Source organism: Spermophilus citellus, assembly GCF_964194105.1.
Source record: "Spermophilus citellus genome assembly, chromosome: 14".
In the NCBI taxonomy this organism is placed as follows: Eukaryota; Metazoa; Chordata; class Mammalia; order Rodentia; family Sciuridae; genus Spermophilus; species Spermophilus citellus.
Genome location: NC_138194.1, coordinates 59537444 through 59658147, shown reverse-complemented (window position 1 = coordinate 59658147; position 120704 = coordinate 59537444). Strand labels below are relative to the sequence as shown.

Below are 120704 nucleotides of genomic sequence, written 5' to 3'. Positions count from 1 at the left end.
GGCTGCCAATCTTACTGGAGTGAGATGGTATCTTAGGGTGGTTTTGATTTGCATTTCTCTGACTGCTAGAGATGGTGAGCATTTTTTCATGTACTTCTTGATTGATTGTATATCCTCCTCTGAGAAGTGTCTGTTCAGGTCCTTGGCCCATTTGTTGATTGGGTTATTTGTTATCTTATTGTCTAATTTTTTGAGTTCTTTGTATACTCTGGATATTAGGGCTCTATCTGAAATGTGAGGAGTAAAAATTTGTTCCCAGGATGTAGGCTCCCTATTTACCTCTCTTACTGTTTCTCTTTCTGAGAAAAAACTTTTTAGTTTAAGTAAGTCCCATTTGTTGATTCTTGTTATTAACTCTTGTGCTATGGGTGTCCTATTAAGGAATTTGGAGCCCGACCCCACAATATGTAGATCGGAGCCAACTTTTTCACAATAGCTAGACTGTGGAACCAACCCAGATGCCCTTCAATAGATGAATGGATAAAAAAAATGTGGCATTTATACACCATGGAGTATTACGCAGCATTAAAAAATGACAAAATCGTGGAATTTGCAGGGAAATGGATGGCACTAGAGCAGATTATGCTTAGTGAAGCTAGCCAATCCCTAAAAAACAAATACCAAATGTCTTCTTTGATATAATGAGAGCAAGTATGAACAGAGCAGGGAGGAAGAGCAGGAAGAAAAGATTAACATTAAACAGAGTCATGAGATGGGAGGGAAAGAGAGAGAAAAGGGAAATTGCATGGAAATGAAGGGAGACCCTCATTGCTATACAAAATTATACATAAGAGGTTGTGAGGGGAATGGGAAAATAAACAAGGAGAGAAATGAATTACAGTAGATGGGGTAGAGAGAGAAGATGTGAGGGAAGGGGAGGGGGGATAGTAGGGGATAGGAAAGGTATCAGAATACAACAGTTACTAATAGGGCATTATGTAAAATTGTGGATGTGTAACTGACGTGATTCTGCAATCTGCATTTGGGGTAAAAATTGGGAGTTCATAACACACTTCGATCTAATGTATGAAATATGATATGTCAAGAGCTTTGTAATGTTGTGAACAACCAATAAAAAAAAGAAAAAAAGTAGGTGTGCTAATTTTACATAAGCTGTATGAGGAAATGGAAGACACAGACATTTCTACACTGAATACTAACTGAAGAAACTAATCACTATCTTAGTCAGGAAAAGATTATAAGGAGTTAGAAGTTTAAAATGGTTAGACTTGGAGCAGGTTCTAGTCAGGATCTTCATTTAAAATTCCAGGAAAATTTTTGAACAGACCTATGTAAGTAAATCAGTTTCCTGGAGAAAGAGAAATGGAACAATGCTACTGCCATGACTTCCTTTATAATTAGAAATAGCAAAAGGGACAAGAAGCTGGTTTCTCCTTCCCTCTATTTGCCAGAACCTAATTAACCAATTTTTGCAAGTTCAGACTATTTGCAGGTAGAACTCTTGTAGCTGCAAGGGAGTCAGTCACATAGTTTATAAGCTTTCTTGGCCTTCCTAGAGAATGGAATGGGTTGAGCCAACCTACAATTTCTACTATAGGCATAATGATCAATTAAAAAATTGTTGAAATAGTCTAGGATATTGTGAACACTTTAATTGGATTTTTTGTTTAATTTTTTATTCTTTTTAGTTATACATGACAGTAGAATGTATTTTGACATATCATTACATGGAGTATTAACTTTCCATTTTTGTGGTTGTACATGATATGGAGTTAAACTGGTCGTGTATTCATCATATACAAACATAGGAAAGTCATGTATGATTCAGTCTACTATCTTTCCCATTCCCATTCCTCTTCCCTTCTCCCCTCCCCCCCTCCATCCAATCTGGTGAATCTCCACTCCTCCCTTCCCCCTGCTATGAGTTAGCATTCACATTGGAAGCTGTATATGAATTATGGGTTTCTTTGAGTCATCATAAGGCAGGGAGTTTGCTTTTCTGGGAACTCCTGGGTGAAATTCCCCAGTTTGAGAAAGCCCAGATCATGCTGGCGCCCTGCCTTAGCTCACAGCCCTAGGTTCAAATGAAGTCTCCCAGAGATGGGCATAACCTGCCAAGCCCCAAACAACTTGTTTTCCCCATTTTCACCCTGTTTTCCTAAAGAGGCTTCTCACTGAATCCCTTTGGTGTTTCACTATAAGTAAAGCATTCTTAGCACAACATGTTGAACATTCTTTCATATATTTGTTGATCGATTGAATTTCTTCATCTGTGAAGTGTCTGTTCAGTTCCTTAGCCCATTTATTGATTGGGTTATTAGTTTTTGGTGCTTTTTTATTTTTTATATTTGTTTTAATTAGTTATACATGACAGTAGGATGCACTTTGATACATCATATATAATGGAATATAACTTCTCATTCTCCTGGTATACATGATATAAAATCCCACAAGTCATATGGTTTTATATGTACATAGGGTGATAATATCTGAGTCATTCTACTATCCTTACCCTCCTACCTCCACCCCTCCCTTCACACCCCTATACATAAAGTAACTATTCTTAGATGAATGGATAAAGAAACTGTGTTACATATACACAGTACTTAGCATTAAAAAAGAATAAAATTATGGCATTTGAAAGTAAATGGATGGAGTTGGAGAATATTATGCCAAGTGAAGTGAGCCAATCCCAAAAAATCATAGGCCAAATATTTTCTCTGATAAGTGGATGCTGATCCATAATGCAGTGGTGTGGGTTGGGAATGGAGGAACTTTGGGTAAAGGGGAGGGAGGAAAGATGGTGGAATGAGATGGGCATTGTTACCCTAGGTACATGTATGACTGCACATACAGTGGGACGCTACATCCTGTACAGAGAAATGAAAAGTTGTGCTACAATTGTGTACAATGAATCAAAATACATTCTGCTGTCATATATACCTAACTAGAATGAATAAATAAATTTTTAAAAAATAAATAAAGTAACTATTCTCCCTAGTCCCTTCCTTTTTGTAAAATAGCATTCTCATATCAGAGAAAATATTTGTCTTTTGGTTTTTTGTTTATTTTTAGTTGTAAATGGACACAATAACTTTATTTATTGGTTTATTTATTTTTATGTGGTGCTGAGGATTGAACCCAGTACCTCACACATGCTAGGCAAATGCTCTACCACTGAGCTACAACCCCAGCCCTTTATTTATTCTTTTTTAAATATTATTTTAGTTGTTGATGGACTTTATTTATTTTTATGTGGTGCTAAGGATCGAACCCAGTGCCTCACACGTGCTAGGCGAATGCTCTACCACTGATCCACACCCCCAGCCCTGTTTATTTCAAGCTTTTATTTTCAGCCAGCCCTCATCTGTGACAATTACCTACTCCCTCCCCAAGCAGGCTGTGGCCAAGACTTAGGATTTGGGGGATAGGCTTATTTCACTTAGCATAAAAGTCTCCAGTTCCATTCATATACTAGCAAATGCCATAATTTCATTCTTCTTTAAGGCTAATATTCCATTGTGTATATATACCACATTTTCTTTATTCATTCATCTGTCGAAGGACTTCTAGGTTGGTTCCATAGTTTGGCTATTGTGGGTTCAGCTGCTGTAAACCTTGATGTGGCTGTGTCATTGTAGGGTGCTGATTTTAAGTACTTTGTGTATAAATCTGGGAGTGGGATGACTGGGTCAAGAGTGGTTCCATTTCAAGTTTTCTGGGAAATCTCCATACTTCTTTCCATAGTAGTTGCACCAATTTGCAGTCCCACCAAGCAATATATGGGGGTGCCTTTTCCCCCACATCCTCACCAACATTTACTGTTATTTGTATTCTTGATAATTGTCATTCTGACTGGAGTGAGATGAAATCTCAGTGTAGTTTTCATTTGCATTTCTCTAGTTACTAGAGAAGCTGAACATTTTTCCATAAATTTGTTGATTGATTGAATATCTTCTTCTGAGAAGTGTCTGATCAGTTCCTTAGTCCATTTATTGGATTGGGTTGTTTGGTTTTTTGGGAGGTGTTAAGTTTTTGTTGTTGTTTGTTTTTAATTTCTCAATTTTCTTTATTTTTTATTTTACATTTATTTATTCTAATTTGTTATATATGACAGCAAAATGCATTTCAATTCATAGTACACATATACAGCACAATTTTTCATGTCTCTGGTTGTACACAAAGTAAAGTCACACCATTTGTGTCTTCATACGTGTACTTAAGGTAATGATGTCCTTCTCATTTTTACCATCTTTCCTACCTCCATCCCTCCTCCCTTCCTCTTCCTCTCCCTTGCCCCATCTAAAGTTCCTCTATTCCTCCTATGTACCACCCCCACCCCTGTTATGGATCAGCATACATATATCAGAGAAAACATTCAGCCTTTGGTTTTTGGGGATTGGCTTACTTCACTTAACATGATATTTTCCAACTCCATCCATTTACCTGCAACTTCCATGATTTTATTCTCTTTTAAAAAGTGCTGAGTAATGTCCCATTGTGTACACATACCAGTTTCTTTATCCATTCATCTACTGAAGGGCATGTAGATTAGTTCCATAGTTTAGCTATTGTGCACTGAGCTGCTATAAACATTGATGTGGCTGCATCACTATAGTATGCTGTTTTTACAACCTTTGGGCATAAACTAAGGAGTGGGATAGCTGGGTCAAACAATGGTTCCATTCCACGTTTTCCAAGGACTCTTCATACTGCTTTCAGACTGGTTGTACCAATTTGCAGTCCCACCAGCAGTGTATGAGTGTGCCTTTTCCCCCACATCCTTGCCAACACTTATTGTTTATATTCTTAATAGCTGCCATTCTGATTGGAGTGAGATGAAATCTTAAGAGTAGTTTTGATTTGCATTTCTCTAATTGCTAGAGATGCTGAACATTTTTTCATATATTTGTTAATTGATTGTGTATCATCTTCTGAGAAGTGTCTGTTCAGTTCCATAGCCCATTTATTGATTGGGTGGTTTGGAGTTTTTGTTTTGATTTGTTTTTTTGGTGTTATGTTTTTAAAATTCCGTATATATCCTAGAGATTAGTGCTCTGATATGTAGGTGGTAAAAATTTGCTCCCAATATGGCTCTCTGTTCGCCTCATTGATTGTTTCTTTTGCTAAGAAGATTTTAGTTTGAATCCATCCCATTCATTGATTCTTGATTTTATTTCTTGCACTTTAAGATCTTGTTAATAAAGTCAAGGCCTAATCCAACATGATGAAGATTTGGGCCTGCTTTTTCTTCTATTAGGCATAGGTTCTCTGGTCAAATTCCTGGTCTTTGATCCACTTTGAATAGAGTTTTGTACATGGTGAGAGATAGGGGTTTAATTTCATTTTGCTGCATATGGATTTCCAGTTTTCCCAGCACCATTTGTTGAAGAGGCTACCTTTTCTCCAATGTATGTTTTTAGCACCTTTGTCTAGTATGACATAACTGTATTGATATGGGTTTGTCTCAGTGTTTTCTGTGCCATTAGTCTACATGTCTATTTTGGTGCCTATACTATGCCAATTTGCACATTGAATTTTTAGTTTGTGAAGTTGCTAATTTACCTTTATTTTAGTTTTTTTTTTCATATTCCTCAGGATTTTTACACACACAATTATGTAATCAGTAAAGAAAGCTTTACATCTTCCTTTACAATTATTTTGCCTTTTAATTTTCTCACCTTATTGCATTGGTTACAACCATTAGAATAATGTTAAGCATGTTATTCTAATCTTGGTTCCTCAGATTTTCCATTTCTTTTGGCAGTTTGTGTCTTTCAAGGGCCTTATTCATTCTTAGTTATCAAATTTATGGGCATAGTTATTCATAATATTCCTGTTGAAATTTTCATGTCTGTTTGATATGTAATTTTATCTCCTTTTTCTTTTTTGTTATCAGAGCTTTGTGGTTTTTTTTTTTTTTCCCAAAATGTTTTTCAAAAAAACATTTCATTGTTGTTTTGTTTTATTTCATTCATGTTATTTCCTTTCTTCTACTTTGGGTTTCATGTGCTGATTTTATTTATTTATTTACTTACTTATTTATTTTTGTAGTGGTAGATGGACAGCATGCCTTTATTTTATTTATTTTTTGTATGCAGTGCTAAGGATCAAACCCAGTGCCTCACTCATGCTAGGCAAGTGCTCTGCCACTGAGCCACACAGCCTCAGCCCTCAAGTACTGATTTTTCTAGCCCCTGGAGATCATCGATTTTAAACTTATCTTCTAATTATCAGTATTAGAACTATGAATTTCACTTATCACTGCTCTAGCTGAATGTGACAAATTTGTACTTTTTGTTGTTGATATTCAGTTCACAATGTCCTCATTTCCCTGATTTTCTCATTCACACATGTAGCTTACACATTTTCGCATCCATCAAAAAATGTAAGTTAATTGGTATTTTATGTTTCTATTCCTAAATTAAATTCCACTGTAGTCAAAGATTATATTCAGTAAGTTTTTAATCTTTTGAAAATTTTTGAAATTTGTGAGAAGAATAAGATTGTTCTGTGTTAGTGAATATTCTGTGTATTCTACAACTTAGAAAGTAGGTGTTCTAAAATTGTCAGGTCAGTGGTTGATAATGCTTTGGAAATCTTATATCTTTTCTGATTTCATTATTATTACTCAGGAATAATAACATCTTCCATGATTGTGGATTTTATCAGCTTTTCTTCTTAGTTTACTTTTTTGTTTTGCTTATATATCTTAAAAATCAGTAATAAGCTACATATACAAGTCAGATAAACCTTTTGTTATGAAACACCTCTCTCTAGTAACATTTCTCTTTAAGTCTTTATTACTGTTTGCATGGTGTCTTTTCCCAGTGAAGGATTGGGTTTCTTTAACATGAGTCTCTTGCTACTTCCATATTGTTGAAAGTTTATATTCAGCCAGACACAGAGGCACAGGCCTGTAATCCCCAGTGACAGGGGAAGCTAAGGCAGGAGGATTGCCAAGTTTAAAACTAATGTCAGCAAATTAGCAAGGCCCTAAGCAATTAAGTGAGACCTTTTCATTCAGTCTGATCTTTGCCTTTAAATTGATGATGCTTAATCCACATATATCCATTTTAATTATTGGTATGGTACGGCTAGAGTCTGTTATCACACTTGTTCTCTCTTTGTACTGTTAGACTGTTTTTCTTTTTTCCTTTCTGCTTTCTTTTTAGTATTCCATTTTATCTTCTCTGTTGACCTTTTAGTTGTCTTTTTTCAGTAGTTGCTATAGGGATATGCATTCTTATTACAGTTTATCATCAACTACCACTTCATGTATACTGTATATACCTTATAAAGTATACTTCCTATAATTTTTTCTGTCATTGTCAGATATCTTCTATATATCCTAAATCTTCAATTCTTAAACCTGTTAAACTGTTTAAACATTTTCCTTTTTAACAATTAGATCTTAAATAATTCAAAAAACTTCTATTTACCATTTCTGGCACTCCTCTTTCCTTTCACATAAATGTTTCACTAGGTATCATGGATCTTCAATGTGAAGTACTTCCTTTAACATTTCTTATAGAGCAGGCATCTTGGTATCACATTTTCTCAGTTTTAAGTATGTCTTTATTTCATCTTTGGAAGGACATTTTCACTGGATATAAAATGTTAGTTTTGTGTTCTTATCTCTGCACTTCAAAACATTATAGAGTGTTTCTTGATACTCATCTCTCATCTTCTCTCTGAATTTCAATGTTAAATCACTGAGATTATCCCTTAAGTCATTGTCTGCTAATTGTTTTTCAATCCTTTTACCTCTGTACTTCAGTATTGAAAGATTTTAACCTCTGCCATCAATGTACATCATCTCTTGCATTGTCCTTTACATTATGCTCAGAATTTTTTTAGTTGTAAAATTTCATTTAAAAAAAATTGAGATTCCAGTAACTGTCAACCTTTTCTAATATTTATATCAACTTTTAAAGGACCTATCTGCTATTTCCAACATCTCTATCAACTCTAGGTTTGTTTTGATTGCTTAATTTTTCTCCTGGTTGATTGTCCCATTTTCGTTTGCACACCTAATAATTTTACTGTATGTTGGATATTGTGGACCCTATGTTCAGAGTCTGGATTTTATCTTCCTTTAAAGAATGTTTTGTGCTGGCAGGTAGCTAATGTATTGTCAGATCTGCTAAATCTTGTTGAGGCTTAAGTTTTAGGCAAGGTTACAGTAACCCTATCCTCAAGACATGGCTTTTTAGTATTTTCAGTTGAATGCCTTGTGGGGGAGGGGGAGTCCAGCAAAGTCTGTCTCCCTTGGCTGGTCAGCACTCTTGTCTTCCAGAACCACCTACCTCCAGAATCTCCATGTGGTCCTGGCTCCATGTTTCCCACTCTGCTGAGAGCCATTGCCAAGCAGGAATGAGGCATCGAAATTTCCTTGCCAGCGTACCCCATGTTGCTTAGAGGAAGGACTCGTGGAAATGGACTTGCCTTGGGCATTTGCTGTGACTTTGCATGTATGTTTGAGAAAGGTGACCCTGCTCAAGGACCAGGGTGGATCCGGGTTTAGGGAGGATCCTACTGGATTAGGGCGGATCAGGTTTTAGGAAGTATCCTGACCTTGGGTTTAGGGCGGTTCCAGGTTTAAGGTGTACCCTGCTGGGAATAGGGCGTATCCTGCTGCCTCAGGCACGCCCGCCCGATCCTTGAGTTCCCATTGAGTTCTCATGGGATTCAAAAAGTATTTGGGATAAAAAGCCTGGTGGAGTACGTGAATGGGGCGGCAGAATGTGGATTTCCCCATAACGTGTTTGTAGAGGGTCGGTGTGAGTTCGGGAATAAGGAATTGCTGTTTGAATCTACAAAGCTGTAGATTCAAAGACTGCGGCACCACTCTGCACTCAGTTTATGTAGTACTGAACCAGATGTAAGGAAATCACTGTTAATTTCTCGAGCTTCTCTGTGTAGCTTTCTCCTCTCCAGTCAGTACTCTGCTCAGCAAATGTGTGCAAAGTGCCCACAGGCAGAGGGTCATGATAATTAAAGGGGAAAAAAAATCTCATTTCTCTTAAGAATCGGTCCTGAATCGCTATGTTGTAAATACTGCTTTATATGTATTAGACTTTCATAGTTGACTATCATAATTCCATAAATGGAATCAGGAAGTAATTTTGTTAGTTCTAATTTTAAAATTGAAGGTTATTTTTCCTTCTCTTTTTTTTTGGTTCATTCTGTGTCTATCTGCCCTGCTTTTTTCCTCAAAGACACCATTGTTCTTGAATAACCTGGGTGGAGAGCTAATTCAGGATCAGTAGGATGTTTTATCCTTCTTCCACATCCTCTCTTCAGGCTCACCTTCAGGACCAGGTTCATTACCCCCACCAAGAATGTACAGAATGGAGTTTTTTAAAGACTATTTGATCTGATGTGGTCAAAACAGCTTTATGCAATAAGCAGTCCTGTAAAAACATTAGATGATAAAAATGACATTTAAATTCAGTCTTATTTCATTTCATTCTGGGTTCCAGTTTCTGAAAGTGAAACTTAACAGAACTTGCTTTTATTTAATAATAGGGTTTATTTTGAATTTTTCACCACTTCCTATTGTTTACATACTTTAAAATACCTTTGTTTTTAAAAAATCTGCTAACTAAAATTTGATGCCATGGAAACATATTAGATGATAAAACTTGGATTCTGAAAAAAAGTACAGTTGGATGAGTTCACATACCCAAGACACTGAAAGCTGTAACTAAATCTGACTTTTATCATTTTATATATTTTTAAAAAATCTTTAATAGATTGTGCATTACATTCTTTCAACAACTATGGACTGTTTGCCATATACCAAGATGCACTTGGAAAGACAACATCTTAACATCATTCCACGTCTATTCGAGTATTTAGTAATTTTCTTTTCCTTTAATACCTGGCTGATGCTGAAATGTAAGGTGATCTGGAATTATGGAAAAGAATTTAATGAAGTTTAGGGGCTAGGGTTGTGGCTCAGAGGTAGAGTGCTCACCTACCCCATGTGAGACACTGGCTTTGATCCTCAACACACATAGAAATAAAATAAAGATATTGTGTCCACCTCTAACTAAAAAAAAAAAAAAAAAAAAAAAAAAGTGAATATTAAAAAAAAGATTCAATGAAGTTTAAAAATAGAGCAGTATAATACATCAGAAAAAATATTTACACATTATATGTTGCACAGGACAGCTAGGATTGAGGGAGAGGTGGGAAATTGGAGATTGTCAGAGATGAAGTTACCCAACAAGTTTACTAGGGCTTCACTGAAGCTTTACTTTCCCTGAATCCTTTTTTAGAAAAGGAATACTCTCGTTACAAAAATGTCATTGGTTCAGTTAAAGCAGCCTTCCGAGATGTAAGGAGATGTCTACAGGTCTCATCCTTCCCTAGAAATCATCTTTATAAGTCATTTAAATTTATCCAGTCCAACTCATTCAGAGAACAAAAACAAGCAAACACAACAGTACTTTGAATCACGTGCTGTCGTAAGATGTTACACTATTTCAATAAAGAGTGAAATTAGTTTGAAAAAAATTACCATCAAAATACTGAACTAAAACTGGATTGCAGTTATAAAATAAAGTTAAACTTGACAATTACCAAGAGTCTAAGAATTCATCTGAAGCAATCAATTGGAAGAAGTGAATATATTCTGATTCATTTAAGGTAAATTATGATCCTGTAAACTAAGCACATAGCACTGCAATAAAATGAACAGAAAAAGGGGGCTGGGGTTGTGGCTCAGTGGTAGAGCACTTGCCTCACATTTGTGAGGCACTGGGTTCGATTCTCAGCACCACATATAAATAAATGAATAAAATAAAAGTCCATCAACAACTAAAAAAAAATTTAAAGAAAAATATGAACACATTAGTGCATTATTTTTAATTCTAAGAAAAACCGAAATTCAATGAGCACATTCCAGATGAAATAATTGTACCAAAAAAAAAAAAAAGGCTAAAAAATTTAATTTTTCAAGAAGAACTTCAAAAAACTAACATTAAAAATTCTGGCAATGTATGGAAATGCAGACATGTGCACAAAAAATATAGATCAGGATTACTACAGCAGATAAACCCAATGAACAAACATTATTAGAGATGTCAAAGTAATAATCACTTTGGGAATAAAAAAATAATCATTTTCCAAATTAACCTTTAATGATCCTGACAATAACCAAATGGTATTACAATTTTAGGAAGTTCTTACCATATCCAAATATCTTAGTTTCAGTGACAGAAATCAGTTACTCAATGTTCACACAAAGATAAGTAGTTCCATCCACAATTTATTGAATTATAAATCAGATTAATTAGATGTTACGATGATTAAAAGTAGAGAGTAAACCTGAAAAATGTCACAGCGGGTTCTTGTATGTCAAGGTGCTTACTAATATTATTGGAATGTTTAAATTATTAGAAGTTAAGAAAATGAAGTACCTATCAAGGATTCAATAATAAAAATATTTTTAAAAGACCATCATATTTGGTAATAAATTATTTATAAAACTGACAATTTCAAAATAAATAAAACCTGAGTTGAAAATGCCTCCTCCCCCTACCCTGCCCTAGTATACATATTTTATATCCCCATTTTCACTTAGGCCAGTGTTCTCAACCTTTAATAAGCATACCGATGTCTTGATTTCTGATTAAGCAAGTATATTGTGGGGCCCAACAGTACATTTCTAACAAGCAACAGATAAAGCTGATGTTGCTGATCCTTGGACCATCCTTGGAGCAGCAAGGTGACCCAAATATGTCCTCACTAGGACAATGTCTGGCCTAACAAGTGTGTGGTTTTATGGACTCCAGGCTGTAATATTTTGCAATCAAATAAATAACCCAAAATGATCACAAAAAAATAAGTCTTGGAAGAAAAGAATGCTTTAGTTAAGCTTGAAGTTTACCAAGTTGGCAGTGTTTCTATTTGTCTGACATCTCCGATACATTACAATATAAATCAGTAAGCCAAGTTGTGGTAGTTATAAAAATGAAGTTACTATAGCTTGAGGCTCTCCTCCAGTTAATTCAAGTCCAGAAAAATTCAGGCCAGTACACTGCAAAACCACTATTAAAAATCTTTAATAGTAAACTGTCCATTTAAATTCTTTGTAAACTTGTTTTAAGCTACCCCATCTTCTCCTCCTCTTTCAACGATCAAATGCTGCTTTTTCTTCTGTCTTGTAGCTAAACAGCGTGTAACACCCAATGCCCCTCCCTTTAAAAATCGAACAAAATTGTCTCCGACCAAAGGGCCTAATGCAAAAAGGTTGGCTTCTTTAACACATTCATAGGTATATGCATCTATTTCCACAGGATTACCCTTACATGTGATTGGCTGGCTTGAATTATGGCCTAGGTAACATCCTTGTTCCTTTAGGAAAGAAAGATTAGGATGAGACCCTATCAATACCACTGCTGCAGACAGCTTAAATATTTTCTTCAATCCAGAGATGCTTTGAAGAATGCATTTCATGTCCGACTTAAAGGAAAGCACATGGTGCTCAGGAAAACTGGTATAATCAGACAAAAGATTTGAGTCTGCAGAATATATCTGAGTACACATCATATGATAGACTTTATGATATTCAGGATAAAGCTTTTTGGGAAGCTGCTTGAAAATTAAGCTTGGATCAGTTACTCGTCTGCGGAAAACATGGATCACGGGGATATTATTGTTGTAAGCACACAGTACTGCGTCAGCTGCAGTAAGCCCAGAACCTACAATTAACACTGGATCCACTTTGCCATGTAACTTTCCTTTACTTATAGCAGCTCCAAATTCAGGCATTGAATGAAACACGAAAGGAAAATCTTCCCCTTCAATTTCGAGATGAGCTGGAGAATCCAATGTTCCAGTTGCTAGAGCTACATTCTCAGCAAAGAGGCAAAAGGGAACATGAGAACCATCTGCTATTCGCTGATAACCTCTGATTTCCCAGTTTCTCTTGATAAATTTTGACTTCTCTGTCTGTAAATGCTTTTTTGAAATATCTGAGTCTTGACTATCATTTTCATCCTGATCTCTGTAGAGTCTTGATACAGAGGTTATGTAAGTATTCTCTCTGAAATTCTTCTGAAGACCCATGACTTTTACATAATGTTTATAGTAGCGAGCTATTTCCTCTGGCATAACTCGATCCCCTTTTAGATTCCTAAAAAAAGAAAAGAAAAAATATCTTATGAAGAGAGTACTTAAGTTGCCACATTTATTATTTCTCTAGTAAGTATTCATATCTTTTTAGTTATTCTGGACTGTCTTAGCTAAAACTTATCCTAAAACTTTATAAAGAAAGCATGTTTCGGGGCTGGGGATGTGGCTTAAGTGGTAGCGCGCTCGCCTGGCATGCCTGCGGCCCGGGTTCGATCCTCAGCACCACGTACAAAGATGTTGTGTCCACTGATAAATTACATAGATTATAATCACTAAGAAATTACAGTTCTAACTGTAATATCTATGCTTCTTGAAAGATTTATATAATACCATCCTGCCATGATTTTTTATTTTTTTTTAAGGTACCAGGTATTAAACTCAGGGGTGCTTAGCCATTGAGCCACATCCCAGCCTATTTATTTTTTATTCTGAGACAGGGCCTTGCCAAACTGCTCCAGCTAGCTTTGACTGGTGATCTTCCTGTCTCTGTCTCCTGCAATGCTGAGATTACAGGCACGTGGCACCCAATCTGACTTTTACATCTAAGCAAGTAAGATATTATATTTTGCTCAATGTGTTTTCCTCCTCGGAAAGAGAACTCAAAGTATAAACTGTTCTTCATGAAAGATGTACGTTAGTACATCTTTCATTTTTCACTTGGCTTGTAAAACAAATGGTCAGTAATATTTCCAACAACTATGCCCAAATTAGAGATAGGTAGCAGTAAAAACAAACCAAATCATTAAACATAATGCACTATTACTTGTAAACAGAAGTTCATAAAAGTTTTTTAAAGTTTACTATAATTTATTTAGAATACATTAAATCTTAACATTTACAGAAAACCTATGAAATGGTTACTATTATTATCTCCTATTATTTCTATTCTTTGCAGAATAGAAAATTCACAATTACTTGAAGTTATTTGCCTGAGACCACTACATTAGAAGTTAAAGTCAAGCAGGGTGCAGTGTCACACACCCATAATCCCAGCAGTTTGGGAGGCTGAGGCAGGAGGATATGGAGTTCAAAGCTAGCCTCAGCAAAGATGAGGCACTAAGCAACTCAGTGAGATCCTGTCTCTAAATAAAAATACAAATTTGGGCTGGAGATGTGGCTTAATTGAATGCCCTTAAGTTCAATCTCCGGTATCCAAAAAGAAAAAGGGAAGGACTCAAGCCCTGCCAATCTTTTAAGAGACACGAATCTGCTCTTAACACTAAGAGCAGGAGCTAAAGCTAATATTTATCATAAGACTAATTTTCAAATAATATTCAAGATACAATATGCACAATATAAAAAGATAAATGCTTCTGTCAAAAAAATCATAAAGCTCCTTCTCTTACTTGTTTTACAAAGGGAGAATGTACCGAGCAATTTGGCTTGTTTACTTTAAAAAATAGGGAACTTGGTATAACCTGCCTGATTTTGTAACTTTGTTTGAAACCCATATATAATTCCATCTTAAAAAGCCTAAAAATGAAACTTTAAGGTTTTCATTTAAATTGTTTTAAATTTAAAGGTTTAGGGGCTGGGGATGTGGCTCAAGTGGTAGCGCACTCGCCTGGCATGTGTGCGGCCTGGGTTCGATCCTCAGCACCACATACCAACAAAGATGTTGTGTCCGCCGAGAACTAAAAAATAAATCAATCTCTCTCTCCCTCCTCTCTCACTCTCTCTTAAAAAAATAAAAAATAAAAATAAATTTAAAGGTTTAATCTCAATTACTCATGCTCTAAATCTGATCATCTTAAATTTCAAATGAAAGAAAACTTATATGGATTAAATGATTCTTATCTATCAGGGAGATAATTACTCAAATGTCATATCTCTATTCTAACAAAGGTTAAATAACTTCCTGCTTTAACTTATTTCCATTAATAGTCAAAGTGGAATAGATTCTCTTTATTGGTAATTCCTCTCTAATATCTACCATCTGTGAAAACAATAGTGTTTCCATATTTTTCCTTTTTCACTTTTGGATTCTTTCCCTCAAAATAAAACAAATTTATATTCTTCCAAGATGATATTTTTCTCAGTTATTCCTACTTTCATATTTTCTTAATTAAAGACTGACTTTCATGCCCAAGTAGCCAACTATATCCCAAATTCTGAATTATTTCATCATTCTACATAGTCAATCATACAATATACACTCTTTACCCTGAAAATCAAACACTTTGGGTATGTACAGAAGATATAAATAAATGAAGTTATATATCCACTCATAAAAATGAGTGACTGAAAGTGTAGAAAATGATATGTGGGTAGTTGAGAAAGTAACCAAACAGTGATTTAACAGGAAAGAAATTCATGATTAACAAACTTTAAAAAAAAAATCTATAAACACTTTCTTACTAATTAGTTTTATAACATCTCTAAAAGGAAACTAGCTCATAATTACTGCTTCCAGGATATATTTTCATCTGAAAAACATGTATATTTATATTATTCATCCAGGACAGGATCACAAATATTGTGAAATTTTTCCAGTCTTTTTCATTTTATAACAAAGAATTTTAAAATAGTTTGATCATTACCTTCGTTTGCTAGATATCCAATCTTTAAATTTAAGTCCAGGAAGCTCCATCCAGTTCCCAAAGCTGATTGTCAACATGGAGCCTTCCATATTCTGTTAAAATTAAAAAGTAGTAGTTAAAAAAAAAAAAAAAAAACACTATTAAACATATCATGGATTTTTATAAAAGCTAAAAATTCCATTTTGTAATAATTCAGACTCTACACATGTTGTCCTCAATGTACTCATAAATGTTTGTATAAATTGCCTCCAAAATTTTATTCCAATAAACTTTTACATATTTTCATCATTTTGTATTATCCATTTATATATCTTCTTTTATAGTTATACAACCATAAACATATTTAGAGGATTCTCCAATGTCTACACAATATTGATAGCTTTAGCTTACAATTGATATGATAATCATGTGTACATATTAACGTTGATAGTTTTGGCATATGATGGATACGTTAATTTAGATGTACCTGTTTTAAGTCACTATTTCCACTGTTTTTAACAAAAAGAAAAATATTCAATAATTTCTAAAACTTAAGATATTTTTCCATTTTAACATTACTTACAGTTTTTTTGTTGTTGTTGTTTTGGCAGTACTATAGATCAAACCTAGGGCCTCTATATGCCAGACAAACATTCTACACTGAGTCCAGACCTCATTTACAGCCTTTTAAAAATTAGAAAACTACCTAATCCATTACCCTCCATCAATTTTAATTCTGAAGTCTAGATTGGTTTGGATATAGCAACATCTTTTACTACAACTAGAAAAATAAGCAGTGGTTTCCTGAAAAACAAACTCACTGCTGGAGTTAATGCTGTCATCAAAGAGGTAAGCACTTCAAGCTCCTGAACCTACTTACTTCTGCTCTCCTTGATACAAAGGAATAAATGTCCAAGGGTCAAAACACTTATCCCAATAACCAATAATCTCTTTCATCCCACTGTTTTAGATATCATTATTCTTCTTACCCTGTTTTTATAAGGCCCAGAACTGGGAGTGGGGCCTATATTATATTTTTTTAACTTACCATGTGCAAAGCCTATGGTGCATTATCTGAGACAGCATACAGATCACCACTACGGGTAGAGAATGCAGCAAGATGCACATGATTTGAGGCAGACTGGCTTTGATAATAGGTTCAGAATCAAGAAAATGAATCATCATTAAAAGGAACTGTTAAAAATTTACTGAATCAGAGATTTTCTGGAGCCATAATTGCCTCGTGCAGAACTCAACCTTCAAGAGGTTGAGAGGTAGCATTCTTGAGAGACCTAGTTCTCTGATCTCACTTTTCTACCAATCAGTGTTTGTTTGTTCTATGCAAACTATAAGGCATGAATGTCTGTTCTCACGGAGACTGTAGTATAATATGGGAGGCAAACCAGATACAAGTACAGTATAGGAACATATGCAAAGTATTTTATTTCTTCAAGGATACATACAAATGGGCTTCTAGGAGTGCACAATTAGAAGGAGAATATTCCAGGCAAAATAAAAATTTATGTAACAGCTTAATGAGAAAGAACTTAAGTAGCTTTCTAAAAATAAAATTTAGCAGACTTGGGTTATTCCAACCCTTCATATATTAAGAAAGGCTTGTCTTCTGGACACGGCCTTGTCTACTCCCTCCTAAGAGATTACTCTGAGCCCCTAAAGTATTGTTTTTGTTTTTTTCACGCCTGAGGCCTTGGACATGTTCTACCAGTGTGGCCATATAAAATTATCCTAACGATATGATTTACAGTTAATACCAGTGTTTGTGCTGGAGGCAGAGGTCTGATGGCTGAGGTCAGACACACAGGCACTGCTGGTCTATATGACTGTTGGTCCATAAAAAATCCCTAGACACCAAGCATGAGTGAGTTTCCCTTCTTGGAAACTCTACATGTGTTGCCACACACTGTTCTGTTGGGAGATTTAGCACATCCCTATGTGTTTCTACTAGAAGGGTACTCTTAGTTTCTCCTTGACTTCGCCCCATGAGCTTTTTCCCATTGCTATGCTAATCTATATCCACTCATGCAATAAACTGTAAGCATGAGTAAATCATTTTCTGAGTCCTGTGAATACTACTGCATCACAGAGCCTGAACATTGGATTCTGCAACATGAAAATGTCAAAGCATGGAATGAGAGTGTGGGGAATAAGACAAAAAAGCTAAATAGGAGTTAAATCACATGGAATATGGTAAAATATATCAGGAAGTTTGTATACTATACATCTGACAAAGAGGGAGAAATTAATGGCTTTATCCATGGCATAACATCTCAGATTGTGTTTTAGTAAGACAACTCTGTCTTTGGTATTAAGAAAAAAATTGAAAAAGACAAGCTGAGTAGAAAAGGCATTTAGAAAGAATTTTGCAATAATTTGGGCAAAAGATAATGATAGCCAGTATTTGCAAAATTACAATTATGATAGGGAGAAGCATGGTAGGCAGACTCAAAATATGTCTCTGAGATAAAGAATGTTAGGGCTGGGGGTGCAGCTAAGTGTATAGTACATACTTAACATACAAGAGATGATGGGCTGAATGCCCAGCACCAAAAAAGAAAAGAAAGAATGGAAGAGATTTTGTGATAAATTTGAAGTGGCAATTGAAGAAAGAGACATTAAGGAAGACTCCCAGGTTTCTGGCTTTAGTAACTACAGGACTGTCATTTAGTCATAAGGAAATTAAAGAAATTAGATAATTAAGATGATCAATTTTAGGAATGCTGAGTTTCAGGACACCTTTGGAATAAAAAAAGGGGGTTAGAACTTAGATGTAGGAGAAAGAATAATAGAGGTTAGAGATATTTGTTTAAGAATCAAGCAGCATCCATATGCAAGTCGTTAGACTAGATGAAATAACCTAGAGAGTATGATAAGAAGACCTTGGCTTGGGATAGAGATCACAGAAGCACAGTTTTAAAGAACAAGAGTCCACAAAAGTAACTGAAAAGGAGTACCAAAGAGAAAGAACATCAAGGAGACTGAAGGTTCAGAAAATATAAGAAAGATATTAGATTTAACTGTCAAATGCAGTAGATCTGTTATGATTTGTATGGGAGGTATTCCCCCAAAGCTCATGTGTGAGACAATGCAAGAAAGTTTAGAGGCAAAATGATTGGGTTATGAAAGCATTAACTGAGCATTAATCCCAATAGGGAATAACTGAGCGGTGACCGAAGGCAGGTAAGGTGTGGCTGAAGAAGATGGGTCGATGGGAGCATGTCTTTGAGGGAAAGACATATTTTGTCCATTGCCGCAGTCTTGGCTGGGCACAGAATCACGAGCCACTCAAGCAGGAACAAAACTTTATTTTGAAAAAGCCGCCAACACTCTCAGCGCTAACAAGCAAAAAACCGGTCCTCCCACGCGGGCGTCTAACCGGAACCGCCGGCTCCCGGACGGGGTCCCCCGGACCTCCCCCGGAATTTCCTCCTACTATCCTTCCCCAACCAATGGGAACTCTCCATGAGTCCCCGTAACATGAGTCCAGTAGTAGGCCAAGGTGAACAGCAGGAGCCCAATTTGCATATGAATGTAAATCTTAGCATAATAATACCTCAGTGGCTAGCTGGCTTTACAACCAAAGGTGCCATACATCATATATTTTGCTTGTGGCTCCTAGCAGTCCATGAGGGAAATGCACTCTCTCTGCTTCCTGGTGCCATGCTTCCAGCTTCTGTTTCCCACTACACTCCTCCACCATGATGTTCTGCCTCATCTCATGTCTTGAGGAATAGAGCCAGCTGTCTATGGACTGAGACCGCTGAAACAATGAGCCCTCAAATAAGCTATCCTCTTTTAATTGTTCTTGTCAGGTTTTATGGCCATTGCAGTGAAAAGGTTGACTAAAACAAGATGTCAGGAAATTTTGAGAAGATCAAGTTAAGCAAAAAAGGAAATTATTGACCTTCAGAAAGAATAGTTCCTATGGAAAACCAGAAACAGAAGCTACAGTCAGGGAACTAAGGAACAGGAGGCAAAGGCATGGAAGATGGTATGTACAGGTAATCATTTCAAGATGTGTTAAAGGAAAGGATAAGACAAGCTAACACCTAATTTTTTTTAAAGACAGAAATAATTTTAGCACATTTATATATTGACCAATAAAAGCTGGCAGAGAACTAATGATATAAGAAGATAGAGGAGATCAAAGACTGTCCTTAAGACGACAAGGGTCCAGATATAGTTGTAGGTGCCCCTTAGATAGGAGAAGTGATACGTCTTCCCTTATAACAGGGACAAAAAAAAAAAAAAAAAAAAAAAAAAAACAAAGAATAAGCAAGTAAGTATGTAGGGTAAACTATGAAACTGTGGAGGTTCAATACTGATTCTATTTTCTCCGTAAAACCAGAACCAAGAGCACATCTAAGCATAAAACAGAACTAAAAAGACAGGGGTTTGAAAAGAACTTAGTAACTTTGGCAAGGAAACACCAAATGCTACCAAAAGGTGTTTAGGGCCCAAATGAGGCTAGACAATACTTTTCAGAGTTGTATGATTTTTTTCCCCAGGGGGTTTAACAGCTTAGATTAAATACACAGTTACATGAACTGCCTTTTTGCTAAACCCATTTAATAGAAGGACAATGGGCCAAGGAAATTAACTAAGGAAAATAGTTAAATCAGTAGACTGTAGAACCTAAGCTGGGTAACAAGGTGAAGCTCAGGGCTGGACCACTCTGGTTTTGAGGTTCAGAGCAAGTAACTGAGTGATGCAGCTGTAAGAACAGAAATTGTATTCAGAAAATAAGATGTTTGAGGACTGGTTTCACAAATTGAGTGATTATGAAAGAGATAAGATCCATAGAAAAAACATGAAAAACTGTTGGCAATGAGGAGTGAAGGGACTATGAGGTTAAGGTGCTGGTTCTGCATCCTGTATGTAAAGTCATTCAATGTGATAATAAAATTTTGGAAATAATAATCAAAGACCATGAGCCAGATGTCACAGATTGAGTAATTAATGGATATAGTTTGGAAAGGTAAAGGAGCTAGAAGATGACCTGTTCAAAGGAACGTGGGAATTTACAAAAGAGCAATGAGAAGTAAAGAGAACTCTAACCTCACCAGCAAAATGATAAAACATGAGGCAGTGGGAGAATGAACAGGCTTCACTTCAGAGGGCTGCAATGGGAAAGGTATCTTTAGGAAAAAGCAAGTTTTCAACAAAGGGAGGAGGAGCACCATATAACTCAAACAGTTAAGAATATAGGGTTTATCGCTGAGGTTCTAGAGGACACAGTTTATAAAGCTTGGAAGAGAAGAGAGTGGTAAAAAACCAGATCACAAAATGGAGATAAGAATGAGAGAGGGTAGATGTCTAAGGCTAGCGAGGATGTGCAGAGCACATGGCAGAGGGAAAGTAGCACAAACACATCAACAGTACGATAGGCAAGCCCTGAAAGATTAAGATTAAGGTATGGAAAGGACAGATGGGAAAAAAGAATTATGCCTGGGAAAGTCAGAAATCCTCATTAGAAGTATCCTTGACGAATGTATTACAGCTCAAATCCCAGTTATTTATATCGATATTCTAGTTAACATATTCCTGAAGAAAAGATAAGGAATTTCTAAAATACGCTTTTAGAAATGATGGTTTATCCAGACTTTTAACTTTTCTACATGAAAGTAAAAGAAATGAAGTAAAAAGAGATCAATTATTCCCTGCACAGTTTTTTTAAGCAGAAAAAGTTAAGTATACAATAAAACCTCAGGAATTTAGAGAAGGCAATCTAAATACCCTTCCCCACATAAAACATTACGGCTTTTTCAAGAAATAAAGTTTCATTAAGAATTCTTCTCAGCACGTTAGGGTAGAGCTCAGTGGTACAGTATATGCTTAGCTTGTGTAAAGGCTGGGTTCAATCCCTAATACCAATTACATAAAAAAGGAAGACAGTACTATTCATAGAGCAAATATAAACACAGCTTTGCAAGTAACAGAATTTTTTCATATCTTGTATTGGTGGCTTCACAGTTATAGACATTTGTTACAGATCATCAAATTATACACTAAATAAATGCAGCTCGTTGTAAATCAACTATTCTTAAATAAAGTTAATATTAAAAATAAACAAAAATCTTAAATGAAAAGGTACAGATAGCTTGGCAGTTTCTACATAATACTATAAAAAGAATTAAGATTTTAAAAGTTATTAGTCATATATATTATATAGGAATATATCAATACCCTGACATAGTCACTTAACAAATGTAAACCACTTTTTAGATGTGTAACACTGTACTACTAGGAATAGCCAATTGAAATCTGTATTAAATATTTGATTATTTAACATGCTGAAGTTCTCATAAATCTGTATTTCATACAACAAACTAAATTATTTTTTATTTTTATTTTTTTGGTAAAAACCAGGGATTAAACTCAAGGGCAACTGCTGTAATAGCCACATCCTCAGCCCTATTTTGTATTTTATCTAGAGACAGGGTCTCACTGAGTTGCTTAGCACCTTGCTTTTGCTGAGGCTGGCTTTGAACTCACGATTCTCCTGTCTCAGCCTCCAAGCCACTGGGATTACAGGTGTGCACCACCACGCCCGGCCAAACTAAATTATTTAACATTTATTTGTATAACATATGACCATTCATTACATTTTGACAATTCTAGACATAGTGTTAACTAGGGATATAAGAATGAAGAATAATTGGCCCCCTACCTAATGAAATATACTGGATGAATCTTCAATTTATTGGTTCTCTTGTTTAACCTCTGCTATGGACTAAATTGTCCCCCTACCACAAATTATTATGGTGAAGTCCTAATCTTCCATGTGATGTCATATAGAGAGGGGGCCTTTGGGGATTAATGATGTTTAGGTGAGGTCATGAAGGTAGGTCCCTCTAAATAGAATTAATGGCTTTATAAGAAACAACTGCTCTCTGTACATGTGAGGACACAGTGAAAATGTAGGTGGCTGCCTGAAAGTGCCTGAAAGCCAAGAAGACAACCCTTACCAGGATCCAAATTAACCAGTACCTTAAATTTGGACTATGCAGCTTCCAAAAATGTGAGCCATAAATACCTGTTGTTCAAGCCACCCAGTTTTTATTATAGCAGCTGAACAAACTAATACAACTTGTTTCTCTTAATATATTTTTTCATTTTTATCTTGAAAATGTCTGGGAATAATAAATATTGGTTTTGAAATACGATGTTGAGATATTGTTAACTTGAAAATAAATGAATGAATAAGTTTTGCTATATAAAACATTTCTGAAATGTTTTCTTTATAATTCTTGTAAGATACTATAGGAAAATGCTAGTTCTAAGATTGTATTAATAATAAAAATTTAACTGATATTTAACCAAACTGAGGAGCATTAAAATTTTTCTCAGATAAAAATGCAGTAAACATATACAACAGTATTATCATCATAATGCTTGAATCAAATTGATTTCATCAGGACAACAAATAATAATCATGTACATGAAAAGGCTAAAAACAATATACTCACATGCCAAGCTCCACCAGGTGGACCTTTACCAAGAACTAAGTGAGGGATATAATGATGTTGCTCTAATTTCCAATGCAAAATGGATGGATAATCATAACCAAAGTCAGCATCTGGATGAAGAAGTGTGTCAAAAAGTACTGCAACTGGATTGGATGATCGGCCCTCAAGGCCTTCAGACAAGTATTCTAAGTCCTGAATGGAAAAAAAGGGCAGAGTCTGAAAAAAAGTCATGACCATGATAATTATAGTAAAAGCCATTACTCTTAAGCATTTCCCAGATAGTGAGTTATAGAATACTGATGTTCCTTGAGACCTTAATGGATTCTTTGGTCAAATAATAGAGGTAAAATTTAGTTTTCCACAAAGCTAACCAGATCCTTACACTGGAAAAGTTGAAGATGGCTTTTGTATGTAAAAAGCAGCACTTTCAAACTTATGTGAGCATACAGCAACTATTAAAATTCCACTAGAACACAATTTGGGAAATTATGTTTTAATAAATTCCATAAAATAGGTAGACATAAATAGATATAACTCCACAGAATACACTTATGAATTTAAAATAAAATAACAAAGTTTTATTTAGAATGAAGAATTTTTAACTGAGAAACAATGCTTATATAAATAAAACTAATTTGTATCAGCATAAAAAATTTAAAAATCGACATAATAAACAATACCTGATCAACAATGGAAAGATGTCTTGCTTCTTCTAATTTACTATGTAAAATTGTATTTGGGTGTATTGTTTCTGATGATAAATATGGTCTATAGCCTGATAACATATAAGAAAGGCATATTCCTGAGGGTCCATTTCCTATTTTGAAAAAGGTAGAAAGAGGTGTATTAATACTCTTGTCACTTGGCTTTCCTCCTACTTCAAAGATGGTTCTTCTTCCTCACTTATTCTTTCTTCTCTAATCTCTTAAAGTTGTCTCACAAAAGAAGATGTCTCAAAGATTCTGATCTTTGCTTCTCTCTCTTTTCTTTTGGGAATCTCATCTACTGAAAGTTTCAGTTCTTTATGCTACTAATTCTCAAAATTAGTTCTCTAGATGAACTTCTTCCCCCCAGATACATCCCACATTTCCATATGCTACTTCCTCACTCCACCTGACTGACCTACTAGTAACAAACATGATATATTCAAAAGCAAACAGGAGTCCCTTCATGTAGATGTCTTTGCTTTAAATTCCATCACCCATCTCCAAGTATGGTACTAGCAAAATCCTGAACTAATCAAATTCTGATTCTAAACCTATTTTCCATCTATATTCCATCGGTTGTCTTTGCTATTATCACTTCTGTACTTTCACAAGGAGGAATAAAGTCTTCTGTTTCTCCTTCTTGAGATTTACCTATTCCATTTGACATATTGCATCCACATAAGTTTGGTAACACATAGTCCTCATTATGTTATCCCTCTATTCTAAAACCAATATTGCTTATTTCTGACTATTCAATGTTTCCACATTCTGGTCACAACCATCTTTCCATTATCAGCAATTAATAATGCCTTCCTATAGGTATGTATATTTTAATTAAAGCCAAATTGGTTTTCTTGATGAACCCCACTGAACTACTTCCATTCATGTAGCTCTGTTAGCCTAGGTTGCCACTTCTATTTTGAATCTCTATCAAAACTTTAATCCAACAGAGAAAATTGCTAGCCATCATGAAAAAAAATCATTTTGTCCATTTATTCAAATAAAATATGCTTAAAGACATAAGCAAAAAGAGTAAAACCATAAAAATACTAGAAAAAGGTAATATTTCTACATATAATGCTAGCATGGAAAAGCTTTAAGCATGACAGAAAAGCCAAAAGACAGAAAAATAAACCATTTGACTTGATAAAAATTAAAAATAAGTGACAAACAGAAGTCAAAAAGCTAATTTCCTTGAATCAGAGACAAAAAAAAAAAATAAAAATCACATGCTAATCGACACAAGCAAGAGTAGCATTTGAAAAAATCGAACATTTGTTCATAATTTAAAAAAAAACAGAGAATTTTCTCAACATGATAAACATCATCTATAATAAAGCTACAAACTGGGTGTGGTGGCACATGTCTGCAGTCCTAATACACAAAGGCCACAAGGCAGGAGGATCATATATTTGTAGACAGTCTGATTAACTTAGTGAGACTCCATCTTAAAATAAAAAATAAAAAGGGATATAGCTGTTGTTGTACAGCACTTGCCTAACATGCATGAGGCCCTGGTTTCAATCCTCAGTACCACATACAACATAAACAAAAAAACCTTAGCTGACATCATAGTAAGAAACTAGATACTTCCCCTCTAAGATCAGAATTAAGACAAGGATGTTCCTTCTCACCACTTTTGCTCAACACCATAACCTAAGTACTAGCTAATATAACAAGAGAAGGAAGGAAAATAAAAGATACACAGATTGAGAAGGAAAAAAAAAATCCATTTTTGCCAATTACATGACATTTATGTAAACAATCCCAAAGAACTGATTAAAAAAAAATTCTGGAACTAATAAACAATGACAGCAAGATTAAAGGATGCAGGTCAGTATGCAAAAGTCAACTATTTTCATATATTCTGTCAATGAACACATATAATGTGAAAATAAAAAAACAACACTATTTACATTTACACCAAAAAAGGAAGAAATATATAGGTATACATCTACTGAAATACATATAAGATCTACATGAGGAAAATAACAAAATTTAATAAAAGAAATCAAAGAACAGTTACTTAAGTTGAAAAGATATTCCCTGTTCATGGATAGGAGGACTTGATATTGTTGTCAGTTCTCAACTTGATTCAATGCAAACCGCCCCCCACCAAAAAAAAAAAAAAAAAAAAATCCCAGCACTATACAGATTTCAGAAAATTGATTCTAAAATTTGTATAAAGGTAAAAGACCCAGAAAAGATAACACAATCTTGAAAAACAACAAAGTTAAAGGACTGACATTATTCATCTTCAAGTGTTACTACAATTCTACAGTAAACAGTATAGAACTGGTGAAAGAATAAACAAATATATGAAAGGAACAAAACAGAGCCCAAATATAAACCCACAAAATATAGTCAATGATCTTTGACAAGGGCACAAAGGCAATCCAATGGAAAAAGGACAGTTATTTCAACAAATGGTGCTGTAACAACTGGACATTCTCATGCAAACATAAAAACCTAGATACTGACCTTACATCTTTCACAAAAATTATTTACAAATGTATCATAGACCTAAATGTGAAATACAAAACCATAAAACTTCCAGAAGACAACTTAGAAGAAAATCTAGATGACCTTAGATTTGATGATGAATTTTTAGATATAACATATCAAAAGTCAGGCCTGCAAATGAAAAGATTAAAATTTAAAAATTCTGCCCTGCAAAAGACACTGCTCTCAAATGGGAGGGAGGTGAGGAAGGGTACATGGGGGCAGGAAAGATGGCAGAATGAGATGGGCATCATTACCCTAGGTACATGTATGACTGCACATATGGTGTGACACTACATTGTGTACAACCATAGAAATGTAAAGTTGTGCTGCAATTGTGTACAATGAATCAAAACACATTCTCCTGTCATATATACCTAATTAAAATAAATAAATAAATATTTTTTTAAAAAGGACACTGCTCAGAGAATGAAAAGACAAGTTACAGACTAGGAGAAAATATTTGGAAAATACATTGTGATAAAGAACTTGCATCCAAAATATACACACAGATTTTAAAACTTAAAGTTAACAACTAACCTCCACCAACCCCCCAAAAGAACCAGTGTAAAAGGAGGCAGAGTTAATCAGATGTTTTACCAAAAGCAATACATGGGTGGTAAATAAGCATATGAAAAGATGCTAAACACCATACATGATTATGGAATTAAAAATTAAAACAACACTACACACCTAATAGGCTGAAAAGCAAAACAAAGGCCAAGAAAATGCTAACAAAGACATGGATTAACCGAATTCTTGTTACTGCTCCTGGGAATACAAAATTTTATAGCTACATAAGAAGATAGTTTGCCAGTTTCTTAAAAAGCTAACTGTACTTTTAACATATGACCCAGCAATCATACTCCTAAGTATTTTCCCTAATAAGTTAAAAACTTATAAATATGCAAATACCTGTATATAAATGTTACTTTACTCAGAATTGTCAAAATTTGGAAATAAACAAGATATCCTTCAAAAGGTAAACAGGTAAACAAACTGTGGTACCTTATATAATAAAATATTATTTGGTAATAAAAAAAAAAGTGAGGTATCAAGTCACAAAAAGACATGGAGGAACCATAAATATATGTTAAGTGAAAGAAACCAGTCTGAAAAGGCTATATACTCTACAATTCTAACTATATATATTTTAGAGAAGGTAAAACTGGAAGACTATGGAAAGATCAATGTTTTCTAGTAATTGGGGGTTGAAGGAAAGGTATGAATAAGTGGAGTATAGATTTTTAGGGCAGTGAAACTATTCTATAAATACTGTAATGGTAGATACATAACATTATACACTCTGCTAAACCATGGAACTACTTATCAGAGTGAACTCTCATGTAGATTAAACATTTTAGTTAATAATAATGTACCAAAATTGATTCCTCAACTATAGCGATCATATCACACCAATACAAGATGATAATTTTAATAACAGGAGAAAATGAGGCAGAGAGAGGAGAATATGAGAATTCCCTTTATTTTCTGCTCAATTATTTTATAACTGAAAATGCCCTAATAAAAAAGTCTATTAATTAAAATAGCCAACCAGCAGAAGTTACTAAATTCCTTGAAAGAAAAAGGTACAACACTCAAAAGTAAATAGGCAAAGAATACAAAAAGGCAATTCAGAGAAATACAGTGTAATAGGGAGAATGCACCCTCATCCCAAAGATGTCTCAGTACTAACTCCCAAAACTTTCTAATGTTATCTTAGCAAAAGAATACATTTTGGGGGCTGGGGATCTAGCCCAGTTGGTATAGTGCTTGCCTGTCATGCACAAAGCCCTGGGTTCAATCCCTATCACCACCACCAAAAAACAAAACTATTTTTAATTAAGGACCTTGTGATGGAGAGTAGCCTGGATCATATAGGTAGGCCCAATACAATCATCCTGAGTCCTTAAAAACAGAGAATCAGGCTGCCCAGCATTGAAGCAAACATTACCGGCTTTGAAGATGCAGGAGGGAGCTTAAAAGCAAGTAATATGACCAGCCTTTAGAAACTGGAAAAGGCAAGGAGACGATTCTTCCCTGCAGCCTTCAAAAAGTTAATATAGCCCTGCTGACACCTTAATTTTAGCCAAGAAAGATCAGCTCTGAACTTCTGACCTAGCAAACAATAAGATAATATATTTATATTGTTTAAAGCCCCATGTTTGTGGTAAGTTGTTATAATAGGAACATAAAAACCTTACATATATTAAGGAAATCAGCTCTTTACCTATGCTCAGGTATTGCTACTCCAAACAGTAATGGAACTATGTACATTAGGGTAAGCAACTCATAGGTTAGATAAGACAAATAGGGATAGATTGTTTTGGGAGGAACAGGGTAGACAGATGCAGATAAAGGTAGTTTTCTGAAAGATACGGTTCCTTGTCATCCTCGATGAAAAATCAGGATTGGATATAAAAGGGGAAAAAGTCAGATACAGGATATGGCCCCTGAGATCTATCTTGGATAGGAAATACTGTCATCTATTTCCTAGAGGAGAATCTAGTATAGAAGAACAATCTTGCTCTCCTGCCCATCTCCCTCCCTTACTTCCCAGTATCTCCACATGTTAATCAGAGAACACAGCTTTAATTCCCTTCCTACTAACTCTGAATTAAGGTACAAAGGATATACAACAGTAATGTCATGGTTAAGGGAATTATAAATATCATAACAGTGTACTACAATGTTGCCAATTAAGGATTAATATTACAAATTGGGTTACTAACTTGTATAAATCACTGTTTGAGTCTCTCCCTATATGTGTGTCCCCTGCCAACATTAGAGGGCAATAAGGTTATAAGGTATAATCTAATAATATACACTGAATGCTCACTTCAGACCTCTAATATTGGTTATTATCACTACCATGACACTACTATACAGTTAATAGAATTCTTATTATCAGGTCTCCAGTGAAATGTATTAAATTCTAACATAGCCACTAACATCAGATTACTTCCCCCAAAGATTTGATTATTAGTTTTTTTAACACATAAAACAACTTTAGAATACTTTTTAAATTAGAACTAATTCCTTTATTATCTTTTCCACAGATTCTCCTTAAAAACTATTTTAAAAAATTATTTCTAATTCACACATAGTTTAACTGTACATATTAATGGAGGTACTCCGGCATTTCAACACATGTATACAATGTCTACTGATCAACTCAGGGTAACTGACATATCTATCACCATACACATATATCATTTCTTTGTGTTGAGGACACTAAAAATTCTCTGTACTAGCCATTTTGAAATAAGACTACTTTTTAATATAATGCTAAGAACTTGCACTGCCTCACTGCAGATTTATTAAAGTAGTAAGGGCAGTAAAAATTTTTAACAACAAAATGAAACAACTTACCTATTATTACCACAGGCAAAGTCACTGACGAATCTTCGAGTAAAGAAGTTTCTTCAACTAATGGCATCGCTTTAACTTTTTGCCCCAGATTATCACCAAAATATTGCACTAAGGAATTAAAAATCTCTCCTTCAGTTTCAGTGTCACTATAATTTCTTTAAAAGAGAGAGAGAAAGAGAGAGAGAGAGAGAGAGAGAAAGAGAGAGAGAGTGAGTCAGTCAGTATAGCCTTGACATAAAAGTCACTTTTTACTCATATTTTATTTAAACCATAAAATACTTAATAGTTTCACAATGCTTTGAAATTAGTAGTTTAGCTGTATGTCAACCTATCCTACTTTGAAGGCCAGAAGTTCTAAGTAGCTGTTTATCTTGTAGGCAAGCTTTTTCAAGAAGCTCTCTTTAATGATCAAAGACACAACATTAGAGATTTTACAATTCTGAGATCTTCTATGATGACTAGTTTCTCTACTTTTTCTCATTAACTAAAAGGCGAATGCATTAAAATATACATTCATAAATGTTTTAAGGAAAAGTTACTGTAGTTAAATATTACAAATTGGGTATTCGGTAAAAGAGGTTTATACACTTTTATTATCAAGAAAATATAAAAATAAGGAATGATTTTAATGGTGATCTCCAATATTTATTTCCCAATTGTCTCTCTAGAAACTAGTTTTAGCACTGTGGCATGTTCACACAATAAATGGAGTATTTCCTGAACATGGTTAATGCTGTACTATTTTGTGGATTACTTTGAAATAGAATTCCTAAATTATTTTCCATATTCATACAGTCAGCAATAGTCATCATGTCTGGAAGTATTGAGACCCAGGAGTAGATATGTTTCTTAGTATTTCCCGAATGATAAATGACAGATGGATCAGCTATTTCACAATACTAAGGGTCAACTCACTGATCCCAGAAGATGTTGGCAAATGAAAAGAATTAGATGGAGACAGCAAAGTCTGCTTCTGTGTATCCCTCAGAGGTCCCAATCTACCTTCAGATGGGGCAGAGTTCTCAAAATACTATGAGAGATTTCTTAAACCAAAGAAAGTAATGTCTACCCCTAAATATCTGGACTCGTCTTACATTGCCAAAATAGATAACCCTCTGGACTGGCAACTAAAGAAAGCCCCTCCTCACACTGCAAGGACACTATCCCTGGAAGGAAGTATCTTTTATGATCAATCCATCCCTTTCAAGAGCATTCTAACTACTGCCTCTGATCAAATCCAGATGTATCTACTGTCTTGCCTGCTTCTGCTTCTTAGAGTTTACACTAAACCTGAGTATTTTCTACTTTGGTCTGTTCCTGATACTTCTCCAAAGTGTGTGCAAAGGACAAGTCCAGCTCCTGTTGGAGGCTTCTGACCAAAGTCATTTTGGCTACCCAGGCCAAATAAACATTATTGTTGTAATGGTCACAATTCTAAGGAAATGCATACTTCTCCCTTAATCTCCCAGACATCCCTACCTCAAACACTGTTGCTTCTCTCTATATATATAACATGGAAAATAATAACTTTAAGTCTACAAATAAATGCTGTGAATTAATACGTAATATTCAAATGCTAAAAGGATAAACTATAACTTATGAAACTACAAATTACTTTCACCTAAAGGTACAGTAGAACTCAGTTTCTACAGGACTCATTTTTAGGGGGCATTTAATATTCTAAGTCGAGCTGTCTCAAGCAATTATTTTTCTGGCAAGCCTTAGAATTTTATTCACCTATAAATTCTATATATAGACTATTATAAGCAACTATATTTCATTTCACTGAACTTGTCCTCTCAATCAGTTTATTTAGAAAAGTAAATCAAGAGCTTAAGACAATCAGAAATAAAATGCCCTCTGGTGGGCTTCTGTTAATCAAGAAAAAAAAAAGATAGCTTTTAAAAGCTCAAAAACATAAGACAATAGGTTACTTGATCAAGCCTTACATTAAGGCAAACAGAAGAAACACTAGAAAGAAATTTTAAAAGACTTTCAATGAATTATAATTCATACATAAAATTCACCCTTAGGGTGTACAATTTGATGGTTTCCAATATATTCACAAGGTTTTGCAACCATCATCCCCCTAACATAGTACATTCATTAGCAATGATCCTCTTTTTCCCCTTTGCCCAGCCACTAGCAAGCACTAAACTATTTTCTGAATTACTGAATTTGCCCATTCTGGACATCTCATATGAATGTGACCACTCTCAAAACATGTTGCCTTTTGTGTCTAGCTTCTTTCACTTACCACATTTCCAAGATTCACTCATGTTAGAGCATGTATGAGTACTTAAATTTCTTTTGAAGACTGAATAATATTCAATGGATATGTTATACATGGATATGTTACATTTTGTTTGTTATCATTTGTTGAACACACAGATTTTTTCCACTTTTCTGCTATTATAAATAATGCTGCGATGAACACTCACTGAAGGTTTTGTATTGACAAGTTTTCATTTCTCTAAGGAATATTCCCAGAGAATATACAGCAATAATTTGGCCATTTACTATCTATATTAACATCTTGAAAAACTGCCTCATCCTTGCCAGCACTATTAAGTCTTTTAGTTAACTATCCTAGTGTCTGTGAAGTGGCATCTCAACTGCAAATTTTGTTTATTTTTTAATATTGGGTCTTGCTATTTTATCCAGATAGGCCTTAAACTTAAAACACTCCCTCAGCCTCCAGAGCAGCTGCCTTTAGGATAGGATTTACATTCCTTAGTGACTAAAGTTAAGCATATTTTCAGGTGCTTATTTTCCATTTGAATATTTTCATTAAAGTATCTATTCAAACCCTTTGCCCATTTTTTGTTTTTGTTTTGGGGGGATTAGGGATTGAACTCAGGGGCACTCAGCCACTGAGCCATATCCCTTGCCCTATTTTGTATTTTATTTGGAGAGGGTTTCACTGAGTTGCTTAGCGCCTCACTTTTGCTGAGGCTGGCTCTGAACTTGCTATCCTCCTGCCTCAGCCTCCTATGCCGCTAGGATTACAGGTATGCACCATAGCACCCAGCCTTTGCCTGTTTTTAACTGTTTTTTTGTTAAAAAAAAAAAAGTTTTTTATATATTCCCTTTTCAGATAGTTTGGAAACATTTTCTCCCATTCTGTGACTTGCCCTTTTACTTTCTTGATGATGCCCTCTGAATGAATAAATTTAAATTTTTGACCAAATCAAATTTATTTTTTGGTTGTCATGCTTTTGGTGGCATATCTAAGAAACTGCCGCCTGATCTAGTTACAAATATTTATTCCTACATTTTAAAATTGTAGTTCTTACTAATAGGCCTTTTGTCCACTTTAATTTTTGTTCACAGGGTAAGACACATATAACTATCTTTTTTTTAAAATATGTTTTTAGTTGTAATTGACACAATACCTTTATTTTATTTATTTATTTTTATGTGGTGCTGGGGATCGAACCCATCGCCTCGCACGTGCTAGGCAAGCGCTCTACCACTGAGCCCCAGCCCCAGCCCCTAACTTCATCCTTTTTTGTGTATAGATATCCAGCTGCCCTGAAATTCATTGAAGATAATATTCTTTTCCCATTGTCTCAGGTCCCTTAACAAGAGCCAAAGTTTCATGTTATTTAAGTTTTCTATATATTAGCTTGCCTAAATTTACACAGTATAAATAATTTGTTTTGATTTCTTATTATCACTGGTGTAATCTATCTGTGTGGCAACTATTTGTAATAAACTTGCATGGTATTTGATAACTCAATAGTGTTAATCAAGGAAAAAAGATAGCTTTCAAAAGCTAAAAAAAGAAGATAGCTTTCAAAATAGTGGTTTCATAGAGACATGAAAAATCCTGAGTCAACAGGAAAATAAAATGAAACTATGGTTAACTGATTTTACATATAGCAACAATGAATCAAAAGCCAATTAGTAGCTATTCTTTCTAAAAATAATCAAACCCTACATTATAAATTTAGTATTGCTGCACATGTTTTATAGTATATGCATATACTATGAACAATGTTAATTTCTACTTAGATTTTCCAACTTTATGAAAACTTTATTTAAGACCAGAATTTGTAGGCCAGGCACACAAAGTCTGCGGAAGGAGGATCACAAGTTCAAAGCCAGTCACAGCAACCCAGCAAGGCCATAAACAACTAGCGAGACCCTGTCTCTAAATAAAATATAAATAAGGGCTGGGGATGCAGCTTACTGGTTAAGTGCCCCTAGGTTCAATCCCAAGTACAAAAAAAAAAAAAAAAAAAAAGACCAGAATTTACTTTGAGTAATAAAAATCTACTTTTCCTCTATTTGGGGCATCAGTTAATCTGAAAAATATGTAATCGAATTTAGAAAACAGTAAACAACAACAGTTACCAAAACATTCAGTATCAAAGAAGAGGACTTTAGAAGCTTCCCATTTTTTGGTTTTTGAAACATTACTGTCCCAAGTTTCAAAACAAATTTAAAAGGGTAGTGTAAGCAAAATATCTAGATAACAAAAAGACTTTTCCCACATTGTAGCAATATCTCTTTAAGTAATTAAAATGAAATGCTTTAATACCTCAATTTTTATAATCTTTGGAAGCACAATTCTAAATTTTACCAAATCAATACTAACACATGAAAAGAAGTTTTAAAGTCACAAAGGCAGTCACAATTATCATCTGCCAGAATAGGAAGTACTAGCTAGGTTAGTAGACAGTTTTCTCACTAAACATATCAATTCAAATATTAGACAAATCTCAAAATGTAGTTTGTCACAATCTGTATAAAATGTGTTTCTAATGAATCTGCACAAAGATAGCATTAGTAAATGAGAAACATTCCTAAAAAATGTTTTAGGTGACCTTTTTTCTTTTTTAGAGGCAGAAAGCTTGCAGGCTTGTTGTCCTTTCTCTTAAAGACCAAAATGTAGCCCCATGCTTTTTGTTTTTAGCCCCTATTCAAAATTTCAGTGCACAAAAATAAGCAGATGGTATTTACTGCCTAGTATTTGAGGAAAGGATATAAATCCCAACCAGGCACCTTAAGAGTTCAGCTGTATACAAAAGGTTGTCAAAAGGCTTTGGGATAGTATTTTCTAAAAGTGATGTTAGTTTCTCAGGGGTTTAAATTTAACAAGTTTTCATTAGGGAACCAGTTCTCTAAAACTCTCCAACTCTCCAAAATGTGTCTGATACTCTCAAAACCCTGTTTGTTAAGTAGACGACAATTTGTCTTGAAGTTACAAAAGCAATCTATTACATACTCTTTTATTTTTTATTGTTTCTTAATATCCAGAATTTGGAGACTCACACAAAACTCACTAGGCAAGCCTAGCTTATTGCTAGTACAACAGGAGTCCTGAACTTTCTCTGTGCCTTATATCCCTTTCATAATTTGGTAAAGCCTCAGGACCTCTTCTCCGAATAATAGCATTAATAGGACTTACAAGGAAACCATTAAAATAGTTATTTAAAAAAAAAAAAAAAAACTCATGCGGTTGGGGCTGTGGCCCAGTGTTAGAGCGCTTGTCTAGCATGTGTGAGGCACTGGGTTCGAACCTAAGCCCCACATAAAAAAATAAAGGTATCGTGTACATCTACAACTAAAAAATGTATTTAAAAAAAACCTCGTGACATACAAGTAAATGTGCATTAAAGAACAATTCATTGATGTATAGTAATTACTGTAATTCTGAAGAAACATTAAGCATAAACAGTATTTCTAGATATCTGCAACTAATGTGATAGGGAAATATTTGTGATTTACATTGATGTCAATCATAAATACTACTTTGATTTGTTACTTATACTCCTAACTGAAGGAAATGCTAGTGTTGTGAAAATAATATATTTTCGGTCCAAGTTCATAGACCACCTATATCCTATGAACCCCAATTTAAAACTCTTGATTAGAGTTTCATACCTTACCCCCCCAAAAAAAATAAGTGTTACGCATCATCATTCTGGAGCATTCAAACGTGTAAATTTCACCCCTGGGTTAAAACCATTTCTAGTGTCTTTGGTCTTCTCCCTTGCAATTGAAGTTCTGATCAACTGTGCTAGACATAGAAAACACACCCACTTTTATTTTTTAAATGTATTATCTTTCTCACCCCTTAAAAACTTTCCCCATCACTGAATATAAAACTGTGACACTTTTTCAAATTTCTACTCTATATCTAGAAACTGACTTATCATAAGCAACATCTTAAGTCAGAACCTATTCGTAACCAGATCACGACGCTAAACGTAGTTTCCTACCTTCTGTCAACCCAGTAACTTATGTTATCAGAAAAAAAAAAAAATTAAGTAACATTTTTTTTTTTTTTTTTTTTTTTTTTAAGGAGGCCCTTCGCGGGAATCCGTCGCTACAACTTGGCACGACTTGGAAGTCTCAGCCCGCCGTAACCGACCCTTCCCGGGCCTAGCCGGTCTCGCAGTCCATCCCGTGACCCCGTGGTCCTGGGCGAGGGAAGGAGGACGAGCAGGGAGCCCGTCGGCAGGGCGGACTAGGCGGGATCGCGACGCGGCGGGACCCCAGCGGCGGCCGAACGCAGCGCTGCCCGTCCTCCCCGCCCGCTCGGCTCGGCTCGGCCCACCTAGGCCCCCGACGCGCTCCACCCGAGCCCGCTCCCTTCCCGTCCCCGGAGAAGTCACCTGAAATGACCGGCCAGGGAGCAGCGGCAGCACCACACCGGCATGGAGCGCTGCGCGAGGGGCGCCCGAGCTCGGCCACCACGGCCGCTGCCGCCGCCACCCCCGGCGGGGCTGCCCGCTCGGGGCGCCCGCTTGCTCGGGGTCGCGGTGTCCGCCGGGCGCCCCCGCCCCGCGCCTCGCCGTTGCCGCGGCTGCCCGGGCTCAGTCTCGCCGAGTCCGCCTCCGGTGGCGGCTTCCGCTTCTTGCCAGCGGGGAGCCGAGCGCCGGCGGCGGGTGATCTCGGGCGCCGCGGTGGGGGCGGAGCGGGGCGGGGACGCTGCGACGACAGCGCCGAGGCGCGCGGGCTCCTCCTCACAGGTGCGGCGGCGGCGGGCGAGGCCTGTGATTGGTGGAGCCGCGGAGACGGCGAGGGGCCAGGCATGATGGAGAGGAGGCTGTGCTGGCCGCCTGCCGATCTCGGCGGGCCCACCGCACGGCGGCAGCGAGGCCCTTCCAGAACCTCGGCCTGCGCCCGGTACGCAGCCTGGGGGCTTCCAGGGGTCTGAGGCCGGAGCGCAAAAGGAGGCGCTGCTAATCCGTCCCTGGGGAGGTCCCCGCGTCCCACGCGGCCTTCGCCACCCTGCCGAGGTCCGCGGAAAGCCCGAGCTCCCCGCCCCGGCGCAGCCTTAGCGCATTTGCTCGCGCTGGCCGGGATGCAGACTCCCGGAGCTCCTGGGTACTGCCGTCCGACACAGCATCACAGTCACCAGGGGAGTCCTCACACCACTGGTGCCGGGCCACATCCCCAAAGATTGCAATTTTGAAAATCCACATTCCTGGAAGGGGTCAACCTCCCTTCTTTCAGTAAGTGGCTCTCAGACACGCGCAGTACAGACCTACCGAGTCAGTGTGGGGAAGTGGGACGGACCGGGTGCGTGTTGGAATCCCTCTAGGTGACTGTGATGCGATTTGGAGGTAAAGGTAATTCGTAATAGTGAGTGTCCCTATTTGGTGTTTGTCAAAATTAAATGGCGCGGGGTGAGAGGCTGGCAGTGGACATCTGGAAGGAATTGATTGCATACTGTACTGAACAGAAATGCATTCTATCCCGCCTCCAGAAAAGCCCCGATTATTTGGGGGAATTAAAATATCAATATTTGTGTTTCGTACCCACTCCCCCTAACCCCCGGGGTTTGAGCCGCTGAAATGCAAAACTCACTAGCTTTGCCACTAAGCTGCATTCCTAGCCCTTTGTATTTTACATTTTGACACAAGGTCTTGTTAAATTGCCAAGGTTGGCCTACAGTTTGGAATCCTCCTGGCTCAGCCTTCCTACTTGCTGGGATTAGAGGCAAGTGCCCAAGAGCCCAGAGTGTTTGTGTTTTTAAATATAGTTGTTTTTTTTTTTTTTTAAAGAGAGAGAGAGAGGAGAGAGAGATTTTTTAATATTTATTTATTTTTTTTAGTTCTCCGCGGACACAACATCTTTGTTGGTATTTGGTGCTGAGGATCTAACCCAGGCCGCACGCATGCCAGGCAAGCCGCTACCGCTTGAGCCACATCCCCAGCCCTTAAAAATAGTTTTTTAAACAAGTTTTCGGATTTTGCTGGATATTATCCTTGACCAGACTTGCAGTTTGCAGTTATTTTAGGTTTTGTGGTGCTTAAAGAGAACCATAGGATTCAACTTGCCAACAGGTTTATACAATCGAAGAGTATGTTTGCCAATATTAAAAGTTCTCTTTTTCTCTTCTTTCAACTACTGACAAATGTGACATGTTCAGTTTAATGTTGGTTCTAAGAGTGAAGCATGAAGTTTAATATTTACACCATTATCCTTTTAAAAGCCCCTAAATTCTTGACAACTATGCCAATCAGATCCTACACTGTTTTATTATATACATTTTTCCTTCATGGCTTTGTTTTCATTTTTAGTTTTCTTGCAGTATTTTCACAATAAATAAAAAGTAGATATGTCAGTTTTGGGGCTTAATCTGGTTTATATTTAACCTTGTGAACTTTTTTTTTTTTCACTTTTGTATTTTTTTTAAATTTTTTTTATTGGTTGTTCACAACATTAGGAAGCTCTTGACATATCATATTTCATACATTAGATTGAAGTGGGTTATGAACTCCCATTTTTACCCCAAATACAGATTGCAGAATCACATCGGTTACACATCACATTTTTACATACTGCCATATTAGTGACTGTTCTATTCTGCTACCTTTCCTATCCTCTACTATCCCCCCTCCCCTCCCCTCCCATCTTCTCTCTCTACCCCATCTACTGTAATTCATTTCCCTCCATGTTTGTTATCCCATTCCCCTCACAACCTCTTATATGTAATTTTGTATAACAATGAGGGTCTCCCTCCATTTCCATGTGATTTCCCTTTTTTTCTCCCTTTCCCTCCCACCTCATGTCTCTGTTTAATGTTAATCTTTTCTTCCTGCTCTTCCTCCCTGTTCTGTTCTTAGTTGCTCTCATTATATCAAAGAAGACATTTGGTATTTGTTTTTTAGGGATTGGCTAGCTTCACTAAGCATAATCTGCTCTAGTGCCATCCATTTCCCTGCAAATTCCGTGATTTTGTCATTTTTTAGTGCTGCGTAATACTCCATGGTGTATAAATGCCACATTTTTTTTTATCCATTCATCTATTGAAGGGCATCTGGGTTGGTTCCACAGTCTAGCTATTGTGAATTGTGCTGCTATGAACATCGATGTGGCAGTATCCCTGTAGTGTGCTCTTTTAAGGTCTTCAGGAAATAGTCCGAGAAGGGCAATAGCTGGGTCAAATGGTGGTTCCATTCCCAGCTTTCCCAGGAATCTCCATACTGCTTTCCAAGTTGGCCGCACCCGTTTGCAGTCCCACCAGCAGTGTACAAGAGTACCCTTTTCCCCACATCCTCGACAGCACTCATTGTTGTTTGACTTCATAATGGCTGCTAATCTTACTGGGGTGAGGTGGTATCTTAGGGTGGTTTTGATTTGCATTTCCTTGACTGCTAGAGATTAACCTTGTGAACTTGCTGTGATGGTTTAAACTTGATAACAGCTTGTGGTGAAACCAGACCACAATGACTGTGTAGAGGATTTTTATTAGGGCAAATGAGGCATATCCAAATTTTCATATTTTTGAATTGAAATTGTGGGTGAAATGTTATTTAAGCATAAAACCCATGGTTGGTGAAGTAATGGGGAAATAGAATCAGATACTGTTGGTGAGAGTGCAGATCAGGAGGTAATCCAAAACTCTCTCACTTGCATTTGAGGAACTCAATGTACTCTATGACCACAATCTAATTTACAGTGAATGATAGTTCTGGGTCCACAGTGTCACCTGGTTGTAAACTCCTTACCAAACAATCTTACTGATATATACATTAAATTATAGTGTAGTGACCAAGAGGATCCTATACTGGAATCTTCACTATCTTAGCTGTGTGATCTTGGGCAAGTGACATTAGCATTTCAGAGCATATCCTCATTTGTAAAATGAAGATAATGGAACTTACATCAGCAGTTGTGATGATAGAACATTTATGAAAATCACAGTGCCTGGCTCCTATTGGTTGCCAAATGAATGTTGTTTTTCAGTATTATTTGTAATATTGCAAAGTATTTTTACATTTCCTAAAAGCAAAATTCTGAAAAGTATATGCTGTGGACTGAATTGTGTCCCCCAAATTTTTTAATTGAAGCCCAACCACTAATGTGACTGTATTTGGAGCCAGGACCTAAAAGGGGATAATAAAAGTTAAATGAAGCTATAAAGGTGGAGCCCTAATGGGTTATGACTGGTGCCTTATAAGAAGATAGAGCTCCTTCTCCTTCAAAAAGAGGATAAAGGGGCAAGCTAAGCAGAGCGCCTTCACCAGGAATTGAATTCCCTGGCCACCTAATCTTGGACTTCCTAGTCTTCACAGCTGTAAGAAAACAAATTTCTATTGTTTAAGCCACCTAGTCTTTGGTATTTTATTATGGAAGCCCAAAATGACTAAGACAGTATGTATTTGTATTTTCTAGAAGCAAACCAAAACTTTTAATGTAAACTATTCAAAATAAACTGGTTGCAGTTCATAATCTCTGCAAATCAGTCAGTGGGCCATGCCAGAAAAGGTAAATTGATAGTGTAAGACTCAGGTGGTTCTAGAAAACATTGTAGAGAAACAGTTACTCCTTTATTAAACTTGAAATTCTGAGAACCTTGGATGCCTTTCAGATTTTTTATCCTCAGGCCTGTTGATATACTTGTTTTTACACTAACTACCTCTGTTCAACTGCCAGCTTGGAATTCTTATCAATTCAATGTTCCATATAGATGGCAAATAATAAGAGTGCTTCCCTGAGTAAATACAAAGTTGGGGACAGGAGCTATGTTTGGGACTTTAAGATGATGTTTGCTCCTACAGTTTGATCTCAGGGGACAGAGAGAAAAATACCAAGGTGGCTTCCTACTAAAAAAAAAAACATTTTATTTTTGTGAATATTGTAGCAGTCATGTTCAGTTGCAGAAAACAATTCATAAAATTCACTCTGGCTAATTTAAGAATACAGGTATTAAATATTTTGCATACTTAGAGGAAGACTAAAGAAACATAGGTAGAACTCTGAAAAATTCCCTGTCACAAGCAAGAGCAGTCACCAAGGGAGCTGTTGTCTGTGAATGAAAAGCTGCCTGCTAAATCAGAAAATTTTGCTACAGCCTCTGATTCCAGAAATATATATACCTGATGTGTAGTATTTTAATCTTTTTTTAAAAAAAAATCTGCCTATAAGGTCCTTGCTTGGCATCTGGATGGCCATCTTAAGTGACAGCCATCATTTTAAGGAAAAAGTTTCACTTTCCCACCCAAGGGCCTTTCTGAGAAAAGCTCACCACCCTCATACTAACCCAACCCTTAACTGCTTTAATTAGGACCCACCTACTCTGATTCCTGAGTCTACCCTATAAAAATCCCAGAATTCAAGCCTGTTTTGCCTCTCTCTCCTATAGAGAGATAACCTTTGTTTGTCAGCTCTGACAAATAAACTCTCGTATGTATCTCTGCATGGTTTCCATCTTTCATTTCTTGTTCACCTGTCTCTTGTTCCTCGATTTCCCTTCACTGCCTCCCTGTCCTACAAAGTGAGTTCAGGAGGTCAGGAATGTTTTTTTCTTTGTTCAATGTTGTATACTCAACACTGAGAACAGATCTTGATATTGATAGGAGCAACACACAAATCAGATAACACTCACCCAATAAAACCAGCAGGGCCAAAGTTGGGTAAGCCTTGAACTAAATGGAAGGAAAAAATATTAGTTATGAGATTTTTCTATCTCATTGTTTATAAGGTCAATTGGTAGGCACTGTTTGCATCCTACAAGATAAGGAGAAGTGGAGAAAGAGTACATATGATAAGAGATAAGTCATAAGAATTAATCTAGATTTTTAGTATCAGAAGTTCCAGAAAGTGAGGTTAGAGAAAGTGGTTGGATGAAAGTTATTAACAAGAAAAAAGTTTTAGAACTAAAAGGAGACATGAGTCTGCAGATGTAGAAAACCTACTGAGTACTGAGCAGGAAAAAGAAAAATAAACGTGTATGCATACACACACACACACACACATACATATTTATGCACAAGGGAAAAAACAAAGGAACTTTTAGACTTGATAATATCCTGGAAATATTGGAAGAACCTATTCTAACAATGGAGTGGAAGGAGACTTGAGACAAAAGTAAAAAGGCGATTTGAGGACTGAAGTTGTAGCTCACTGGAGCATTTGCCTAGCATGTGTGAGGCACTGTGTTTGATCCTCAGCACCACATAAAAATAAATAAATAAATAAATAAAATAAAGTTATATTAAAAAGATTTAAAAAATGGCAATTTGAAATCTAGTGGGGTTGGTTGTGTGACAAAAACAACCAAATAAAGTATAATCATAGAATACCATTTGCCTGGGCAAATAATACCATTTGCCTGGGTGAATAATGTTTACATAGACGAAATATAAACATTGTTTACTGATTTTCAAATTTACAGTCCACCTGTAGACAAAGAATCACTTAACTATGGTAACAGAACAGGTTGTAAATGTTAAGTATGTTAACATAAAAGAGAACAAAAGAAAGAAAGGTTATGGAATAAAAAAATTCTTAACTGACACAGTGAAGAGATACTGCTTATAGTTGAAATCAGAAATATGTGTTTAAGTATAGTGTTCAAAATCACAAATATAATCAGTGAGAAAACTAAATAGTGACATAATTTATTAGGTATTGCATGTAGGTAGGGAGATTTTGGGGTGATCTAATGTAATTAAAACCTTATAATGACAAGAACTGGGTATGCGAGATCTAACATTGACTAATTGAGAAATAGTATTATAAGCATATTTTGAAAGATAGGAGGGAACTAAAACCAGTGAGATGTGATTGTTTCTTGAAAACAATTCCAAGGGTATGAATAAGATTGGTTGGGGACCTGCTGCTTTTTGCATTGAGCCCACTTGAATTTGTTCATTCATATAAAAATGTGTATATCAGGCACATATAAATATTTCAAATGGACTTTGCTGAATATTTGGAGATACAGGATATTTCTATCATAACAATGCCAAATTTCAAATTGAATATTAGATAACTTTGTTTTTAAAATTGTTTATTAGGCAATTGATGCCAACTGGTTTCTATCCTTTGTTCTCATTATTCCTCTTCCATTTTTATTCTCTAACACAAAGTTTGCAGTCCTCTGATATGTGGATGCTAACACAAAAAAAAAACAAAAACAAAGTCTTGTTTGTTGGTGTGGGGAACTCACAAAGGTGCAGTAAAGGAGAAATGTGGCCTGTCCTATCTTTTTTGTACCCAGGAATGGGTGGCAGAGGTCCCAGAATTTTGCAGAGGGAATTTCTGGTTTTGGCGTTCCAGATAATGACAGTACAGGAGCAACAATGAGGAGCACATTAAGCAGATTACTTGAAAGCAGAAATAATAAAACAAAAATCTCTTTTTTACATAGTGGTTTTCAACCAGGACTGAATATTAGAATCACCAGGAAGCTTTTTTAAAAAGCATCAATGCATGAGTGTATGAGGTGCACTCATATATTATTGGGATTGCAAATTAATGCAGCCACTCTGGAAAGCAGTATGGAGAGTCTTCAAAAAACTAGGAATGGAACCACCATTTGACCAAGTTATCCCACTCCTTGGTATATACCCAAAGGAGTTAAAATCACCATATTGCAATGATGCAGCCACATCAATGTTTTTATAGCAGCACATTTCACAAGAACTAAGCTATGGAACCAATCTAGATGCCCATCAACAGATGAATAGGTAAAGAAATTGTGATGGGAAATTCATATGGAATAATAAAAGACCCAGAATAGCAAAAACAATGCTAAGCAGGAAGTGTGAATCAGGCGGTATAGCGATACCAGACTTCAAACTATACTACAGAGCAATAGTAACAAAAACAGCATGGTACTGGTACCAAAACAGGCGAGCAGACCAATGGTACAGAATAGAAGACACAGTAACCAATCCGCAAAACTACAACTATCTTATATTTGATAAAGGGGCTAAAAGCATGCAATGGAGGAAGGATAGCATCTTCAACAAATGGTGCTGGGAAAACTGGAAATCCATTTGCATCAAAATGAAACTGAATCCCTTTCTCTCGCCATGCACAAAAGTTAACTCAAAATGGATCAAGGAGCTCGATATTAAATCAGAGTCACGGCGTCTGATAGAAGAAAAAGTCGGCTATGATCTACATACTGTGGGGTCAGGCCCCAAATTCCTCAATAGGACACCCATAGCGCAAGAGTTAACAACCAGAATCAACAAATGGGACTTACTCAAACTAAGAAGTTTTCTCTCAACAAAAGAAACAATAAGAGAGATAAACAGGGAGCCTACATCCTGGGAACAAATCTTTACCCCACACACTTCAGATAGAGCCCTAATATCCAGAGTATACAAAGAACTCAAAAAATTAGATAATAAGATAACAAATAACCCAATCAACAAATGGGCCAAGGACCTGAACAGACACTTCTCAGAGGAGGACATACAATCAATCAACAAGTACATGAAAAAATGCTCAACATCGCTAGCAGTCAGAGAAATGCAAATCAAAACCACCCTAAGATACCATCTCACTCCAGTAAGATTGGCAGCCATTAAAAAATCCAACAACAACAAGTGCTGGCGAGGATGTGGGGAAATGGGTACACTTGTTCATTGTTGGTGGGACTGCAAAATGGTGCAGCCAATTTGGAAAGCAGTATGGAGATTTCTTGGAAAGTTGGGAATGGAACCACCATTTGACCCAGCTATTCCCCTCCTCGGTCTATTCCCTAAAGACCTAACAAGAGCATGCTACAGGGACACTGCTATATCGATGTTCATAGCAGCACAATTTACGATAGCAAGACTGTGGAACCAACCTAGAAGCCCTTCAATAGATGAATGGATTAAAAAAATGTGGCATTTATACACAATGGAGTATTACTCTGCAATAAGAAATGACAAAATCATAGAATTTGGAGGGAAATGGATGGCATTAGAGCAGATTATGCTAAGTGAAGCTAGCCAATCCTTAAAAAACAAATGTCAAATGTCTTCTTTGATATAAGGGGAGTAACTAAGGACAGGGTAGAGACGAAGAGCTGGAGAAGAAGAATAACATTAAACAGGGATGATAGGCGGGAGGGAAAGTGAGAGTTAAGGGAAATTGCATGGAACTGGAAGGTGAGCCTCAGGGTTATACACAATTACATATAAGAGGAAAGGAGGAGTAGGAGGAAAATTATATAAGTGGAAGAAACGATTTATAGTAGAGGGGATGGAGAGAGAGTAGGGGAGGGGAGGGGAGGGGTGAGGGGACAGTGGAGAATGGGATAGACAGCAGAATACATCAGTCACTAGAAAGGCAATTTGTAAATCAATGGAAATGTAACTGATGTGACACAGTAATCTGTATACGGGGTAAAAATGGGAGTTCATAACCCACTTGAATCAATCTGTGAAATATGGTATGTTAAAAACTATGTAATGTTATGAACAACCAACAATAAAATAATTAAAAAAAATAAAATAAAGTTGCAGATATACATTAACACACTTGAAAATATATTCAAAATGTTATGAGACAGAGCACATTAAACACGGTATGAAGAGCAAAAAAAAAAAAAAAAGAAATTGTGATGTATATATACAATGGAATATTGCTAAGCTAAAAAAAATGAAATTATGACATTCACTGGTAAATGGATGCATCTAAAAATTATCATGCTAAGTGAAATAAGCCAATTCCAAAAACCCAAAGGTTGAATGTTCTCTCTGATATGTGGATGGTAACACACAATGAGGGAGGAGGGGAAAATAGTTCAGTGGATTAGATAAAGGGGAGTGAAGGGAAAGGAGGAGAGATGGGAATGGGAAAGACAGTAGAATGAATATGACAACTTTCCTGTGTGCATGTAAGAATACACCTCAGTGAATTTCACCATCATGTACATCCACAAGACTGGGATCCTAATTAGAATAAGATATATCTCAAGTTTACATAAATACATAGCAAAATAGATTCTATTGTCATGTATAACTAAAAAGACCAACTATTAAAAATTTTTTGAAAGTCAACATAACCAACATGAAAAAAAAAAACATAAATGCTAGGCTGAGGAGTAGCACAATAGTAGGGAGCACTTGTCTAGCAACCTCCTCCTCTCCCGAATCCCACCACTACCAAATAGATTAAGAAGTCTCTAAGGGAAGGACCTAAGGTCCATGATTCAAATCATAAGGATATGACGGCAATCTAGCTGTGACTTCTGTCACCCCATTGATCTCCAGGGTTGATTTGGCTGATCTGGCTGGCTAGCCGAGTGTCTCCTTTCTTCCTCACTGCTCTACCTAAGTCCCTCCTGAAGCTGCAGGCTGGGTCAAAGAGGACGACCTTCCTGGATAGATGAGGACTGTTCTTTGATCATGGGTGTACAAGTAGCTATGCTCCCCTGCTAGAACCTCCAAACAAGCTCTCAAATCATTAATATGCAAGCTACATGCAATTTCAGCACAATTGATTGAATTAGCAAAACAAATTGAAGTGTCAAAACACTTTGTCAAACATTTTCCTTCTGACAATTGTAATATTGTTAAAAATCTGATAAAAAACTACAATCACTTCTTTGGTGTTATAATACATAGTAATAGCATAAACATAAAATATATAGCTTTTATTTCATTAATAAAGTTAATTCAATAGTCAAAAGTCTCCCTGCACACCCATACCCTAATTTGTGTTCTTATCTCACCTGTTGGTATTCTCGAGTTTTTCTACCTTTCCAACATGTTCTCCAAATGTGCCAAGCAAATTCTCTTCCTTGGGGTTTTGTACTACCTGCTTCCCCTACTTGGAGTACCCACTATATAAATGGGTCACCTTTAGAATGAGGCTGACCTTGATCACCTGTTGAAAAGTTTTGATTGCGCTCTGTTTTGAAATGTCACTTCCAATCTAACTTACTTTGCCCAATTTTATCATAAGCACTTAGCACCTTCTAACATATAACTTGCCTATTTTTATTAGTTTGTTCACGCCCGCTAGAATACAAACCAATAAGATGGGTTTTTTTTTACATTTTGTTCACTAGGGAAGCTAATGTATCTAAAACTACTGAACACCCAAATAGATATTTGCTGAACTACAGTGGCCTTTTCAATAACATTTAGCTCATTATAAAAGAGGGATGTGTTTAGCCATGTTATATAATATGTGTTTGGAATGTGCTAGCATTACATTGTTTTATAAAATCTTTGTGGAGTTCTAAATCTCCCCAGGCAAATTTGTCTCCCAGTGAAGCTGCTGGGCATCTGGAACAGCCAGCAGAAGACTGGGGCTTTGATTTTGTCTGTTAACTAGATATATAATATTTGGTAAGTTATTTACTACTCTGAACTTTATTTATATAATCTATAAAGGAAAGGATAAATGAATTCTAAACTCCTTTCCTCTTCTATTATACAGTATTTTATTACCACCTGTGAGCTTGAAATAAAATGAAGTGTTAATTTTATATTTTCTTAGGAAAGTTAAACATATACATATCTTCATATTCCAAGTTGAATTAGGTATAGTGATTAAGAGTTACCTCTTTGGCATCAGATTGTCTTTATTTTAAGACATTCTTAGCTACTTATTACCAAAGTATCAACAAGTTATTCAACATCTCTTAGCCTCAGATGTTTCATCTGTAAAATGAATGCAATAATGCTATCAATTTCAGTAAGCATTATTATATTTATTGTGAAATTAAATTACATAATCTGTGTAAAAACATTTAGTACAGTTCATGATCCATGATAAGGGCTTAATAATTTTTTACTATCAGCTTTTTATGAATTACTAATCATAGCATCATTTTCTGTTGCATGGGTTGTAGAAATAAGTAAAGACATTGGACTTATTGAGAAAAACAAAAGCTATTTATTTGGACCTATTTGCAAGGGAGTCAGCTCTTGCAAATGTTTGCCATTTCGCAGATATTCAAAGGAAAACAAAGAGTGGGAAAGGTTCAGGTGTTCTGTAAGTGGAGGCTATTGGCACGGGGAAGTTGTTGGCAAGCTCACTAGAAGCAGGATTGGTTAATGGGTTATGTAGTTGGTTACTGGTTTTCTCTAGTTGGATCTAAGTTGGAAGTGGGAACAAAAATTAGGGGAACTGTCAATTTCTAATCAAGTCCTTCTGTAACAATAAGTTACACAAGTTACTGTTTAGTTTCTCATTACAGAAGTTATTGTTATGATTCCTGGATTGTCACTAGAGATAGTAATCTGACTTTCTACAAATCTGACATGTATCAGGCTGGCTTTCTAAGCTGCTTATTGTAGATGAGAGGTTTGGTTTCCTGGTGGGTTGTTGTAGGTTGTTGGTCAGAGTTCTTATTTTATATATGGTCTGGCTATTGTCCATTGGCATATTCAGCCTTTTATGTTCATAAGAATATAGTAACATTTTAATATCTTTCATATAGTTAGCCTTTTTAATATTTCAGAAAAATATTAGTGTGGGAAATATTTAATCAATTAGATTTATTAATTTACATGGATATATTCCTATTAGATTTTATTCCAATTAGGGGCTAATTTAGTGCCACAATGAGATTCTATTTGAATGATGATATGATGATAGTAACTGTGCCTTTATTGAGATTATTCACTAGAGAAATGGATGATTTTAGTTCTTTGTCTCGATGGAGCAAGGTTTATTTGATTTAAATATTGCTACTTGGTTGGTGCTATATAAGCATATCCAATCTGCATCTTGCAAAGCACATTACCTTCCCTTAATCCATTTATCTGTAAAACAAGACTTAGAATAAATACAATTTTAGATATCTTTTCTACTTAATCATCCTTTGTACTGGTATCTAGCCCATTAAACCAGGAAAAAATGTTAAGATGTATGGCAAAGTAATTTTGGAAAGGGACGCATTTGCAACATTTCAGTGCAGAAAATTCAGAATTTAAATTTATGCCACTAATGAATATTATTTTATGAGGGCACTGATTTTTTTCCTTTTAAGTGTATTGTGTTATTTTGTTTTTAGCTTTATTCTGTTTTAGTTTAACTAGCCTCCCAAATCAACAAAAAGGATTTTATGACATAGCAATTCTTTTGTACATGAATTTTACATATTAATTGTTAAATTGCTTCCAGTCTTGGAGTTCAGAGATGACTTAACAAATAAGTGACTTTTTGAACATCCACTGCTATTCTGCATTTATTTCCTATATCGAAAGAAAGCACTGCAATATCAAATGCACCAGAGTTAAGGTTATTTGGAAAGAGTCTTGAATTTCCACCACTGTAATTTATTCTTGATATGTTTACATGATTTTAAAAAAATCGTTTACTTGACATTTTAAGACATTTAAAATTGTAGAACTATTTTATAATAAGATAACTTACATTTAGGTAATAGTGGTATTACCAAATATTTAAATAACTAGAATAGCTATATACTCTTTCTTGTTCTCCATCCAAAACCAGATATTTATAAATCCCACAAGTGATACCTTTAATCATAAGTGTGAATAGTTATTTCTTAAATTTTGTTTTAGAATATGTACCAGTCATGACATAATTAAAATAATTCTTTGTTTGATAATCTAATTGCCTGTTACGTTCTGTTTCTAGAATGTTTAATAAGGGAATCCTTTTGTAGGATTGCCAAGGAATGTGCTTATTTTATGCATTTTTATGCTAATTTAAGCACCACAGTAGAAATCAATGAAAACTTATGTTAAATATTTTAGAAATTTAGTGTGACATCCAAAGCTTAAAATTAGTTTGAAATGAATTTCCAGAAAAGCATGAAAAACCCATCTAGCCTTCCATGTACAATTTCAGAGGGGAAGAATTAATCTTCTTTCCTGTTGAAAAATCCTTTGTATTCAAGAGTTAATTTCCACAGTTAATAATATAACATAACAAAGACTTAAATAAAACTAATGAAAGAAAAGAGATTTAAGCTCTATCCACTGTTTTTTTTCCCATTATCTTATGTGTATTGTATATATTTTGCTTGCATTAGGTTTGTTTGGCTATTTTATAAATCTGTTAGCTCTTATTTAAAATACTGCTTTGTTCTTTCATTATGATTTATAATCTTTTCTTCCTTATAAATATTTACTTCAAAGCATCTTTACAACTAGATTGTATCAGTTTTTCTTGTCCTTGGTAACAAATTCTCCTATTTGTTGGTTCTGCTAATCCTTTCTCACAGCGATTCACATCCTCAAACAGATTATAATCTCTGGCTATAAATTCATGTCCAGTGGGAGGTTGACTTTGGTATGTGGGCTGTATAGAATCTTAACCACAGGGCAATTTCACATTGGCCTTACTTAGACTGGGTGGGTTTTGCCTTATCTGGACCAACTCTAATAGAAATGTTAGTTTAGGATCATTTGTGCCAGCCAACTGAGGAATTTGGATTCCACACAAGAACCCACAGGTAAAGGGGCTGGCTTCCTGTGGGTGTTTTCTTTTTTCCCCCATTTAAGAACCTAGACAGAGGATGAGCTTTCTGGCAGTTTCCTAGGCAGAGCCAATCCTTAACTCTTTCCTTTTATAGAAGAGTTACCCCCATGACTTCCGCTTGTATGCAGGGAACTTACAGTTAGGACTTTTGGCCAGGATACTCCTTGCAGGTGTTTATCAAGCATCCCAACTTATAATTTATCATTGAAATCAGGGCACTTTGGAAATTGAAAAATGCACATTAGTATTAATTACTTTGAAATAGTAGGCACAAAGCAAACCTGTCCTTGGTAAACAAGCCCATGTATGGTCACCTTAAGCTATTTTAACTTCTGTTCCTGCTCAGTAATCACAGCCCCACTTTTTCCATTCCTTACATTTTCCATTCCTTTTTTATTCCTACAGTCTGGAGACTTTCCTGTCAATTTCTAACTTGACACTGTATCCAAATTATACATTGTTATGTTTGATTCATGTGTTTGTGTTGGTAAGAAGGGATCCTTCTAATACCAGCTTGTGCTGATGTATAAATCCAAATTTATGAATTTAATATATAAAAACCTTTATAATCTTTTTTATTGTGAATTCTAGTTGGGCTTATTAATTACTTTCCTTTTTATAATTACATTTACTTGTATCATGGATACAAAGATAGTAAACAGAGATTATTTTTCTTTTTTTTAATCACCTTGAAATAGTTGAATGAACCTTTTCTAATATGTGGTTTCTGAATGTTCATCATTTCTAGGGTAAAGTAGAATAACATTTTTTTTCTTTTCAAAAGAATCTAACTAGTACTTTTTCACTTAAATTCACTACTGATATGCACAGTACTCAATATTTTATTATTATTTGGCATATTACAGCTAGTAAAACTATTTTGGCAGTAGCATTTACATCTAATTACTTGTTGCTCAAAGTCAGGATTCTATCCCATTAATGTGGGACTAACAAAAACTAAGAAGGCTTCCAGTAGGCTGAAGTACTCAGAAAACTAACTGGAAGTGACATTGACATTTAGAACAAAGTAGGCCTGTTTTTAAATCTGAATTAAGTCAAAGTGGGCACTAGAGTTTTGGCTTGTAATAAAAGCCCAGTTACCAGAATTGGGACACAAGATGGACAAGCTGAACAAATCAGGCAGAGTCTATGCATGTGCTGAATTTAGACATACATGGCAGAGCCACAAATTAAGTGATTCTAAGTGGGGTATAAGCTTTCACACAAGGAGTTATAACCTATTGGGGCTGATTCCTTGTCCTAACACCTACTCTTCAGTCCCCTATTTGTGCTTGTTTCTTTTGGACATAGATCCTTTCCTTGCAACATGGTGCCTCTGGTTATCTCTTTGGATGCTGCAGGTCCAGGCAGGGCACTCAGGACTGCCAAGGGGAGACTTGGTGAAATTACAGAACTTGGCAATAAACCTCCATTATTGTAACTGACTTTCTGTAAACAGTTCTAGTGACTGCCTTCCTTCCTGGGCCTCAAATTTTCCCTGCTAGCTATGATCCAGTTTCTTCCTATTTTATATTTCCATCTGGGGTACTCCTGTGATCAAATCATCCTGGTTGGCTTTGTTCAACTAAGCTTTTATTTTCTTTTGTTGTTGTTGAATTTTTTTTTTTTTTTTTTTTTACTGTGAGTTGAACTCCAGGGTGCTCTACCACAGAACTATATCTTCAGTCCTTTTATATTTTAATTTGAAACAGAGTCTCACTAAGTTGCCAAGGATCTTACCCCAGCTGGCCTCAAACTTGGAATCCTATCTTCCTGCCTTAGCCTCCCTAGCTGCTGGGATACGGGCATATATCACTGCACCCTACTTTACTTTCTTAAATTGAAAGCTGATCTGTAAAGTCTGTAATTCCTTTATGTGTTAAATTTCTTGGCTTCATCTTTGGAGCCAAATCTGGAGAAAACGATTTAAAACTTTATTTATCTTATTGAAAGAAGAAAATATCATGTTCTTTTGTCCTCGGTAGTCTTTGGTTAGTTGAAAAAGTATACTTATTTAAATCCTATATATTTAAATTACACCTTCTAGAAAATATAATGGATGCCATTGTTCACATCCCTGTCTGACTCCCTAGTCTACCTGCACAAGTTAGGGTACCTTGACAATGTCAGTTCATGCACTTGTGAACAGATATTCTCTATTTTATCTCAGTACTTGCCTGTTGTCTTATTCAATCTAAATCCAGTTGTAGAAGTTGGAATCACCTAGAATCTAACACTTAAGTCAGCATAGCATACAAGTTATAGAGTTTATTTTAATAGCTGTTTATCCCTTCAGAAAAACTCCAGGTGACCACCAAATTCTAATATTTACATTAGTACACCAAGCTAATTCTTGTCTTGAACTTTTGCACTAGTCATTGTCTTTTTTTTTTTTTTTTTTTGTAATGTCCTCCCTTTTATGGCTGAATAGAATTATATGAACTACCATAACCTACCGGTTAGCAGTTCCAGTTTGGGGCTATCATGAATATAAATTTAAAAAATAAAACTGCTCTAGACATTTGCATGCAGGTCTTTCTATAGATATATTTTCATTTCATTTGGGAAAATACCTAGGAGTATAAAAGCAAGCGTATGCTTACTTTTTATTATGGTTTGGATGTGAGGTGTCTCCTAAAAGCTAATGTGTGAGACAATGCAAGGTTGAGAGGAGAAGTGATTAGGTTATGAGCGTCTTAACCTAGTCAGTGAATTATGAGATTATTTGATTATTAATTGAAGGCAGGTGGGGCATGCCTGGAGCAGGTAGGGCACTGGGGGCGTGGCTTTGGAGAATATATTTGTATCTGGCAAGTGAAAATCTCTCTCTCTCTGCTTCCTGATGGTCATGTGCACCACTTTCCTCCACCACACTCTTCCACCATGTTGTTCTGCCTCACCTTGAACCCCAAGGAATGGAGCCTGCTTGTATGGATTGAGAACTTCAAAACCATGAGCCCCCAAGTAAACTTTTCCTCCTCTATGGGTTCTCATCAAGTCCTTTAGTCACAGCCATGAAAAAACTGACTAAAACACCTTTATAAGAAACTTCCCAACTCTTTTACAAAGTGGCTGTATCATTTTGTATTCCAACTAGAAATGCATGTGTGCTTTGGTTGATCAATATCTTCGCTAACACTTGGTGGTTATTAGTTTTTTAAATTTTCTCTTTTTTTTTTTTTTTTTTTGTACCTAGGATTGAACCCAAAGGTGCTTAACCACTGAGCCACATTACCAGCCCTTTTTATGTTTTATTTCGAGATAGGGTCTCACTAAGTTGCTTAGGGCCTTGCTAATTTGCTGAAGCTGCCTTTGAACTCACAATCCTCCTGCCTAAGCCTACGGAGCCACTAGTATTACAGGTGTCTGCCACAACCCACAGCTGTCTTTGTAGTTTTAAACCTCTGATGATATATGTAGTGTCTTCTTATGGTGACTTTATTAGCTTTTCATGAGCAATTAACACTGTTGAGCATCTTTTGTTCATTTACAATTCGTATATCTTCTTTAGTGAACAAAATGTATTATTCTTTTATTTTCTTGTTAAGTTACTTAAGTTTTTTGATTTTTGTTTTTTGTTTTTTACTTTTAGATTCTAGAACAAATTCTGTATCGGAAAGCAGTCCTCTATTATATAAGGGTCCATTGAACTAATTACACTTAGTATTCACTGGTGCAATAAAGAGAGTATAATAGTTTGTAAACCATAATACCAACTCTTTTTGTTGTTGTTGAAGATACAACATATATAAACCTTTATGCACCATACAACATAGCAGCCACAGAAGAGGCAGAAACTTATAGAAAAATAAAGACAATTTGATGAAAATAAGACTTTGAAAGACTCTTGCCAGGCATGGTAGTACATACCTGGAATCCCAGCGGCTCAGGAAGGTGAGGCAGGAGAATCGTGAGTTCAAAGCCAGACTCAGAAAAAGCAAGGCAAAGGCATTATGCAACTCAGTGAGACCCAGTCTCTAAATAAAAAATACAAACATGGCTGGGGATGAGGCTAAGTTGTCAAGTGCCCTTGAGTTCAATCCCTGGTACTCCCCCCAACAAAAAGACTCTCAACAAGCATCTCAGAATTGACATATTACATGATACCAATTGTTTTTTCATATTTATTATATATTGGTTCATAATAGTTATATATAACATTAGTATTTTTTTTTTTTGTACTAGGGATTGAACTCAGGGGCACTCAACCTCTGAGCCACATCCCCAGCCCTATTTTGTTTTTTATTCAGAGACAGGGTTTTTTGTTTTTTTTTTTTTAGAGAGTCTCACTGAATGTTTAGCACCTTGCTGTGACTGAGGCTGGCTTTGAACTTGTGATCCTCCTGTCTCAGCTTCCAGAGCTGCTGGGATTACAGGCGTGCACCACCGTGCCCCCCTAGGATTCATTTTGACATAATTATAAGTGCATGCTCCAATTAAGTCTCCAGTACTTACCCTCACCAATCCCCTCCACCCTCCTCTTGTTCTTTTTTTTACTCTACTGATCTATTTATTTTTATTTTTTGTAAAATTAATGTCTTGCAGATATACTTAAGAGATTCACTGTAGTATATTCATATATGTACCTTGGAAAGTTAGGTCAGCTTCATTCCACTGTTTTTCCTTTATACCAACTCTTAAAAATGAGTCATGAGAATCCTACCACTATCATAACCATAATTAATATTTTTATGCATTGTTTTCTATAATAAACACATGTACCTTCATAAATACAGATATGTGCATACCTACATACACACTTTTAAAATCCTACTTTCATTAAATATCCTTTCAAAATACTTTAATAGTTTTCTAATAATACACTGTATTTTTCTTAGAATATTTAACTGTATTCCTTCCTGTTAAACATTTAGGCAAAAAAAAAAAAATAGAATTTAGCAACTCAAATATTTAAACCAGAGAAAATCCTTTCTGCACTCTTTTGCATGCATTTTTATCCTCAGTGAAGAACAAGTTTGGTTTGGCTCAGCATTGAGGTCTTTTTGTATCAAATCCAGTTTTCTGTGGAGAAAGCTGGAAGGTCATGGCTCTATCTCTATTTCAGCTCTGTTCCTTCTCTCCAAATATGGCCATGGACTCACAGAAAGTTCTTCAAAAGAAAGAGGGAAAAACAAACCATGCTTAGTTCTAACGGGTGCCACCCTTCCATAGATTCCACCAGACATCATGCTGGTCACTGCTGCAAGTAGGAGTTCATATAAGGTCAGTGTTTCCTTACCAGAAAAGCAAGTTCCTTATCTGGAATCAAACAATCTTGAAATGAATTAAAGAACTAGAGGATGCAATGTTGTCTTACTTGCTGCAGAGGATATATTAAAAAAAAAAAAAAGAACTAATCTGATTTGAAAGTAGATATAGAAACACCAGCTGGAAAAAAATTCAAGGAAAATATTTAAAAACTTCATTTCCTTTTTATTTTTGGAAATATAGACCTCATAATTGCATAATAAGACAGGGCTTAGTGGCTATACAAGCTGGGTTTGAAAATAAAGGCTCCAGGCCAGGTGCGGTGGTGCATGCCTGGAATCCCAGCTGCTCAGCAGGATGGGACAGGAGGATTGTGAGTTCAAAACCAGCCTCAGCCACAGCAAGGCGCTAAGCAATTCAGTGAGACCCTATCTCTAAATAAAATACAAAATAGGGCTGGGGATGTTGTCTCGTCACAAGACTAAACTGGTCAGGATCACTCTAAGTGAATTTAGGGGAATAAATAAAGACACAGACACAGAAAGTACCTTTTTTTTTTTTTTTTTTTTTTGATTCAGTGACTGCTCCTCAGCTGCAGCTCTCACACGGGGGCAAGGCAGGCCAAGTAAAGAGAGCGAGGAGCACATGCTGAATCCTTTTATTGGGGAGAAGCCATTCAAATGAGGCAAGAACTCAGGTTTCAGGGGGTTGAGACTAGCTTCATGTCTTGCTGTCAGCAGGTTGACTGACCTCTGGGAAGGCCACGCCCATCTCATGTGCTGTTTGGGATCATAGGCAGAGCCAGTGAAAAGACACATATGTTGTCCGTCCAAAAAGACGGCAACGTTGGTTCGGTCCACTTTGTGTGCCCAATGCTCATAGTTCACACACACAGCCAAGGGATGGCTTGCCATATCTCCACATTCTCGTTGCTCAAGGCTAAGGAGTGCTTGTTCCTATGTGGCAGCTCCCAACAGGATATGGCTCAGTGAAACTGAGTGCCCCTGAGTTCAATCCCCAGACCCCCCAAAAAAAGAAGAAAAGAAAGGCTCCAAATGAAAATTTAGAAATGTGGTTTGTAATGGGAGCACAAAGGGCTGGGTGGGGTGGGAAGTGGGAGCGAAGAGAAGGCTCACAACTCTCTTTTCTAAAAGACCTCAGCAAGTCCTCTTCACTCCCCATGGAGATTAGAGGAGGGGTCTATTCCCAGGACAGGGACTAGATTTGCACCAAGAACACATAGCCACTTCCAAATAGCTCTAATGTCCCACAGTCTAGCCTAGAAATTGCAAATCTGAGATTCTCTCCAAAGATTCCCTCCTTAAATGAATCTTTCATGAGACCTGGGATAATTTGGAAGTTAGGCCAATGAAACCACATGTTGGGATCACCATCCCTTAGATATTATGTTAATTTGGTGAAAGCAGTTGTAAGCAAAGATTCAAATTCTAAGGGCCCCATGTGAGAATAAGGAAGAGGGCACATAATAATAAATAACACTTATAGGATGCTTGTCAGATACTCCTAAGAGTATTATACAAGTTAATTCATGTAAGCCTCATAATACCAAAGAATTTTTTAATAAAGTTCATTTCTAATTATAGTAATCAGTCATTCTACATAATTGAAGCAGAGTAGGACCCATCCTCAAGTTTCATCCAGGCAATAGAGGAAAATATAAAATATAGCTTTGAAAAGGGAGAGTACATTGCTATGCAAGGGGAATGGGAAGGTGTCTCAGTTCTCATGGTTTGTCATAATAACAGTGGATGACCCCACACAATGGTAGTGCATGTGAGAGCAGCAGCAGGCAAGGTATGCAGGAGGGGCCAAACATAGGATGGTCCCAATTTACAACACCCCACTCTCCAAACACCTGTATAGACCCATAAGACCCAACCCACTCCCATGATTTTAGCATTAATCCCTTCTGAGAGTGATGTTCCCATCATTTCATACCTCCTCTCAGGCCCAAACTCTAAAGTTTCCACCATCTCTCAATAATATAAATTAGGTACCAACCTTCCAGTATAAAATCTTTGGGGGACATATCATACCTGAATCATAGCACAAGGTATGACCTCAGAAACTCTGAGATAATAAAGATAAAAAATATGTAGGTAGGCCTATGATGGTTGCATCTGTATTGAACATGTATGGACTTTTTTCTTCTCATTATTCCCTAAACCATATAATATAATAGCTATTTTCATAGTATTTATGTATGTATTATAAATAATCTAGAGATGATTCAAAATATAAAGGAGGATTGAATAGGTTATGTGCTAATATATGTCATTTTATATGTGGGAATGGAACATCTGTGAATTTGGTGTCTGGAGGGGTCCAGGAACTTATCCCCCATGGAAACTGAGGGCTGATTATGTAGCTCAGTGTACAGCCGCAGGGAGGGTAAATCGTTTACCAAGATCACGAGGCTCAGAAATGGTGAAATCAAGATTTCAATCTTCAGAATCAGCATTTCCAGCCCACATCCTAAACCTCTGTACTCTGAAAACCTCAGTTCTAGTCCTTCCCAGTCATATGGTTGGGTAAGTCGCAGATATCTGTCTCTGTTTTCCTTCTCTTGATTCACTAACCTTAGAATGTTGATGAGTGTCGGAAATGATAAAACATATATAACACTGCAAGATACGATTTTTCATTGTTTTAAGCATAAAGTTCTAGCAGTTATGAGAGCACGTTTAAGGAAGACATATCAGTACTTCCTCTTGCTACTGATGGAACTCCTCATGCAGATTTCCTTTGCAGCCTTCTTTAGAATATATATATATATATATATATATATATATATATATATATATATATATATATATATTTTGGACAAGACTAGAGAGGTGAGCACTGAGCTGTGCATCTCTTACTGCTTGGTTCCTACTCATGTAAATCTAAAAGAAAGGTGATGGAAGGTGTTGAAATAGTCCAGAGAAAGTGTTTATGTCTTCAGTTGACTTAGAATTTGGTCTATGGTATGCTTCTCTGTTGTTGTTGTTTGTTTGATGTTTTTTGGTACTAGCGATTGAACCCAGGGTGCTTTACACTGAGTTACAACTCCAGCCCTTTTTGAGACTCACTAAGGGTTCTCACTAAGTTGGCCAATCTGGTCTTGAACTTGAGATCCTTCTGCTTCAGCCTACCCAATCAAAGGGATTACAGGTATATACTGCCATGGCTATTGTTGTTTTGTTTTTAAGTCAGTGGCTGCTACTATATCTGCTCTGACACCTTTGACTGCCATGGTCCCTTATTTATCATGGATTAGGACTAAATAGTGGGAAGATGTTGGTAGGTGGTGAGAGTAAGAAAGGTACAAATGGTGAGAGTAAGGAAGGCACAGAGTTACCAACGTGGAGTAGGGATAGAGAAAGTATAGCCCAATAAAAAGTATTTATGTGAATAATAATAGAAAAAAAAACATGAAATTTAGTCAGAAATTAGGCTAGACAAACAAGAGAAAATGTTATTTTCCCTCCCTCTTATTCTCATGCCGCTGTGATTGGTGTTGAGTGTTCCCCAACGGTCCATATGTGAAGGCTTGATCCCCAGGGTGACAGTGCTAAGAGATACTTTGTATCTTTAAGGGGTTGGATCTAGTGGGAGGTCCTTAGGTCATGGGGGCATGCCCTTGAAGGGGATTGTGAAAACTCAGTCTTCTTTTTCTTGACTTGAGGTGTGATCACTTGATTTGACATGTGCTCCTATTATGATGAGCGGCCCTCACCAGAAGCCCAAACTAATGGTGCTGCCTGATCTTGGACTTAAACCTTCTGAAACATGAGCCAGGACAAACTTCATAGGTATCCTGTGTCAAGTATTTTATCATAGTGACAGAAAACTGACTATTACACATGCCTATTCAGTCATTGCCACAGTTCAGGGATAGGAGATTGATTATAATAAAAATAATAACCACACCTCCTGCCAATCAAAAGTCATAAAATTTAAGACTTTTGATTAACATTCTGATGATGAGATTTTCTAAATTTTAAGTATCTTGATGAATATAACCCAAACATTTATATAATTCTTATTAAGACCTAGAAGTGATTTTTAAACATCTAAGAAAAAGCATAAATCCAATCTTCTAGTATAAATACTCTTTAATTTTTGCTATTTTTAACATTATATTGATTGTGAAATAAGTTTGAAATGATTCATCTGTTATTTACATGCTTACTTCTGTATTTTTGACATACACAATGGTTTTGGTTCTCTTAGCTTGTTAGATGTTACATTGAACATTTGAGATGTTTTTAGATTGTCTAAATAGAATGTTTGCATGAGCCAAAATGTGAGGAAGACATACTGCTTCTGTTTTGGAAAATTCCTGTAGAAAAATCCATTTTTTTTCTTAAAAGACAAAGTATTTTTTATTGTTTGTTTTACCTATAAATATACCATTTATATTATTTTCGATGAAGATTACTTTAAAGGCTTGGGGGATATATTGGATACCAGTGAGGGAGAGCTGGGGAAGTAATCTAGGTGATTACAATTTTCATTGTGGAGATTGTTTAGTTATTTCATCAATCATGTGTTATTTTCAGACATAAGTGTGCCTAATAATAAATGCAAGCTTTTAGTATTTGGTTCTATTTTGGAGAAAACAGTTTAATTCCAAAGGGGTACAAAAAAGAACTTGTCAAGTGTTAGTTCCGTTCTATTTTAAAACTCCAATATTTTTAAAGTATAGATATAGTTTTTGCTGCATCTGTGGTCATTAGCTATGTAAATATGCATATTTGCTTTATATTATATTCCATCTTATTAAGAGTAGACCACCAACTGCAAAGTAAGTAATGCAATATGTGGGTTAAAAAGTACAGCATGTCTGGAAAATTAGATATCCACATGCAGAAGAATAAAACCAGAATCCTATCTTTTGCCAGTTAAAAAGTCAACTCAAAATGGATGAAATAATTAAATGTAAGACCTAGAAATATGAAATTACTAGTAGGAAATATGAGGAAAATGTTTTAGGTCATTGGAATGGAATTCCAACAGGCAAGGGTTTTTTGGTTAAGACAACAAGAAACACAGATAACAAAAGCAAAAATGGACAAATGGAGGTAATGTTTCCAAATTACACAGCTGACAAGAGGTGAATATCCAGAATACACAAATAACTTGATAGCAAAAACGTAAAAAAACTATTTAAGAAATAGAAATAGACATTTATTAAATAAAGACATGAAAATAAGGACATTCAAATAGCCAACAGGTATATGAAAAGCGTTCACAACACTAATCATTAGGAAAATGCAAATCAAAACCACGATGAGATATTACCACAGTCCAATTAGATTGCCTGTTTATCAAAAAGACAAAAGTGAACAAATCCTGGTGAGAAGGTAGAGGAAAGGGAAATCTTAAATGTTAACAATAGGAATGGAAATTAGTTTAGCCATTATGGAAAACAATATGAAAGATACTCAAGATACTTAAAAATAGGATTACTATATAGTCCAGCCATCCTACTACTGGTATATAAGCAAAGGAAATTAAGTCAGTATGTCGAAGAGATATCTGCACTACCATGTTTATTCTAACACTATTCACAATAGCCAAAAACCTAAGTGTCCATCAATTGATGGATAAAGAAAATATGATACACATACACAGTAGAATACTATTTAGCCATAAATAGAATCCTGTCATTTGAAATAATATTTTGAAATATTTTAAAAGTTTTCACCAGGGCTGGGGATGTGGCTCAAGCGGTAGCGCGCTCGCCTGGCATGCGTGCGGCCTGGGTTCGATCCTCAGCACCACGTACAAACAGAGATGTTGTGTCCGCCGAAAAAAACTAAAATAAATAAATAAATTCATTCTCTCTCTCTCTCTCTCTCTCTCTCTCTCTCTCTCTCTCTCTCTCTCACCCCCCTCTCCTCTCTCTTTAAAAAAAAAAAAAGTTTTCGCCAGGAAGAAATGATAAGTGTTTGAGTAGTGAGAAATATTTAAATGGGTTTAAACATGACACAATATATTCATGAAACATCACATGGTACCCCATTAATATGTGTAATTTTGTGTCTTATGTATCAGTGAAAAAAATAGTTTTAATTAAAAATGCAGACTGTGATTTTTCTGCAGCTAAATCAAATATAAAGTTATTAATATAGGCCCACAACCCCTTATCTAAAACTCTTGAGGTCATATTTATTCCATAAGGTTTTTTGAAACATCTGCTTTTTGTCATTCAAGTGATATTCCATCAGGGTCTGAGGCAGCATCCTCTAATCAAACATATTAATATTTTTAAAACAACAATTTTTTGCAACAAAATGGATGCATATTCATATGAAGTGAAATAAATAAAAACCATAAATAACATCAACTTAGTTGGATTTTGCTACCTAATAAGTTTACGCTAAAATTATGAAAAACTTTTGGTAGGCTGTCTCGTCACTCTGTTCATTATTTCCTTTGCTGTGAAGAAGCTTTATATTTTGATATAATCCTGTTTGTCCATTTTTGCTTTTGTTACCTGTGTTTCTTGTTGTCTTAACCAAAAAACCCTCGCCTGTTGGAATTCCATTCCAATGACCTAAAACATTTTCCTCATATTTCCTACTAGTAATTTCATATTTCTAGGTCTTACATTTAATTATTTCATCCATTTTTAGTTGCCTTTTTAACTGACGAAAGTTAACTGTAATGATGCCATAAGCTATATAGGGGTAAAATATCATATTTTTATTCATTGTAATTTATACTTACGTAAAATAAAATGTATATTTTAGAAAGTAGTATTCTTTTAAAACCAAATCTTTTAAAAGGAAAAAGAATAGGTGTTGTACTTACTTTTTTGAGAAATGTACATCTTATAATCAATAGTGATTGCAGGCATATAGTCATTGTTATTATTATTATTCTAGATGTTGATGGACCTTTATTTTATTAACTTATTTATATGTAGTGCTGAGAATCAAACCCAGTACCTCACACATGCTAAGCAAGTGCTCTACCACTGAGCCACAACCCCAGACCTATAGTCATTATTAATATTTAAAAATAAACTTTCCTAGTGTTCTTTTGCAATGTTTCTAATTAACTTTAAGTACAATTAGTAAATTGATACTCACTATCACCCACTTTGCAAATATATCATTTACTATGAAAAGATATCTAATATTTGATTTAAAAACTTCACCCAGAAAAGAGTATGATGAAATAGATTAAATAAGATGGGCAAAATATTAGTAATTGTTGAAACCAGGTGATGAAGTTTTACCATATCATTTTATTTTTGTATTTATTTTTTTTACAAAACTTTAGTTGTCGATGGACACAATATCTGTGTTTTATTTATTTATGTGGTGCTGAGGATCAAATCCAGTACTCCACACATTTGAGGCAAGTGCTGTACCACTGAACCACAACCTCAGCTCTTTTGCATGTATTTTTAAATTTCTATACTAAAAAGATATTTATATACAAATGAACAAACTATTAAGGATAATATCTATTACCTAATTCCTGTCTTTTTCATTTCTGTTCTACTCTCTCTTCACACTTTCATGTTTTTTTTTTTTTATGGTATTGAATCTAGGGCATTATACATGCTAGGCAAGAACACTATTTTTAAGCCATATCCTACCCTCTTAATGTAACGTAATTGAAAATCTCATCTTGATCATCTTATTATCCTTCTCTACAACAATGTCCTTATTAATTGAATTTTTAAAAATTATGATCCTAAATTTGAGTGTTATAATTTTTTCTCAACTGAATTTCTAATAAATCATAATTCGTACACAAATGAAATCTTTTACATGTAATTTATATAGTTATGAAAAACAAAAGCTAAAATTTTGTATCACTTAAGGAGGTGGGTGGATTTGTTTTTAACTTTCAATTTTTCAGATTAGAACAGTTTTACATTAATGAATAGTATTAGTTGATAGAATGAGGCAAGATTCAGTATCAATTCCATTTCTATTTTTTTAAGTATATAGTATAATGGTGAGAAACTGGGTTTTCATAAATGCAAATACAAATGTATTTCAATACAAATGTAAAAAGTTTGTTGTAGCAATGTCATTTTGAAGTCTTTCCAAGTTATATGTCAACCCCCCTTCATAATGATCTATTATTAAAGATTATTTAAAAATAAGTATAAGTTGGGGCTGGGGATGTGGCTCAAGCGGTAGCGCGCTCGCCTGGCATGCGTGCGTCCAGGGTTCGATCCTCAGCACCACATACCAACAAAGATGTTGTGTCCGCCGAGAACTAAAAAATAAATATTAAAAATTCTCTCTCTCTCTCTCTCTCTCTCTCTCACTCTCACTCTCTCTTTAAAAAAAATAAGTATAAGTTGATAGATTAGATCCTATATCAATTCTGATAAAATCAAAGAACTGTAAAGTCAATTTGCTCCCCAATCTTTAGAAAAATTCATTTTCTCAACACCTATTTCAATACTTTATGCTTTCCCTTTGTTTTTCCTGGGGGTGTTCATACCTGAAGCATTATAGTACAATGTAGGATGATTGAGAAGCATGCATTTGTTCTGTACCAGGGGAAATAGGTCATTGTAAAGAACTCTTGGGAAAGATTCAGTTTAAGATGAAAATCAAGATCTGGCAAATGATTCCCTTAAAAGGCTTATTATGCCTTTCTACCTCACCATTTTTGTCTTCAGTTGATATAATTTATTTTAAATGTTGCAAAAGTCATACATGCTGTTTGGAAATAAACTGGTTAAATGAAATAGATGTCTGTAATGCCATTTCCCCAACTCTTAAACTCAAATTTAAAGACTGCTCAACTAGAAATTTGATCAAAAGGCCTAGTCACCTTAAGAAGCAAGCCAATATAAAATCAGTGAGGTAAGAGAAAGAGCAGAGGACCATATTCAACCCTGGGCAAAGAAAAGGGTTCTTGACAGCCTGATGGACAGTGTAAAGTCTCCAAATATTTTTTCTCCTTTCAAATTTCTACGGAATTCTGGGTGTCCCTATTGAGGATTAGCAGGTTATTCCAAGAATCTGGGTTGTAGTGAATAAACAATTGCCAATAAAGGGAGCAAAACTAAATGCTGCAGAAGTGTGCTGAGGTCCAAAACAGCAGAAACAATGGAGAATTTGTAGGTCAACCAGAATCAAAGCCAGACATGTAAGGTTACTGGGCTGAGGTTGTGGCTTAGTGGTAGAGCACTGGTCTAGCATGTGTGAGACACTGGGTTCGGTTCTCAGCACCACATAGAAATTAGTAAATAAATAATGGTCCATCAACAACTAAAAAATATTTCTTAAAAAGTAAGGTTACTGAACCCAGTCTGGAGCATAGAAAATCAGCAGGGGATTGAATTGGCAACAAACAGGCAAGACATGAATGAGCACACTGGCAAGTAATTTATTTTCTGGAATCTGAACACTTGTGTAGACTCTAAATATCTCACCTTATTTGTGTCTTGCTTTCATGAGAGACCTGGGGCATGTTTGTCCTGATATACGGTGCTTTGAAAGAAGTAGGATGCTAATACTTAATTAAAGTTTTATCCCTTTGGTAGAGAGCATCTGAATAAGATTTCTATTAAAGTGCAAATGTGCATGAAAGAATGAATGATGAGTTCCTGAACTTATGAGATACACACACACACACACACACATGTCCAGACACACACACGCGCACATATATATATATATATATATACACATACATATATATACACACACATATGAATATATATGATATACATGCACACATATATGCATATATATACATACATACACACACATATACATACATACTTAAAACAAAAGAAAATGTGATTTTTTCCACAACTTGTAAAACTTTATTGTGTATTTAAAACCAGTTTACTTTTTAAAATAAGTGAACAATTTATTGCAACTCAATAAAAACAATTTTTAAAAAATCAAGTAAATAAAAATTGCACCTCTCAGTTTTTAGGGTTAAATTTTTCAGTTGAGAGAAAATTGGACTAAATTTCCCAACTCTAAAGTTTCCAGCTCTGTCTCCTTAACTTGAACTTCTTGAGACATTGTCAAATTAGTTTCAATCTGTGTACTTTGTTTTCTCTAAGAAATATTTGGTCACTTTAAAAAAATTTTCTCTCTTTTTATTTAAAAATATTTTCATTTGAAAATTTGGAAATGGTTGAAAATTACCAAATCTTACTGAGATTCATGTTCCTGATCTACTTTGAGTTGCAATTTTGCCTCCTTAGATGTAACAATTTTTAAAAATTTAGTGTCTATCCTATTATACCCTTCTTTATACAATCCAGACATACTTCTTTTAAAAACAAATTGTTGCCAGGCAATGGTACACACCTGTAATCCCAGCAACTAGGGAGACTGAAGCAAGAGGAACACAAATTTGAGGACAGACTTGGCAACTTGGTGAGACCTTGTCTAAAAAGAAAAAAGTCTGGAGATGTAGCTCAGTAGTAAAGCACCCCTGGGCTCAATCCCCAGTACATAAATAAATAAATACATAAATACATAAATAATCATGACTAATGTAGAATTCTGTAATTTGCCTCCTTTATTCAATGACATACCCTGACATCCTTCCATTATGTATATATCTACTTTATTATTTTAAAGTCTGACTCTTATTCTATTGAAAGAGTTTAACACACTTTTTTTTTAAACATTCCTCAATGATTTTCCTTAAATTTGTTCTAACTCTTTATAATTAAAAAAAAAATACTGTTAAGAATATTTTCAAACATATCCTTACCACTTTGGGTGATGATTTTTATTGGAGAAATACTAAGAAATATAACTACTAGGTCAAAGGATATGTATATTTTCACTTTTTTTGATAGCTACTATTATTTTACACTATCAAAATTCTTACATAAAAGCATCCTTTCCTCCATTGTGATTTTTTAATAAGATAATCTTTTTAGTAATTGTTTAGTTGTAGATGGACATAATATCTTTATTTATTCATTTATTTATTTTTTATGTGGTGCTGAGGATGAACCCAGTGCCTCACACATGTGAGGTAAGTGCTCAACCACTGAGCTACAACCCCAGCTCCCCACTGTGATATTTTTTAATACTTTCTGTCTGATAAATAAAAATGGTATTTTACTTTAATTTGCAATTCCTCATTTATTAATAAGGTTAAGTACTTAAAAATGGGTTCATTGGCCATTTGCCTTTATGTTCCTAAACTTGTCTGATTTTATCTATGACTATCAACTCCATTACCTGCAGGAACAATCGAGTTTTTACATTTATTTATTTATTTATTTATTTATTTATTTATTTATTTATTTATTTTTGATAGTGCTGAGGGTCAAACCCAGGGCCTTGCACGTGGTACATGGTGTGCTTTGCCACTGAGCTACATTTCCAGCCATTATTTTGTATTTTTAATATCATGTTCTCCAGAGCCTCATGGTTTCATGTCCATGACTCAACCGGTATTATTCTGACAAAGAGACACAATTTTCAAAAAGTTGAGCTGCATTGTGAAGATGAAGATAAATAGTTTATAAGTTTTCCTTTCCTATAAATATTTTTAAAAAGCAGGCAATTTTAATATTAAAAGGCTTAATGTTTAAATATTACATGAAGAGTACCATATTATAAAATTCTTGTCATCACAGCTTTAAGTATATTATTATCAACAAATATTTATTAGGTACCTATTTTGTACAATGTAAAAGATCTGTGGACATTGGTGAAGTAGTTTTTTTTTTTTTTTAAGAGAGAGTGAGAGAGAGAGGGGGACAGAGAGAGAGAATTTTAATATTTATTTATTTTTTCTTAGTTCTCGGTGGACACAACATCTTCATTTGTATGTGGTGCTGAGGATCGAACCCGGGCCGCACGCTTGAGCCACATCCCCAGCCCGGTGAAGTAGTTTTTTATAAATATAAATGTGTTAATAAATTTTTATATCCTATTTTATCTTTGTCTTTTAATATATTATATATTTAATGAATTTTTAAATGTTGAATTGGCCACCATCATACATTACTTGTTTGTAAATTCATGTAACACCTTTGAAAAGTAATTTGGCATACAATGTGCTTTCAGAATCTAAAATGTCACAATCTGTACAGGCTGCACAAACTCCACCTGCATCCCCTCAGGGTCCTAGCAGAGTCCAAGAATTAAACCAACATGAGACAGATCAACAGGAGAAAAGCATACACATTTATTTAATACAAGTTTTACATGGCAAGTCAACTTTCATGAAGAAATGAAGACCCTAAGAAGCCAGTTACTGACACCCTGAGTTGGACAAAGAAAAGTAAGTTTTGAAGAAGCAACAGAAACATCTGGGGAGTGTTAAAAAGATAAGAGTTGTTATAATAAGTTCTGAATAGGATTCTCTTGGTCTCCACTCCTTGTCCTTGAGAATAAGGAGGTTGCATGTTTCCCAAGAGAATCTCAATTTTGCTTATAAGAAATAGCATGAAGATCAGAGTGAATCTTTTGCACCTGCTTTTTTTTCAAGTGCTTTGAACCTGAATATTTGACCATGATCAACATGGCATATTTTTAGCTCCTTCAATCTTTATTTTATTTATTTATTTTGATGTGGTGCTGAGGATGGAACCCAAGTCTTACATGTGCTAGGCAAGTGCTCTATCACTGAGCCACAACCCCAGCCTCCTTCAATCTTAATATGCAATTTTATTTATCACTAAGAAAGAAGTAAAACTGCCATATGCTAGGACACAGTGACTTATTATTTGTAACATTTGTTTTATACTTTTTTATTTCAGAATTCTTCAAACATGAACTGTTATTAATAATATCAGTGTGTATAAAGTGTAAACTACAAGAAGATGTATTTATAGTCAGAATCCAACTCTGTGTCACATTTGTTTGGAGTTTTATCCACGTTTTTCATCATTTTTATCCTCCATACATTCTATGGTAAAATACTACATCCTTCCTTCAAAGACAGCTCTAAGTGTCTAAAACTCATTGTATTTGGGTTAAATTTTGAAACGTGCTTTCTTGATCTTGCCAGAAATGTCAATGGAGTGTTTTCAAATAACAATGAAGATTCTTATATTCTTCAAAAGACTCCTAACAGGCCCTTTGACTAAAATTCTGAGGGTTACAGTGGTCCAGTTGTTCCCACCAGATATATTCCCACTCAGTTCACAAATACACAAGGAATGACAACTACTGCAGGGCACTTTGAAACATAGGTTGTATGCTTTGTCTCAATTTTGAAAATTTGAAAATGTAAAAGGAAGTACATTAGAGAACAAATGAAATATGGTTTACAATGGTGGACAAGATTTTAAATGATTTACGTGTTTTCTTTTGCTATCAACAACCCATTTGCTAGGAATATTTTCTGAATAAATAATAATAACTGCAGAGAAGTCTGTGTATAAAGATGTTCACAACAATGTTACTTACAATTATAAACACTAAAATATTCTATATTTCTGGCTGTAGGAGAATTGTTAAATAAAACATGATAAATTCACAGAATACAAAACAGTTGTTCAGTAGGATTTCATTTATAGGTAGATAAAAATACACAAGCATTATGTTTGGTAAAAAGATAGCAAGAAAATACATCAAAACGTTATTATTTGTGTTTGGAGGTTTGTTTTTTGCTCTTTTCAGAATATTAAGCTTGGGATTTCTTTTTTACAATTTATTTTAGATTTTCTAAAAGTATGCATTGATTTTGTTGTTGATGAATAATTTTGGTTTTTAATTATCTTATGAAAACCTCAGACCCACGTTATAAAAAGCAGTTTTAATCACTTAAGTTTTCTATTGTTATCACCTGCTATTTTTAGTGATTTTTAAACATTTGCTGATATTTAATCAGAATGTTTAATGTGTCTACTCCTTCCCAAGATCTTTAGCTGACTACTGAGAATGTAACATTTCAGTCTTAAAGCACCATTGCAAATTAGTTCAGCTGCCTTTTTAGTTCCAAGCATTTTTCGTTTCCTCGGTGATCTAGAATTAGCAAGGCATGTTGTCACTAAATTGTCACTGCTCTGTCCTATGAATGCATGAACAATACAGACTTATCCAAAAAAGTTTTGCTTTAACTTAGTCCAGGCAATTTCAATTGCTCAAATCTAATATTTTCTTGTTAATATTATTGTCTTTACTGTGTATAATACTAAATTATATTTGGCAAAAAGAACAACCACATATTTCAGACAATTCTGATTTCAAATCTGTTCTTTCATCCCCACAAATACATTCAAATCATTTTGGGCTTTGGAAACTTCAAATCCAAAGGCTATTGAAAGGAAAAAATACATGAAATTTGTTTTGAAATCAAGATAGCTAATTATTTCTCCTGGCTTTGGGGAACAAGGCAATGTTACGAATTTTCAGATTAGCAACATTCATATCCAAATGTGGTTATAGAAACACATTTCAAAGTTTATGAAAACACTTTTTTAAATTTACATTTTGAATCATTCACACTAATGTTGCCTCCCATAGTATCTGAACTAACTAAATAATAGTATTTTTCACATATATTCAGTTAAAATATGTTGGAGTTGATATGGGTTTGAGGATATGGAGTTATGTGTTGAGTTGTTTTTTTTTTTTTTCACTTTAGACCAGGTGATTTTTGGGTGAAGTTACTTAAATTTTCCAAAGATTGGCCTCCTCAGTTGCAAAATGGTAAAATGATAATATTTATCTGAAGAAACAGGAGGCCTTTAACAATTTGCTTCAACACAACTTGATAAAACATCTTATCTTTACAGTCTTATGATCTTATTAGTTCATATGCCTTTGTTACTCCACCTCTGATCTAGAAATCCAGACAGGGTACAATCCTTCCTGGCCTTGTAAATCTTCACAGGGTTCTATGTTGCAAAAGAAAAACATGCCTTGTGAGTAAGATAGTTTCCAAACTGCTTTAGCCAGGAAAGTGCTTGGGGACACTATGTGTACTATCTGTAGCCACAGATATTAACAAAGTCCAAAACATTTGTAAATATTGTGACCTGGGTACTGTCTTGACCCTGAGAGCAGGCACTTCTTATTCCATTACTCGGTACATATTGCCACCATTAAATGTGTAAGGAAAAAATTATAACCTTTCAATAACTAAGATTTTCCATCAAGCTTTGGGTATGAAAATTGTGATGCCTTCTCAAGCTTGGTCAGTAGAAATAAAATTGTATTGCTGGGGGTGTGGCTCAGTGGTAGAGCACTTTGTTGGCATATGTGAGGCCCTGGGTTCAATCCCCAGCACTTCAATAAATAAATAAACCTTAAAAAAAACACATTAGTAAAATTGTATTGTCATGTTTTCTTTGTGGGAGACACTGGCATTATACAAACTTCCAGACCCCAATACCTTTTCATCTTAATTTACATTTTCCTTTGATGGGCATACTGACGTACTCCAAATGTTTTAAATTTAATAACAGAATGTAAAGAATAGTTTTGAGCAAGTTGCTGCTTAAAAAATTATTTTGGGGATATAAAGAATATCAAAAATCACTCTGTTATCTTGCATTTTGTTACAGAAGCCACCGGAAGATAGGACTTACCCAAATCAAGTCATTTTGAGTAGAAAATATTTAAGAAGATGGAAAAGAATTTGTTTGGTTTTGCAAGATAGTATAGTTTTAAAATCTTATTTTGGGTATCCATGGACATTGGCTTCAGGGTTCAGATGAATCCCCTTTTATTTCAAAGAGTTTCATGAGCACACTCCCCACTCCTCACTTTCCCCCATCTCCCCCCCAAGAAAAAAGGTTAAGGAACATTAGTCCTGTCTGAATAGGAGTCCTGTCTGCCTCTGGGAGTTGACTTTCCGAGTCAGCAGAACCAAGGTCAATTATCTGGAAACCATGCTGCCAATGTTGGCAGCCTGAACGGAGAGGTCTGGACAAACTTCAGAGTCTGATTATATCAAAGACAAAGAATAGTTGGCATCATCATTTCCCTGAACAAGCAACAAGTGGGCATTCCATTCCAGGGTGGAACTGAGTGGCCTCATGATTCTTCCCCAACTGTGAGAAAGTTGCATTTAGCTCAGCTATTAGAAACAAAGAAAGGTTTATATTTTGTAAAAACTGTAGCCTGACAGATTTTTTTTTCCTCTTTAGGCAGGACTTTTGTTGATCCAGAAAAGTTGAAATGTCATCAAATAGGCTTTCTTTGGAATATATTTTAACATATTCAACAAATTTGAAAATTGATTCTTTTATGAAATGTTTATTGAGCTCTGGCTACGTGTTAGGAGCTTTTTTAGATATGGGGGATACAAAATGAATAAGACCTACTGTGTTTAAGGGCACATATATATTTCATGTGTAAGACAAATTTTGTCTCTTTTGTCATTGCAGTAATGACAATTAATCCAGGGAGGTGGAGTGATCCAGGAGAAATAGTAGTGCTTTATAGTCAGAAACACCTGGTTTTAAATGATGACTCTATTCTAGTGAATGGTATGACCTTAAACAAGTTATTTAGTTTCTCTGAAGTCTCAGTCTCTCATCTATCAAATGGAGAGATGATATTTGTCTAACATTGCTGCTGAAAGGAATGGACATATCTTATATACATAAGTTACTGCACTACATAGCACAGAGCAAAAAAGATCAGTAAATGAATCTTGCATTTGCCTTATGATTTGTACTAGTAATAACAATGATAATAGTAACTAGTTACCCCTTTTATGTAGACAAAATAGATGTCAAAAAATAAAGTTTCCTAACTCTTGATGAAATACCGTATTTTAAAAGAATGCATTATTTTTCTTGATTTACTAAGGGTAGAGTGTTCACTAAAAAGATAGTGTCGATTCAACAGGTGTAATATTTCCAAAAAACAAACCTAGTGCCAATCTGAGGCCGAAATGGTCAGAGGACTGAGCTGAGTTCTGTTTCTGGTGAGAGCTCTGTGACACAGTGACTGGGAGCCGTTGGGCAAGCCCCTTCATGGGATGGAGTACAGGGGAAAAACTGGAGGGGGGGGTGGTCTTGGGAGGATATTAGCAACTTGAGCTATGTGTAGTCTAAGTAAAATCAGTATACCTGATTATACAGCAGTGTCTATAAAACTGGTCCTCCTGGCTTCTGGCCAGATTGTCATTCCGAGCCTTATGCACCAAGAAGATCTAGGGTTGCTCCTGTCACCTTACTTTTAAGATCTTAATTTTTTCATCTATAAAATGAAGATTATACCAGTCTGACTTACTTGAAAAGCTTACTCTGGGATGAAATCATATATTTGAACTAATACAACTATTTAAATAAAAAGCACCTTTTCCAGGTTGGGATTATGGCTCAGTGGTAATATGCTTGCCTTGCATGCATGGGGCACTGGGTTGGATCCTTAGCACCACATAAAAATAAACAAAATAAAGGTATTGTTCCATTTACAACTAAAATAAAATAAAACCCCAACAATTTTCTCTCACTGTTCTGTTTATGAGCTCAGCTGGATGGTTTGACTCGGAGTTTCATATGCTTGTTTTAGACAGATGGCTGCTGAGGACGGTCATCTGAAGCCCTCTTCACTCCTGTGTCTGGCACCTGGGCTAGAAGTCCTAGAACAACTGGGACTGGGGAGAAAGAATTTTCAACCAGACTTTAATCTGCCTTAAAGTGGGACTGATATATATTCCCATCAGGATTGTATTCTCTTGCATTCCAGAGCTTTGTAATTTTTATAAGTAAAATATGATATCTCATAATTTTCACTTTCATGGATCTGATTGGAATTTGGGTTTAACATTGTTTCATATGTGTAAGAAACATTTGTGCCAGGTGTGGTGGCACACACTTGTAATCCCAGCGGCTTGCGAGGCTGAGGCAGAAGGAATGCAAGTTCAAAGCCAGCCTCAGCAATTTAGTGAGGCCCTAAGTAACTCAGCAAGACCCTGTCTCTAAATAAAATATAACAAAAGAGATGGGGTATGGTTCAGTGGTTAAGTACTGTGGGTTCAATCTCTGGTACAAAAAAAAAAATTGTATTTTCTTTGTGTGTGTGTGTGTGTAAACTATTAACTTTTGCCCATTTTTATACTGTTTTAGTTAAGCAATAAAGAGGTTTCTATAGGCTGGTCATGGAAGAAGACAGAGATAATCGGAGGTCACTGAGCAGGGAGAATTTACTTTTCTCTGCACCTTCTAGGGAGGTGGAAAGGCCAACAGAGAGATGCCTGAGTATTGTGTTTTGTGGATGTGGACTTTTGTGATGGAGGCAGCTTAATAAGAAGATTCTCATGTCTCAGACATGTCTCAGAAGTTATGAAAAAACCCCCACAGATCTAAAAAGGTCAGTCAGAGAGGAATATTGGATTGGCAATATCTGCAGATAGATGATCAATGTACAGAAAGCCTTTTTCAAAGCCTTGGCCCTATTGTATAGGATCTCAAAACTATGGCTCAATATGAGGTGAAGTGACAAAATATGGAAACAGTTAATAACTGAGGCTAAGCCTTCTGCGAGTCCTGTAGAGTTAGGACTTGGAACATAGAACATTAAACCATATAGCTTGCCCACCCAAGATGGTGGACTTCACTGGTCCCGAGTCACTTTCTTCTGTAAAATCCACACCTTTCCATTTGTTCAAGAAATGTTTTACTGAGTGTATGCTTTTTTTTTTTTTAAAGAGAGAGTCAGAGAGAGAGAGAGAGAGAGAGAATTTTAATATTTATTTTTTCTTAGTTCTCGGCGGACACAACATCTTTGTTAGTATGTGGTGCTGAGGATCGAACCCGGGCCGCACGCATGCCAGGCGAGCGCGCTACGGCTTGAGCCACATCCCCAGCCCTGAGTGTATGCTTTTTGATAAGCACTGAATTAACAGACATGATTTCTACACTTGTGAATCTCAAAGACAAGTGGAATTAAATTATCATTCTATGAAATACATAACTATAATAATGAAAAAATACCATAAAAGACAAATAAAATTGTGATGAGACATTATAACAAAGACCTGATCTAGGCCAGACTCTGGGAGCCTCCTTAACAAAATGACATAGGGTGTTTTGTGTTTGTGTGTGTGTGTGGCTTTTTGGAATAAGTGTTTGGAAAGATATATTAAGATTTTGAGGTTCATCAGAATGGTGATAGATTTGGACAATGTTTCATTAGATGTTGAGGAAGTGAAGAATGTATTTTTACTTTACTAGCTTTTTTAAATTAGAAGTTTTAATCTATAAAAATTGGAATTTTAGATTAGGAAACTAAAATATAAGAAAATAATACGTGTCTTATAAATCATACACCTATAAGAAGCTTTTTAATAGCCCCAATATAAAATTACGTAAATATCCAACAGTAGGAATTCTTTCTTTTTTTTTTAGAGAGAGAGAAAGAGAATTTTAATATTTATTTTTTAGTTTTCGGTGGACACAACATCTTTGTTTGTATGTGGTGCTGAGGATCGAACCTGGGCCGCACGCACGCCAGGCAAGCGCGCTACTGCTTGAGCCACATCCCCAACCCGGAATTATTTCAATAAATATGATTTAAACACACAGTGGAGTATGATTCAGCTTTAGAAATGTTGTGGATGGTTTATTGATTGGTTATATGAAAGTTTAGAAATAATAATATTCTATTTTTTTGTCAAAAACTTTAAGAGGTATATGTTAACATAGAAAGAGTCAGTAGGACGTGATGTTGCATACCTGTAATCCCAGTGACTCAGGAGGCTGAGGTAGGAGTATCACAAGTTCAAAGCCAGCTTCAACAACTTAGTGAGGCCCTAAGCAACTTAGCAAGATCCTGTCTCTAAATAAAAAAGCTGAGGCTGTCCTCTGTGGTTAAGTTTCCCTGGGTTCAATCCACAGTACCAAAAAAAAAAAAAAAAAAAAAAAAAAAGTCGAGTTATTTCTAAGCAGTTGAGCAGTAAGTTTATTTTCCTCATTTGGCATATCTGAATTTTAATTTTTTTCTACAAAGTTTTATGTCAAGGGAAAAGACAATTTTAAAATTGATAAAAGACAATTTTAATGGAAAGGAAAATAAGCTTATAGTATCTTGGCTGAATATAAGAAGAGTTTGTGGGAGGGAGCTGGAGCTGGGAAGACAGAGGCAGCTATGCAGAAGAGCCCAAGTTCAAATGCAGCGTGTCCTGAGAACATGAAAAGTGTCCTTTTAAATTTCCACCAAAGGGCAGAACCAGAATAAAAGTACATAGCAGAAAATTGCAGTTCTGAAGATAGTAGAGTTTCTTTGGCAGAATTAGGACGACCCAATACAGGATGGGGTTGCCTTAGAAGTGCTGAGATTCCCTGGTTAGTGTGTGAACTCCAGTTCTGTCCAAGAAAGCATAGGAATTAGAGAGGCAAGGGGATTTTGTATGGGTAAAGGTTGGACAGCTACTCCTGAGTTCCTTCTAGATTTAAGAGTCTGCAATTTTATGAACTTCAATGTTTCCCTCAAGTTGTGCAAATAAGCAAAGACATTCACTGGTTTTGCTCTAGAAAGTAGAAAGGATGCCTGGTTCTTTTATATTTTACTTCTTCACTAAAAATCAGGCTTGTGAAATTATGTGTGATGTTATCATCCTAATTTTTATTTGTTTACAGGCTCATTCAATTCAATTCTTTTTAGGAGGCCTAGAACTGCTTTATTTTTATTCAAATCCCTCCTTCCGAGGGCTTCGAAAAACAGCTCTAAAGTTCAGTTGATTTGGGCCAAAATAGTGGTGACACAGTAGAGGTCTTCCTTGTTTTCTTAAAAACGTCATCTATCACAAAAGATGTACTTATGAGCACTTCAAATATGATATTAATACAGGTTGAAAGGTGGAGAACCATCTGAGGCCAGACCTTTTCCTGGGGCTACTGTGCTTTCTGCCCTGCATAGGCCCTCCTGTTGAGATCTGTGTGCTGAATCACACTGTGTGGGTCGTGTCCTGGTCTTTATTCCTCCATTCCATTTTGGACTTCTGCAGAGAGCATGAGCCATTTTGGAACTGCATTCAAAGAAGTGTATGTGTTATTTTGACAGTGGCGCCACAGAGGCGAAGACATTTATATTTGCTCCAAATACTATGAAAAGCATGAGAGCTAATACATTCAGTCACTTTCATTTTCTAGGAAAAATAATGGTGCCAGTTTATTTGGAACCCCCTCACATACAGTGAATTGGGATGCAAACCGCAGTTTTGATGGCCAGAGGGCTGGACTCTAATTTTAGAATACAAATTAAATGCTGAGCTCCCTCTAGTGACAATATTGTTAGATGCATTTAAAAACTGATGGTTTACAAATTTTGCATTTCAATTATTTTAAATTTATTAAATTTAATTACCTTTATTCCTACATAATTTTATACAATGGTAGATATTTACTGAGTCAGAACTTTTGTTAAGGAAATATTTTGTAAAACTATAATTTTAGGGCTGGGTTTGTAGTTCAGTGGTAGAGCACTTGCCTAGCAGGTGTGAGGCACTAGGTTCGATTCTCAGCACCACATAAAAAATAAATAAATAAATAAATAGAATAAAGGCATTGTGTCCATCTATAACTTAAAAAACTATAACTTTATTTTAAATTTTAATTAATAAATTAATTAAATTTGTACTAGGGATTGAACCCAGAGATGCTTTACCGCTGAGTCACATCCCTCCCCCTTTTTTTAAATGTTTTTATTTTGAGACAGGATCTGGATAAGTCCTTAGAGTCTTACTAAATTGCTGAGGTTGATCTCGAACTCATGATCCTCCTGCCTTAACAATCCCAAATTGCTGGGATTACAGGCATGAGCCCCTGAACCCAGCAAAATTATAATTTCAAAGGATTACTAAAAATGGAAGTTACAATAGCTGATGATGTTTCATGAGATTATAAAATAGTGTGAAAAGACATCATTCAAACTGTGTCCTTTGACACCTCAATTCTAAGAACCATCAATTTACTCTGTAGAAGATTTACTTTTTTATACTTCACTTATATGTGAGATCATAAATGAGGTATTTGTCTTTCTATGCCTGGCTTATTTCACTTAACATAATGTCCTTCAAGTACCTCCATGTCATCACAAATAATTCGATGACAGAATATTCTTTGTGTGGAAATTTTCCTTATCCCTTATCAACTGATGATCATTGGGTATGAATGATGTGGCCGTGTACTTGTCCTAGATAGTCTTTACTCTGTTGTGGTATATTCTGTCTGTACTTAATCTGTTGTGAGTTTTGTTTAACAATGAAAGAATGTTGAATGGCTTTTCTGCATCTGCTGAGATGATCATGTGTTTTGTTCTTCATTCTGTTAATGTTGTATATCACGTTTATTTATTTACATACATTGAAACACCTTGCAAATCAGGGATAAATTCCACTTGATTGTGCTGCATGATCCTTTTAATATTCTGTTGAATTGGATTTGTTAGTATTTTTTTAAAATATTTTTTCCTTCTTTCTCTCTCTCTCTTTCTCTCTCTCTCTCTCACTTTTTTCCTCTATTGGGTATTCAACCAGGGCTTCTGCCTGCATTCTACCACTGAGCTACATCTCCAGCCCTTTTTTTGTTTGTTAGTTGGTTGGTTTGCTTAATATATATATATATATATATATATATATATATATATATATATATATATATTTTAGTTATAGTTGGACACAATACCTTTATCTTATTTATTTATTTTTATGTGGTGCTGAGGATCAAACCCAGCACCTCGTATATGCTAGGTGAGCACTGTACCACTGAGCCACAACCCTAGCCCCTACATCTCCAGCCCTTTTTTAAATTTTATTTTGAGATACTGAATTGCCCATACTGGACTCTAATTTGGGATCCTCCTGCCTCAGCCTCCTAACTGGCTGGAATTGCAGGCTTATGCCACCATACGTGGCTGGATTTTCTAGTATATTGTTGACAATTTTTGCATCAATATTGTCAGAGATACTAGCCTTTAATTTTCCTTTCTTATGGTTGTCCATCTTGGGCCTTTCTAAGTGAATGTGGGAGTTTTTCTTCCTCTTCAAGTTTTTGGAAGAGTTTAGAAGAATTGGTATTAGTTCTCTTTAAATGTTTGGTGGAATTTAGTAGTGAAGCTGTCAGGTTCTGGGCTTTTCTTTAATGAGTGATTTTTTTTTATGTTACTGATTCCATCTCCATACTTAATCATTTTTCTAGATTTTCTATTTTGTCATGATTTAGTCTTTAGAGATTTATGTGTCTAGAAATTTACCCATTTGTGTTAAGTTATTCAGTTTTTCAGTATATAATAATTCATAATATCTTCTGTAAGGTCAGAAAATGGCGACAACCAAAAGGAGGCAGATTTAAAAAGGCCGCTGAACAAGGCTTTATTGAGACGCCACTCCTTGGCTGAATGCTATCAAACTAACAGAGTGGATGGGAAGAGGGTTTGAGGAGAAACCACGTGGGGGCTCTATAGGACTGGAATTTTATGGGGCTTACAGCAGGAAAGGAAGGGCTTGGGACAGGAAAAGGGATTTTTAGAATCCCTTGTCCCAGTGGAGTTGGTTGGGGGGAACTGGCTGAGATCCAGGATTGGCCAGGAGACTCTGCTGATTGACAGGTGGTTCCCTGGTGCCTGATTGATGTTTCTTTCCTGTGTATGGGCTGCTTGGTGCTTTGTTCCTAAGTCACCTCCACTGACCTGACATCTTCCATGATCCTTCCTTTTTCTGTGGTATCAGTTGCAATTATCCTTTTTCATTTCTAATTTTATATATTTGAATTTTCCCTTTCCTCTCTTTTTTCTGCCATTTGCTCATTTTATTATTTTTAAAATTTCTCCTTTTCCTTAGTCTAGCTAAAGACTTACCAATTTTATCTTTTCAAAAACCAACTCTGCAAAATCATAGAATTTGGAGGGAAATGGATGGCATTAGAGCAGATTATGCTAAGTGAAGCTAGCCAATCCCTAAAAAACAAATGCCAAATGTCGTCTTTGATATAAGGAGAGTAACTAAGAACAGAGTAGGGACAAAGAGCATGAGAAGAAGATTAACATTAAACAGGGATGAGAGGTGGGAGGGAAAGGGAGAGAGAAGGGAAATTGCATGGAAATGGAAGGAGACCCTCAGGGTTATACAAAATTACATACAAGAGGAAGTGAGGGGTAAGGGAAAAATAATACAAGGGGGAGAAATGAATTACAGTAGAGGGGGTAGAGAGAGAAGAGGGGAAGGGAGGGGAGGGAAGGGGGGATAGTAGAGGATAGGAAAGGCAGCAGAATACAACAGACACTAGTATGGCAATATGTAAATGAATGGAAGTGTAACTGATGTGATTCTGCAATCTGTATACGGGGTAAAAATGGGAGTTCATAACCCACTTGAATCAAAGTGTGAAATATGATATATCAAGAACTATGTAATGGTTTGAACAACCAACAAGAAAAAAAAGAAAAAAAAAGAAAAGAAAATGTATCCTCAAAAAAAAAAAATATATATATATGTAAAAGAATATATAAAACTATATATTTTATATGAAACCAATTATATATATTTAATTTGCAAATTACTTACATATTTTAGCTCCAAATATGTTCTTACCATTTAAAAAGACACATTGACCACCTACTATGTACAAGTCGTGATTTCCAGCATTATGATTGCTTAAAAACAAACTAAAAAAAACAAAAACAAAAACAAAAACCAACTCTGCATTTTGTTGAACTTTTATTTATATATATATAGCTTTATTTTATTCACTTATTTGATGTGGTGCTGAGGTTTGAACCCAGGGCCTCACACGTGCTAGGCAAGTGCTCTACCACTGAGCCACAACCCAGATCTTTGTTCATCTTTTCTAATCTCTATTTCTTTTATTTCTGCACTGACCTTTATTATCTACTTTCTTCTACTGACTTCAGGCTTATTTCATTTTTCTTTCTCTAGTTCCTTGAGATGTAACATTTGACTGTTTATTTGGGATCCTTCTTCTTTTCTTGATGTAGGCCTTTATTGCTGCAAACTACCCTCTGACAACTGCCTTTTGTGCATCCCAGGATTTCTCTCAATGTATTTAAAATTTTTCCTTTCAATTTCTCCTTTGATACATTAGTTGTTTAGGAATATTTTGTTTAATATTTGTAAATTTTCTAAAATTCTTTTTATTTTTAATTTCATATCATTGTGATTGGAAAATATACTTAATATGACTTAAACTCCTTAAATTTGTTAAGAGTTACTTTGTACCCTAACCTATGATCTATGCCAAACAATTTCTTGTATGTCCTTGAGAAGAATGTATAATCTGCTGTTGCTGGATCGAATGTTCTGTATGTGTCTGTTCAGTCCATTTGGTCTAAAGTGTATTTTAGGTCTGATATTTCCTTATTGATTTTCTGTCTGAATGATCTATTCATTGCTGAAAGTGTGATATTGAGGTCTCCTACTAATACTGTACTATAATCTATCTCTCCCTTCAGATATATATGATATTTACTGTATATATTTAGGTGCTCTGATGTTGAGTGCACTAAGATTTATAATGGTTGTATCCTTCTGATGAACTAACTCTTTTATCATTATGTAATGACTTTCATTATCTCATTTTACAGTTTTTGACTTAAAGATCTGATGTTATATATACACACACATACATACATACATATACACATACATACATGCCTCTGCTCTTGGTTTCCATTTGTGTAGAATATCTTTTTCTATTTCTTCACTTTCTGTCTATTATATTTCTTGAAAGGTGATGTGAGTCTATTGTAGGCAGCATGTAGTTGGGTCTTGATTTTTGTTTGTGCTTTTAAAAAATCTAATCAGCCACTCCATGTCTTGTCTTGTCTTTTTTTTTAAAGAGAGGGAGAGAGAGAGAGAGAATTTTTTAATATTTATTTTTTTAGTTTTCGGTGGACACAACATCTTTATTTTATTTTTATGTGATGCTGAGGATAGAAGCCAGCGCCCCCTGCACACCAGATGAGCGCCCTACCGCTTGAGCCACATCCCCAGCCCCCACTCCATGTCTTTTGATTGGAGAATTTAATCCACTTTTATTCACAGTAATTATTGATAAGTAAGGACAACTGCAATTTTGTTAATTGTTTTCTAGTTGTTTTGTAGCTTTTTTGTTCCTTTTTTTTCTCCCATTGTATTCTTCTTTGATTAGGTGATTTCTTCTAGTGATACACTTTGCTTCCTTACCTTTTATCTTTTGTGTTCCTACTGTAAGCTCATGGCACACAAATGATGGAGGCAGGAGATAGGAAGCAAACCTTGGATCAGCAAGCTTTCATTTATTCTGCAGTGAAGTCAATCAATCAAGCACAGGAGGGCTCATTTTCTGGGTATGGAAATGGCCCCCGAGTTACAGAAGTAGTCTGGGTTTTATAGTTTAAAATGTGGGTGAATTAATCATTTGAGACTGCAAATGTGCCATTCAGACAGTCAGGGATCTAGTTGTGCAGGTTAAAATTTTAACTCAGGAAGGCAGTTGTACAAAGTTTGAAACTCATTGTCATTGGGGAAAGCTCATAACTTGGTGTTCATTGCTTATCTTCCTTACTCTGTGACCCATTGTTACCTAAAACTTCACTATTTGCTTTTCTCTTTCCAGGAGTCATCTGCAATGGGAAAGGGTCGAAGTCCAGGGTGTAGCATTTCAGTATTCACCTCTTCCCTTCAGGACCCTTTGTGGTTTAGAGGGGGTAAATGTTTGCTCTTGGTGTAAGTGCTGGGGATGAACCAGGGAAGGTATGAAAGTTTGCTTTTTTTCCTTGGGGCCCATTGTTACTGGGAAAGGATGTACTGGGAGAAGTTTACTGTTTGGTTAATATCCTCTCCCTCCTTCTGAGTCACACTGTCCCTCCATTTTTTCCCAGGAGAACTGTCTTGTGGGAATATTATTTTCCTTCACCTACTATACATTTTTGCCTTGTGGTTACCATAAGGCCTACATAAAACATAGTTATAACAGGCTATGTTAAGCTGATAACAACCTTTTTAAAATTTTTTATTTGTTCTAGTCAGTTATTCATGATAGCAGAATACTTTTCGATTCAATGTACACAAATGTAGCACAATTTTTCACCTCTCTGGCTGTGCAGGAAGCAGGTCACACCATTCGTGTAATCATACATGTACGTAGGGTTAGGTAATGATGTCTGTCTCATTCCACCATCCTTCCTATCCCCATGCCCCCTCCCCTCCCCAAGTTCCTCCACCCATCCCATGCCACCCTCCTCTTATGGATTAGTTTCTAGAGAAAACATTTGGCCTTTGTTTTTTTTTTTTTTTTTTTTGAGAATGGCTTACTTTATTTAGCATGATATTCTCCAACTCCATCCATTTACTTGCAAATGTCATGATTTTATTCTCTTTTGTTGATGAGTAATATTCCATTGTGTATATATACCACAGTTTCTTTATCCATTTATCTATTGAAGGGCATCTAGATTGGTTCCACAGTTTGGCTATTGTGAAATGTGGTGCTATAAACATTGATGTGGCTGCATTACTGTAGTATACTGTTTTTAAGTCCTTTGGGTAAAGCCCAAGGAGTGGGTCAAATAGTGATTCCATTCCAAGTTTTTTAAGGAATCTCCATACTACTTTCCAGATTGGTTGCACCAATTCGAAGTCCCACCAGCAATGTATGAATTTGCCTTTCCCCCAACATTCATACATTCATTTTTATCCTCGCCAATACAATATTGTTTCTTGTATTCTTGATAACTGCCATTCTGACTGGCATGAGATGAAATCTTAGAGTAGTTTTGAATTGCATTTCTCTAATTGCTAGAGATGAACAACCTTTTTTAAAAATATATATTTTTAATTTTAGATGGACATAATACCTTTATTTTATTTATTTATTTTCATGTGGTGCTGAGGATTGAACCCAGTGCCTTATACATGCTAGGCAAGTGCTCTACCACTGAACTACAACCAGAGCCCCACAACCAACTTTTATAGCATAAACATATTCTGCACTTTGATTCCACTCCACCTACATTTTATGTTTTTAGTGTCACAACTTAAATCTTCTTACATTGTGCATTCCTTAACAAATTATTATAGCTACTACTTTAAATTTTTTTTCTTTTGACCTTCATACTAAAGAGATAAGGGATTCATACTCTACCATTACAGAATTCTAAACTTGATTGTGCCCTTACTTTTACCAATGAGTTTGATGCTTTAATAAATTTTTGTGTTACTAAATAGTTTTCTTATATTTCAGCTTAATGGATTTCTATTAGTATTTCTTGTAAGATAGGTTTGGCATGATGAATTAACTCAGCTTTTATTTGTCTTGGACTGTCTTATCTAGCTTTAATTTTTGAAGAACAACTTTGATAGACATAATAGTCTTGTTGGACAATTTTTTTTCTTTCAACACATTGAATTGTCTCCCAACCTGTAAGTTTTCTGAGGAGACATCCATTGCTAGCCTTAATGGAACTCCTTTGTATGTGATTTGCTTATTTTCTCCTGCTGCTTTTATGATCCTCTCTTTGTATTTGGTTTTTGACGGTTTCTAATATGGCTTGGGTAGTTTTGTTTAGATTGAATCTGATTAGAGACCTTTAACGTTTCTGACAAGTATCTGGATCTTTATATCATTCTCTAACTTTGAAAAGTTTCCTGCTATTATTTCATAAACAGGTGTCTACCCTTTATCTTTCTCTTCTCCATTTTACATTCTTATAACTTGCATATTTATTCTTTAAATTCCCTCCCACAAATACTCTAAGCTTTTTTCATTCTTTTTTTTTTTTTAACTTTCTCATTTTTATCCTCGACTATATATGTTTCAAGTAACTTGTCTTTTGTCAACCTGTTCAGACATTATGGGCAGGTCATGTGGCATGGTCTAGGCAAGTTACGGTCATGACAGGCTGGGAGGGTGCCTGGGTCAGCAGTGGGGTGAGTCTGGATCTTGAATCTTGCATCCATTGGGCTGGACCTGTTGATTAAGTCCATGGGGGATATTCCTGGAGAGTGGGTCTATGAGGGTCAACCTGGAGCTTGTATCTGCCTGGGGGCTCCCCCGAAGCCTGGGTCCACAGGACCTGAACTTGTACTGGGTTGGGCCTTGAGTATGAGTCTACAGGGCCTAGCCAGGTTCCAGAATGGTCCTAGTGTCTGGGTCACTGGGATAGGTCTGTGTATTGAATCTATAGGACCTGCTAGTGTCCCCAAATATATGTCCCTCCCTCCTTTCTTTCACTCTTTTCTTCCTTCCATTTTTCCTTGCTTCTATACTTCCTTTCCAACCCCCCCGTCACTCTTCTTAAGACTTGGCCCAAACACCACTTCCTTACAGATATTTTGTTCAGGAAAATAATTGTAGAGTATAAAGTATTCTATATAAATACCTCAGTAACTTAAGATGTTATGAAACGGGCTCAGGGTATGGAGCTCTTTAGGTAGAACACACTTGCTACCGGATGAAGAGAAGTATCCCAGCTCTCTCACCCTGGTTCTTAACTTCTGTGGAGAGGAAGAGATGCCAGGTTTACTGTTCACTAGAGGTGCCTGGTTATTGGAACTGTGAAAATATTTCTCAAATCTCTCATTAATGGGCCCTGATACTTCTAAGAATATGACAAAAACGAACCTATTTTTAACCTTCCTTAGGTTTAATTTACAATTTTAAATTAATATTGGTAACTATTGCCAACTTTTAGTGCTGAAGGTACAAAAAGGAGAATTTATTCTCAAAGAAAAACATGATAACATATATTGCCTGTACTACACAACATATCTTTTCTGTAACCTCTTTCATTAGCCTCTACTGGTGCCACCCAAAGCACCTCCACATCTGTTATTTCATCTTCCCTATGAATTCACAAGAATTGTTTTTCAAATGGGCTTAAAGTGACCTGAATGAGAAATGGAGAACTGTAGTTAGCTTTTTCCATTTTATAGGTACTAGTGAGCCACTGAACAGAGATCCTTTTACTGAAACTCTGTGTCAATTATTATTCATTTTGAATATTCTAAGGAAGGTCTTATTCCAGAAACTGGAGGTAGGATTAGATGTCTCCTCACCTTCCTGTGTGACCCTTTTTGTTATTGTTCAACAGATATTATCAAAGTTATGATTAATGGAAGAAAGACTTAAGAAAGGAGATGATTATGGATTTAGGAACATATAAGCCAGAAAGTATGGAAAGAACATTCTGAAAGAAAAACTTGAAAGTACATCAGCAGCCTTCCTCAGAATTTGGTGAGGTTACCTGTGTTTTTCACCTCTAGGACTGAAATATGGCTTCTCCAACACTGCATGCTCTCTATCCTGCTGCAATCAGTGAAGAATTGACTTCACAGCCAAAATAATCAGTTATTAAAGAAAAACTATTTTTAATTGATTTTATTATTTTTCAAATACACAACAACAGTGGAATGCCTTACAATCCTTATTACACATATAGAGGGCAATTTTTCATATCTCTGTATATAAAGTATGTTCACGTCAATTTATGGCATTATACGTGTACATTTTTTTGCATTACAATTCTTAATACACATATATACCACAATTTTTCATATCTCTGTTTGTATTAGTATACAGGTATGTTGACACCCAATTCAAGTCTTCATACATGTATTTTGTATAATGATGACCATCACATTCCACCATCCTTGCTAATCCCCTTCCTCCTCCCTTTCCCTCCCACCCCTCTTCCCTATCTAGAATTAATTTAATCCTCCCATGCTGTCCCTCCCTACCCCACTATGATTCACCCCCCTTATATCAGAGAAAATATTCAACATTTGTTTTTTGGGGATTGGCTGACTTCACTTAGCATTATCTTCTCCAACGAATACATTTACCTGCAAATGCCATGATTTGTTCTTTTTTTTTTTAATGCTGAGTAATATTCCATTGTGTATAAATGCCACATTTTTTTTATCCATTCATCCACTGAAGGACATCTAGGTTGGCTCCACAGTTTAGCTATTGTGAATTGTGCTGCTATAAACATTGATGTGGCTGTGTCCCTGTGATGTGCTGTTTTTAAGTCCTTTGGGTATAGTCCAAGAAGAGGAATAGCTGGGTCAAATGGTGGGTCCATTCTCAGATTTCCAAGGAATCTCCATACTGCTTTACAAATTGGCTGCACCAATTTGCAGTCCCACCAGCAATGTATGAGTGTACCTTTTTCCCCACATCCTCGCCAACACTTCTTGTTTGTCTTCATAATAGCTGCCATTCTGACTGGAGTAAGATATTTTAGTGTAGTTTTGATTTGCATTTCTCTGATTGCTAGAGATGATGAGCATTTTTCATATATTTGTTGATTGACTTTATATCCTCTTCTGAGAGGTGTCTGTTCAGGTCCTTGGCCCATTTATTGATTGGGTTATCTGTTTTTTGTTTTGTTTTGTTTTTGGTGCTTAGCTTCTTGAGTTCTTTATATACCCTAGAGATGAGTGCTCTATCAGATGTGTGAGGGGTAAAAATTTGCTCCCAGGATGTAGGCTCTTTGTTCATCTCACAGATTGTTTCTTTTTCTGAGAAAAAACTTTTTAGTTTGAATCCATCACATTTATTGATTCTTGATTTTAATTCTTATGCTATAGGAGTCTTATTAAAGAAGTTTGGGCCTAATCCCATATGATGAAGATTAGGACCTATTTTTTCTTCTATTAAACGCAGAATCTCTGGTTTAATTCCTAGGTCCTTGATCCATTTTGAGTTAAGTTTTCTGCATGGTGAGAGATAGGGGTTCAATTTCATTTTGTTGCATATGGATTTCCAGTTTTCCCAGCACCATTTGTTGAAGATACTATCTTTTCTCCAGTGCATGTTTTTGGCACCTTTGTCTAATATAAGATAATTGTAATTTTGTGGGTTAGTCTCTGTGTCCTCTATTCTGTACCATTGGTCTATTGGCCTGTTTTGATGCCAATACCATGCTATTTTTGTTACTATTGCTCGGTAGTATAGTTTAAGGTCTGGTATAGTGATACCACCTACTTCACTCTTCCTGCTAAGAATTGCTTTAGCTATTCTAGGTCTCTTATTTTTCCAGATGAATTTCATAATTGCTTTTTCTATTTCTATGAGGAATACCATTGGGATTTTGATCGAAATTGCATTAAATCTGGATAGTGCTTTTGGTAGTATGGTCATTTTGATAATATTAATTCTGCCTATCCATGAGCAAGGTAGATCTTTCCATGTTCTAAGGTCCTCTTCGATTTCTTTTCTTTTTTTCTTTTTTTAGAATTTTTTTTTTAATTGGATGTTCACAACATGACAAAGCTCTTGACAAATCATATTTCATACATTAGAATCAAGTGGGTTATGAACTCCCATTTTTACCCCAAATACAGATTGCAGAATCACATCGGTTACACATCACATTTTTACATACTGCCATATTAGTGACTGTTGTATTCTGCTACCTTTCCTATCCTCTACTATCCTCCCTCCCCTCCTCTCCCATCTTCTCTCTCTACCCCATCAACTGTAATTCATTTCCCTCCATGTTTGTTATCCCATTCCCCTCATAACCTCTTATATGTAATTTTGTATAACAATGAGGGTCTTCCTCCATTTCCATGTGATTTCCCTTTTTTTTCTCCCTTTCCCTCCCGCCTCATGTCTCTGTTTAATGTTAATCTTTTCTTCCTGTTCTTCCTCCCTGTTCTGTTCTTAGTTGCTCTCATTATATCAAAGAAGACATTTGGTATTTGTTTTTTAGGGATTGGCTAGCTTCACTAAGCATAATCTGCTCTAGTGCCATCCATTTCCCTGCAAATTCTGTGATTTTGTCATTTTTTAGTGCTGCGTAATACTCCATGGTGTATAAATGCCACATTTTTTTTTATCCATTCATCTATTGAAGGGCATCTGGGTTGATTCCACAGTCTAGCAATTGTGAATTGTGCTGCTATGAACATCAATGTGGCAGTATCCCTGTAGTGTGCTCTTTTAAGGTTTTCAGGAAATAGTCCGAGAAGGGCAATAGCTGGGTCAAATGGTGGTTCCATTCCCAGGTTTCCCAGGAATCTCCATACTGCTTTCCAAATTGGCTGCACCCGTTTGCAGTCCCACCAGCAGTGTACAAGAGTACCCTTTTCCTCACATCCTCGCCAGCACTTGTTGTTGTTTGACTTCATCATGGCTGCCAATCTTACTGGGGTGAGGTGGTATCTTAGGGTGGTTTTGATTTGCATTTCCTTGACTGCTAGAGATGGTGAGCATTTTTTCATGTACTTGTTGATTGATTGTATGTCCTCCTCTGTGAAGTGTTTGTTCATGTCCTTGGCCCATTTGTTGATTGGGTTGTTTGTTTCCTTTTTTTTTTTTTTAATTATTTTATTGTTGGTTGTTCAAAACATTACATAGTTCTTATTATACCATATTTCACAGATTGATTCAAGTGGGTTATGAACTCCCATTTTTACCCCGTATACAGATTGCTGTGTCACATCAGTTACATTTCCATTGATTTACAAATTGCCTTTCTAGTGACTGATGTATTCTGCTGTCTATCCCATTCTCCACTGTCCCCTCACCCCTCCCCTCCCCTCCCCTCCCCTCCCCTCCTCTCTCTCCATCCCCTCTACTATAAATCGTTTCTTCCACTTATATAATTTTTCTCCTACTCCTCCTTTCCTCTTATATGTAATTGTGTATAACCCTGAGGCTCACCTTCCAGTTCCATGCAATTTCCCTTAACTCTCACTTTCCCTCCCGCCTATCATCCCTGTTTAATGTTATTCTTCTTCTCCAGCTCTTCGTCTCTACCCTGTCCTTGGTTACTCCCCTTATATCAAAGAAGACATTTGACATTTGTTTTTTAAGGATTGGCTAGCTTCACTTAGCATAATCTGCTCTAATGCCATCCATTTCCCTCCAAATTCTATGATTTTGTCATTTCTTATTGCAGAGTAATACTCCATTGTGTATAAATGCCACATTTTTTTAATCCATTCATCTATTGAAGGGCTTCTAGGTTGGTTCCACAATCTTGCTATCGTGAATTGTGCTGCTATGAACATCGATATAGCAGTGTCCCTGTAGCATGCTCTTGTTAGGTCTTTAGGGAATAGACCGAGGAGGGGAATAGCTGGGTCAAATGGTGGTTCCATTCCCAACTTTCCAAGAAATCTCCATACTGCTTTCCAAATTGGCTGCACCATTTTGCAGACCCACCAACAATGAACAAGTGTACCCATTTCCCCGCATCCTCGCCAGCACTTGTTGTTGGTGGATTTCTTAATGGCTGCCAATCTTACTGGAGTGAGATGGTATCTTAGGGTGGTTTTGATTTGCATTTCTCTGACTGCTAGCGATGTTGAGCATTTTTTCATGTACTTGTTGATTGATTGTATGTCCTCCTCTGAGAAGTGTCTGTTCAGGTCCTTGGCCCATTTGTTGATTGGGTTATTTGTTATCTTATTATCTAATTTTTTGAGTTCTTTGTATACTCTGGATATTAGGGCTCTATCTGAAGTGTGTGGGGTAAAGATTTGTTCCCAGGATGTAGGCTCCCTGTTTATCTCTCTTATTGTTTCTTTTGTTGAGAGAAAACTTCTTAGTTTGAGTAAGTCCCATTTGTTGATTCTGGTTGTTAACTCTTGCGCTATGGGTGTCCTATTGAGGAATTTGGGGCCTGACCCCACAGTATGTAGATCATAGCCGACTTTTTCTTCTATCAGACGCCGTGTCTCTGATTTAATATCGAGCTCCTTGATCCATTTTGAGTTAACTTTTGTGCATGGCGAGAGAAAGGGATTCAGTTTCATTTTGATGCAAATGGATTTCCAGTTTTCCCAGCACCATTTGTTGAAGATGCTATCCTTCCTCCATTGCATGCTTTTAGCCCCTTTATCAAATATAAGATAGTTGTAGTTTTGCAGATTGGTTACTGTGTCTTCTATTCTGTACCATTGGTCCACTCGCCTGTTTTGGTACCAATACCATGCTGTTTTTGTTACTATTGCTCTGTAGTATAGTTTGAAGTCTGGTATCGCTATACCGCCTGATTCACACTTCCTGCTTAGCATTGTTTTTGCTATTCTGGGTCTTTTATTATTCCATATGAATTTCCTGATTGTTTTATCTATTTCTACAAGAAATGCTGTTGGGATTTTGATTGGGATAGCATTGAACTTATAGAGAACTTTTGGTAATATCGCCATTTTGATGATGTTAGTTCTGCCTATCCATGAGCAGGGTATATTTTTCCATCTTCTGAGGTCTTCTTCTATGTCTCTTTTTAGGGTTCTGTAGTTTTCATTGTATAGGTCTTTCACCTCTTTTGTTAGATTGATTCCCAGGTATTTTATTTTTTGGGGGGATATTGTGAATGGAGTAGTTGTCCTCATTTCTGTTTCAGAGGATTTGTCGCTGATATACAGGAATGCATTTGATTTATGCGTGTTGATTTTATATCCCGCCACTTTGCTGAATTCATTTATTAACTCTAATAGTTTCTTTGTAGACCCTTTTGGGTCTCTTAGGTATAGAATCATATCGTCTGCAAATAGTGATAATTTAAGTTCTTCTTTTCCTATTTTTATGCCTTTAATTTCTTTCGTCTGTCTAATTGCTCTGGCCAGTGTTTCGAGGACTATGTTGAACAGAAGTGGTGAGAGAGGGCATCCCTGTCTTGTACCAGATCTTAGAGGTAATGCCTTCAATTTTTCTCCATTAAGGATGATGCTGGCCTGTGGCTTATCATAGATTGCTTTAACAATGTTGAGGAATGATCCTGTTATCCCTAATTTTTCTAGAGTTTTGAACATAAAGGGATGCTGTACTTTGTTGAATGCCTTTTCTGCATCTATCGAGATGATCATATGGTTCTTATTTTTAAGTCTATTGATGTGGTGAATAACATTTATTGATTTCCGTATATTGAACCAGCCTTGCATCCCAGGGATGAATCCTACTTGATCATGGTGTATAATTTTTTTGATATGTTTTTGAATCCGATTCGCCAGAATTTTATTGAGGATTTTTGCATCTAGGTTCATTAGAGATATTGGTCTGTAGTTTTCTTTCTTTGAAGTGTCTTTGTCTGGTTTAGGAATCAGGGTGATGTTGGCCTCGTAGAATGTATTTGGAAGTTCTCCCTCTTTTTCTATTTCCTGAAATAACTTGAAAAGTATTGGTGTTAGTTCCTCTTTAAAGGTTTTGTAAAATTCTGCTGTATACCCATCCGGTCCTGGGCTTTTCTTAGTTGGTAGTCTTTTGATGGTTTCTTCTATTTCCTCTATTGTTATTGGTCTGTTTAGGCTGTCTATATCTTCCTGACTCAATCTGGGCAGATCATATGACTTAAGAAATTTATCGATGCCTTCAGTATCTTCTATTTTATTGGAGTATAAGGATTCAAAATAATTTCTGATTATCTTCTGTATTTCTGAAGTGTCTGTTGTGATATTGCCTTTTTCATCCCGTATGCTAGTAATTTGGGTTCTCTCTCTTCTTCTCTTCGTTAGCATGGCTAAGGGTCTGTCAATTTTATTTATTTTTTCAAAGAACCAACTTTTGGTTTTGTCAATTTTTTCAATTGTTTCTTTTGTTTCAATTTCATTAATTTCAGCTCTGATTTTAATTATTTCTTGCCTTCTACTTCTTTTGCTGTTATTTTGCTCTTCTTTTTCTAGGATTTTGAGATGAAGTATGAGATCATTTATTTGTTGGTTTTTTCTTTTTTTAAGGAATGAACTCCAAGCAATGAATTTTCCTCTTAAAACTGCTTTCAGCGTGTCCCATAGATTCCGATATGTTTTGTCAGTGTTTTCATTTATCTCTAAGAATTTTTTAATTTCCTCCTTGATGTCTTCTATGACCCATTGGTCATTCAGTAACCTATTGTTCATTCTCCACGTGGTGCATGATTTTTCCTTCCTTCTTTTATCGTTGATTTTCAGTTTCATTCCATTATGATCAGATAGGATGCATGGTATTATTTCTACTCCTTTATATTGTCTAAGAGTTGCCCTGTGACATAATATATGATCTATTTTTGTGAAGGATCCATGTGCTGCTGAGAAAAAAGTGTAACTACTTGATGTTGGGTGGTATATTCTATATATGTCAATTAAGTCTAGGTTGTTAATTGTGTTGTTGAGTTCTATAGTTTCCTTATTTAACTTTTGTTTGGAAGATCTGTCCAGTGGTGAGAGAGGTGTGTTGAAGTCTCCCATGATTATTGTATGGTGGTCTATTAGACTCTTGTACTTGAGAAGAGTTTGCTTGATGAACGTAGCTGCACCATTGTTTGGGGCATATATATTTATGATTGTTATGTCTGTTGGTGTATGGTTCCCTTGAGCAGTATGCAGTGTCCCTCTTTATCCTTTTTGATTAATTTTGGCTTGAAATCTATTTTGTTTGATATGAGTATGGACACTCCTGCTTGTTTCCGCAGTCCATATGAGTGGAATGATTTTTCCCAGCCTTTCACCTTCAGTCTATGTATATCTTTTCCTATCAAATGCGTCTCCTGTAGGCAACATATTGTTGGATCTTGTTTTGTGATCCATTTGACTAGCCTGTGTCTCTTAATTGGTGAGTTTAAGCCATTAACATTTAGGGTTATTATTGAGATTAGGTTTGTTCCTCCAGTCATATTTGTTTATTTATGTTACTAAACCTGATTAGTTTTCCTCTTTGGTTACTTTCCCCCCTTTACTGTCCTATCTCCCACTGATGGTTTTCAATGTTATTTTCAGTTTCCTCTTCCTGTAATGTTTTGCCAAGGATTTTTTGAAGAGATGGTTTTCTAGCTGCGAATTCTTTTAACTTTTGTTTATCGTGAAAGGTTTTAATTTCATCTTCCATCCTGAAGCTTAATTTCGCCGGATACACGATTCTTGGTTGGAGCCCATTTTCTTTCAGTGTTTGAAATATGTTATTCCAGGATCTTCTAGCTTTCAGAGTCTGTGTTGAGAGATCAGCTGTTATCCTGATTGGTTTGCCCCTAAATGTAATCTGCTTTCTTTCTCTTGTAGCTTTTAAAACTCTCTCCTTATTCTGTATGTTGGGCATCTTCATTATAATGTGTCTAGGTGTGGATCTCTTATGATTTTGCACTTTTGGCGTCCTGTAGGCTTCTAGGATATGGGATTCTGTTTCATTCTTCAAGTCTGGGAAGTTTTCTCGTATTATTTCATTGAATAGATTGTTCATTCCTCTGGTTTGGAGCTCTGTGCCCTCCTGTATCCCAATGACTCTTAAGTTTGGCCTTTTAATGTTATCCCATATCTCTTGGATGTTCTGCTCATGGTTTCTTAGCAGTCTTGCTGAACTGTCTATGTTCTTCTCAAGTTGAAATACTTTGTCTTCATTGTCTGATATTCTATCTTCTAAGTGATCTATTCTGCTGGTAGTGTTGTCAATTGAGGTTTTAAGTTGGTTTATTGCTTCCTGCATTTCTAGGATTTCTATTTGTTTGTTCTTTATTACTTCTAGCTCCCTGTGAAATTGATCTTTTACTTCCTGGATTTGTTTCTGTAGTTCCTTGTCAATGTGATCTTTCATTGTCTGATTTTGCTGTCTCATGTCTTCCTTGAGAGTCCAGATCATCTGAAGCATGTATATCCTGAACTCTTTATCTGACATTCCATCTGTTGCAGCCATTACCTCTTCTAGGGTTGAGTTGACCTGCATTGCTTGTGGTCCTTTCTTTCCTTGTCTTTTCATGTTGCTTGCGTTTCTTTCTGCTTCGTGAAACTGTTCTGTTTTTGAAAATTTTCCCCCTGTTTATTTTTGTTGCTCTTGTATATTTGGGATATCTCTCTTGTAGGGCGGGTAGTGGCTGTGATCCTCCTCTAATCAGGGTGATCTATATACTACGCTGGTTGGTCGTAGGTCTGCCCGCCCTGCGGGCACGGGTGGCTGCTCTACTCTGCCCCCACTCCAATTGCGGTGACGTTCCTACCACGTCCTCGGATCGTTGGTCCTGATCCGGACGTGGGCAGCAGCTCTTCTCCACCCCTACTCCAATTGATGTGACGTGTCTACCCCGCTGGTCGGCCTCCAAGCCTGTTCCGCCGGTGGGTCTCAGATCTGCCCACCCTGCGGGCCTGGGCTGCAGTTCTGCTCAACCCCCACTCCCAGTGGGGGTACCTAACTGCCTCTCCAACGGGTCTCTGGGCTCCTTCCGGATGCTGGCGGCGGCTCTGTTCAACCCCCACTCCAACCAGTGTGATGTGACTGCCTCGATGCTACTCGTCCGCTACCCTGGCCGGCTGCCGAGCCTGTCCTGCCAGTGGGACGCAGGACTGCCTACCTTGCAGGGTCAGACGGCAGCTCTTCACGGCCTCCACTCCAAGTGGGTTGACTTGGCTACCCTGCCGTCGGGTCGCTGGTCCTGTTCCAGGCGTGGGCGGCTACTCTCCTCGGCCCCAGCTGCAGTTGGGGTGTCGCGATACCACACCAGCGGGACCCTTAGCCTGCTCTGGGCACAGGAGGCAGCTCCACTCTGCCCTCCAGGCCCCCGCAGTACCCAGCAGGACCCGGACCAAGAAGCAGTCCCTGGACCAAGAAGCAGTCCCTGTAGGATCCCCAACCCTGAACCAGAGCCGCTTCGGGAGCCAGGAGCCGGTCTCTCCGATCCCCGCCACTTTTTGCTAGGAGCAGGCTCCTCAGGGCAACCGCCGCGGGTTCCCCAAACCCAGGCCAGAGCCGCCCCGGGAGCCCAAGCCTGGCCGCACCAGACTCTCCCTGCTAGGTGCCCAAGCCTGGCCGCACCAAACTCTCCCTGCTGGGTGTACGCTCCCCTTGGAGCAGAGTCTAAGACGCACTTCCCGCGGGCTCTCCAGCTCCGGGTCAAAACTGTTCCAGGAGACAGAGTCCCGCTGCCCCTCGTCGCAAGTTTCACTTGTGGCTGGCCTCAGCTCGCGGTCCCCGCAGGCTCCGCGGCCCTGGGCTCAAGCAGCCACGAGGGCCAGAACCCAGCCTCTCCGATCCCTGCCACACTCTGCTCGGAGCAGGGTCCACAGAGGTACCCCAGCCTCAGGCCCAGGCGGCCCCCGCCCGGGCCTGGCAGCTCCAACCTCTCCCAGCTCAGTGTACGCTCAGACAGGGGCAGGGTCAAAGACGCAGTCGCCGCGGGTTCCCTAGCCCCGGGCCAAGAAGGATCTCCCGCCCTGGGCCAAAGTAACCCGGGGAACTAGAATCTGGCCGCTCAAAGCCCGGCGCCCGCCTTGCCAGGGGTGAGGCCTGAAGAGTATTCTCCTCAGAGTTTCCAATCCCGAGCCTGAGCGATCTGTCTGCGCGACGCAGGCAAATACCAGCCTGGAATCACCTGTTCTGTAGTTGAATGAGCTGAGATCAGTAGAAAACAGGGATGATTGCGTCAGCTCTCCATGATGGCGGCTGCAGTTCTCCTGCGTGTTCCGACCGGTGTCGGGAAACGAACTGGACCGATTCTCTCCTGTATTTCAAAGCTGGAATTCAGCACTCAGCGCGGCTAGTGTGCCACTGGCAGGAGCTTGCAGAATCCGCTTCGCTGTAATCCCTCTCTGGTAACTCGCGGCTAATTATCTCGGGCGCGTCCCAGACTCCATCCACGGGGCGGTCCGCCGACCAAGTACTGCTTCGCTCCGTGCGGAGAAATCGCCCGCTACCAAGCCCCTGCAGCCGAATCCCGCGCGCTGGAATTTTGACCTCTAGATTCTGGAGCACTTCAATTTCACTGGGGATTCCCACCAAGGTAGCCTTCAGCCATTTCACCTCGTGTTTCTCCCACACAGTGGCGCAGCGTACTGGTGTGCTGCACTCCCTTGGCCGCCATCTTCCCTCCCTCTGTTTGTTTTCTTATTGTCTAATTTTTTGAGTTCTTTGTATACTCTGGATATTAGGGCTCTATCTGAAGTGTGAGGAGTAAAAATTTGTTCCCAGGATGTAGCCTCCCTATTTACCTCTCTTATTGTTTCTCTTGCTGAGAAAAAACTTTTCAGTTTAAGAAAGTCCCAATTGTTGATTCTTGTTATTAACTCTTGTGCTATGGGTGGCCTATTAAGGAATTTGGAGCCCGACCCCACAATATGTAGATCGGAGCCAACTTTTTCTTCTATCAGACGCAGAGTCTCTGATTTGATATCTAGCTCCTTTATCCACTTTGAGTTGACTTTTGTGCATGGTGAGAGGAGGGGATTCAGTTTCATTTTGTTGCATATGGATTTCCAGTTTTCCCAACACCATTTGTTGAAGATGCTATCCTTTCTCCATTGCATGTTTTTAGCTCCTTTATCAAATATAAGATAGTTGTAGCTTTGTGGATTAGTCTCTGTGTCCTCTATTCTGTACCAATGGTCCACCCGCCTGTTCTGGTACCAGTACCATGCTGTTTTTATTACTATTGCTCTGTAATATAGTTTAAAATCTGGTATCGCTATACCACCTGATTCACACTTCCTGCTTAGAATTGTTTTTGCTATTCTGGGTCTTTTATTTTTCCATATGAATTTCACAATTGCTTTATCTATTTCTACAAGAAATGCCATTGGGATTTTGATTGGCGTTGCATTAAACCCATAGAGAACTTTTGGTAATATCGCCATTTTGATGATGTTATTTCTGCCTATCCATGAACAAGGTATATTTTTCCATCTTCTAAGATCCTCTTCTATTTCTTTCTTTAGGCTTCTGTAGTTTTCATTGTATAGGTCTTTCACCTCTTTTGTTAGGTTGATTCCCAAGTATTTTTTTTTTTTTTTGAGGATATTGTGAATGGAGTGTTTTTCCTCATTTCCGTTTCAGAAGTTTTGTCGCTGATATACAGAAATGCCTTTGATTTATGTGTGTTGATTTTATATCCTGCCACTTTGCTGAATTCATTTATTAGTTCTAGTAGTTTTTTTGTAGACCCTTTTGGGTCTTCTAGGTATAGAATCATGTCATCTGCAAATAGTGATAATTTAAGTTCTTCTTTTCTAATTTTTATGCCTTTAATTTCTTTCATCTGTCTAATTGCTCTGGCCAGTGTTTCGAGAACTATATTGAATAGAAGTGGTGATAGGGGGCATCCCTGTCTTGTTCCAGATTTGATAGGGAATGCCTTCAATTTTTCTCCATTCAGAATGATGCTAGCCTGAGGCTTAGCATAGATGGCTTTTACAATGTCGAGGTAAGTTCCTGTTATCCCTAGTTTTTCTAATGTTTTGAGCATAAAGGGATGCTGTACTTTGTCAAATGCTTTTTCTGCGTCTATCGAGATGATCATATGGTTCTTATCTTTAAGTCTATTGATGTGGTGAATAACATTTATTGATTTCCGTATATTGAACCATCCTTGCATCCCAGGGGGATGAATCCTACTTGATCATGGTGCACAATTTTTTTGATGTGCCTTTGTATCCGATTCGCCAGAATTTTATTGAGGATTTTTGCATCTAGGTTCATTAGAGATATTGGTCTGTAGTTTTCTTTCTTTGAGGTGTCTTTGTCTGGTTTCGGAATCAGGGTGATCTTGGCCTTATAGAATGAATTTGGAAGAGCTCCCTCTTTTTCTATTTCCTGAAATAACTAGAAAAGTATTGGTATTAATTCTTCTTTAAAGGTTTTGTAGAACTCCACTGTATACCCATCCGGTCCTGGGCTTTTCTTGGTTGGAAGTCTTTTGATTCCTTCTTCTATTTCATCTATTGATATTGGTCTGTTTAAGTTGTGAGTTTCCTCCTGACTCAGCCTGGGCAAATCATATGACTTAAGAAATTTATCGATGTCTTCACTATCTTCTATTTTATTGGAATATAGGTTTTCAAAATAATTTCTAATTGTTTTCTGTATTTCTGAAGCGTCTGTTGTAATATTGCCTTTTTCATCCCGTATGTTAGTAATTTGAGTTCTCTCTCTTCTTCTCTTCGTTAGTATGGCTAGGGGTCTGTCGATCTTATTTATTTTTTCAAAGAACCAACTTTTTGTTTTGTTAATTTTTTCAATAGTTTCTTTTGTTTCAATTTCATTGATTTCTGCTCTGATTTTAATTAATTCTTGCCTTCTGCTACATTTGCTATTGTTTTGCTCTTCCTTTTCTAGGGCTTTGAGATGAAGTGTGAGCTCATTTATTTGTTGGTTTTTCCTTTTTTTGAGGAATGACCTCCAGGCGATGAATTTCCCTCTTAAAACTGCTTTCATTGTGTCCCATAGATTCCGATATGTTGTGTCTGTATTTTCATTTATCTCTAAGAATTTTTTGATTTCCTCCTTTATGTCTTCTGTAACCCATTGATCATTCAGTAACGTATTGTTCATTGTCCATGTGATGTAGGATTTTTCCTTCCTTCTTTTATCATTGATTTCCAGTTTCATTCCATTATGATCTGATAAAGTGCATGGTATTATCTCAACCCCTTTATATTTACTGAGGGTTGCCCTATGGCATAATATATGATCTATTTTTGAGAAGGTTCCATGTGCTGCTGAGAAAAAAGTATATCTACTTGATGATGGTTGATATATTCTATATATGTCAGTTAAGTCTAGGTTATTGAATGTGATATTGAGGTCAATAGTTTCTTTATTCAACTTTTGTTTGGAGGATCTGTCCAATGGTGAGAAAGGTGTTTTGAAGTCACCCATGATTATTGTGTTGTGGTCTATTTGATTCTTGAACTTGAGGAGAGTTTGTTTTATGAATGTCGCAGCACCATTATTTGGTGTATAAATATTGATAATTGTTATGTCTTGTTGGTGAATGGTTCCTTTTAACAGTATATAATGTCCTTCCTTATCCCTTTTGATTAACTTAGTCTTGAAGTCGATTTTATTCGATATGAGGATGGTATCCCTGCTTGCTTACGAGGACCGTGTGCGTGGTATATTTTTTCCCAATCTTTTACCTTGAGCCTGTGTATGTCTTTTCCAATCAGATGTTTCTCCTGGAGGCAGCATATTGTTGGATTTGTTTTTTTAATCCATGTTACCAGCCTATGTCGCTTTATTGGAGAGTTTAAGCCATTAATGTTTAGAGTTACTATTGATATATGGTTTGTACTTCCGGCCATGTTTGATTATTTATCTCTTTTTTTTTTTTCCTAATTTAGTTTGTTTCTCCATGATTAGCTTTCCCCCCGTCCTCTGTCTTTACCGAGGCACTTCCCGCTGATGGTTTTGGTTATTGTTTTCCATTTCTTCCTCGTGTAGAGTTTTGCTCAAGACGCTTTGCAATGCTGGTTTTCTAGCTACAAATTCTTTTAGCTTTTGTTTATCATGAAAGATTTTTATTTCGTTGTCGTATCTGAAGCTTAATTTTGCTGGATACAGAATTCTTAGTTGGCATCCATTGTCTTTCAGTGTTTGAAATACGTTGTTCCAGGATCTTCTCGCTTTCAGCATCTGTGATGAAAAATCCGTTGTCAACCTTATTGGTTTACCCCTAAATGTAATCTGCCTCTTTTCTCTTGTAGCTTTTAATATTTATTTTCTCTTTGTTCTGTATATTGGATAGCTTCATAACAATGTGTCTTGGCGTTGGTCTACTGTGATTTTGTGTGCTCGGTGTCCTGTATGCATCTACAATTTGTATATCTGTTTCCTTTTTTATTTCTGGAAAGTTTTCTGTAATTATTTCCTTCAGCAAGTTACTCATTCCCTTGGCATGAATCTCTGTGCCTTCCTCTATCCCGATGACTCGTAAGTTTGGTTTTTTTAAGTTATCCCAAATCTCTTGGATGTTTTTCTCGTGATTTTTTACCAGTCTATCTGAGTTGGCTAGACTCTTTTCAAGACGATATATTTTGTCTTCATTATCTGACGTTCTGGCTTCTACTTGCTCCACTCTGTTAGTGATACTCTCGATTGAGTTTTTAATTTGGTTTAGCGTTTCCTTCATTTCTAGAATTATTGTTTGATTTTTTTTATAATCTTTATCTCCTGATAAAGATGCTTAACTTCTTCTTTTATCTGTTTATGTAATTCCTTTTCAATGTGCTCTTTAAGGTTCCTTTCCATCTGTCTAAGGTGTTCCTTGAGTTCTTTATATGGCCATTTTTCTGATGACTCCAGGTCCTCCTGAATATTTAGGCTGTCTTTCATTGTTTGTACTCCTTTTCTTCCTTGCTTTTTTATGCTCATGATACTTCTTGTTCTGTTTGACTGCTGAGTTACTGTTTACTCTTATAAATTTATTTGATGCTTGGGAGGAGAGGTATTAGAAGGGAAGGGAAGAAGTGACTAAAGAGAGTGAGTGTAGGCAGGTGGAATTCAAGAGAGGGGGAATAAGAAAATTGAAAAGAAATGAAAAGACAAAAGAAAAAAAGTGAAAAGAAAGAAAGAAAAAACGAAAAAATAAAAATTTAAAACAAACAAAAAAATTATAATGATAATAAAAAAATGGAAATTGAAGTTTAAAAATAATAATAATAATAATAGAATAAAAAGAATTAAAAAAATTGAAACCATTAATAAGAAAGTTAAAGAACAACAACAGCATCCACTACAAAAAGTGAGAATAAAAAAAATAAAATAAAAAAATACTAATAATAATCATTAAAAAAAAATAATAATAAATGCAGTCATAGAGCTCGATTAACTTCTCTTCCAGTAGGTGGAGCTATGCCCACTGGGCCAGGCTTCTCTTCGTGATAGGTGGGAACCAATCACTGTGCCTCAGCTCTTCTTCCCAGACTGTGCGGGTCTCCAGTCCTGAGTGCCTAGGACCTTCTCTTGTGGTTCCTCAAACTAGGCCCCACTCACCTGTGACGCTTACCACATTACTGGCTACACGCCGGGTCTGCTGCTCCTGGGAGCCCTGTTTTCATGGATGCCTGGGCACACCCTTTCTGTTTGCCTCCCTCGGACCCTAAGTTTTTAGGGCTTGGGGCTGAGGACCCCCAGCAAATTTGTTTGCCCTCAGGTAGCAACTCCCCTGGTAGCTGGTGCAAGGGACCTCTGTTGTCAGCCCTGGTGGGAGCGATAGCCGGGGGTTCTCCGCTGCTAGTCCCACGTCACTCTTGATTCCCTGGGTCTGGCTATGGTGCTCAGTTGGCTTTTACCTCTGTGAGATCAGGTGGGCCGACTAGTTATTTCAGCGGGATCGTTAGTGCTGAGTCACGAGAACCAGGCGATCTGGGGCTTAAATGCAGCAGATTCGTGCTCAGTGTGTGTTTTCTGAGGGGCCCAAAGTGTACGCCCTAGCTCCACGTCAGCTCAGCATTGCCTAGTGATCCTGAGCAAATAGGCTTTAGATAATTTACAGCTCCCTATGCCCGCGCAATTGAAGAGGTCAGAGACTTGATCTCTCCGTGCCTGCCGCCATGTTAGACCTCCTCAATGATATTCATGTTACCCTTACAGTTTCCTGGCATAAGCAAGATCTTGGGATTATACAAACTGCTGCTTCTGTTTCCAGTCCAGTTTTCTAGAACTGAAACCCTGCTGCCGTCACCTCCACCTCTGGTCCGCGCTCTTGGGCACCGCGCTTGTCCGCGATCTTAGCAGTGCCACCGCGGCCTCCGCTGCTCCTCGGCCCGGTGCCTAGCACCCAGGGCCCAAGCGGCTGCCGCTGCGCCTCTCCAGCCCCCTCCTCTGGAGCACGGGTCCCCTCGCAGGGGGATGCCGAACGACCCCAGAGCAGGCTCTGCCCCAAGGTGCAGCAGGGAACAGGCGACCGAGGCACTTGAGGCCGTGGTCCAGCCTTCAGAGGACAGGGCTCGGCACGTAGCCCAGTTCTAGTCTCTAGATGTGGCAGCTGGACCGTGTAGACAGGGCCATCAAGACAGCATGCAGAAAGCAAATGGCGGCTCCCGCGGAGTGGATTTTCGGCCCCGAAATTACAGCCCCGCCAACAATTCCAATCCACTAACTCTCCCTGTATAGACATATTCAAAAAAAAAAAAAAAAAAGGGCGGGGTGTACTGAGCTTTCTTTGCCTCAGGTACTTACAATCCACTGCTGATTGCCCATTCAGCTTCTCTGCCGGGAGCAAAGTGAAAGAGGAAGCAGATGGGCGCAAAGCGCCCGCGGCTCTGAGCAGGGAAGCGTCCGGGAGCCAAGCGTCTCTTTTTCAATCTCTTTGTTTTTTCTGCTGCTTGGCCGGGTGGTCCACTACAGATTAATGTTGAAAGGAGCTCTAACAAGCTGTGCGAAGTCTCGATTAAAGCCGCTACTCTGAGCACCAGGCTCAGCACTTCAGCAACCCCAGTACGCAGCGGCCATCTTCCTATCTCTTCGATTTCTCTCTTTAGGGTTTTGTAGTTTTCATTGTATAGATCTTTCACAGCTTTTGTTAAGTTGATTCCCAAATATCTTTTTTTTTTTTTTTTTTTTAGGATATTGTGGATGGGGTTGTTTTCCTCATTTCCTTCTCAGAGGATTTGTCACTGATATACAGAAATGCCTTTGATTTATGGGTGTTGATTTTATATCCTGCTACTTTGCTGAATTCATTTACTAGAAGTTTTCTGGTGGAGTTTTTTGGGTCTTCTAAGTATAGAATCATATCATCAGCAAATAGTACTAGTTTAAGTTCTTCTTTTCCTATACTTATTCCTTTAATTTCTTTTATCTGTCTAATTGCTCTGGCCAGTGTTTCAAGAACTATGTTGAATAGAAGTGGTGAGAGAGGGAGAAAAACTATTTTTGAAGATTTAAAAATATACCTATTCATATAGATTAACTCATCAAACATTAATTAAATATCTATTACATGCCAGGTTCTGAAAATACAATGATGAAGAACACAGCAAGGATCTTATAGATAAGTGAGGGTCATAAAATAATAATGACCTTTTACTAAATGCTTACACCATGTAGAACTTGTTTACATATGATATTAATCTTCATAACAAACCCCATGACATGTTTATTATTATTTTCATGTAACAGACATTGCAACTAATTACAGAGAGGTTAAGTAACTTGTCTAGGGTTCCACAGCTGGAAAAGGACTGAACTGAAGTTTGATCCTAGGGAGTAGCATGCTAAAATATTTCCCTTGACCTCTTGGTCTCTCCAAATAGTTCTTCTGTGATTCCTTTGGGAAGCATTTTATTGACTGTATTGATATATTAGACTTGTAGTGGATTCTGTGGATACTCTGGTGTTTAGAATTGATAACAAATATGTAAGCCAATTGACAATTATGAAGTACTGTCTTAGGTGGTTGTAGAGATCCATGTAGGATCTTAGAGAAAAGATTGGCTAGAAAAACCTCATGTAAGAGTCCATACCTACTCTGAACTCTGATAAATGTGTGGGAATCATCCAAGAAAAGTTACTTTCAGGAAAAGGAAGATGGCTGGATGTGTGTCACATTCTCCTGTGTTTTTCACTTATTTTAGTCAGCTTTTTCGCTGCTGTGACTAAAAGTCTTCACAAGAATAATTAGGAGGAAAACTTTATTTAGGGGTTTATGGTTTCAGAGGTCTCAGTTCATTGAAGGCTGCCTCTAATGCTTGGGGCTCAAGGTGAGGCAGAACATCATGGCAGAAGAGTATAGCAAGTGGCTCACATTGATGATCAGAAAGAAGAGAGAGACTCCACTCACCAGATACAAAAATCCCATCAGGGGATTAATTCACTAACCCAATAATTTCTCCTCCAAATCTTATTGCAATGTCTCACACATGAGCTTTGGGGGGACACCTCACATTCAAACCATAATGTAACTATTTGTTCATTGCCATAGCTTTTTATCTATAGCTGTCTTGTCAGCCACATCACGACATTTAGTTGACAGCATTAAGCAACCAACTAAAACCAAAATAAAAAAAATAAAAAGGGTTGGGGATGTAACTCAATGGTAAATATAAATGGGATGGTGCTACCAATTTATCACTCCCAAATAAACTATGCACCTAGCTACTCCTCTTTAACCTCATCTATGCTTTTAAACAGACTGCATTAATTACATTTGTTCAATTATCATTTCATAAATACTCACTGAGCATCTACCATATTATTTTAGGCCATAGAGATAGGTTGAATGTAATTAAAAAATATTTCTTTGCTCAAGAAGTTTCTAATATAGAGGGAAAAACAATTAAATTTAAAATTTGTATACTAGGTGTTATATATATATATATATATATATATATATATATATATATATTAGCTTATTAATTTATTAGTCAATCACTGATAGGATATAATATTTTTCAGAGTCTAAAGTCATGAAATAATTAATTAATGGCTTTCTGAACACCAGACACACCATACAATTTGCATTGCCAGATGTATAGTCTGATGACTCTCAAGAAAGGAAATGAAGTAACTGAGGCATGACTTGTCCTTCATGAGTCCATGCTGACTTGGAGTGGTCACTGCTTCCCTTTTTCCAACTCCTTTTGTTATTTTAAACATTCAAGTAACTCTTTTTTATTCTATTTTGGTTTGGGGATCAAACTCAGGACTTCATATTTGCTAGACAAGTGCCATCTCTATCCCTGGTCTCAATATTTGAATGGTATTTCATTAGTTATGTTTAGAACCATCTGTATTTCTTTTCTCTTTATTATTCCCCCGCCATCCCCCACATTTTTTGTTTTTTTAGTTTGGATTGAATCTGGGAGTGCTTTACCACTGAGCTACATCCCCATCCCTTTTCATTTTTTTTTTTTTTTAATTTTAAGATGAGTTCTCACTAAGTTGCCTAGGCTGGCCTCCAACTTGCAATTCTCTTGCCTTGGCCTCCTTAGTCACTGAGATTACAGGAATGTGCCACCATGGCTGGTTGTATTTCATTTTTTTTTTATGGGTTCAGAGCTTCCTGGAATCTCTCTGAAAGTATTAAATATACTTACTTGTCACTTTATTTGATGCCCATGTTGCATTTTGTCAGGCCTTAGTTCTGCTTTTTGAGTTTGGTGCTTCTTTTCGCATTTTTGATTGGTGGATGGTTCTTGATTGTTTGGACATATTTGTAGACAGATACTAATTTGAATAGTATGAATGACTGGAAAGTGTTAAAATTCTTCTTTGTGTGGCCAGAGTCTGAGTCTTGGGTTAAATTACCTCAAGTGGTTGTGTGTAGTTGTGAGAAACACAGCTACATACATGCTCCCTTGTCCAAACCCAAAGAAACATAACAGACATAAGGTAGAGCAAAAAGCAAAGCTTTATTGACAATCTTGCAAGATAGGTGTCTTGGGGAAACAGATCTGAGGGGAGGTTACAACCAGTATTTTATCCCCTAGAGTGCAAGGTCCCTCCCACCGTTCCTCAATGGCTGAGTACTATGTGATGCACAATCTTCTCAAATGTCACCTAGATTTTACTGTCTCCTGTTGGATTATTTAAAGAAACACTCCTTTATCTGTTCCCACCTCCCTTTGTCCTCTTGTGGCAGGAAGGCCTTTCTGGGATTGAGTGCATTTTGGCATGTATGAAGTCTTCTCTGTTGGTCAGGCTGGCCCCTGCTCTCTCACCTCCTGTCAAGGGGCTCTGGAGTTTTCACACTCTTGTGAAACCTGCTGGTAACTTTCATTCTGTTCTCTGCTCCAGTTGCCTGTCTTATATCCAATTTTACATTTAAGGTGAAATACCATATTTTGAAAATGGACCACTGGAGCTTTTATTTCTTACATAGTAGAGAGAGGGTGGACCTTTCCTTCAGCCTTGAGGGTGCTTTGTTTAAAGGATGCACAGCTGCCATTTGCCTGTGACAAGGACCTCACTCTCTGGTCTCAGTGTTCTCTTTGAGGCTCATTTGCATCAACCCTTAGGTAGAGTAAGAATCAACTTTGCCTTTCCAACTTTCCAACATGCATGCCCATGTCTATTTCCCTTCCACATCTCCCTCCCTCCTCCCTTCCTCCCTCCCTTCCTTCCTTTCTTTTTATTTGTTCTTTATAATTATACATGACAGTAGAGTGTATTTTGATATAATATACATACATGGAGGCCTCACTTCTTCCAATCTGGGCCTACTTAATTTGAGTGTGAGTCTTTTACAGAACTCTGCCAAGAAAATTAATTTTCAGTGTTATCTTTCATGATCTGGACTTGTGGGTCTTTCACCCCCCCCCCTTATTTTGGTGGTGCTGGGGATTGAACTCAGGACCTCACTTGTGGGCAAGTGCTTTATCAGCAAGCCACATTCCTAGTCCCTTGTGGGTCTTTCAATTCTGTTGTGTTTGGGCATCAGTGTATTCTGGGAATTCCTCAACATATTCCTTCTGAGTTTTCTAAAACTTACTTAGGTTAATTTTTATTTAATTTCTCTCTTCTGACATTTCGTTGGATTTGGGAAGAAGGATGAATGCACATATCTAGCCGGCCACCTTTAGTGGGAAACCACCCTTTCCTTTCTATGATAAGCAGTTGTTAGAGAGTTCTACTTTGAAATCTCATCAACCTCACCCAGCATGTGGTAACTAGAAGAAAAGTTTTTTGTTTTTTTAAGTTAAGGCATGCCCATGTCTATTTCTCTTCCACATCTCCCTCCCTCCTCCCTCCCTTCCTTCCTTTCTTCTTTTCTTTTTATTTGTTCTTTTTAAATATACATGACAGTAGATTGTACTTTGATATAATATACATACATGGAGTATAACTTATTAGGATCCCATTCTTGTGATTGTACATGATGTGGAGTTTCACTGGTGGTAGATTCATATATGAACATAGGATGTCTGATTCATTCCACTGTCTTTCCTATTCCCATCCTCCCTCCCTTCCCTTCATTCCCCATTGTCTAATCTACTGCACTTCTATTCTCCCCACCCCTTATTGTGTATTATCTCCACACATCAAAGAGAAGTTTCAGCTTTTGGTTTTGGGGAATTGGCTTATTTTGCTTAACATTATAGTCTCCAATTCTGTCCATTTACTGGCAAATGCCATAATTGCATTATTCTTTATGGCTGAATAATAGTTCATTGTGTATATATATATATATATATATATAGTACATTCTCTTTATCCATTCATCTGTTTTAGGGCACCTAGGTTGGTTCCATAGCTTAGCAATTATGAATTGATCTGTTGTAAACATCCATGTGGTCATGTCAGTGTAGTATGCTGATTTTAAGTCCTTTGAGTATATCTGAGGAGTGGGATAACTGGGTCAAATGATGGTTCCATTCTGAGTTTTTTTCTGAGGAATCTCCATCCTGCTTCAGTGTGGCTGCACCAATCTGCAGTCCCACTAGCAATGTATGGCACCTCTCCAATTTGTTGTAATTTTTCAAAGATTATCAACGGCCGTCTCTCACTGACACGTACAGCTCCTTTTAGTGCTCTGAAAAGTATTCCAAATTGAACAAAGAAAATAACTAAATGGGATTATCCTTCCCTCTTTCTCCTTAAATATTCTTGTTTTATGTTTTGAGCTGGTGGAGCTTTTCATTGAAGATCTTTTCCTTGTTAGAGCAGAAGAAAGGCAGATGTAGATTGTGTAGTTCTACTTTCTTTTCCTCCAGTTAAATGTTGCGCCACAATAGCTAATAAGGATTCCCTTTTGTCTGTTATTCCCAAACTTTAATTGTTCTTCTGAAGACTCGTTTAAAGCTCATGTTAAACTTTGGCATTCCTTGCATTATTCATAGAAGTCTGGCTGGGACTTTCAAGTTGTTTTTGATTTTATACCTCTGCTACTAATTTTTGTATCTGTTCTTTGTAAATCTCAGATTTAGAAATTACTCTCTGTGCAATGCTGATATTTCAGGCAAATTAACATAGAGGGAGAAACTAAAGGTCAGAGAGTAAGTAGTGAATCATTAGTGATGAAATAAGGCAGTATGATAGCAAATTCTGAAGAACTTGCTGGTGAAACTTCTCATGTGTAATAGCTCCTCCTGCTAAGGTGGTCAGCTGAGTCAGTCACCCGTTGACCATGTTGCTGTTGCTTCTTAGAGGACACTTCTGAGTCATCTAGAACCCTCCCTCCCCCACTTTCATCACGTACACAATATTTCACTGATTCCAGATCCTTTCAGATGCTATTACACTCAGTACACTCAGATCCTTCCCATTCTCATAACAATTGTTGAAAGGAAGGAGGGAGCCAGTGGCCAGGGAGAACTGTTTTCAGACAGTGGAGGAAGAAACCAGCAGGGAGAAAGAAGTGAGGTCATTGGGTGGAGCAAGTATCTTTATGATTCCATTTATGTTACATATACTGAATAGGTAAATCAGTAGACATGGGACGCAGAATGTTAGTTGCCAGAGATTGGGGGTTGGGGGTGGGGGGAGGAATGAATAGCAACTGCTTAATGGGTACAAGTTTTCCTTTTGGAACAATGAAAATATTTTAGCACTGGACAGAGGTAGTGGATACACTACCTCATTGTGAATATGCTAAGAGCAACTGAATTGTACACTTTAAAATGGCTCTTCAGATTATGCTAAGCGAAGCTAGCCAATCCTTAAAAAACAAATACCAAATGTCTTCTTTGATATAAGGGGAGTAACCAAGGACAGGGTAGAGACGAAGAACTTGAGAAGAAGATTAACATTAAACAGGGATGATAGGCGGGAGGGAAAGGGAGAGAGAAGGGTAATTGCATGGAATTGGAAGGTGAGCCTCAGGGTTATACACAATTACATATAAGAGGAAAGGAGGGGTAGGAGAAAAATTATATAAGTGGAAGAAACGATTTATAGTAGAGGGGATGGAGAGAGAGAAGGGGAGGGGAGGGGAGGGGAGGGGGGATAGTGGAGAATGGGATAGACAGCAGAATACATCAGTCACTAGAAAGGCAATTTGTAAATCAATGGAAATGTAACTGATGTGACACAGCAATCTGTATAGGGGTAAAAATGGGAGTTCATAACCCACTTGAATCAATCTGTGAAATATGGTATATTAAGAACTATGTAATGTTTTGAACAACCAACAATAAAATAAAAAAAAATGGCTCTTGTGAATTTTACCTTAAAAAAATATGCAGAACATGAGCCCCTTTTCTTCAAAAACATTTATACTACTTTTTTTTTTTTTTTTTTTTTTTTGGTATTGGAGATTGAACTCAGGGGCACTCAACCACTGAGCCACATCTCCAGCTCTATGTTGTATTTTATTTAGAGACAGGATCTCACTGAATTGCTTAGCACCTGGCTTTTGCTGAGGCTGGCTTTGAACTCGTGATTTTCCCTGTCTCAGCCTCCCAAGCCGCTGGGATTACGGGCATGCGCCATCATACCCATAACAAAACATTACTTCTAAAATTACTTGACCTGGAGGCAATCTGTATATAAATCTGGAAATTCTTTCTCTGCTGTAGATGAAGGTTCACTCCTGATAGGTGGTTAATGTGATGAGAAAGACAACATCAAGAAGCCTTATTTCTGACCATGATTCAACACATGCAGGATAGAAAATAGTTATAAATTTTGTTCTAAGTACATTTCTGCTTGGTAACAGATTAATGGCCCTACTAACATGAAATAAATAGAATTAGAGAACAGCTGTTTTAATTTCTTAATCCTTTCACAATGAAATATAAGAAATTTATACAAACTGTATTTTTAAAAACTACACAATTTAACACATGTCCAGCAAGTATGACCCACAGATAATAAATCTGATACTCTTTAGGACTGTAGAAATGCATATTTGAATGTCATAGGGCTTGAAATATAAAGGGTATTGCCATAAATCATGAAAAGGAAACAAATTTCACATAAATATGATACAATTTCTACTAAACCTAAAAGCTTAGCACTTTTGAATAAGTCTATTTGTTTCATTTAAAAAATTATATATAGTACTTGGTTTCATTTAGACAAAATTATACATACAAAAATTTTATTTCAATCTCTATCCTTCCTTTCCTCCCTTACTCCCTCTCCTTTTCACCCTCCTTTATTTATTTCTGATTGGTACTTTCTACGTATACTTAAAGGTGTACATTTATAAACCCAGGGTCTCACACGTGCAAGGCAGGTGCTATACCGCTGAGCCACAACCCCAGCCCCAAGCCTATTTTTAAAAAGCATGTATTTATGTATAGGTTTGTCTATAAAATCTGGAATAATATGCAGCAAAATATTAATGGTACTTATTTTGTGCTTAAGTAAAGTAAGCTCATTTTGTGATTATCTGTTTCTCTTAACTTTAAAAAAAATGTACCTTTTAACTTTTCAATAATGAATTTACATTTTACTTGAATAAAAATCTAGTTTTTTCTTTTTTTTTTTCCCCATGCTTCCATATTTAACCTTCTCGTCTTCCTATGTAACCTCAGGCATAATCCTCACACATGAATTTTAACTGAAAGTATCAGAGCAATGCCTATTTTCCAGCTTCCTGGGTACACTTTGGGTGGTTGTCCTTCTGTCCCTCAATAACCTGTTCTCAAGTCACATCACTCCCAGACATCTCTACCACCCAAATGTGGCCTTGGGACAAAGAGAAGCAGTATGAGGACTCCTTGGCAGCACATTTCATTTTTCCTTTCCTTGATAGGGTCAGCCTCAACCAACTTTCTCTTCTTTGGTTTTCACACTTCACAGTGAAGCTTTCTTCATCTTCCAGACCCAACAAGACAATGTGTTGTCTGCATAAACATAGCATAGTAAAAATGTAAATGTACAGACGTTGGGGTACTCAGGCCAAAATTTCTGTGCTTAAAAAAAATCAAATTAAACGATACAGGACTTTGGTATAAAATGAGGGTACTATTATCACTTTTAATAGATATTTATTGAGTACTTATTATTTATTTCTAAGTCCTGTGGCTCAGTGGTAATAAGGAGAGGGCACATCTCTGCCTTTACGGAGCTTACCTGATGATGCAGTAAACATAAAATAAACAGAATTAACATGAAATAATTGCAGATCATTATTAGAACGTTGATGCCCAAGGAGGAGTATTAACGACCAATGAAGAGACTGACATTATTATAGAGTGTTGGGAGCTGCCACATAGGATCTGAGCGCCCCTTAGCTTTGAGCAATGGAAATGTGGAGACTGGCTGGGAAGCAGATGGATCCCCGGCTCTGCTCAGGAGAGGAACAAAGCTTTGGGAGTGGGCATTACCCAATGGAGTGAGCTGCCTTCTTGTTCCTTTGTAATACTACCCCTGACCTTTTTTTTGGAAAGAACATTCCATGCATTCCATGGAATCTCCCTTTGTGTGTCCCCCCTATATAAGAATAAAGAATTCAGGTGGTGCTCTCTTTTTTCCAACGACCCTATGGTGGAGAGCCATCTCCGGATTTTGAAAAGGTACTTCTGTGTGCTTTCGTGCTTTCTTCACCATTTTCTTCAGTTATTGTAGTAGTCAGATTTTGTGAACCCAGCTTAGGTTGCCAGCTCAGATAGATGGCAATAATAGAGCAGTTGGGGAAAGCCTCTCTAAAAAGATATCATTGAAATTGACAATGTAAACTGATGTCACCATCCGAGGGTCCAAAGAAGGCATGATTTCCCCACTTCTAAAGGATATATTTAAACTTCTCAATTTCTATTAAATTTAATATTACCTAAACTATAAAGGTAGAAATTTTAGGCAACTTCAAAGATGAAGTAAGGCCTCGTGAGTTAAGAACTCTTGTCCAAGGTCACAATAATGGACAAAGTCACCTCTAGAATCCAGGCTCCAAATCTACTGCTTATTTCTCTAAACCTCATGCCTTGGATGTGAAGCCTAATTTTAAAACAATCTCCATGGCAATCTCTTGGTTTAGTTAGAGAAGAAAGAAAATATAAAATAGGATTTGTCATTCAGGTCTATTTTAAAGTTCCTCACTTAAAGGATTAGTTGCAGACCAGCTAAAACTCAAGTTGGGTGAGTCACAAAGATTGTTTATAGTGTTTTTTAAAAAAAGAGGCTAAAGATTTTCATAGAAATTTCTACTTTCCTGGAAACCTTTTACTGCTTCATCTTTTTCTTTCTGTTCATATACACATGCAAGTTTTTCTCTTCCCTCTGATTGCACATGAAAAGGATATGTTGAAAGCAAGTCCAAAGGGATAGAACTAAGTGGAAAGGCTCACAGTTGAAGTGAGTCAGGAGTAGATTAGTGAAGTGGAACCCAGTGAAACAATTCCTTTACTGTTAGTATTTGGAGAATACTAGCAAAGGAAATTGGTATTGGTTTATTAAACACTACCAAAAATCAACACTCCTCAAATACTTTGAAGGTAATTTATTTACTTATTTATTTTTTACAAGGTTAAGATTATTTACTAACTTTCCTCTAATGAGCTTCATAAGAACATAAGTGAATGCTCTTTATATTAGTTATAGATTCCCCTGTCCAAATTATAGATACTGATTGAGTTTTCATATTAAAACAAAACAAAACAGATATCAGTCCAAAATAATTAATTAATACTTTAAAAATCTTGGTGGTAAAGTAAACCAATTTCAGCAGAGAAAATGTTAAACATCAGAAAAGAAACTAATACAGAATCCAGGCTATAGATAAGACAAGCCCATGCAATTTGAAAATGTGGCACATGGCTGTAGGTATCCATTGAGATTTTTCTTGTTCAACAAGAAAAATTTTCTTGTCCAACGCTTTAGACAAGAGCAACAGACCAACCAAAAGTATTTTGTTATTGAAGCTACAATATCTACTCAAAAACAAAAAATGGGAAGTTGCATTACTGACAACCACCCTGGGAAATATTAACTTTCAGTATTGTGAATTCTGATTCCCAGAAGCATTGAAACGAACTTCACACTTTAGGAGATGGAAGATCTTCAATTAAAGACCCCAATGAAGCTGGGCGCAGTGGCACATGCCTGTAATCCCAGCCACTCAGGAAGCTGAGGCAGGAGGTTTGTGAGTTCAAGGCCAGCTTCAGCAATGGCGAGGTGCTCAGCAACTCAGTGAGACCCTGTCTCTAAATAAAATACAAAATAGGGCTAGGGATGTAGCTCAGTGGCCAAGTGCTCCCTGAGTTCAATCCCTTGCACAAAAAAAAAAAAAAAAAAACAAAAAAAACAAAAAAAACAAAAAAAACCCAAAACTTCAATGGAACAAAAAACTATGATTTTCTTTAAAACAAGCAAGCAAACAAACAAAAAAACAAAAGCCCAGGATCATATCAGCTTTATTAAAATATCCTCTATTTTTCAAGGTGATTTTTTTCTCCTTTGTCTTTGGCAGTAGAAAGAATTTGATTATTACCTTTTGTAAATGCTGCATTTAATATTGTCTTTAGAAAAGGGGACAACAATGAATAGACTTGCATTCTTGAACCATGATTCAATGTGATTTTTTTCTTTTTAAGAAACATTAAACTGTTTCCTTGTTTTGATTAAGAACATCTGATTTATTATCTTTAGTGCTCAGGGGGTAAACTGTCACATTTTCACTTTGAAGATAAGAATCATCCCACACTTTCCTGCACTGAACAAATACTGATATTCATAAGCAAGACTAATGATAGGCATCAAAATAATAAGTAATTATCCCCATGTGTAAGAAGATAGAAACTACTGTTTTCCCCTGTAGTGGTCATCAGCTAGTTTGCATAGCTGTAGAAATTGCAAGTAAAATGTGTTTTGTGCTTCATAGGATGGAAAGAACATTTCAAACACAGGATCTTAGGCGAATGTTCACAACATCTCTGCCACAAAAGCATGATCATCCCTTTTCAACCAATTTTTACTGGTGTCTTATAACTATACATAATGGTGAGATTCATTGTTTCAGATTCGCATATGCACGCTATCATCCTTGTTTTTACTGATGAAGGAAAGTCAACCCCAGAGAAGATAAGCAAGTAGTAGAAACAGGGTTCAAACTCTTCATTTTAATTCAAATTATTGACTTTTTTTTCCTATAACACTTTTTTCCTTTTCTCCCTTTCAAAGTTTTCTTTCCTTCCTTTCAACTCTTCTCATTTCCAATTCTTAGGCAAACATACCCTCAGACACTTGTTTATCCCTGACAGTTGTTTATAGTCTCTTTTGAGTGTCCCATGGGGTGGGGAGTGGGGAAGGTGCTTCTGATTAGGCTTTTCTGTTACACAGATTTACTTTAAGAATTGAAAGTTGTTCTTTGCTTTCTGAATCTTCCTCTTTCTCCTCCCCCTTCTCTATTCTGGGCATTAGAGAGAACTTAACAACCTAAGTTTTTAGTTTTCCCTATTTAAAAAAATGGTGGTGAAAAAAAACATAATATGAAATTTACTCTGTTAACCGTTTTTAAGTGTACAGCTTAGCACTGTTAACTGTATGCACAATGTTGTGTAACACATCCCTGGAACTTTTTCATCTTGCAAAACTGAAGCTCTTTACCCATCAGAAAACAACTTCCCATTTCACCCTCCAGCAACTCCCTGGAAACCACCGTTCTACTTTCAGTTTCTATGATTTTGACCACTCTAGATAGCTCATGTAAATGGAATCAAACAGTATTTGTCTTTTTGTGTATGGCTTGTTTTGTCCACATAATGTCTTCAAATTTTATCCATGTTATAGCATGAGACAAGATCTCCTTTTTTGAAAGGGCTGAATAATTCCATTGTATGTGTATGACACGTTGTCTTTATTCATTACCTATCAATGGACATTTGGGCTGTTTCTTTGAATTGGGTATTGTAAATGCTGCTGCATTGAACATAGGTGTACAAATAGTTCTTTGATATCTTGCTTTATATTTCTTTGGGCGTATTCCCAGAATTGTGATGCTGAATGCTATGGTAAGGATTACACTCCTCTTCTGAGAAAACTCCATACTGTTTCCTATCACAGCTACACTATTTTACATTCCCTCTAGTAGTACACAGGATTCCAATTTTTCCACATTCTCAACAACACTTGTTATTTTCCTTCCTCCTTCCTTCCCCCCCCCTCTCTCCTTTTCTTTCTTTCTGTCCTCCTACTGAATGTGAGGTGATATCGAATTGGTGTTTTCATTTACATTTTTTCTAATGATTAGTGGGTATGTCCTTTATAAAAAAGATTCAAAAATACATGTGTTCTAGGTACTGTGCTAGAAGCTTTGCATAGAATATCTTGTTGCTTTTAGTAAGCATTCAATGGCCTAAGTGGTGCAAGCCTTACTAGGTACAAAGGAAACTGAGAATCAGAGGTGAAGTCATTCTTCTAAGGACAGAAAGCTGTCAAATAATAAAGCTGGTATTCAAAACTGGGTCTGACACCAGAGCTCTCTTTTCCAATCTGAGCTACTCTTTCTGTCTTTTACTTTGCTCGTTAATTCCCTAAGGTTATATTTGGTGGCTTGCACAGTCCTATACAAAGGAAAGGGGAAATAATATTCTGTCTTGTGCTGGACACATTGCTAAATGCTTTCAGACGTGGATGCATGCATGTGTTTTGGAGGAAGTGAAAGGGGGAAGTCCTTTCGTTTTATACAAACGAGCATTTACTCCATTCACGTGGTTACAAATGTAAGTCTAATTGTGCAATAGGAAGAAAAGGTGAGCTTGACTTTCTTAAAAAGATATTTTTAGTTGCATATGGACACAATATCTTTATTTTATTTATTTGTTTTTATGTAGTGCTGAAGATCAAATCCAGTGCCTCACATGTGTGAGGCAAGTGTTCCACCACTGAGCTACAACCCCAATCCCTTTTTAAAACTGACTTTTAACTGGTAAATATAGTATCAAGAAATATGCAGGAATTCAGAAGAGAAACTCTGATTCCAATTAGGAAGTTGATTTTATCAATGAAGGGGAGGGGGCACCATCAGGAAGAGGGTACACAGGCAATGAATCATGAGAAAGAAGAGGCTTGGCTTGGGATAAGAGAGAACAAAAGAAATAATTATATAACTACTGGAGGTACCAAGTGGCTTCTTCTCTCTGACTCTGATCCTTATTCTAGCAGCTATCTTTTTCAATTCCACTATCTTCTTATGTTAGTAATACAAGCAATGGGTCAAAATTCATAAATTTAGTTTTCCTTATGCAATGACAGAATCTGAGCTGATTGTGACATTTAAGATGATCCTAAATCCAGAAGATTTGGGCCATGTGAAGACCTGACTCTTGACGTCTGTGGGAATCCCCTAACACTAAAATCTTAATTCCAATCTTCACTTGGTCATGAAAAGCAGCAAGTAAAAGTGAACTTTAAATTATTTTATTCATGCATTGCAACTAAAAACCATAACAACTCCTACCTCCATTTACCTGGAGAGAAATAGATTAGAATTTACTACTATAATTTTCCCAGTTTATCATACCTGATCACAAACAAAAACATCTGTAGGTAAAAAGAGTATAAATATCCCAATAAAATTATAAGAGAGGCAACTGAAATGATGGTTGGTATTTATAACAGTCAGCAAGTACTGTTTATGACACAGAAACAAATAAGCTAGTCAGCCTTCTATCAATACAGCAAGAAGGCAGTAATGCTTTTCGTATTACAGTGGCAAATCTGTGAGCCAGAAACAGCAGGTTATATTATCTCAGCATTTCTAAATATTATAGATTTAGAATTGCTGAATTGAAATGAAGTGATTGAGTGTATTAGATGCTGCTCATAGATATCATACCTGGAATCATAGCCATCTGTGAAAATTATTCATAGATTCATTATTGCATTTCATTAACCCACTTCGTCTGTTCTCTTTACAAATACTCGTTCACTCATTTTTCTTTTTTTTCATCTTTCATGGGATTTGCTATTATTTATTTCTTTCCTATTTTATAAATAGCTTAGGCTCTCCCAAACAAGTTCCCTAATGAAACTTCATTAGCTTTTTCTTCAAAAATGGATTATGATGTTGAACTATGAGTACCATGCAAGAAAACAAAATGAGAGCCATAACTTGATATAAAAGTTAAATACAAAATAAAAAAAAATGTGCTGCAAAGAAGGTAACAAATGATTTTCAGATAAAATATGGGGGTGGGGGGATGCTGGGCCTGGGGATCTAATGCATGGCCTTCTCTGTGCTAGGCAAGTCCTCTGCCTCCGAGCTACACGCCCAGCCCCATCTGATGAATATATTTTTGCCATATTTTTAAATTTGTTCTTTTTAGTTATTCATGTCAGCAGAGTATATTTTGACATTTATACAAACATGGAGTGTTTCTTATTCTAATTAGGATCCTAGTCCTGAGGTTATACTTGATGGTGAGATTCACTGTGGTGTATTCATATGTGTACATAGGAAAATTGTGTCAGATTTATTTCCCTGTCTTTCCTATTCCTGTCCCTCCTCCCTTCCCTTTACCCCCTTTGTCTACTTCATTGACTTCTATTCTTACCCTCCTCCTACTCTTGTGTGTTAGCATCCACATATTCAATGAACATATATATATATATATTTTGTGGTGCTGGGGATTGAACCCAGGGCCTTTTGCATGCGAGACAGGCACTTTACCACTGAGCTATATCCCCAGCCCTTCACATGAATATTTTTTAATGAGGGATTCCAATAACATTTTTTTATAATAAATAAATTTCAATTGACAAAAAATTGTTCCTATGGGATAGAATTGATGATATTCATCTTTTTAGTTTGCAAATGAGAAAACATAGCTTTAATAATATTAAGGGACATGCCCAAGGCCATACAATACATAAATGACTAAATGGTATTTGGATAAAGATTCTCATATTCTATTAGCAAAAATCACATTCTGTTTCCCAGCTAAAAATTTTCTTGATACAAGTACCTCCTAGAAGACCTTAGTTAATTCCTTCACCCAAACACTCTTCTCTTATTTCAACCTGCTTGTATATCACATAACATGTTCAATTGGTTTATACTCAAAAGTTTTCTTTCATTAATGTGCATTCTTTTAAAATTAATATGTATAATTGTACAAATCAATGGATATCACTGTGGCTTTTCCACATGTATACATATTGTGCTTTGATCATGCTCAGCCTCCTTTGTAAACTCTCTCACTCCCCGCCCCTCCCCTCATCCCCCTTCTCAATCCCAAATAGTCCCTCTTTTGGTTTTCAGTTTCCATTTATGAGAGAAAACACATCATCATTATCTTTCTGGGTTTGATTTACTTGTCTCAATACAATGTCACCCTCCACTTTCATCCACTTTTTTTTTTTTTACAAATGACAAATTTCATTCTTTTTATGACCAAATAATACTCGATGTGTGTATATCCCATATTCTCTTTATATATTCATCTATTGACAGGTGCCTAGGCTGATTCCATATCATGGCTATTATAAATATTTCTACAATAAAAAAGATTCTCATATTCTAATCTAATCTGACCCAACATATTATACAGTAGTCCTTTCTTATAGTTTTGCTTTTCAAGGGTTCAGTTGCCACTGGTCAATGGTGGTTTGAAAATACTAGATGGAAAATTCCAGAAATAAACAATTCCTAAGTTTTAAATTATGCACTGTTCTGAGTAGCATGATGATATCTCATGCTGTTCTACTCCATCCTGCCTGGGACATGAATCATCCTTTGTCCAGCATCTCCATGCCCTGTATGTTACCTGCCCAGTAGTCACTCAGTAGTTGGCTGGTTATCAAGTTGACTGAGCTATCAGTGCTAATATTTGAGTAAGCCTTATTTTACTTAATAATGGCCCTAAAAGTGGAAGACCAGTGTGATACTTGCAATTCAAGTATCCCCAAAAGAGGCCATGAAGTACTTCTTCTAAGTGAAAAGCTGAAATTTTGTAATTTAATAAAGAAAAAAATGTATATTAAGGTTGCTAAAATCTATGTAAGAAATTATCTATTCAAAAAAGACGAAGAAAGAAAAAGCACATTTTAATAATTGCTCTATTTTACTATTATTGTTGCTATTCTCTTACTGTGCTTAATTTATAAATTAAACTTTATTATAGATATGTATGTATAGAAAAAACATAGTATACATCAGGTTCATTACTATCTGCAGTTTCAGGATCTACATCAAAACTATGGGTTTTAAAACATGTCCTCCAAGGATAAGGGAGGACTGCTGTACTATGAATGCTATTTTAATATTGTTATTTTCATTTAAATATATATTTTATCATGAATTTTTCTGCTTTGTATGGATTTTGTATCATTTTATAAGCTATAGGATGATGTCCTATCAAGTTGCTGCTATTTTGTTATTCTTTATTTTTTTTACAAATACAGGTATAGCTGACCTTGATATACTTTTCTTTTCATGTTGATTAAATTTTACCTTTACAATAAATTACTACATATGTAAATGTTTGGTAAAGAATGACGTGTGTGTGTGTGTGTGTGTGTGTGTGTGTGTGTGTTTTACTAGGGAATTACCCCAGGTGCTCCACCACTGATCTATAAACCCCCAGCTTGCTTTCTTTCTTTCTTTCTTTTTTTTTTTTTTTTTTTTTGAGAAAGGGTCTTACTAAGTTGTCAAGGCTAGTCTTGAATTTGCAGTCCTCTTGACTCAGCCTCCAGGGTAACTGAGATTATAGGCATGTGCCACTGTGCCTAGCAAGAATGATTTCTTTAAAAAACTAACTTTGCTTTTCACAGGTATTTCTTTTATTTAAAAAAAAAAAACAAGAAACCATATGTGAACATATGTCAAAAAAATATTCAAGTACTGTAGTGAGATATTTTCAGATTGTGTATATTTTACCTACACTGATTAGCATTGGTCTTTCAGACTGTGTTTTCCTTATGAGTACATGAATCCTGTAACAGAGAGCCCAAAGCAGCATTGGTAGCTGAAGGAATGATAGTTAAACAGTTGAAAGATGTTCTTTATCAGAAGACACATCATGACTACCAGGTTTTATGAAACAATATGTTTATGGTTTTATACAGATGAAAATTTAAATCCTTTGGCATAAAATTCCAGGATTGCACAAACATTCCCAATATAAATAATCACACTTACTGTGTTGATCTCTTATAATATAATTACTCATAGATTAATTTTTTTATATCTTCATCAATTTAGTTGTTTAGTTTCCCATCTGGGCTTCTCTTCACCCAGGAAAACCTTTTAATCATATATATATGTATATATGTATATGTGTGTGTGTGTATGTGTGTGTATATGAATGCATATATGTATGTGTATATATATATCTTTATTTTGTTTATTTATTTTCATGTGGTGCTGAGGATTGAACCCAGTGCCTCACATGTACAAGGCAAGTGCTCTGCCATTGAGCCACGACCCCAGCCCCCTTAATCTTATTTCTTATGATCACAAACACTGCTCACCTTACTCGCTTTTGTGGTTATTATTCATTTATTTATCAACAGGCAATTGGCTAGTCTTCTAGATACTGAGGTAAGAGCAGTGTTTAAAAAATAGACGTTTCTGTTTCTGTAGAGTTTTGTTAGAGGGGATAGAACACTCAAAGCAAATAAATAGACACTTTTAAGTTTGATTAATAAAAACTGAGATAGCAAAACAAGGAGATGGGTCAGGGATAAGAGTTGGGCAGGGCAGGGCTACCATCTTATGGTAGTAATGAAAGGCTTCTCAAAGTAGTTGAATCATAGC

At 36.5% G+C, this 120704-nt stretch overlaps 1 protein-coding gene and 1 long non-coding RNA gene across 2 annotated transcripts; one reads left to right on the top strand and one right to left on the bottom strand.

Annotated features, from left to right (window-relative positions):
- Positions 1 to 10511: 10511 nt before the first annotated feature.
- On the bottom strand, positions 10512 to 36364 carry OSGIN2 (oxidative stress induced growth inhibitor family member 2; the record flags this gene model as incomplete). The annotated part of the gene is made up of 6 exons (XM_081266118.1): positions 10512 to 13108; positions 15648 to 15739; positions 23114 to 23305; positions 23794 to 23930; positions 29695 to 29849; positions 36321 to 36364. The coding sequence occupies 6 exons, from the start codon at positions 36362 to 36364 to the stop codon at positions 12076 to 12078; spliced, it is 1653 nt and encodes a 550-aa protein (XP_081122244.1). The 3' UTR covers positions 10512 to 12075.
- A 222-nt stretch (positions 36365 to 36586) lies between these two features.
- On the top strand, positions 36587 to 67812 carry LOC308633383. Its single transcript, XR_014018770.1, has 3 exons — positions 36587 to 36834; positions 67333 to 67416; positions 67628 to 67812. It is a non-coding gene; the product is annotated as an uncharacterized lncRNA (long non-coding RNA).
- Positions 67813 to 120704: the final 52892 nt, after the last annotated feature.